The sequence below is a fragment of the Triplophysa dalaica genome, chromosome 3 (genome assembly GCF_015846415.1).
Source record: "Triplophysa dalaica isolate WHDGS20190420 chromosome 3, ASM1584641v1, whole genome shotgun sequence".
NCBI classification, from domain to species: domain Eukaryota; kingdom Metazoa; phylum Chordata; class Actinopteri; order Cypriniformes; family Nemacheilidae; genus Triplophysa; species Triplophysa dalaica.
Window position 1 is genome coordinate 23,113,170 of NC_079544.1, and position 144,179 is coordinate 23,257,348.

Here is a 144,179-nt window from a genome sequence, read left to right on the forward strand (position 1 = left end):
AATTTTTTGTATCCAATGCCAACACCAGGCTGAAAAGACAAGAAATATATTGATTGACTTAAAAAAATGACTTTCTGTTAGATTCTAGCTGTTGATGAAAATAAGGAATGCGCCTGTAAAAGTTTGCATTGACTTATCAATTTTAGATAACGGTGAACTCACAAAACATTGATTACAGAGTAGTCTCATACGGTGAGCTCACAGTATGAACGCACACTGAGCTTTATTTGATCAAATAGTCTTGAACAACATAAGCGTGTCATGATCCCACCCTTTGTCACAAAGGGTGACAATAATCTTTTTTTATTTAAAATTTAAATATTGTAGCAATCGCACATGATACATCATTATGATTTGGGCACCTAGAGTGTTTTAGGCTTGGATGAGTGTCATGTTTTGCGTACATGGTGATATTTTCTGTGCTATCCCAAATTAACTGCTGTCCCCTACCCAGCCACCCCTATAAAAATGCAGCCATTGCCTTAACAGTATATGTGTGTCAGCCTCACATGGCCCGGCACGCTGGCTGACTCAGCAAACAGACTCACTTGCTCGCCCGGTCAACGTCATCCCTGCCCTTTTCTTTGCTGATGATGACACCGCAAGCATCTGGCTCCACCAATCAGAATATTTGCTGGTCAAATTTGCCTGGCAAATCACAGATGGCTCAGTCGTGTCAGCTTTTGTTCACCGTGCTGTTGACATATTGTGTTTCGCGCACTGGGAAAGGGGTCAAAAGCCTTATTATTCTCCCTGTCCCTCACCCTTTTCACCCATAGGGGTGTTTTTCATTTAATCTTACCCTTGTTTGTCTTGATAAATCATGTGTATTGTTCTCTGTACAGAGAGATGAAATACAGGCGCTGCTTTTGTAGACTGAAACCATGATTGCCATACTGTACATGACCAACAATTATACCTCCTCATTGAGTACTTTAAAAACTTCTATTTACCTAATGTGTGTTTATTATAAAGTGTTCTGAGATTGGGAATGATAGATGCTGATGGTGAATCTGAAGTGGCAGGAGATCCTTCTGTACAAAATAGATTACGTGAGAAACGTTTGCCATAGTTTGCCAGATGCATGCCTGAAATAAAAATTACGCAATGCTTTTGATATTTCATAACATAAGTGTGAAAACTAAATAAATATGCACATGCATAAACACTGCTTTATTTTAGTTGTTATTCACATTTGTTCATTCCATTCCATTTTCTACCGCTTATCCGAACTACCTCGGGTCACGGGGAGCCTGCACCTATCTCAGGAGTCATCGGGCATCAAGGCAGGATACACCCTGGATGGAGTGCCAACCCATCGCAGGGCACACACACTCACTCATTCACTTACGCACTCACACCCTACGGACAATTTTTTCCAGAGATGCCAATCAACCTACCATGCATGTCTTTGGACCAGGGGAGGAAACCAGAGTACCCGGAGGAAACCCCCGAGGCACGGGGCGAACATGCAAACTCCACACACACAAGTCGGAAGCGGGAATCGACCCCCAACCCTGGAGGTGTGAGGCGAACGTGCTAACCACTAAGCCACTGTGCCCCCCACATTTGTTCATAATTTGTCTTTTTAATATTATAACGTTTTTGGGACTAAAAGGTGCGAATAAAGACGAGACCGGAGAGAGCGTATGGCAAGCCACAACAACAATAAATGTTTTTCTCCACACAAAACATGAGGCTCTGCCATGATCCTGCCACAAGTCATGACAGGAAATAGTCAAGACATGACAAAGACTGTCTGCTTGTATTTTATCCCTCACTGTGATTTGAGTGTTTGTTCTATTCTACCATGACTGCAATGAGAAACGGGAGATTTTCTTTTCGCTTACTGTATATTTATTCATGGAGGAGAAGGATTCTTCCATGAATAAATGTTTCTAAATTTGATACTTTGTGCTAAATTGCCACAGATATGACTCAAGAGACAAAGAAGGTGAAATAAACCTTATTGCAACTGTTTTTGACAACCCCAAGGAAAATGTTATTGCTCAGATGTTGCTCTTTTAAGCTTTATTAAAATTGTTTTGTACAAATTGAAATGGAAACAAATGAGACAATTGTTAAAAAATCTATGAAGATTATGGAGCTGTAAAATGAATAATGAAGTAAAAAAATCTGGATTTCTTGAGATATCTTTTTGAAACTCTATTGGAGACAATTGTGTGATTTCTGACTCAGATTGACTGAGGAATAATTGAGATATTTAGGAGATCTCATTTGTGCATTTTACAACCACGAGAGAGAGAGGGAAACAAGAGAACACTGACACACTGACCTGATAGCGTGTTGCCTGGAGTCACATCAGATAACCAGACTCAAACCAGCGGAGATTAGAGAGCTTTTGAAACAGCAGAGAAGCGAGGGATTAGAGAGAGAGGTGGAGATGGAGCAGGAGTGAGTGGGATTATGGCAGGATCAAGCGTAATCCCTGTGCATGCTGAAACCTCCGTCTCTGTGATCAGGAGAGAGGATTTACACATCAATCACTTGATCAATTCTCCATTTCCAAACCACATCGAGTTTCTTGATCACTTCATTCACTCTTTCCATTAAAACTCTTACAGTGGTCAATTTGTTAAGACTTTCAATCACAGGATTATATAGTGGGCACTGAGCAGTCATGTTTTCCATAGAAAATTAGATACAGAATCAGTACAAATGACATAAGAGTATAGTGAGCTGAAGATTGTATAGTGAAAAAGAATAAATATAAAATGCAGCATAAAATCTGTTTTGATGAGAAATGTTTGAGTTCATGTTGAAATCTTAAAGGGGTCATACGACACGGCGTTTAGATATTATGCAATGTGTATACACGATTTAAGGTTCAAGAACGCTGTATTTTCCACATACTGTGAATGTTTGTATATCCTCTTAGCTCCGCGCAGATTCATCACTCTGAAAACCGAGGTGTGCTATGATTGGCCAGTTAACCAGTGCGTAGTGATTGGTCGAATACTGCAAGTGTGTGACGGAAATGTAATGCCTCTTACCAAGTAATTGTGCTGACATGTTCGCCCACCTTACTTGTGTATACATTTGGGTGGTCTTAGACAACTCACACGCCAACTGACGTAGATTTGTTTTAGGCAGGTCTGGGTGAGCATTTGTTTTAGATAGAATGAATCTTTTGATCTGACACTTACATTTTTGCAATTTTACGCGTCTAATACATTCATGGGCAACTTATAACACACCAAAGACAACACGAGAGAAACATGTATTCGCGCCATGTGACCCCTTTAATAATGTTGACCATTGATTACAGACTTGCCAATTCTGAACACATATCTGTCGTAGGAAAATAAGCAAATGTTTCCTTTTGCAATATATTCTCATTGCAGTCTAGAAGAAATGATTGAGAAAAAAAAGAGAATTCATCTGTATAACTTTTCCTCATGCTACAATTCTTGTAAAAGTGTTTTGGATGGTTGCTCTACAGTTGCTATAGTGTTCTGGATGGTGGCCTACTGGCCCAAGTCATGTTTTATGATCTGAAACTGTCAGGCAGGAACTGTTAGTCTGAATGGTTAGAAAAGTAACAGTACACCCCTCCTCAACACGATTTAGGAGAAATGGTGGTGTCACACGTAAGTCTCTTTTTAATCTTGCATACACTACACTTCCATAATAAATCCTCAGAGGATTAAGGCTGCATTAGTTAGATCCACCGAAGAAAGAAACACTTGATGTAGTTGTTGCATCAAAGAGTGCAGAAAATTACTCTACTCTCAGCCAGTCTTCTCTCATTGTTCCAAGGTTACCACAGCGAGCAGGATGCAGTTCATTCCCAGACCTGATGGTAGAGCGGAGAATGGGAAGTGGCGACCTGACAAGAACTGGGATGATAGAGGTGGATAAAGAAGGACGCGGCGACGTCTTCACTACAAACTTTCAAATGATTTTATATTATTTATGTTGATCTTAAATCTATAATTTACCTTATTGGTGCGTTTATTTATTTTTTATTTAGCCTTGTTGTGCAAGCACTGTCGAGCTTGTGCAGAGGCAGCAGCTTTTTACAGAGGGGAACTGGAATCCCCTGGTTGGGCCTGGGTTCTCCTGAGGGTTTTTTTCCCATTGGAGTTTTGGGTTCCTCGCCACTGTTTGAAAACTGTTATGCACTATTTGCCTGACCGGGGGGCTGCTTTACAATTACAATTTGAAAGTTTCACATGATTTATATTGCATATAGGAATTTATCGTATGTTTAATATTTGACCTGTTTCTCTCTCCTTTATCTTAAATGTGTGCTTTCACTGTGAGTGCGTGTCTGTGTATGTGCATGCGTGCATGTGTGTTTGTGTGTGTATGTGTGTGTGTCTGCGCATTTGTGTGTGTGTCTATGTCTATGTGTGTTAGTACATGTGCATATTGTATGTGTGGAGTGTTTGTATCAGGGTATATCTGTCTTCTGTGTTTTCACCCTTTTCTTGTTTTGACAGGTATAACTTTAATTGTTCTGCTTATTCTGATAATATGACTCATGTTGTCACAATCAGACTCTGTTTTGTCTTGGTTTTCCTTATGTTTCTGATGTCTTTATTAGTTAATTAGTCCCTCACCTGTTTCTGTTTCCATTTGATTACGTTTGCAATTGAATTTAAGCCCTGTATGTTTCTCAGTTCAGTGTCGGTTATTGTATTGTCAACCTTTGTTTCTGTTCTCCTGCTCCCGTGTTTATATTGGATTGTCATCATTAAAACCCTTTTGGATTAACGTGTTTGTGGTGCGTGGTGCATCTCCCTTCATCCTCCTACGGGCTACATGTGATACATGTACAGCCGCTTTGTAACAATGAAAATTGTAAAAAGCGCTATATAGATAAAGTTGAGTTGAGTAAGTCACATTTCAAATTTGAATAAATATGAGATTCATTCCAAAACCAAGCTTTTATTTCAAAATATGTTCGAAGAAAAATATTATACGATAAACTTGATCTGCACTTGATGTGCTTATGTCATGTTTTTGAACATATCAACTGCAGTGTGCTCAGAAATGTCTTATCGTTCGAATCCATGTATGATGAATTTGTATTCTCTAACTGTTTCCTCTGATAAATACCGTGTATAGGTTTGGGTTCATATCCCTGCCCCCATCCAGTCAGTAATTTTGCTTTTACGTAGGTTTAGGGTCAGAATGTCACGGCTGTTGCTATGAGTTACCGAGCAAGCAGAGAACACGGTTGAATAGTAATGTAGAGATCTCAACAACAATGGGAACAAAAAGAAACTGATGATGGTCACAATTATACAAATGTAGATCTTTTAAATATGATACTAGAAACAAAACTGAATGTATTGAGCTCTGTTTATGATTGATGTCTCTTGTAGCCATGATGTTTATTGCATGAGAGAGACAGACAAGCATTTCAGTGGGCAAATGAAAGACTTACAGAACAGCAGGGGCCCAGCGGGCCCGTCTGGTGCAGGAATAGAAATAAACAGATTGTATCAAAAAGAGCAACAAGATGAGAAGGGACAAATCCCACAGGACCTCGAACTTTAAGGTGGAGATGAGAAATGAAGAGGAATGATACGGTGAGGAGGCGATAAAATGATGACAGGGGGTGTTGAGGGAGGAGCCGCGGAGAGCGTGGCACATTGTGTGCTGTCTGGCTGTTCCACTAACCTACTTACTATAATCTTCTCTGTGTGTTTCATAACCAGCCACTGCCAGAAAATTGCATCACCGAGTTTTTTCACACTCTGTCGCTGCTCCTCTCGTCATTGCTGCCATTTAGGAGAAAGGAGCATAAAGCACACAGAGGCACATAAGGAATTGTGTTTTGTTTCTCTTTGAATCTAATATATTGGCTTGGCTTTCAATGGGAACAGTGAAAAGATTGTAACCATCTGAGATGTGATTGATACATCTGCGTTTTGAAGTACATAAAATATTCATGTTATTTCTATATAGGATGTGAGCCTAATCACAGCTTAATGGTTCTTAATGAAATATAAATAATTTGGTCGTTCAGCGGGTCCCCAAAGATGACATAACCATCACAGGACCAGTTTTTATTTATTCCTAATGACTAAGTGATATTCTTCTGCAAGGTTTCAATAGTAAAAGAGCGATTTTCCAAATCAACTTCACACATTTGCCGAATAGGCTAATTTGAGTGTGCAAACAGGAGAGAAATGGACACATATAACATTAAAATTCGTATTATTACTTATAATATTTTCTGTGAGACTAAAATGTTTCATTGTGTTAGTTATGATTATGACCTGTAGAAATTGTAATTGAAACAATATGATATCATTCAAAATCATTATTCTACAACTCTGCAATGCATGGAATTCACCAGATCACTTCTACAATGTTTACACCATAAACAGATGACATAATATTAAGGTAGGTATCCCATAAGCCCTTAGACCTGAACAAACCTTTGCGTATTGAATAATCTAATTATGCTTGCTCAGCAGCTTCATCTTAAGTCTTGTAGAAAGCAGTCACCATTATGTTTTATTTTTTCCCCCGTCAGGATACTTTACAACACAATTGATGGCACCGTGTCGTGTCACATGTTAAAATAATGAACATATATAAGAAGAGCAATTAATAAAATGCCATGCTGCTAAATGAAGTACTCGTGCCACCTTAAGAGCTGTTGCGAGATGCGCGTCCCCGTGAACAGTGAGCGAGATCATGTGAGAGTCCACGCGTCAGAAAGTAGGTTAGCTGGGCAGAGTGAGTAGAGGAAGAGCGCGATTCACACCGCATCATAACACACCGAGAGCGACTTTCAGTTTCTCAGAGCGAAAGAAGACAGATTTAAAAACGCAAACTTACTTCGAGGATATTTTTACATTATTTCTCTTCATAATAATGGTCACAAGCAGAGCTGATAAGTTCTTTTCGTGTCCCACGTAAGCTTTTTAGTCCACACAAATATATTTTATTACGCACCCTGTGGACTTTCAACAAAGCGCGATCAAAATGAGAGGTAAGAGGTTTACTTGTCCTTGCAACTAGTATTTACATATTTAAATATCGACTGTGTTCATAATAAGGAAGCACTGAATTGTTTGTCAATTTAAAATTACGTTAATACAAAAATCCGTGTGGTTTTGGAAGACACGATCTCCCCGCAGTGCTCGTGCAGGAAACGGGTTCTCACGATATGCGCACCACGGTAATACCCTACTTGACATGTTTCAATAACCTGTTTTGTTCCATGTAGTTACTTTGTGACGCGTTTAAACGGAACGCGATAATGTGTAAATAAAACGCAGTGTTCTGCGATCTGCTGTTTGACGTTAATACGTATCAAAAATCTGACGCCTTTGTAAAGCCTTTTATTTGCGGTGAATCTCTGTTTAACATGCCTGTTTTATTATTTATTTTTATTGATTATTATGAATAAAATGTATTGCGTAATTTATCTCGCAACAAATCCAACATCGTTGCATTTAAACTTACTCTCTGAAAATATAGAATATGTATGTTTTAATAAATAATAGGCCTATGTCTCCAAATGTTCTGATAATGATTCAAATCGTGTATCATGATATGTACAATATTTTATGTTAATTGTAATATATTTTGTAAATGAACCTGCGCTGTTGGGGTGATATCGTCGTATGTAAATTTTGGGGAGGGTCTGGCGTGTCCGCTACGTGTTCGTGTTGTTGTTTTCAGAAGGCAGCATGGCCGGCTGTGTGAGCATGTCTTGAAAATGCTGTTCCACTGACCTAGTTATGTCACTGAACATTACACAGCAGCGTTTACGGGGACGGACGTGGGGGGGTTGGGGGGGATGGGGCAGTTTGCTGGAATCATGCTCTGTTTGCGCGCTCCTTCAGACTTCAGCTTGAGTTCTGATCTTTACCTTGCCCTTGACTATTGACGACCCATATTAAAATTTACATAAATATGTGTATTGAATAAGTTAATATCATTTTCATAAAATGATTATAAAGATAATAATAAATTGTTAAAAGATTGGTTACTGTGATGTACAATAAATATATACTTTTTTGTAGGATTCCTATAAAAACAAATTTTCATACTATTTATTAACAGTTTATGATATTTTAGATATTTCTGAAACTGCTTAAAGTCTTAAACTGTCTAATCATCTATCCAAATGAGTAAACATTGGATCCTGATATCTTTTCATTTAACTAGTTGCCCAAACACCTTAAGCTTATTTTGTCTGTTGGCACAAACTGGGCATTTTCTCTCTGTTAGTTTGCTGCCTGGACGAATGTTAATGCCAGTTGCGGGTGTACATGTCTAGGCACACTGTGGTGAGGTGGGGCCGTGTTTAAATATACACTAGCATCTGCTTTGTGCATTAACATGCACGAAATAAACGGATATCTATCAAAAATCTGCTTATAAAAGAAGCTTTATTTCACTTGTTTACATGCATATCTATAAACTGGCTATGCAGAAAACCATGTTAACATGGAAATTTGAGACATGCCAGGTTTCTCGCATACAGACAGTCCATCTAGTAATTAAAAACGGCAAGGAAATCTGTCAGAATCTGCATTTTTATATCTCTTCTCTTGAATATCAATAGTTTCCACATCAACTGCTTGATTAGATTGTTAGATGTGAGCACATAAACTGACTAAGACTTGCATGTAAACACTCTCAATGATAAATCCTGGAAAAGAGCTATAGTCTCACTTTGAATAGTCTGTCTTCATTGGCCATAACTTATAGCCACTTTCCCTCTCTGTTATTACACAATGGGAATTTCAACATTTGGACCTCTTAATTAAAGTTTACATTTCATGTGTGCTAAATTAAACATTCTTCTTTAAATATTGATATCAAGAGTCCTTTCATTTCTTTGTTTACGCTGTTGTTACGCAGTTACTGTTTGTGCCCTCCACCCATGTTATACAACTCAACCCTTGTTGAGTTGTCAACTGCTTTTTTTTTTTAAATGCCACAGGGATGAGACATGCCTTATAATAAGGATATCAGGCACGCACACACTTTTTTGATACATAAACGAGCTGGTCTAGGTGATAGCCTTATTTTGAAGCACCGCCACACGCCTCCTTAACTGGTTGGATTGGCATCCGCCAGCCGATCCTAATGACTAATGACCAGACAGCTGGAACATTTGATACGAAAGGTGGCCTGAAGTGGCTTACTGACACTTTGACCGATTCGCACTCCAGTGCATGTCTAATCCAAAACCAAAGTGTAATTCTGTTCTGTCTGTGTGAAAGCAACTGGATGTCTTGTCACTGGGTGAGAACAGATGTGTATTATGTAAACCGGTGAGGTATGAACTCATGTTCTTTACTAAGGCCTACAAATGCAAACCGCATGAACAATAATCATACTCGTCATCGGTATGACAAAAAAGCAGGGTAGAAATAGATGAGTCCGAGATAATCCATAAACCATTGTACATTTAGTTATGTACACTTTATTATGTGTAATATGATATAAGTAATTTAGCCGGTTATCTGTCATTTTTTGCTGTTGTACAAAAGAAGATTGCTCATTGGTGTGACATACATTACTGGTATAACTCAACAAAATGTATGTTTTTTGGCCTTAAATTGTTTCATCAGGTGATTCATGTGCTTTTTTCCACCTATTTCAATTCATAAAAAGTAAAAAAACTGACGTAAATTTTTAAGTTAAATCAAGTTTGCTTTACAAGTCATTTAAAATACGTTAAACAACATAAAAACGTAAAAACTTAAGTTAAACATCTAAATTACATTTTTAGGTTTTTTTTTTTCCATTCCATTTTCTACCGCTTATCCGAACTACCTCGGGTCACGGGGAGCCTGTGCCTATCTCAGGAGTCCTCGGGCATCAAGGCAGGATACACCCTGGATGGAGTGCCAACCCATCGCAGGATTTTTAGGTTTAATCAAATTAATTTTAAAGAAAACTTTAATTATATTGAACCGACTTGGAACAACTCATTTTTTCAAGTGGGTTCAATATAGAGGTCGACCGATATGCGTTTTCAGGCCGATACCGATTATTTCCATGCAAATTAGACCGATAAGCGATATTTTGAACCGATATATATATGGTGTAAAAACGTAAATTTATATAGAACTTAAGAACACATGCTCTGAAACATTTGAAATATTTTTAATTCTGACTGAGAAATCTTAATCATAACACTTATATTAATACTAATAAAAGAAAGAAGGGAGCACCCAGCAGAATTCTGTGAACATTTTGTAAACCACAAGCAACACAGTAAAAAACAACAAGCAACAAATGAAAAAATGAATTGAATGTAACAAATTATATTTATTTATGGAAAGAAATATGTTCTGATGACTTTAACATTGCATACAATACTTTTCAATTAATCATTATGCTAATCATTGGATTAACTAGCACAATTTGAATTTATATATTAAGTGTAAATAATTGAATTGCCTTCATAGCTTTATTGTGTATGTTGTTGAAAAGACCGCAATATTTTCATGTAGCTATAACATGAGCATGAGAGCGCTCTGACTGAAGACCGACGATTCAAGTTCTTTATGCTTTAAAATGTCTTGTATTTTTGAAATGGCGTCATTTTAAGTGACGTGCAAAACGCCAGCTCGATCAATTACAAGAAAAGCGTGTGCAGTGTGCTGCTCGCTTGCAGAGCAAATCATTGTTATACTGAGGATGTGAATTATATCTACATGATAATAATGCGTAAATCCCGCGGAACCTGCAGGAAACCCGCAAAGCTGCTCCGAAATTCAGGCACTTATTATATTGAAGTGTTTTGCATCTTCAGTGCAGTGGATTGAGATTTATTTCAACGTCTGATGCTGCTTTACCTCATAGAGCATGAACCCGAAGCAGCGCTTTCGGTGTGACAGTGAAAAAAGACTTTCTGTTCCGCAGCCTCCCGTGTTGATTGGCCGGACTCGTGACTTAGTCCCAACAAATCAGAGGGGCAGTGGGCGGGCATTACTCTAGGCAAACCCCTAGAGTGACGTGTTCCGACTGCTCTCGCTAAATCCTTGGCTGCGTCAGAGCCAAAAAGCGCATTTCAAAATTATATGACTTTATCGGCAAATCGGCATTGAAAATGATCGATATCGATTATCGGCTAAATCCTTAATATCGACGCCGATAATCGGCCAATTCGATAATCGGTCGACCACTAGTTCAATATATTTTAAGTTTAATTGACTCATAAAGCTAATTTGATTTTTAACTAAAAAAATTAAGGCAGGAGAAATTAATGATTTTTTACAGTGCATAAAATCTAGTTATATTTAATATTACTTCATTTTATAAGTTATGAAAGAACACAACTAGATTGCCTAAGTCCGTTTAATATAATTTAAGTTCAAATTACTTATAAAGCCAATTTGATATAACTTCAAATTTTAAAGAAGTAGTTCACCTTTTTATTTTTTAAAATGTAGAAAGTAAAAACTATTTTTCAAAAGTTTCCTTAAAGGAGTAGTTCACGTTCAAAATTTAAATTCTGTCATCATTTACGCCCTCTAGTCATTTCAAACCTGTATGACTTTGCAAGTGAATTTATAACCAATGCAAGTGACTGGGGGGCTGTTAATGACATTCTTCAAAATATATTCTTTTGTGTTCTGTGGATGAAAGTAAGCCATACATGTTTGAATTGACAACATGGTGAGTAAATGATGACAGAATTTTCATTTTGAAGCTGAACTACTCCTTTAAGGAAACTTTTGAACTACAGTTTTTAAATTGAGCTTATGTTGGAACTTCTAAATAAACAAGTTTTTCTTATTATTGCTTACTGACACAATCTGCATTCATTAGGTTTCCCAAACATTTGGGAAGAGGCATTTTGAATGGTTTGATTAAGTAAAGTAGAAATTATTATTATCAAATTTACTGCTCGTCTTAAAAGTCATCAATATACTAGTGAACCTTGACAAAAATAACCTATTAATAATACACAAGTTTATAGTCACTCGATTTAGGAAAATGGACAAAAAATATTGATGACTCATTCTTTACAACTGAGATTTGGCGCAGAGCCAATGATAGAGGTAGTTCTGCCAAAGGAAGTCCAAAACGCTGGAGCGTCACGTGATTCATGGAGCCTTCAGATAGTTCCAGGAAGTTATGTTTTCTCTTTAAATGCTTTATTTCTTTAATTTTTTATTCATGAAATGGCTTTCGTCTTTAAATGGGTTAGAAGTTTACCTCACTTGGTCTGTTTAGTCACAGCTCCATGTATTACTAGTAACTTCTGGGAACTATAAGAGCCTCCATGAACCTGTTCCATTGGAGTCAACGGAGTTGACGCGACTCTCTCCCCAATGGCTCTGGATCGGCGGACCCTCTTACATTACCCGACTCTTCAAGCACTGTGTGTTTAAAATCCATTATGCTTCACTGCTTAATCTAATCTCTGGTCTAGTGTTATGTCATCACTATACTGAGTAAATCAGTGTTCTTTACTTCAAGCAAACATTTCTCATTCATGGCAATTATTAATATATAACAAAAAAAATCAGTTTACACTGGTTAGATTGTCTTTTATTGCTTCACATATTGACGGATATTGTTCTTTTTAAATAACATCTGTAGATTAATGTTTGTAAAAAAACCTGTAGAAAAGGGCATGCATCATATTAATCACCTTTGTCTGTCTAATATTAAAATCTATTTTTATATCTTCAGATGTATGAAAGTTACAGTTATCTAAAGTTCTTCGGTGCTTGCCTTCACCCTTCACAGAAATGAGTCTTGTTATAACATTTGCATGTGGCTAAAACTATTTTTAACGTTATGCTTTGGAAGTCAAAACGCTGCAGACGATGCTTAAATTGACACATAAACTTTTGATTTTAAATTTAAACACTGTCTGTCTGCAGTACTTTATACTCCAAAGCATGAGGCTGAAGACGCTGCAATATAACAACGCAAAAATCTGTTGTATTTCACACATCCTAAGGGCGGCGGAAAGAGATTTGAGCAAAACTTTGAAAACAAACACGACATTTTTCATGTTAGTCTATTCATTTATAGCATCACATTTTAAAGGGAACATTTTATTGGCCATTGTCTGTTCGTTTGTGTCGAAGAAAGGACAACGGCACGCTTGTGTATCTGTTGGAACCAGTTCCACCTTAACAGAGAGAAGGGAAAGGCCTATTCAAATTCTGTGTGCCAGGGATCCGCCCACAACGGCTCTCCTCTTTTCACTGAGAAAGTATGTCAGTAGGACAACGAGTCCACATGGGCTTACAGCCAAGATGAAAAAAGTGACGTTTGGAATCAACCAATTGCGGACGCCCCTGCCCGGGCATCGTCCAATAGGCTGGCAGAACTGGTAGGAAGGTGGAACGCCTGCATTATTAGTCTGAGTGGTCCTGAATGGCGGGCTAGGGGAATGTTTCCAGACGGAGGTTATATAACAGTACCCAGAGAGCAGGACGGGAGGGGCACCTTAGGGCTTTTTCCATTGCATGCAACAGTGTATCTTCGTCATTGCTTTCAGCTGACAGATGAACCAGAAAGACAAAATGGAGGATGCTCTTTTCTAAGAAATTTGTCGCTGCAAGTTGCCCTTACAGAACATCACATAATGGTGTCACATATTGAACATTTCTGTGCGAGTCCCATCTAAACCACATGAGATAAAATGTGGAAAAACGTGAAATTCATGTGTTTTTTTCTCTAAGGGAGGTGCAACCTTATTTGTTCTTACGTAACCACTATTTGCAAAGTTTGTTCAAAAGAGACTTTTAAAGGGGTAATATACTTATTTTAAAAGATATTACATGACTTTTATTTTTGACATTTGTTAACGATGTGTGAAGAATTATCAAGTTCAAATTCGTTTATTTATAGAGCACATTTAAAAACGACCACAGGCCTGCACATGTGCAATATTACTGAGAAATAAAAACTCAAACAATATTTAAAACAGAATTGAAAATATAACAAAGAAAAAATAAAGAAAATCATTATAGGCTAAAAGCAAGAGAGAAGGGATTCTTTTTATTTAAGTTAAGTTTATTTCTACAGTGCTTTTTACATAAAAAAGCAGATTCCCCCTTCTTTTTTATGGTTCTATAACAGTATATATACTTTTATTATATACATTACATAGAATATGTAATTGATTGTATTTGATCATATGATTTATTTTGTTTTTATTAGAAGTGGGTGTGAGGTTAAGCATCTAATTTTTAAAGAATCTTTCATTGATCAGATGGGATCAGTAAAAGCAGAAACATAATTCATGCCAAAGTTGGAAAATCATTCCTTGGCTATTTCTGTCTTTCATGCTGCGCAGGGCGCGACAGAGACTATCGCACTGTTAATCCTCATTGCTTGTTATTAGTTGTTGTGTTTATGACTAATCTAATTGCATGTGAGTCATTTCATTGTGTTTTGGGATAGCCTATGATTATATTGTATTGTTTTGTTGTATAACAATATTTATGGTTTTGTTACAGCTCAAATTGAGGTTATACCTTGTAAAATCTGCGGTGACAAATCCTCCGGAATTCATTATGGACTTATCACATGCGAAGGCTGCAAGGTAAGAATTCTTTCCATAATTCTTCATCTTTGCTTACCAAAAATGAGCAAGAACCCATACATCTAAAACAATGCAAACTTTGCAATCTATCCCTCATATTTACCTCTCATCTTGTTGTTTTCATGCAGTTGTTTCTGGATCAGTTTATATCACTTCATGTTTGTTATTCCAAGCAAGGAAACGCCCACAAAAGCCACATCTGGTTCGAGTCATTGGGTACACATTGGTAACACTGTTTCTTTTTTTTTTCTGTAGGGGTTTTTCCGACGCAGCCAACAAAACAATGCCATGTACTCATGCTCACGACAGAGGAACTGTCTGATCGATCGAACAAATCGAAACCGATGCCAACACTGTCGCCTGCAGAAGTGCCTGGCGCTCGGCATGAGCCGTGATGGTGAGAGAGTGGTGTATAATTTACTAGTGTTCAAGATTTAATAAAACATATCAGAATAGTAAAAAATTATCATTCAAGTAATAGTGTAAATGGGTCAAAGGTGCAACAATATGGATTTTCCAGTTGATCTTTTTCAACCCTGCATGTGTTTAGCGTGAATCAGGTTTCAAATATATAACTGTTGTGCCATTAAACCTGTGGACGCAAAAATTCTTTTTTTTTTTGCATCTTGATCACCTATAGCATATTTCATGTTTAGGATTAATAGACCTTGCAAATGAAAAATGTAGTTTTGTTCATGCTTGTTTAATTCAGTGATACACTGGAACAGAATGAGATTAGAATAACCAACCACTTATATCATGTTTTATAAAGGATTCACATTCTGTTGATGAAACATTAGTAAAAACCATATTACAAAAACTAGTCATATTATGCAATGGACTGTTTCTGACAAATTTAAGTTTACAGTAAACAACAACCTTTAGACATTATACTTTGCATAAATGAAAATAGAGCACAATTTCCATGGTGTTAAAAATAGTCTTCAATTACTTTATGCAAAATATCCATACAAGTTCTTCTATTCTGATATTGACTACAGTTTTTCTTGATTGCTTAAACACGTTTCCTGAAATTATGCCTCGTATTCTCAAACCAGTATGCACAAATCAATAACATCTCACCCAATTCCCCAACCATCCTATTTTCAGGTCAAAATGAAACTCTCCTCTCAAAACCGTTCAAACTCACTGAAAAGCTCAACTTTTCCTGCAGATATGACACACAAGCCCTCAAAAACATACAACACAGTGTAAGACACATGGTGAGATCATTTCAAAACACTGTTTCAAAAATCTCTTATTGAGATTCAAGAATAATTTGACAGCTTAGTGTTTATTAGAATATACAACATAAAAGAGTGCAGATAGAGCAAAATGCAAGAATTAGCTTTAGGAAAAATTAAAAATAAAACATTACACTACTGTAAAGTAGATGAAGATGATTTTACAAGACAAGAAAAGTTCATAAACCAAAGAACAATATAAACTGTTCAGGCAACACAATACAGTACACCAAAAATAACATTTACATTCAGACATTTAGCAGATGCTTTTATCCAAAGTGACATACAGAGAAGATAAAGGAAACAAAACAGTGAAGCCATTTGCAAATATGGGGCATTGTAAAAAAAAATGTCAATACAAATATGCAATAAATAAACAGTCTGTTATTATTGACTTTCTGCAGCGGTTAAGTTTGGGCGCATGTCAAAGAAACAGCGAGAAAGTCTGTATGCAGAGGTCCAGCGACATCAGCAGCTGTCTCAGGACACCCTGACGGGTTTGGGTGGCGGTCTGCCACCTAAAGGCATCGATGACCTGGGTGAAGACAGCACGCACAGCCGGCCGTACAGCAGCGGGGGGTCCAGTTCCACCCTTAGCGACCTAGACGACATCGCCGCACTCCCCGACGGCCTGCTGTTCGACCTTCCCTTGACCCCGGAGGAGACAAGAGAGTACTGCGACCTGGACATACTCGAAGGCGACGGGGGCAGTTATGGGAGCGCAGGAAGTGGAAGCTTGTCCAATCAGAGCTCGCCAGAGCCTAGCACTGTAGATTTCACAGAAACGGGGCGGGTGAAGCATGAGTATTTACTGCCCGAAAACAGTCTCCTAATGCAGTCTTTACTGGGTTCCCTACAAGACAACTGCTCTCTAAATGATATAGGTAAGCTGCCATAAGATATCATCTTTAATGCTGCAATCTAGAACTTGTTTGGTAAAAAAATAAGCAAAATTCTGTCATTATGCAAGTACATCAACAGTCCTCACAACAGTCAATTTTTTATAATGATTTATAAACTGAGCTGTCTGGTATGATTTCATGAAAGATGTCAGATTGACGTTAAGAGAAGTACGTAAGGTAACCTACAAATTTATGTTTCATGATGGCTATAGAGAGGCAAACTTACGGACTGAAGGTTTACAGAATCTTCAAATATGGCAGAGAAAAGGTAGACAGACAGAAAGGACAGCAGGATAGATAGATTGATACGTAAGTTGAACGCAGGATATTGATGGGAACTCTGCTTATGTTGTGTTTTTATTTGTGTTCAGAGCGGATCACCAAAAATGTTGTGAAGTCTCACATGGAGACATGTCAGTACAGCACAGAAGAGTTAAAGAAACTCACCTGTAACGTCTACACACCTGAAGAAACTCGCAGCTTTCAGCTCAAGGTACATTCAAAACAACCTGATCTGAACATCTGTAGTACATCATGGATAGAAGGGTTGAGCCAGTAGACGATGCCGTAGTCCATCGCCGATGACTGACAGCTCACATCATGATTCTAAACGACGTGCCTGCCTAAAGATTCATTCCATTTCAATTCCAACTACATGTTGAATTTAACAGATGTCATGTCATCGTTTCACTGTAGACATCGCCCAACCGTAATAAATGTCATAAAGGCCTCTTCGATATTCTTTATTTTTTTCTCAAAAACAAACCTGTTACAGTATAAATTTGATCTCCAAAACATTTGGGAATTTCTAAAAGTGTCTCAATACCTAATCATTGTTGTAATGTTCATATTTTCTGTGTGTTTTCAGTCTGCAGAATGGATGTGGCAACAGTGTGCCGTGCACCTCACAAACGCCATCCAGTACGTTGTGGAGTTTGCAAAGCGCGTTTCTGGGTTCTTGGACCTCTGTCAGAATGACCAGATTATCTTGCTCAAAGCAGGTCAGTGCCGCCTTTATCTTGCACGTATAATACTTAACAGATCCCTGATTAGACACCTGATTTCTTGCTCATATAACTTTATCTGTGGCATTTCTAAAGCCCTTATGGATCAACAAACACAGACCAGAAGTTAACTTCGGGCCAGGCGTCCGATGAAAGCGTCTCTAGTACTGCGATGATAGATTTTCTAGAAGGCTCACAGTTTCTTTTTATTAGGCATATTATGTTAACATAAAATATTTTTACCAAATTAAACAAATAAACATATTAGGTCAGTCAACACCGTTCAATTTATGTTAAATTATAATCTTGAACTAATGTTTGTCTCCTTTTCTTTTTGATCCTCCATTATTCTCTCTACTTCTTTCTTTGTGCCTACCGTATGAAAAACCTAAACAAAACCCTCCTTCACAATGAAAAATTTTGTTCTGGTGGCGGGACAATATTTGACATTTGATGTTTTTCATATTTGGAGAAACATTTAATGACATTTTTTATGTCTGTTTTGGACATACATGGTGGAGCATATTCCTGCTGTTTCCTCCTTCCATTTTATTTTCTCTCTCTCTCTGTCTGTTTCTCTATCTTTCTCTTTGTCTTTCTCTCTCTCTCTCTCTCTCTCTCTCTCTCTCTCTCTCTCTCTGTCTGTCTGTCCCTCTTTCTTTTTTCCTTCCCTTCCCTTCTTTTTTTTCTGCTCTCTTTCTCTCTATTAATGTTCCAGGATGTTTGGAAGTTCTGCTGATCCGAATGTGTCGGGCTTACAACTCTTCCAATAACACTATGTATTTTGACGGAAAGTTTGCCAGCCCGCAGCTCTTCAAAGCTCTCGGTGAGTCTCTGGTTTTGATCGGGACAGCACACTACTTTACATGTACCATACTACTCATGCTGAGCATGCTGCATTTGAGTACTGTATCTCACAATGCAATGAGCTCCATTCATCCATTCGTATCCAACGTGACAAATGAAACACAAGCGATGTCTACCATCATTTTTACCATTTCTTCACTGCAGATATGTACTTGATGGTGTTTTGAAGGATTCACTTTCAAGCAAAGCATGTCTTAGTTTACAATTCAAAACTCCATTAGCATCTCAAGACCAAGAAAAACACTAGAGGTTAGAGCTAAAGTCAGAGGGTTGGCATCATGAATTAATAGATGAAAACAAAGGCTAACACTTTTTTAACACTTACTGAACACAAGTGATGCTGGAGGCGAGTAATAATTCTTCAACAAAGCAAAAAATGAAAACCGTTCTAGGGGGCACACTTTATGTTTTAGTTCATTAAAAAACGCTTTAGAATTGGAACAAGTTCAACCATTATTATAATTTGCCTTAGTTCATTAGATTGACTGTGCTTCTCACAACACATATTTTCCAGAAACAGCGTTGCAAGAAATGCCATTTTACAAACCCCTCAGTGAGCAAGCCAAATGAGACGATGCTTCCTTCATCAAACCACATTCATTGATTTTTTTGTTGATTAGATCTGTATATATGCACATTATTTGGATGGTACTAGATGCTGATTGGTGCTCACAAAAATTTGCTAATAAATTAGATTTTCGTAATATTGGACAGTACAATATGTTTTAGTGTAAGGATTGCAATTTTTCAATGGGCTTCTTTTACTATACGTCAAAAATCTGTTTTATTCCTAAAACTGTATGGTAACTGGTGCATGCATGTATTCATAGGTTGTGATGATCTGGTAAATGCAGTCTTCGAACTGGCGAAAAGCATGACTCGTCTGCAGCTGAGTGAGGAGGAAATGGCTTTATTCAGCGCTGCGGTTCTGTTGGCACCAGGTAAGATGCTCTCACGCATGTCTGGACCCATTTCCTAGTGCAGGGGTATTTACTCCAGGATAATAGAATGGGTACAGTGGTCACATTTGTACATGCTCTCACAGTTTAAAACGTGTTTTTTCAGATCGTCCATGGTTGACAGAGTCTCAGGAGGTTCAGAAACTCCAGGAGAAGGTTTACATGGCCTTGCAGCACTGCTTGCACATGAACAGAGCCACCACAGAGAAACTGGACAAGGCGAGAAACCATATTCTTTGTTAAAAGACCATGTTACTTAACACAATGTAATTTTTTTTTAAGTTGTGTTTTCCTTTCATTTGTATTGTTTCTTTATGATGTATGTTCTTTACAAACTTTTTTTAAACCATCGGCAGTCCAAATATATTTATATTTTAACTTTTGAGAATTATCACTTGTATGCAGAAATTACAAGGCACTGGCATAACACTGAGCTCAAAACAACAGTTTGACATAACAGTTACTTAAAAGGAGTCATCCAAAACTTCCGTTTTTGTCTTTTATGACTTATAGTGTCCTCAAGTACTAAGTTCCAGACAAAATCACCCACCATCGCTTCATCCCTTCTTCCCTTTGCTAGAGAAATTTCTTGAATTTTCTAACAGTGACAATTTGAAAATAATTTATAAAACATGTGAAAATTTGTACAGTTTTTTTATTTGCAATATACCGATATATCTTTATTAATGATATAAACTCAAATTTTACTTGAACTAAATTTTCACTAAAACATTTATGCTTCATGATAATAAATACTACCACAATAATAAGCACCAAAGAATTGTGCACAAACTATAAAAAGTCGGGCGAAATAAAAATTTGGCAAATGGATCTCGTTCTGTGTTTTTGTCATGTGCATCCAAAGTGCAAAGAGACAAAGTTTGACAGAGCTAGACTAAACATCAAAGCACAACTGAGATTATTCAATAAATCATTTTTCTGTCTATTTAACATCACTTCGTCTCCTGCCTGCTGTTCTTCCCTTCAGCTCTGTATCTCACTGGTGGTTGGGTTAAAGTAAACAATGAGTTGATATTCAAGGTTTAATAGGTTCCTGACGAAGAGAGATCTAGTGAAACTGGACTCAAATTTTTTATCTATAAGATTTGCAAGCCAGTTGGATCTATCGTATGGGAAATGTAACTGTGCAGGAAACTCCTGTGCTCTTGAATTAATTTAATAGACTTTTTAGAATTAAAAAAAACATAATGAATTGTGCACTGCAATCTCTAAAAATTACCCTTGTCGTCTTTCCTTTGCAGATGGTGTCTAAACTACCACGGATGAAGTCCATCTGTAACCTGCACATTGACAAGCTGCAGTTCTTCCGTCTGGTTCATCCGGAAACAGCCTACAGCTTCCCGCCTCTGTACAGGGAAGTTTTCGGCAGCGAGATCAACTTTCCTGATTCCACCAACAGTTAAATAGAGAGAAAGGGCGAAAGAGAGTGATTTGGAAATTAGAAAAGAGTGCACAATGAAAACAGCGGTGAAAAATACATCCTGACATTCAAAGGCAGCATTTAAAACGAAGGCGTTTTAAAAAATGATGCAGTCCAGGGAGAATGCAACAGTGTATTACATCTGAACCACACACACCCGGTAACAAACTCTCATAAACATGTTAAAACACAAACATACCACCCACAAAAACAACCTGCCACAGGGGCCAACAAAGCGTTTTAGATTCCACGCTGACATGCTCTCCAGCACACGAATAACCGTTTCAAAACCATACAGACATTCAGATTATTCCTTGGATTATGCTAGATCTAATCTAGCTGTTGCTTCATGAAAACACTTCCGAATTGTCATGAGATGTACAGATGAAATCTTAAATGTTGACAACAGTTCTGTACACATAATTTTTGTATACAGCGATTGCTAAAGGATCAAACTCTGTTGCACATACTAGACCGTGAACCTTCAGGAAAACACAACACCCTTTTAATGAAGTATACAATCATCAGTATCAGGACAAATCACTCTTTCAGTGTCGATATCACTCTTTTTTCTTGTCTCCCATTGTTTTTTACCCTCAGGCGAATTATGAATGTATCCCACGAACTATAGCACTTGTTTTGATTTGAGACCGAATGTAGATGTTGCACTTTTGGTCCTGCGTGTTTTGATTTACAAAGCTTTGACAATCCGCTCAAAACGAAAAGAAAAAAGCCAATGTGCCCAGGTATTCAATAAATATAAAGGGACCAATTTGACCAAATACCACTTTACCCGTGCTGCTTTAAAGGAATATTCAGTGTTATATAGAAGTTATTTTTCTAGTTTGAACATAAAAAATGCACAGACAGTTGAATGCACTTAAAGCTACAATCTGTAACTTTTGTCTCTATATCGCCATCTCTGTTTGAAACATAAAATTGCAGGTTATTGTACATAGTTATTTTTTTGTGTGTTGACATTAAATTATGTCACAGTCACTTTCCAGAGAAATCCAGCCCAACAGCACGAATTTAAAATCCTTATAAACTTACCGTTGTGTATTGGAGTACATTTTAAACATGGATTTTTTTATGTACATTCAGTATTTCTCTGCTTAATTTTTAACTAAAAAGTGACAGATTGCAGCTTTTTAAATGGACAAAGGGTGGATCTGAAAACATTTCTTTTGTTACTTTTTGTTTTTCCCTTTTTTATTAAATGTGAGTGAATTTGATTATTTTCTGTGCAGTGCAACTAGTATTTAACCTGGAATATTTCCTTAAAGCTATCTCGATGAATTTGAAAGCACAAATCTGCTGAACCATTTTCTAATGTGCAATAGAAAGTAGTTCAGTCAGTTTTGTTTTTTACCCATCAGCCTGGTAATTCTACAGATGTACAGTCATGGCCAAAAGTTTGTGAACTCCTTTTTTTAATTTACAATTAAGAAAACCAGCTGCACGCAATCATAACTTTCAAATTTAAGTGAATGAATACCTCTTTATCTGTTTTATAAGAAAAAAATCAAACGAGGTTGTAAGGACAGAAGTCGAGTCTGTTCAGTGATAGTGAAGTTTAAAGTATGAGGAGTTTGCGAATTTTTCCATGATTCTATAGTTTTGTCGAACACAATATTCAGAGCAGTTATTCCACACGCACATTTGCGCAGGCACATTTTGACACAGTGTTTGGTGCTGCTCCTTTTTTATTTAATTTGTATAATTTTAATGCAATGAGAAACCTCAGTCCCACATCCCCTTCCCTTGTAAAAGCCACTAAAAAATAAAAATAAATTTGAGTTTGTTTAATTTATATCGTCATTTTAAAATGATTTCGAATAGGAATGTACAGTATATACATTAGCATATTAGTTGACAAAGAGAGGAAAGGTGAAGCTGGTTTAATGTAGAAGAGAATGTTAAAGGACGTGCATACCAGGACCTTAAATAGCGTGTGCATGGACAGACTTCCGCCCGCTTTATTTTGAAAGGACATTGCCAGCTGCCCTCCAGAAATGTTCTGGAGAAAAGTTCTCCAAGGAGACAGACAATTTTCCGAGCTAAATTGGATGGAACAGTGTTTTCTGGAATGAATTTCTCAATCTCAGTCTGGTTATAAAGCGTCTTGTACACTCTTGGACACTGTACGTTTCTGCACAGATAAAAAATGGAGAAAGAGATTCAGAATGTCAAGGAGATCTCAGTCCAGCAGGTATAAGGACTGATATTGGTTTCTGTTGTATTATTTTGTAAATTATTGATCACCTTTACTTTGTCCATTTGTATGACCGGGACATTGTCCTTCCATTGTTACCTGCTTGTGTAGTTCTGACAGGTCTTCACAATATTGCTTATAGTACTACTATATAATAACACTATAGTACTACTATATATCTGTGCAAATGGTTTTAGGTAAATCTCAAATGAATGATCATATATTCTAGATGAAGATGGAACGATATGATTAAAGAAAGAGAAAATCTGTCAAATTATTATCTGCCCAACAACATTCAGGAAACTTTAAGCAGGGTTTAGAAAGGAGTGGTTCATGAACATATAAATTCTGTCTATGTAATGTATTTTGAAAAGTGATGTTTTGACAATCCCAACCTCTTGGCCTTTTGATGCATGCCTTTGTTAAGATGAAATGTGTTGTGTCATTCAGTCACTGTGTACAACAATTTATATGTTCCATGTTTCTTTCGTTTTTTGTAGAAGCAATGTTTCTTGTCTGTTTATCACACAAAAAAGATCTATTCTCAGGGAGATAGCTGGTCTCTGTCTCAACCAGTATCCTCTGCCGATTATATACACATACACACACCGTCTTATACACTCAGACATACACACTTTGCACCAAATAGGAGACCTGTATTCTTGATCACTGTGTCCTGTAGCTATATATTTAAATATATATATTTTTTTGTGAATGTCGATCACAAAGTGTCAAAGACCTTTCTTCTTTCTGCTAATGTACTTTAACGGGTTCTTTCAGCCTGAATTATACATAGAATATAAGAGAAAATGAAAAAAAATAAAGATGGATTTTATTCTTTGAAAACAAATGCCGTTCTCTCTTGTGGTTTGTCTACTTAACTGAATTGTTTATACATTTACATATATGTTAGGCCTATATCTGAAGAGTTTGGTTCCATAATGAGATAACCCCTTTTTTATTGTGTTAGTTTATGCTTAAATCAAAACAAACCAAATGCAGTTTGACGGAGTCTAATATTGGAATCATTTCTTCATTTTAATTTATAAGACGTCCTTGGCAACCTTTTGATGCAAAATAGCCTAAATATGTGTCTTAAGAATTACAACAGCATATTACTGATATTATTACTAAATAATATTACATATTACTAAATATTACTGATTCGTCTTAGATGCTATGATAAATGAGATCATTATTAAATATTGATGAAGTATTAATATTTCTCCACACAGTATAAAGTAAAAAAAACTAGGAGAATAACAGGTGCTTTTAAACAGTTATTTTGGAAATCGAATTTTAGCTCTCTGAAAATTACTAAAGTCAATCAATGCCAACACATAAAATGGTGTATTGAAAGATTTAATTTACAAAAATAAATTACCATGGCAACAACACACACAATAAACGTTGACCCGGAAGTTAGTTTCTATCAATCTATGACGCAATCCACCCATCTGTGTTTGGGTTTAAAGTGCATATTAAATAATATATAATGTGACTTCTAAATGCATTAAAAAATAGTTTAAATTGACAGATTTTGAGTTGAACTCCTTTGACCAATCAGAATGCTCATTTTGTACGCGACGCTTTAGGGCCGCTTCCTTGATTATGGCTTGCGTCGCGTCGCACTGAAGATGGGGTGTGACGCGCATAGAGCTTGGCATGTTCAACTGTGACTGAGCAGGAAGAAGCAATAGTTCACAGCGCTTTGGAAGCGCACAGTTTCATTTTTAAAAAGTTGCTGAATTCAATCATCTCTGTCCCAGATTAAAGAGACGACGCGAAGATGTCTGTCGCTGGATTCAAGAAGCAGTTTTATAAAGCGAGTCAGGTGAGTTTCACACGAGCGTCAATCTGAAAGTATCTTACGACCAAAACAAACAAACAAACAAACAAATAATATATCACACGACTCATGACAGGCACTTTTGTCGTTGTTTTGGTTTTTAAATGTGTATGAACTGAACGCACACCTGTTGCGTCGAGGTAAAAGTTTCTTTGATAACATTTCTGAAGTTTGTCAAACGTTAGTTACGTGTTGGTGAGGTGGGTGGTTTTTTGTAAATAGTTGTTCGATATACATGTTTAGTATTCGATTTTACAGAAATAACTAACTTGTTGAAAAAAAATTGCATTACAAATATCATTGTAAAGCATCAGTCGTTTACCATTTAAACCACTACAACATTCCTTTATGCTGTTTGTTATTGGGCTTCATTCCAGTAGGATTTCCCATCTGCCTATGACATGTAACCATTTGAACCCAACAATAGAGACCCAAATAAACCATTATGATTTCCATTTAACCAGTAGGCTATATTAACCATTATGACCATGGTAGTACATTGAAGTTTTTCAGATTTTTTTTCAGCAGGCCATTAAGTTGACTAAGGATTCATATTATGAATTATTTTATAATATATTGTGAACTTTCTAATACACTTACATTACATGTATTCATTTGGTAGACGCTTTTATCCAAAGCGACTTACAATTAGGATTAATAGTAACAAGTACTAGTTTATTGTTAGAAATGATCAGGTTGTTGTTATGTACTGGAAGTAACATGGCATTGTAGCATCACAACGCCAACATGTGGGTGATAGTTTAAATGTTGTGTATTGGCCTTTAATAATAATAATTATAATACGTTTCTACTAGCAGATGCACACAGTAGGCCTAGGTTGTTTCTGGTCAGCTGTAATGTTGTTTGTCTGAATGATAGAGCATCACATTAAAACCACAAAGGTTTTGGATTCTTTTCCCAAGGAACACACCTGATAAGAAAATGAATACATGAAAATGTAAACAAAGAGCAGTTCAGCAAATATATGATGTATAAGTATTTCAAATTACTTTACTGACTTGCATGACTTTACCAAAAAATTCTGTCTAGGCAATTTTGACTTCAAGTCAGTTCACATTTATTGCATAGCAAGTTTTGTTATGCATAATGCTATGAAGAAAATGTTACCAAACATTCCACTTTAGACAGCAAATGGATCTTATTGTTAAATTGGTGTTATTTGTTGAACCTCCTGCACTATGAGCACTGCACTTATTTCTTCAAATGTGTATTTTACAGTCTTGCTCATGTAGCCAACAGATAATGAAAGTGATTCTGAAGTGAGATTGACTCATAACATCTTCTATAAGCTGAATTAGCATTTATGTTTTGTATCAGTCAGGCATTTAATCATTAAGAACCTTGTTTATAAAACACGGCACACATTAAGTTATGCTTTTTGACACAAAGTTGCAAAGTAAGTTTTGGTCTCAGTCTGTCCATTCCTTTACCCGCTAAAGCAAAACAAGTCTGGCGTGCATCTACACGTTTGAGAAAAATCAGGTCAAAGCATCTCTAAAGGCATTGCATACAGTAAATCTGATTATGAGAAAAATGAAAGGCTCGAGGGTAAATATACATACTGAGCGTCTTGATTTTTTCAAATAAATACGTTTAAAAAACCTTAGGCTTAAAGGGGTCATATGACATGGCTTAAACGAATATTATGGTTTGTTTTAGACGATTTAAGGTTCAAAAACGCTGTATTTTCCACATACAGTGCATATTTTTATGTCCTCTTTTCTCCGCCTCTCTGAAACACGCTGATATTTTACAAAGCTCATCGCTCTGAAAAGCGAGGTGTGCTATTATTGGCCAGTTGGTCCAATACTGCAAGCGTGTGATGGAAAAGTAACGTCTCTTACCATATTTAGAACATCATGTACCCAAGCAATTGTACTGAGAGGTACACCCACCTTACTTGCATATACATTTGGGCAGTCTTAACTGATGTAGATTTGTGGGGGTGTGGTTACAAGAGGTGTTTCAGGCAGGTCTGGGTGAGCATTCACTAAGATAGAATGCATCTTTTGTTCCCACACTTTCATTTTTGCAATTTTACGTGTCTAATACATGCATGGGCAACGTATAACACGTATTCGCGCCATATGACCCATATAACTTTTTATTTAGTTTCATCTCTGTCTTATACAGTACTTCTTATGTCAGCCTCTGAAAATACTGTTCACCTTGAGTGTGCTCATTTTGTCTAATAAACTTGTTTTTTAGCAATACTGTACATTTAGCTTTTTTCTTGAAAAAGAAAGTTTTACCCTTGGACGGAGTTGAACACACACTGATGGCACCCCAAAACATATGTTCATAAGTCAGATGTTACTGTATCATCCCTAACCAAAGTATTTGCTTTGCTGGTTACTTAGTGAGATCACAGGGGGGTGGGGTTGACATTCATCTCAACATTGGCACTGAACAAACTTACATTTGTCAGTGTGAGTAATCGAAATTGTGCACCAGAAGTTGTACCTAGTGATTGAGAGAGGAAAAGATTATTTTGTTTTGAATCCTGTTTGATTTTACCAGCAAAAGTACAGCTGTGTGTGTATGTTTGTGCACACCCAAAGGGATTCATTACAGGTGTGTAAGGAATATCATTTGTGTTTAGTCATCCGACAAGATTCCTATTCACTTGCCATACACGCCCACCAAATAGAAGAAACCCGCTAACAACTGGTTTTCTTCCAGCCTAGTCCTGGACGGTACCGTCCTGGATCTTTTTCTCTCATTGTCCATCTCACTTTTATCCTGCACATTTTTCATCTATCGCACCTTAATTTGTATACAGGTGGACCAGATTTTTTTCTGGGATTTTTGTTGCTTCAACCTAACAGAAGACTTGTCTGTTTCCTACTGTGGAATGCTAATGTGTTTCAACTCTGCCTTTGTTCTGTTTGTAACAGTCGGGTTACATTTGCTTTAGGGTAAAGATAGTAATGCAAACAGGTCTGTATGAATCATGATTCTTATCAGAGCATGTTGCCCTTTAAACACATTTTTATATGCTACAGAGTTGTTCAGTATATTGTCGCTGATGTTACCTTCTTTTAGTTCAAAATATGTGCACTTTATCTGTGTCGCATTAAATGCTACTATTGGTATATGTACCAATATATACTATTGGTAATAAAGTAGATGGGAGAGCCATGGGAAGTGTATAGACTAGGGATGTACGATATATTATTGACCATATCGGTATTTTTAATGTTATCCGTATTGGCCGATAATACAATTTAGGCCGATAAATAATTAGCATAAATCACACACTGCGCCTTTAACTGCCGAACACATCGGTTTCCACAAATCTGCGTGCACCCTACAGATGTGTTGCGACTTTGCCGGACACATTGTTGACTGTACGCACACTCCACAGACGCTCTGCGCCACATCACTTGCTGAACACAACGTTTTCCTTTATGCGCACTCGCGTCCCTGTTAACTGTGTACATTTTTTGTTTCACTAAACATACTGCCAGCGCACAGCTCCTGCTGACACTGAATTACATTATACTTGTTTCATATTGTCATTTACATATTGATCAACCTGTATGGACCTCAAAATAAAAATACTGCTGCTGCTATGTACGTATGACAGTTAACATTCAAAAACAACATTTTATTTATTATGTTTAATATTTCATTAATTTAGGGAAATTAACAAGTGTCTTGCTATTTGGATGTTATTGAAAGTGTAAAAACATCAACTTTAAAGAACATGTGATTGATGGATAAGCATTACTCAGTGTTACTTACAATCTTACACTCAGCAACACAATTCAATTAAGGTGAAATAGTTATATAGTATAATAATAGTATTTAAATTAAATGGAATCGGAACATTTCTTACGATACTCAACCCTAGTTAAAATACAGTACAGTACTATCTTTCTGTTGTGATCAATCATTTACTGCTTTTAGCAAAACATTGTTGATCTAGGCGCAGTATGTAAATACAGTATTTACAAATAAATTAAAGGTCCGAAAGTCTATTGGTTGAAGCCGACTGCTGTCTAAATGCATGTGGCTATTAAGATCATTTTTCTAGGTTGCTCTGAAAGAACATCTATAATTTGTTTATTAAATAGAAAATATACCAGAAAAGTTTGAAGGTTAAAGAATTGTGAACTAAAGTAGGCTTGGTACATGATTTTCAGTGGAAAATAGAACTCTTGGTTACCTTGCTTTCAGCAGTGAATGTTGTCAATTTTTTGCCTTTGGTTTAAGATTAGGGATAATATTATTTAGATACTGTATATCAGTTATCAGCTTCCAATGTTAAAGAATTATCGTAGTAATCGACACAAAATGTACATATCGGTGCATCCCTAGTATAGACATATCTGATTAATACCTGCAAAGCAGTATAGATACAGTATTATCTGACATAATATAATATCCAGCGAAAACCGACACAATATATTTCTAATCTCATATTTTACTTATTTTACATAATTGATATGTTTGTTCAGTATCTCTGTCCACACCTCTATTCATATCACATTTGGTTGTTAGCGGTTAGCGCTGTAAAATTGAGTCACTGTTAGAGAGGTGTCATTGAAACCTTCAGAAGACAGGGTGTATGCTTCACAAACGCACTGATTTATCTTCTATATTTGACCATCTTAAAATTTGACAAATAGCCTACTGTGTAGCCTCACTGTTATAATTTTGTCTTCTGCTGGGATAACTCTTACAGTTTCTTTATAAAAAGTGTGTTTATAGACATCCTTCAAGACTCGAGATAATAAAGTGCTAAATAGAGCAAATAATTCACAACTCATGATTTCTTTCAGTGGGTCTTTGATGAGTGTCTGACATGAAATAATATTTCTTTTGTTGCTAGATTTAACATTTATATTTGATGTTGTAGCTCTTTTAGGTAGACTTTTAATAACATCAATGTTTTGAATGGGGAAAGGTAGATGGAATGAAAAGTTGCAGGTCCAACTGGATGTGTCACTGATGATGCGCCACAGCTCCTACAAATTTAGGTTCTCAAAGATTTAGTATTAGAAAATGCAGTAAAGTGAAGCAGGTCATGAGAGTTTATTTGTGAACTAATGGCTGTTTTTCTCTCCTCACACGCTGAACAAAAAGTGTCATAATTCTTTATTATGCAAACTCTTTCAATGTTTCAGGAATGTGTTTCAATTTATATTGCTGATATTATGGATGTTTTTTGTAAAATAGGCTGCTATAATTGACGTTTAAATGTTATTCTAAAATAATGCCCTGTAATCTGCCCAGGGTATACCCTGCTGGTTTCCAAAAAAGGGATGTGCCCCTGTAACCCTGCAAAAGATGTTTATCAGGGTTTGGAGAATGAATGGATGGATGTTAATTAACATTCTTTTGTATGTTTGTGTTTTAGTTGATGAGTGAGAAAGTTGGAGGAGCAGAAGGAACAAAACTAAATGATGACTTCAAAGACCTCGAGAAGGTAACGCATTCACTATATGAAGTGTTTTAAATACAACAGAGATTTTACTGGTTTCAGTACTGGCCTGGTGCAGTCGGGTTACTGATATGCTGTAATGTAAGTAGGTGTGACCGGTGACCCGCCCCACGTCTTTGTTTGTGAGAGCTGTGTATCCGTGTGTAATGAGCGTGTGTGTTGACAATGTAATGTCAAATCACACACCTGTTCTCTGACCTTTGTGCTTTACAGAAAGCTGACATCACTAGTAAAGCCATAGCAGACGTGCTCTGTAAGACCACAGAATATCTTCAGCCCAACCCAGGTAAAACACACGGCCTTGTGAGACAATAAAACCTAGTGTGTCACACTAGACGTTGTTCCATTGACTACCATTCATACCTGTACTGTACTCATTTGGCAGACCAAAAGTTCAGGTTTGGTCAACTCTGACCTACAATTTGTGTCACGTGAAGTTATGTAATCAATACGTCACAGGTTGACCTTTTCAGAAAATCCAAGATGGAAGAAAGTCTGATAAAAGCACAAACTTTCAATCCCCTAAAATTCTCATAATATTGTTTTATTTGTCTGTAACATCTTTGTGTGTTACCTGTAGCATCGAGAGCGAGGCTGACCATGGTGAACACCATGTCTAAGATGCGTGGGCAGGTGAAGAGCCCAGGGTACCCGCAGGCTGAGGGACTTCTGGGAGAATGTATGCTGAAGTACGGAGAAGAACTAGGAGAGCACACCAACTTTGGTGAGAGGGAGGCTGACAAATAAAAATGCATTGCACATGTTACAAGTTCAAATGATGAAACACTGGTACTAGAAAAGTATCAGACGAAGTCCATTTGTGCAAAATCTGGAAAACAAATGACCCAAAATGATCAGGTTGGCAAAGCATTTCACCAACAAACATCCCGACCCGTTTAAAGAACTTTAAGTGGCTGGTAGCATATGTGAATGATAACAATAGCCTGAATGATGCTTTATGATTTATTTTGTGACAGGCCAGCATTGTGACAGCCCAGCATTGATGACGCTTTACAACTAGGTTCCATTTCTAAACATTAGTCAGCTAACATGAACTAATAATGGGTACTAATACTTTTACAGCATTTATTCATTTTAATGGTTTATTTCAACAGATTAAATTATTTAATAAATATTTCAATCAATTTAAAATATTAATAGTCGTATTTGTTAACATTTATCAATGAACTAATATGAATAAACAACTAGATTTGTATTAAGTTAAATAAACAAATGAATAAATGCTATAAAAAGAGATTTATTGTTACTTCATGTCAGAATGCATTATGTAATGTTTTTAATGTATTGTAATGTATTGAAGTGAATGAATTGTACCATGCTTGTATTCACGTAGATTAATTTACGTTTAAACAGTTTATTTTCTCGTTTCACCTTAGCAGACAGCAAACACTAAGACAGGTTCACGTTCATAGATTGATACCTGACACTCATATAGGTCTGTGTGGTGACATGTTATTTTTAAATAAGCAGGGCAGGAACACAGTGCAAGTTGTAAGAGTAAAAAATAAAATAGCAGAAGTTATTTATGTTTCATAATTTTTTCCTTGATTACTTCCTGTATGTTCTTTTGCATGGTATCAATTTAGTATTGGTATCAAATTTCTTTCCTTAGGTATTGTATTGAATTCAAAAATTTGATATCGTGACACTAATACTAATATCTCATATCTGGAGTTGTACTGTGGCAATGTAAAGACACGTTTGTAGATCGTTCAGGGTGTATTGTAGGGGTGGGAGAAAAGAATCACTCACCCCACTTGACTTTTATTTGGATAGTTTATTTCACATATGGCTTTTCCATTTGTGTAGAGCTTGTTCATAATAAAAATACCTGGATTAAATTAGGGTATGTAATAAAGTAATACATTTGTCAGTGTTTATCCTTTTTAAGATGACAATGCTGCCACACAGAGACTATAACTATACACAACAAAACTCATTTTTCTATTAAAATACAAGGTACGTGTATAAAAACAACAGAAAAGATGTATACAAAAATCAAGAATCATTTTGAAATCAGATTGTGGCTCGCAAAATTAAAAAACGGATCGGATTGTGAGGTGCTCAAAGATTTCCATTCCTAGTATATAGTATGTGTAGTGGTGTGATGCAGTTTGTGATGCGTATAACAGCAATCACGTCTAGGCTAACTTTGCAGAGACCAAGAAAAAATGTTTTCATCAAATTTACGCATTTCAAAAATGCATAAATGTCATGGTTTTTATGGGATTGTCGTGTTCTTCACTTGTGCTTTAGGTGGTGCTTTGGGGGACATGGGAGAATCCATGAGGAGACTGGCAGAAATTAAGGATTCTCTGGACATTGATGTCAAACAGAACTTCATTGACCCTTTCCAAACGATAATTGACAAAGACCTGAAAGACATACAGGTGGAAAACACATTTACACCCTAAATAGTGTTTAGAAAAAAACTTTATGTGACTTAAATGTTAAACTTCACGTTTTATGTGATCTACAGTATATAGTTTACTTGACAGCCACAGGCATCATTTAGAAGGTTCATTGTTGTTCCTCAGCATCACCTGAAGAAACTGGAGGGCCGTCGGTTGGATTACGACTACAAGAAGAAGCGTCAAGGCAAGATTCCCGATGAGGAACTCAGGCTAGCGGGAGAGAAATTCCACGAGTCCAAAGAGGCGGCAGAAACCAGCTTGCAGAACCTTCTGGATACTGACGTAAGGCAACTTGCCAATCGTGTGTCTAAAAATAAATGCTTGTTGAAGGAAAACCAGTCTGCCGAGACTAGCAATGTAAATGATGGGGTAGGAGGTTGTGTTTGAAGCCATAAAGAAACTGCAGTTTGAAACAATGTCAATGCCCAGTGCATAAAGGCAATCAATGTGTCCCTTGGAAAAATATTGCTATTGTATTGTGGCGCTATTTTCAAACGGAGGACAAAACAAAGAAGTACAGAAACAATATGGGTCGTTGCGTGTCAACTCAACCAGAGCTCATTCACACTACTCATGTGGTTAATACAAATCATCTATTATCTTTCTCGGTCTACAGTACTAAAAATAAAATGCAGAAAATGTAAATAGAATTAAACAAACATCTATTGGCCAATGCCGATAATTGCTTCTTACTCACTTATTCAAACTAAAATAGATCTTTGTTTTGTTCTTGTTTTCTTTATTTCTTATAATCAAATTTCATTTTGTTTCTATACCGTATGTTTAATCCAACAAGCGTATACTACTCACTCAGTGTTTGTTATATTGAAATTTTTCTTGCTAAAGCCGACAGCAGACGGTTTTTAGTTTAACAAATATCGTGGGATGGTACATAAAATCTTTAATAGTCTCCGTGCCAGATCATCTGTCATTAAGAAAGGCATAAGATCATTGGATTAGAAAAGTAATGGTAGCCAACATCTCAGCAGGACATGATGTGGCCAAAAATATAATTGTTCCTAATAAGCGTTAGATGTTCAATTCTTTATCCTCAAAGTGTGATCATCAGTAACACTGATGCTTGACTCAGCGAGATGACTCCTGTTACATCCCATTAAAATCTTTTAAGATCCCCTAGACAGAGTTCCTGTTTTATCTCTTATTGTCTAAATTGCTGTTAAGTATTTTCATTTTGATAAGTGCGTCAGCACTTCTGCTTCTGGCCCTTTTCCACATAGTCACTTAGCAACAGATGAGGTAATTCATTAATTAGTCTGTTTCATCAATATTAAAACACATGGTGTGAAAACATCAGGATATATTGTTGATTTTCTTTTGGGTCACAACTTACCACATTTGGTTTAGGTCACCGCTTCTAGAACAAGGTACCAGGGTATTGCCATGTGATTTGGACATGTAATGTAGCAATAGCACGGTGCTTTTTCACCATATAAAAACTATTTTTCTGTACATTTAGTACTATACAGTTTATAATGAATAAGATTATTAATGGGATAGTACACCCAAAAAAACACCCTCTTGTCATTTCAAATCTGTGTGACTTACTTTTTTCTGCAGAACTCAAAAGATGTTTTGAAGAGAGTTGGTAAAAGAACAGGGTCGGGCGGTACCCATTGATTTCTATTGTAGAAAGTCAATGGGTGCCGGTTAACAACATTTTTCAAAATATCTTCTTTTGTGTTCTTCAGAAGGGAAAAAAATCATATAGGTTTGAAATGGCAAGAGGGTGAACTTAATTACTTTAATAATGTAATATTAAAAATGATAAAATAAAATGCATGTTTGGCCAGCGTGGGAATGTTCAAAATTGAGTTTCATGAAATGCATTTCAAACATGTTTTGGATGTTAAGCTGTCTTTACATGTTCAGTTATCTCTTCACTAAGACTGTTCCCCCAGGCATCTTGCCGCAGTCATAAACATGCTGGGATGGTTATGTTAAGGAATGCTGGGAATGAAAACAAAAAGAATCTCTGGACTTATGGTTTTCGCCGGTTTACAAAACAGTGTCCTCTAAAAATGCATGCGAGTCAACATGCATACACAAATGAGGAGATCTTTGGTATTCTCTTTAATGAGATTATTTTAAGATATCTCCATGTTAGGTGTCCTGAAGCATGTTATGTTGAAAATTAATGATTTTTTTCAGATCATATCAGTTGACATCTAACCCTTACGCCACACAAAATGGAATGTCTTATACATTGTTTTCCAATGCTGTGTATTGTGTAGGTGGAGCAGGTAAGTCAGCTGGCGGCTCTGGTCGAATCTCAGCTGCAGTTTCACAAACAGTCGATGGAGGTCCTGCAGGATCTGGCAGAGAAAATGAGAGAGAGGTGCCACCTTCTATCCTTTCCAGTAGATGCTTTATTGTCAGTCTGTGCGTTGTTCTAAGAGTATTTTGATTCAAGCGTCTTTATGTGTTCTGCAGAGTAAACCAGGCCCAGTCACAGCCCCGCCCAAAACGGATGCCAGCGTCCAGACCCATTTCTGATTATTCAGAACCTGAAGATTCCAATGGAGGGTGGAACCCTACTGCTCCACCTCCGTCCTACTCCTCAGGTGAGCTTACAAAATTATTAATCATCTTCAACAGCTGAGCCATGAAACAGTTTATATATTTTTTTTTAGTCTTTAGCCTTTGTTGTAAATTTACAGGAATATTCTGGGGTTCAATACTACTACATTATTAGTAAACATTAACAACCTTCAGCTACAAATAAATTCAGCATCTAATGATTCTTCTCCCAATTTACCTTCTTCCTCTAAAAAACAGATTTAATAAAGAACGCAAGCTACTGTGTTCAAGCCTATCTGTGAATGGGTCATTTAGCAGTCATAAACCTGCCAATTTATTTACAAATGTGAAGGTAGTGCCATCAGCACATGCATCACGAAATTCTGTATTTATTCTGTAGTCTCTGGTTTCCACAGAGATAAAACAGAAAGACACAATCGATTGACCAACAATCTGAGGTTTTCGAACATGAGTCTAAGGTTGTGTCTTTAATACATACATGCACATGTTCGTGTGAATAGTTCATGTGTTTCATGATGTCTTTGCTGTTGCCTGCGGTCAAACCTGGCAAAACTGACTGCTGTTTCTTTTTCTTCAGCGGCCCCCTCTTCCCAGTTTAACAGGACGTCTACACGCAAAAACCGTAATTGTGAGTCACACACAAACATGTGTCCACAGTGCGTGGGGGGGGGGGTCACAGGATAAATTCTTTTCCACATTTATCCTGTGCCGAATCCTTTCTAAGAACACTATTCAACATGAGTGCTGTCACTAGCTAAATGAGTTCTGGTGAAACACAATCGTAATAAACCTTTTGAGCTCGCTCAGGGCTCATGATGAGCCCATAAATGATATAGAAGTGGGACACTTTTAGCTAACATTCATAAGCTACATCAAATCAATATGCCACATGTTGTCAGTGTACCTCATTTGGTTCAAAATTGGGTAATTAGAATCAAAGATTGGCAAATTACAAAAGCATTTAGAATTAAGATTTGTTTTAAAACCCAGTAATCTGATTTAATGTATGAACTCCACAGCTACCTGTTAAAGTGTTTAACGTTTTAAAATAAGGGATTCTTGTTAGGAAACACCTATAATATCTTAATGCCGTAGTTTGTCCCTTTTTGGGACAATTGCTGCAAATTTTCGAAACGTCACACCAGTTTTACTTTTTTGTAAGGTATGTGCACTACTCGACACCAGTACAATACATACTCCTAGTGCATACTAAATCTATTTTAGGAATTATATTGAATATTTTTGAAGAATTTTTGGGTTTTAGCATGGGCAGAGTTGTTTTAAAGATTTAGGCAAGAAATACGTTATTTAATTTTATTAACATATTCAAAACATTTTTTTTACTACTTCATAAGAAGAAAAAGCCATCATCTTAAAGAGTTTCAGGCTCTATTTTGTACCCTATCGTGGAAATTGCTAATCATTTTTATGTGCTGTACTGTGCAAAAGTCTTTTAGGACAAAAAGTTTTTAAGACAATTATTTATTTATTTTGCGGTAGTGTGTCAGTAGGAAATAAAGGTTTACATTTCCCCACTTTCTTTTGCCATTATTTGTAATAATCCAATGAAATTTTTGTTTGCACAAGGAGATCTGGTCTCACCATCATCAAGTCTATTGTTAAATGAAAAAGATCAAAACTAAAACTGACTTTAATCCAGAAGAAAAGAAACCTTCTTGAGACTAACAATAAGCACAGTTATTTTTTATTTTATCAGTTTCATTTTAAATAGTTTTCTCTTCCCTCTTTCTTCTTCTCTACCCTTCTCTGTCTTTTCGATCTCCGTAGCGACAGACCAGCCGTGTTGTAAGGCTCTGTACGACTTTGAGCCGGAGAATGACGGGGAGCTGGGTTTCATGGAGGGCGACATCATCACGCTAACAAATCATATCGATGAGAACTGGTACGAGGGAACCATACGTGGTCAGACAGGATTGTTCCCTTGTAACTATGTAGAGGTGATGGTTCCTTTCAGACAGTAATCGAACATGGATGACGTGAAGATAAGAGCATCAGGTATAAACATGTGTTTGCTTAACAGGGAAAAACATCCGCACTTTTACTTTGTTAAAGATGGGTATACTTGTCTGTGTCATGTTTAACTTAAGGTTTAGATCCAGCGTTAATGTTGATTGCAGTAAAATATAGAAGAATTACTGAAAAGTATGCCAAAAATAAATCTGTTTTGTGTATGTTTAGGGGGTTCATTTTAGGGTCAGATGGATTTTCTGTTCAAACCAAAAAATCGATTCCGTTGATTATCACTGCCCTCTGGTGGCCAAATTTCTGTTGTTCAATCATAGCTCAGCTCGTCCATTGTTGCGAAACTAGCTGTGTGTGACCGAAACTATAACTGAATATAACTGTTATGAACATATCAGGTTAAGATGAATTGGTTTGAATCATATCCAAAGCTAACTTTACCCATCTTGTTGTTCGGCCAGGTTGGTTAAAGGGATTTTGAATGCTTTCTGTCAAAATGATACTTTAGGAAATAATTATTTATTTTATTTAGAAAAGATGTATTCATATTCCTGCTATTTATCGTCAGCACAAATATTAACTGTTGTCTCTTCTCTATTTTAATGAAAAAAGGAACATCCACTGTAGAACGGTTTATTTAACATGACAACATGAAAATAGTGTATAAAACTTGAACCTCATAACGTTACTGTATGTTTGTCTTCACGTGGGATGTTAGGAAAGGGAGACAGGGAAAAGGGAAAGTCATTCACGGCTTCAATGCTCATTCTGTTTTACTTGGTACAGGTTTATTGTTTGTCCTCTTGAATCAGATATGACTTTATATATTTACCTTCTTCAAAGAGGGAATTTAGAAGTTCCTACTAACCCCTGAACCTGACACAGTTCTGTTTCTCACCCTTATAAACATAAAGGCACACGCGAGCCGGTGGAACTGTATTACTGCTATGTGTTTTAACCTTCCTACTGTATAGCTCACTGTGCGTTATTCACAGCTGAAGCTTTTCTGCGTAAATTGTTCATACTGTAAACAATATTCTTATGTACAGTAAATAGTCAAACTAATGTAAGAAAGTATTTATGAATGATTTACACAGAAATGTATTCATCTGTTGTTCTGCGGAATAATGCAATTGTTGCTCCATAACAATGTTTACACTCTCATAGCTTTGTATGTAATGTCAGTTTAAATGATGTCCATCTTTTGTGTCAAATTAATGGTATTTCTTTGTTACTCTGTTCAATGCGTTAACAGATAGCTAACGTTATCCCTCTCATGAAATTTAATAACAGACAGTCTTTGATGAAAGTGAGGTTTTTGCAATAGTTGTTGATTTGTGTATTTGAATAACATGCCAAAGGGAGAAACTGGATCAGTTTTCAGGCTTTTCAGGGCAGATCCAGGTGGACAAGATCATGTTTCAGAATTTTTCTCAAATCTTTTTGGAATAGTGACAAGATAAACCTCTTGCTTATAAAAAAAAACTAGGATTGAGTTCAAGTTTTTGAAGTGTACTGTAAAAGCATCAGAAGTGATTCGGTACAGAGGGCGTCATACAGGGCGCTTTAGTTCAGTGTGTATTTGGTGTCATAGAGCTTGTTTACCATGGCACATTTAGAAAGATCGCTCCCACCATTCCTTTAAAACAAATACAGATATCAGATAAGAAGAAAGAGATTCCTCCAACATATATCTCTGTTTTTATTGTTCCCTTTTGCTCACATGATTCACATCTATCTTCTCAGCGGTTCTGATTTCTTTACTTCAGATGAAATCAAAGCAGTGCGATCTGATTTCTTAAAGCATAAACGGCTTTTGGTAAAGGGCCGTTGGTGTCCGATCGGATTTGTTACAGGTTTAGCTGGTCATGGCTTGAGAAACCATATTTACATTGTGCTGTAATTTCCCTATGCTTTTTGGAAGTACTGTATTCTCAACCTGTCTCCATGTGTAAGTGCTTTATTATTGATGCATTAGATTGGTTACACTACATTTAATAGTAATAATATCTTTATATGGGCGGAATTTGTTGGGTCTACAAAGAAAAAATGCATATTCTGTGATTGTCTGTCATGTCTCTGGTGAACATTATCAGAACTAAAGAACTGAAATCAGGTTTTATTATAGTCTAATGTTTCAGAAAGTATTGAATGAATTTTCTTTGAATCAGTATTTCCTGTTGAGACACTAGATTTGTAACTCTTGTGCAGGGATAAGAGAACTGTATATTGTTATCTGAAATAAATGTGGAGAAATATGTTCCCTTTGTCTGCTGTTCCTCATGTTTCCTTGGTTTTTTTATTTTAAATGTGTGCTGTAACTTCATTAAATGGATAGTCGACCTAAAATGGTTTGATTTACGTACCCTCATGCCATATAAACTGCAAAACACAAACGATTTTTGAAGAGCCTCGGTAACTAAACATCATTGGCATTCATTGACTTTCTTTGTATGGACACAAAACTACTCACAAAATGTTTTCTTCTGTGTTCCACAAAATGAGGATTCATATACAGTTTAAAAGGGTGAATGAATCAATTATGACATCATTTCTTTTGGGGGGGGGGGCTGTCCCTTTAAAATCCTTGGAATATTATATAAACATTTCTGTAAAATCACATTATTAAAAAATGTATGTTATAGTATAACACAAAAAAAAATTACCATAGCAAATGATAATATTATTATTTAATAAAAAAGTGTCGTAAATAATCATCAATGTGCTCATACGAATGATTATTCAGTATTTTTATTTTAGCCTATTATTAAGAACAAAATAGTACTAATAGTAGGCTATACAAAATAATTGTAATAACCAGTGTTTATTTGTTGTTATAAGCCCAAACGAAACAAATGTAATTGAACAGAATTGAAGTAAAATTCACTGAATTAAATCCTTTTTGCACAAAACGCATTTGCTCATTATCCATATCATGAATAATGTATGCACAACGTAATCGCAGTGCATGTGCCGTATTATATCTCCCGTGTCTGTGTCTGTCTATTGTGCATCTGAATGCGTGTCAGTGACGGGATTAATCACGCGTATCCAGTCCCATCCATCTCTCAGCCTGAGAAGGCGTGTCATCATCCCGGCCGTACCATCATCCGCAGCTCTTTGTCCCCGCCGCCGTCTATCGGTACCGGCTGCTGCTGGAGTCATGGCGGCGGCATCCTCGAGTCCGCGCACCGGCAGCCCGAGAGCGCAGCTGTCGCCGAACTACTACGAGGGATATCTGGAGAAAAGAGGACCGAAAGAGAAGGTAAGCGGGTCCGGTGCTTCATCGTGAATTGTGTCTGTCAGATGTTTAAAACATTACGCGCAGCGGGCACATGGTTATTGCGCGTATTGTTTGGTTATGGGCGAGGTTGTGCATTGATCACCTGTCTTGTCTATAACATTGGCAAACCAAGCGACTAAACTCATGTGGAATCGCAACAATCAGGGAATTGATTTGAAACCTGCCATGCGTAATGCCAGTCATTTGACGTGAAACATGTTGCATACGTTATGGCAATAATTTAACTTGAGACATGTGCCGTGCGTTACGCCAGTGATATAACTTGAAACATTTGCCACGCCAATTATTTATAATGTAGCATGTGTCATGCGTAACGCCTTCTGACAGCTGCGTGATAACTTGAAAAACATTGAGATTATATTTTGCCCACTTGAATTTGTGGGCTGCTTTGAATTCCTGCCAGCAGCTATGGACACACCTTAATGTGGACCACATGCAAAGTGTATGAAATGATACTGTACATCTCACACGCGTTTTAAATCATCTGCCACATATTTCCCACACACAGACATGTGTGCTGCATGTCTATTTCCTGCATCTATACTGGATCACATTACACGTGTAATTGCATTTGCTGTTATCTGCTTCATGCAGAGTTTAATGTTGTCCATGGTCATTTAATAACATGTCATGGACTCTGAACCCGACAATAGTAGAAAAAGGTTTGGTTTAGATAGCCAGATAATATTTTAGTTTCGCCTTAAAAAATTGGGGTTAACAAAGAGGACCATATACACTAATTGGTCCCAAAATGTGTCTTCCTGCGGGAGTGAGAGGGGTTCAGGTGCACAGCGTGTGCAGGGGGTGGGTCTAGGATTTGGGACAGCTGTGTTCCGGGTCGCAGCCGTGCCCTGGGGAGCTATGAGCTGCCGTAGAGATCAGGACTGAGACAGACAGAAGAGAGAATTAGAGACAGAATTAATCTGTGAAGAGATGACTGCCGTTTAGCATAGTGCACACATCAGAACCCGTGTGCTGGAGTTTGTCTGAATAGACTTTTAACTGCCCCGTATTCCAACATCTATGTCTTATCAATAATACAAAAAATTTTGAAGTATAACAGGGCGTATTTAGTATTACTGTACTAAAGTGGAACAATCACACACTGTTTCTTCGAAAGACCTCAGATATTGTTAACCTTTGTTAAAGAGTTCATCCAAAAATGAAAATTCTTGAATATTTTTATCACGCTCATGGCATTCCAAACCTGTACGACTTTCTTCTGCAGAACAAAAAGGAAGAATTTAACCAAACAACGTTGAACCTCATCGACTTCAATTTCTCAAAATATCTTTTCATATTTCACAGAGGAAAGAATCATATACAGGTTTTGCAAGACATGGGTGTGTGACTAAATGACGACATCATTTTTATTTAGGGGTGAATTCAATAGTTAGAATTCAAGTTTTATTTGTTTTAACTATAGGCCTACATACGTTACAATATTATAATATTTACACTTAGTGTGTAGTGAGATGCTTGGTGCGCTCTTCCCACTATATGCGTACATAAGCAATGACCAAATAAGAATAAAAAACAGAAATCTGGAAAAAGTAAGAATCATAAAAATGAAATTTAAGGAGAAGAAAATGTGCGATACGAAGAAAGAATTTGAAACAACAATAAAATAAGAACGATTAAAATACGTTAACATAAATATATGTGAATATGAATATTTAATGCCGCATTAGTAGCAACAATCTTGTTTTGAAGGCGGAACTTGAGCCCTATCTAAGGACATGGCATTCAACTCTATTGACTTGGGACTAGTACCATGAGCACCCTAGAAACCACATAGCAACACACTAGAAACCTCTCCAGTTTTGTGTGGTTAAGCTCCTTTCACGTTTTTCAAAAGCAGGGATGTGTCGATGTTCAAAGCTTGAATGCTTGTTTGTGTATTGAGTTATAACATCGAGCTTATGCTTACCAGATTTGTTTTATTTTGCTTCTTCAGGTAGCTCGCCGTCTGTGGACCTGCTTATGTGGAAATACATTATACTTCTTCAACAACGCTAAAGACCCACAAGTAAGGGACATCTTACAGATCAAGTCTTACTAGCATCAACAAGCCGCCATCAATCTGTGAAGCATTAGGAGGGATCTAGGAGGATATTTTTCTTTAACACAAATCCCAAAGTCGTTCACAATCTTATCCGCTAAATGAAGTCATGGGACAGCAGATGGTGGACAGTCAGGCCAGTGTTATCAGGGTTCACTCACTGTAACTGTGCTTTCGGTATTTATGTTCGTTCGGGGCGTCCAAATGAACTACAGCTCTGAGAGAGAGAGAGACAAATGTGGTTGAATGCGACATGCAAAGTTTCACATGCATTGTTTTATTTGCATAATGGCTATTTGTTTGTTTACTTGGAAAGGAATATTTTCATATCACAGAATGTGTTTACTAACAACCCTGTTTGCTTAACATGAGGTGTTTATTCCCTCACTCTGTGTTTTTAACACATACCCAAAATGAAAATTTACCTTCATGTCTTTTTGAAGCTGTTTTATTTTTATGCAAAATGACATGTGCTGAACAAAAAGGTTCAAACGGTTTGATAAAAGTTATTGACTTGCCAATAGGTTCTCGTGTGTCATGTGAACGATTGTGACATGAAGTTTGAAAAATGGGAAAGTTGTGTGTTTTTCCTTTAAATGTGTGTTTGTGTCTAGCATGTAGAGAAGCTGGAGCTCGGTGGATTTGTGTCTCTGGTTGACGATCCAAGTCGTGACAGAAACTTGGAAGCAGCTCGCCTGAACCTGCGCATGAAAGACGGAGAAATCAAACTCACCGTGAGTATCAAACATTTGTCTGTCCCTTCTGTAAATACATTACTGGCTTCCCATCACGCTCTGTAAACACACCTCAGTTTCCTCACATTACTAATTTGAATATCACACCCTGGATTTGTTCTAGAGACGTTTAATGTATAATGAAAACTCAGAAGATTTTTTTTTAAACTGTCCGTCTCCAGGAGAGGAAAATATGGACATGTTTGGATTCATTTAAAGCAGTGGTTGGATTTGCCCATATTTTATCCATACGTTAAATGAAACAATCCAGCATTTTAATAATTTAAAGATAATCTCGTTTGGGCAATGGCTCAGCACACTAAACATTAACCTTAAAAGTAAGTGGGACTAATATTAAATGTTAATATTCAAAAAGGTTGGTAACACTTTCCTTGAACCATATATGTATAATGCATTATAAGGAGTTATTAAAGTGTAAAATGCATTATAATTCTTTATAATGTGTGTTGTAATGCATTATATGTAGTTGGAAAGAATTATAACCAATTTAAAATGTGTAGTGTAACAATTAATTGCTAAGTGTTATAATGTATTAACTGTAAAAATGATTATTTATAATACATAACAATGCATTAAAAGGAGCATTACAATGCTTTAAAGCTACTTTTATAATGCATTATACATACATGCTTCAAGGAAAGTGTTACCGGTTGGTTTTAAAAAATCTAAATGTTTATACATTTATAAATGTTGTTTCAGTTTCAGTTTGACAGGCCATGATTTAAGGACCCGTTTATACTCAACACAGATAACACTTCCAGTAAGAACCAGATTAAACTGCAGTTAGATTAAAGTATGAAGCACATAAAACTCAAGCAAAGGTTTTATAAAGGCAATAAAAGATTGTAACTTTCACAAACATTTACTTTCATTTTATCTTGACTGTACCTTGTCTAAACTCCACACAAGCAGCAAAGCCCATTTTTGTCCTAAAATAACCCCAAAATATTTGACCATTAAACACTGTTTCACTTTTTATGTGTTTATTTGTGCTCTTGAATTATTTTAGAACTTGAATTGCAGTTCTTGTAATCTATATACAGTAATGCACAGAAATATGATTTATACTGTTACTGTAACGTAATGAAGTGGTACAAACAAATACACAGAGATTTTCACAGTATTAATCTTTCTCTTTCTTTCTTTATTACTCGCAGGCTCCCAATCTAGAAGCCCGCGAGCTTTGGAAGGGTTTTCTCTACTCTGTAGTCGATGTAAGTTTTTCTGAAGCGAAATAAATTGCATAGATCTTGTAGATTCTGAGCTGTATTTCAGATATCGAGCTGTGTTTATTAGATAGCTTGTCATGTGACATAGTGAATGTTGTCAGAAACATTCCTTTGTGAAGAATGCTTTGGCTCTTTCAATCAGATTTGAGACCTTTGCATAGAAAGTCAAATGCTCAAGTGATATAGGCTACAGTAAGCTTTTTTTTAATGGCAGGAAATATTTTATACTTGCTACATCTGTATTAACATAATATAAAATCTATTTATTTACTCAAAATTCACAACAAATATTTTAAAATAGAAAAAGTACATACAAAGGATCAAATGTTAAACAATTCTCTGTAGACCTTTGTTACGATCCGTTTTATGATTAAATTTTATGATTACAATTTCTATAGGTGTTATATACTGGGACATGCAGTTGTTTAAATATGAAAAAAAATGAGTCTGGTGGTACTATAAAGTTTGTTTGTATCAACACAATGTCGTCCTTTGATTGACAGCTGACTCTCCCTAAAACCAAAACACATCTCTCGGGCTTCAGAGATCAAAGTTGTTCACTGGCATGAAAGTTTGTTTCTAAATCAGCAGTGTTTGTTTACTTTTAACCCTGTAAATCACATTAACGCATGTTCTGCGTTTCATTGCAGCTGGCTGTGCCCACCACCCTGACCCTCCTGCCCGGGCAGATACACATGCTGAAGGAGGTCGTGGAGAAGGAGAAAATGCGTCGGAGGGCTCGCGCTGCAGCCAGAGCTCCCTCGTCCCCCCTCTCTCTACCGCTGGTGGGGGAAATACCTGCGTGAGTCTCTGTTTATCTGAGCATGTCTGTGTAGGAGAGAGGCCCGGAGCTGGGCGGTGGTTTCACGGATGACATTCTTGAGAACTTGTGTGTTTATACATTTATTAGCCGTGTGTGTATGTTTAAGCAATAGCACGTTTTCTGCTGCTCATATTGGAGGTTAGCAGGGGCGCAATTAACAGTTGCAAGGGGGGTATGCAAGACAGAATTTTGGGCCCCCCTCTTCAGATTCATTTTTTAAATGAGTGATTTTAATAATAAAATGTTATATAATTATATAAATGTAATTAGGCAATTTGCTACAGTATTGGACAATATTGGACAATAACATAGAAATGTCTCACAAAACAATATTATTCAATGTATGTTCAATTTTTATTAAAACATAAGGCATTTTCAATAAGAAAGCACTATATAACTATATAAACTATATAAATATAAACATATCAAGTACCAGAACAAGCTTCTAACCAAATGTTAAACATTAAACTGAGTCTTGTACTGTAGACAAACCTCATTCACTGTTTATTTATTCAGGAGTAAATACTCTAGTGTCCATTTTCATTTTTTTGTAAAACGTTAAATTTCATTAGAGCGCGCATAAACACATATGCACAACAACAAGCTTGTAAGTTACCCGAATAACTCGTAACAGTTTGAATCAGTCTTAGTTTTGCCAATGTCAAAAAAGAACATGATATCCATATTTAATAAGTCTATAACACAATAAAACTCGTACAAGTCTTGATTTCTTGTTTGCATTTTTTTTTAAAGGATGTGGAACTGCAATGCAAATTGTACGATTTTTTCAGGAGTAAACATTCAAATCACATTCCTGTCTATTTTCATTAACACATTACGTTTCATTTAAGTGGAAACAATAAAGAAATAAGCCTATGAAACGTTAAAGATGTACACCGCCTCTGCAAGCTTAAATACTAAGGAAATAACTTGTAACAGTTTTTAGTATGGGGGAATAGGCTACAAAAAAAGAACATGATAGCCGCATTAACAATGTCAAAAGGAAAACATTTCAGAAATGTCAAAGGTAGGTTTTAACACCCGATTTAAATCGTGCACGTCTTGATTTCATGCTTGCCTAGTTGTCTAAAATTTCCTCAAAGGGAGTAGAACGTGCAATGTGTGCTCTAGTGATATGACCGCAAGATGCGATAAACGGTCTTGGTCCATTGTAGCCTGTCGCTATTAACATCCAAGTTATTTCCCCGCGTGTTACTGCAGTCATCAGAAATATTTGGCTTATTCTTCGCAAAGACCCACTTTGTAAGAGAGTTTCTTAATTGTTTTACCTCTTTCGGTCCATCGTTACTTTTTATGTCAACCCCTAATGGAAATGTTGGCTTATTAAATTGTATCTAACTATCCCAGATAGTTTGTGCGGTGAATCAACATGAGGGAGAAAGGGAGTGATAACATAATGCAATGTTAATAATTGTTTTAGATGATAAGAAATGAGAAAACGGGTGCTTGATAAAACTGCACACATGTTCATTGTTAATTATTGTAGTTAACTGTCAATGTCAATACTAGCCGTAACATGCTGTCCTAAGTGTGTGACCCAGTGTGTGAAAACTAGTTATTATTGACAAGCATCAGAGTTTGATTTTAACCATTTATTTCTGTATGTTTTACACTAAGTATTTGACATCGCCTTAGTCAGTCAAAACTATATAAAAATGGAAAGATTATATTTCCACAGGATATTCTTTAAATTATGTTAACTGCCCTTCTGAAAAAAATATAGAAACCTGCCCAAAAAACAATAGATTTAGATGGGAATCAATAGAACACACGTTTATGCAAAGACATTTTTTTTATTTTGTAATAGAAAAAATGGTGGTACACAATGGTATTTCAATGTAAATTAACAGAATTTGTGTAATACTATTCTTTAGCAGGGTTTATGTAGAAATAATACATCACAAATAAATGACTACAGCTGGGTTTTCAGTTGCATTGAAGGGATTATATACAAATGCCATCTAAGGCTAAATGTAACTGTTAACTGATGATTTTGACAATGATTAACAAAACCAGCAAGTGCCACAGCTGCCATTGGCTATTGAAATCTTGCTTGCAATAAATCTTTCAGAATGCTCCTGATTACATAAAGAGGCATAGTCTATGCATTCCTGAGTGTGGCGGTGCTCATGGGTTGTCGATCTAGGATGGATGAGTAAGCTGGGGGGGAATCAGAGTATACTCACTAAAAAAATCTAGACTACACCACTGCTGTGAATATATAGGAAAGATGTATACTGGAGACCATACGAATTTTCCATTTAATTAGCATTTCATTCCAGAGCCATTCCAGTCCAGTGTCTGTTGAATTTCAACATGACATAAAGTCATCCAACAGCAATGTGAAAGACTGACAAAGTCATGAAAAGACACATCAAAAATCCAGGTTATCACATTAAAAAAATTTGGTTTAATTTTTCCAAAATACAAACATTAATGTTGCATCACTTGAAAGTAAATATGAACGTGTTCTCTTTGCAGTATTTGAGGTCTGAATAAACAGGGTTTCTCCTGATTAATTTCCTGCAAATAAATGAAAACAATATTTGGATTTGATGTTTGGGAGAAATATTGTTAGTGGTTCCCCAAAAAATGATAATTTACCTAAACACATACCTATTAAATCAGAAAAAAATCACTCTTTTTTTCTGCAGCTCAATATGTACATGTGAAAATGAATATTAAATATTCAGTGATGCATAATGACGAATTTATCAACAACAACAGTCCAAACATAACAAAACCGATCAAAATGACATGCCGTTCAAAGGTCTCCATCCCAAGTGCTTGTTATAGAAACATTAGGTTAAAGAGACCTTTGTGTTTGGCCAGGATTCCTGTTTTACATTTTTGTTACTGTTGATAGTATTGGCACAGATGCTTTTTTCAGACTTCTCCACATGTCTAGTCAAGACAAATAATTTTTTTACTAGGCCAACAAGCATGTTTGATCACATATTTGTATTTCAGGTGTTTCAGGCCTGTGTCTCGCACTGAAGCTGAAGTATTATTGGAAAGACATCCAGACTGCGGAAACATGCTTCTTAGACCGGGAAGGGATGGAACGTCACTCGCCGTCACCACACGACAAGACCTGAATGGGTAAGAACAAAAACATCTCTCACTTTTAGTTAGATATAGGTATTAGTTAGCAGCGTATTAGTACTGTTGGAAAAAGATGCACATAGTAAAATGAAAGTGTTAACGTAAAAGTGTTGCATTCCAAGGTCTGTTAACAAAAGAAATGCTTTGAATATGTTTTCTTTGTGAAACAGATCTGTGTTCAGACACTACAGAGTGACGCAGAAGCAGCAGGGCGGTTACATCATCGACGTAGAAAACCCTGTACGTGAAAATAACTTGTCTCAGAAAAAAACGAATGCACGAAGAACCGTCTTAAACGATAAGTCTCTCTATTTATTTTTCTTTAGATCCCTTGCCCCACACTTCATGATGTCATCAATGCTCTGGTGGAGAAAACCGCCAGCACTCTTCAGCCTTTCATATTAGAGGAGCCATATGAAGAAAACATCAGTATGTTAAACACACACGTTCCTTGTAACCTTAAAAACCTTTTGATATGAAGGTGTATTCACTTTTTAAATGAATTCAAACATTGCAATCAAATGTGTTTTAAAATAAATACTGAAGGAGAGCAGCCAATAAGAGACCAGAACAGATGTTAAGGTAGAGTGGGCTTTTATAAGGCTGCTTAATAAGATGCATTTCAGTGACTTCATTAAAGATGCTGAAATAAAACATAGGTCGGTTTTATTACTTTTGTGTTATTCTATAGTTTTAATGAGTTTACTAATCACTGTTATTCTAAAATGTGACAAAAGTATTAATAAAGCAAGAGAAAATCATTCGTAAAACTTTAACCGCTAGTGTATGTGCATATACTGTATATTCTTACAGGATCTTAATGTGATCATAAAGAAGGGATAGACTTTATAAGGTAGCGTTGATCTGTTTTGACAATTTTTTCGGTGTTAATAATTTACTTTTGGCAAAAACAGAATTTAGTAACTGACCGTATTTTTCTTTTTAGCATTTGTATCATCCAACGATGAGAGCGGAGAGAAAACACTTCACTGCGCTCCCGCGGGGCCAATCTCCAGAGCTCCTGCCCTGCCTCCTAAACAAGGTGTCACAAACAAATACCTCATGTCCCAAAGTTAGAGATATTTCACCCCAAAATGTATATTCTTTCATCATTTACTCGCCCTCATGTCATTCCTAACCTGACTTTCTTTTGTGACGATATTTTGAAGAATGTTGGTAACCGAAAAGCATTGGCCCCATTGACTTCCATTGTATGGACACAAAACCACCGAGACATTTCTCAAAATATCTTCTATTTTGTTCCACTGAAGAACAGAAGTCATACAGATGTTGAATTTGTTAAAAAAGGATGAACCATTTTTTTAGATCACAATTACGCAATTTAGACCTCAGGAAGGTCCAAAAGAATAGCCCCCGGTATGTGTGTACTGTACAATGCTAATATTAAAGCACTCAATCCTTTAATATTACTCAAATATATCAGTTTCCTGCAAAGGTCAAAATTGTTTATGGCATCTGGGATGAACTTAAACAAATGTTATAAAATTGTCCGATGATTAATGATTGAAGCATGTGAATTATCTCATGCTCCATCAATCGTTCTGCTCCTTCAAGTAGTTGTGTTGTGCAAAAGTATGAAACAAGTCTGAATCTGTGTGTCTAAGAAGCAGAAGTCTTGGAAGCTTAGGAAAACAAAGATTTGTTTTTAACACTGTGGGTTGGATTACACAAACTTGAAATATAGTATAAACGAAATCATTTGTACAAAGGAGATATTTCATTGTTTTTTAAAGAGACTGACACAATTTTCTTTGCCCAAGAGCACGATGAAGATGATTCACGAGTCAGCCTGTGTGTGGGATTTGAACTAATGACCTTAAAGGAATAGTTCACCTTTCAAATTGAAAATAGGTCATAATTTATTCGCCCGTCATTTTAAACCTGCTTAATCATTTTAAAAAAGACAACTTCTATTGTACGGACACAAAACAATACAAGTCAATGGGTACCAACGGTTTACTTTTACCAAGATCTTTTGTGTAAAAGTCACACAGGTTTGAAACGACTTGATTTTGACTATCCCTTTAATGATTGACAGATCTGCATTTTTACTCAAAATTCTCCAGACTGAATGTGTACGTGTGTATGTGTTCAGTAGGTACAGACAAATGGACGTTGCAAACGCAGACGAGATCTCCCAGTTCATCCCCTCGGTCCTTTTCCCCGTCCGGCTCTCCGTCCAACTCTATGAGAAGGCTGGTTCTGTCTCCCTCTCCACTCTCGCAGTGTAAGTCTCTCGCCAGCAAAAGCAGTGACCAAAAAACGTTTATTTTATATGTAAGAAATTGCACATTTTCACTTCAGCAATAAGAGTTTATATACAGTATGTGTGTTTGTTTGCCATCAGCCCTCACAGAAGAGCTCAAACAGAAGCTGGAGAAAAGACGGACCGGTCAAGAATGAGTACTTCTCCCACCCGTCCTGCCCTCAGCCGTCTCATTCTGCCAGTGCCTTCCAATAAAGACTTCCGACCCATCAAATGGACAGGGATTCCCCATAATAAACCATTTTCCCTCTTTGTGACTATATTACTGCCACTTTGTTTGACCTTATCAAGAGACAAGATAACCGAGATCCTACTGCTGTCCTGCTTCATGATGCCACATGTTCCTTTGAGATTTTGGAAGATTGAAAGGAGAAATCTGAGCCAAAAATCTCTCTCTCGGTTTATTTCCTCTCCTTCTCTGTTAAATCAATCATATTCCCAGACTCAGATGTCTACCAGAATGAGTCGAGATTAAATTGTGACCTGCAGACTTTCAAGATGATAAGCACATTGAATAAGTGTTCAAATGAAGGACTGTGTCAAATGTGAACTGGGCTATTCGCTCACATATAATGTGAAGTTCAGGTTAAAAACTGTTATATTTTGACATTTAAATGATGCATTTGGACAGAAAATGATTTTTTTGATTGGGTACAAATGTTATCATTTGAATATTAGGGATGGTTCAGCCTTCTGAAGGTCAATATTTCTCAGATTCGTGGGCGTTGATAGGCTGATAGATGGTTGCATTAGCGGTCCTGTGGCTGTCTTTCATGAGCATGCATGGTGCTACTGTGACTTCTCTGTAGATATCCGTTTTCATGTGAAAATTAAAAGATTTCTTGTTATTTCTAATCGTTATATTTATGGGAATTAAAGGGAAGGTTTTGTAGAAGTCATTAGCTGTTTTCGTTACTTTGACATCTCTAAAGATGCGCGCACGCTGCAAATGATCTTCAGGTAACAACACCGAATTGTGAGTTTGTATTTTTCTTCAACACTTCACTGCAGTCCTTTAGGAATTAAACCCACGTTTTAATAGTGTAAAGTTTAGTAACCACTTTTCTTATAATTATTATTTATATCAATAGTTTTACTGTAAAAATCATGGGGAAACAATGATTTGCATGACGGTTCGGTAATAGCTGACACTGAACGCAAGGGGGCGCCAGGGCGCAAACACAACGAGAACGTGAAAGTTAATCTGAGTAACGAGATTTTAAAAATTATTTTATTTTCAGATTCAGATTTTACAGATGAAATCAAGTAGCCGAGCTTTATTTCAACCCTTTTATCTGAAATGAAAAATATACATTTTAAAAAGGTATTAAGTAAGGGAACTAGATTCAGATATGGTTAGAACTTCAAAATATAAATATCAATCGAAATTAGTCTTCCTGAGCAGTACAAAGCTGTATGGATTTGACATCATTTGTGAATGCCAAGTGTTTAAACATGTTTCAAAAATATTGCCTAATCAGAAGTGAATCAACAATTTCATTAGACTTCCATAAATAGAAAGTGGTTTGTGTGTCAGTGTTTGTTTTGTAATATACATAGCTTCATAAGAATGTGTGGGTGTCCATTTATAACCAGGCTTTCCTGATTTTACAGAGTGAAAGATGTTTTGGGTTAACGTCAGATTTGCGATCAACCATTTAGATCTGAGTATTCTCAGATCTCAGGATACGTGCTTCTACACCACAGTTGTCACCTATACATTTTCTCATATTTTAAAGATTAAGGTATGTTTAAGGCAAAGGTAGAAATGTTGTTCCAACTACACATGATGTTTCCTCAAGAATATCTCTCACTTTGTGAAATCATTTGAGCCGTATGTTTGTGTGTATGCTTTCAAATGTGTAGCCAACAGCATGCTTAAAAAACAAACACTTATGAAACAAGTTCTTCTGGATTCTCAGGTTAAGCAGAGTTTGTATGAAATCGTGTGTAACGTACCATGTGTCATTCACATGGCTTTTGCTCTCTTTTTAGTTTAGTTTAGTTTAGTTTATGTTTTTATTTTATTGGCAAAAATGCATTGCCTCCCCTCTCCTCCCCTCCTTCAACCTGAAGAAAATTGCATTTCTGATTTGGAAGTGTTACTTGTAAGATCTTAATACTCTGTTGTTTTGTTTACTACTGTTCCAAACTTGGTTTTCTTGAAAATCTGAAAACTATGACAACACACCTTCTAGTAAACACTCCACCTCTCTCTTTCTCTCTCTCTCTCTCTCTCTCCCTCTCACACACACACTCTGACACTTGTAGTGACTTGTAGTTAAGGCAGAAGGAGCTTTTAAAAGCATGTTTTCCCCCCTTTTCTTTGCAGCAGAAGAATGCCTTTGACTTCACGCTGCACGACATTCGCAGTTTATCTGTAAAACAAAGCAGCAGACGCCGTGAGCTCCATTCACTGCAGAGACAGGACACACACCATACTTTCTGCTCAGTTTGTGGCCCGAAAGCTGTGCTTTCTTTTTGCATTTAGAGATGTGTGTGTGCATGGGTTTGAGTTGAGGAAGCGCTCATGCGAAGGCGCGGGGGATCTGAGAAACTGAACTGGAATTTGGCGACATGGTGAGTTATTGCCGACCCAAATTTCGAGAACTTAAGTGCGAGAAGAGTTTTGTGTGTTCTTCATACTTGTACTTTGAGGGGAACTGAGAGTAATGTATTTCACAGTTGAATTGTGTTTGCATGAGATTTACAAAGGTGCATATATATCTGAATGCAAATGATACAAAATTATATCTAATGTCCTTACTCTGTCATACTATGTCGCTCTTCAAGATGCATTGAAGAGCATTATTTTGAAACTTCTGAGTGTGTTTGTGATGTGTGTGGGCAGGTTTGCATGTGCTCAAGGGCCGAGTTTCTGAAAATCGCACCTGTTTTTTGGAAGGATGCTCGCTTAGACAATAATTCACAAAGGAAGGAAGTCATGTCTTTGTTTATATTTAAAAACTACAAACAATGTATTGAAGGGCTTGTGGGTGTGCAGTAAATTCAGTCATTATATAATTATACCATAGTTTTCAAAATTAATTATATAGATGTCAATGTGTTTGACTGTGTGTGAAGTGTTCATCATCCCACATTATGAATCTTCTATTTTCGGACATGTTAAGTGTCTTGAACGTTTGTTTTTGCAAGTGATGTCTGTTTATATAGGTTGATTTCATTGATGCATATGCTGAAAGCGTAAACAGTATATGGCCTTATATTCTTACATGTTTCTCAAGACATATATCTACACACGCATGTTCAGGACACATATTGTAAAATTATACAGTATAATACACAATATTAACCCAACAGAGGGAATTTATGTTGTTCTCTCGGAAATCTGCATGACTTATTCATAATGATACATTTATTCAATATGCATACAGTACATGAAAACAGGCAATTGTGTAGTACACGTATCATTGTGTCAAAAAGAGACAAACCCAACTGTTGGGTTATGAATTCAGGTTGTTGGTTGAGTACATTCAGTTTTGATCCAACCATGAAAATAATTGATGTATTATAAATAATATATTGTATTGTAGATCTTAAGTAGCATATACTTTAGGGTATAATATATTGTTGCTGTTCTCAGATACCTAGAATGTCAAAATTTGCTGATTTTCAGGAAATTGCTAAACTCTGCTGCAGAACGATTGCATACTGTGCTGTCAGAGTTGACGAGCACAAGCAAGGATAGTTCACCTAAAATTAACATTCTGTCTTCATTTACTCACTCTCAAAGAAAGATATTTGGAAGATTTGTTTGTTAGCAATTTACATTTCTGGGCACCACTAACCACCACAGTTAAAAAAATATTACATAGAAAAATAAATACACAGAAAACGAACCCAATACTATTTTTTTATGACGGAGGAACATATCCGAGGCTTTGTGGTAATGTGATTGACGCAACGTGAGGTCGTATTTATTTTTGAACCTCTGGAAATTTCCGACACAAACTTCTGACTCAATGTGCAATGGGCTTAACAGTTCTGGGACACCTTTGACTATCATTTACATGTTTCCTACTTTGGTAGTCAATGATGCTCTAGAAATGTCAGTTGCTAACAATTCTTCCAAATATCTTTCTTTGTGTTCAACCGAAACATATTTGGGTGAACAGTTCCTTTGAGATTTGCAAAACCCAGTGACAACCATAAAAGGTGATTAATAACAACTATTTATGGCCAAAGATAAAATTATGGAGATATGAGATTTCAAAAGGGCAGCGGCTATAGGACTACGCAGTTTTTCTATATATAAACTTGAGGGATGATAAACGTTTGACGTTTTACCATTAGAGCTCATGCGCTTATCTGATTGAGGTTTTTGGTTTGTGTGGTATAGAAAATAGTCTCACCATTTCTCAGAATAAGGAGCTTTGTATTGGGCCAGTTGAAACTGGTTAAGACTTAAAAAAGATGTCGTTTGTTAGCTTTTTTGTGCCAAAAAGCATTTTCAAGTGTTTCTCTTAAACCTTCTAAACAAGTTTGTCCATCATTTTGATTCTCTCTATATAAACTAGCAAGAAAGGAAGGAATGGAGTGTTTTGTAGGCAGGTGACAACACACTAACATTGTAGGGGAACATTTTGCACTGCCACACTTTTTTCTGTTGTGATTTTATAAACATTTTATCTTCTAATTTAATATAGCCATACATACATCTAAAAGCTATTTCGCAGTCAACACTTTGTTCATTTTATGAGCTTGTTACAAAATGCTTGCTTAATCTTCCTTTTTACACCCGTTGGGTAACACATCCTTTTAGCTGTACATTGTTCTGAATAGTAAGCAATTTAAAGACGAGGGCAACTTTTTTCAACTTTTTTTCAAACTGTTGGCCACTCGATAGCGTGCATGTGTTCTGAAACTAGTTTAGATCTTGATGTATGAGGATGTGGTCGATGATATTTCTGTTGTCATGGAGCTGAAAATACAGAACATTGTCCTCTAGTTCTTGTAAGCAAATGCTTTCATCCTCTGCATTAGCATGACTAAAGCAATGACAGATATACTGTCGCCAGCACCCCTCCATCCTGACGCCTTCTGTCTCTCGCTGTCTCTCGAGTCTTTCAACAAATGTGTGGTTTACTCTCCCTCTCTCTCTCTGTAGATACCTTGCCAGAGATCTTTGCACCGTCTTTGAGGTGTTTTTTGCAGCTGAAGTCACATATCTCAGTTTGGAACCGGTACTGAATGAAAGGGAGAAGATGATGATGAGGAAGCTCTAACAGACTTATGACAAAAGATTTTGGAGGGTTTTATCAATTCTGAAATCATCATCAGATTGAAACAGATTGTTTTTGCTTTAGAACTGAATAAACCGTTATGTTACTGCTGGCTGTTGTATGCCTGCTGTGTCTCTGGAGTCCAGCCACGTTGGCGGGAGGTGTGGGATCAGTACCGAACTGCATGCCCCGGAAAACAGTGTCTCTTAAGAGTAAGTTCACCTTTTTCTTCTTCTACACAAGGTTGAGTTGATTGTTTATGTTCATGCAGTGACATCTATTTTTACACCATTCCTTACTTTAACTTTGGACATGTTCCACTAACATCAGAAACTTTTAGATTTTTTTACAAATTTTACTTAAAATATTTAACTGTTTTAAAAGTTTCTTTCTGTTAAATATTTAGCTTGTGATACATGGCAGTTTTTATTATGTGTGTACATTCATATATTATTTAAGATGGCTTAAGTATAATATTGGGCTACTTGTACACCCTTTTGTTTGCCATATCCTTGAATTAAACAGTAAAAACAAAGAAAACCGTCGTATTTCCACTATGGTAATGTCCAAAAAACTAGGGATGCACTAAACATATGCAATACAACTAGTTTAGGGATAACAAAAAAGTGACCAAAAAAAAAATTAAGGTATATAAAATGTTTAAAACCGAGTGAAAAGCTTTGTTTTCGCTGTGCTCTTTTGAAATACATACTTTACTCTACCTCTCTATTCAGGGGCGGGATAGGACTTAAAATTGGCTCTGGAATTCTTGACCAATAGCGGCCCTTCATCCATTCCATAGAAGGAGGGATTTGGCTGTCATTTCGAATCGCTTTTCTAATCTAATACATCTAATTTGTCCGTCCAAATTTGCATTTACCAAATCCGGCCTTGTCTTCATTTGTTTTGTCGTACTATAGTACTGTTATTCTATGTGTGGCTTTTCTGTTATTACCAAACATTGGCAACTTCTGCCCTTGACTCTGGCCTCTCGCTGTTGCTAGGCAACGGAGGTCATTCGTTTCGCGAGGATGGTGTTTTGAACTACACCACGATGCTGGTGAGGGAAGATCTCAACCTGCTCATCCTGGGTGCCAGAGAGGCTATTTTTGCCCTCGATCTAGCTAATATTACGTCCAAGAAGGCCATGGTGAGGACGTAATACAAAAATGTGGTTATCATGATATTCACTTGCTTTTATGACACTGCACAAGCAATGAACGTATTATTAATGTAATTATTTTCTGCAGATGAAATGGCAAGTCACAGACGAGCAGAATGACGAATGTGTCAGAAAAGGAAAAGATGCTACGGTGAGCTTTCACCTCTGAATTCTTACACCGTATATACATCAGACGCAACATGACACACACGGCTTGTTCCAATGGGATTGTTGCGCCGCATCCAGTGTGGACAAAATCTACAATTATAATGGGTTCTAACATTGAAAAAATGTTAATATGCTCTCCTACTTGTAAGTTGCTTTGGATAAAAGTGTCTGCCGAATGATTAAGTGTAAATGTATGTCATGCGTTTATTGTATGTTGTCTCATTGTATCGTGCATGTGTACACATGGTGTAAGTTTCATTTAGTCAGTTTATAAAAAAACATTTACTTTTGTGGTTTAAAATTTGTGTCCACACTGTAAAGACTTTAACAGTAAATATTTGACACCAACTCTTCAAATATCAAGTAGTTTTGCTTTTATTTTTAGTTGGTCTCGAACCATATTTTATATTGCGTTAACCTTGTGTTTTGTTTGTTTTAGAACCAATGTAAAAATTATATTAGGATTCTTCATAAAAAGGACGATGGCACGATGTACACTTGTGGAACCAAAGCGTTTAACCCAACCTGTGGCTATTTGGTGAGTCTCATCACTCAATGTTTGTCACTCAGAGGTGAAATGGTCTTTGTCAGGGTCCAGCTGCATAAACTTAGCCGCTGAGTTGAGACTGGGGCTGTGACCGAAATCGCCTTCTTTCATACTATGTAGTCGGTGAAAATGAGTATGAGTCATTAATAGTATGTTCGAAACCTCAATAAATACTCTGATGTTCTACTACTTCTACCGAGATGTGGAATGGATGGACACTTCTCTATCCCACGATGCCAAGTTAATTAAATAAAAATGGCGGAAAATTTTAAGGCGGGCGTCCGTTTTTAATGTAAGTGACAATAAATAAATTTCTCGTGACTAAATTAGGTTTTACATAAACGCTCATGTATCGGTTTTTGTTAATACGTCATAGTTCAAAGAGCATACTGGTCATGTGACCACAAAACATGGCGGACGCAGTATGTAACAGAGTAATGTATTCATACTACGCCCACTCATACTACAAAGAACGTATGGTTTAATGGCCGATAGGAAGGTACTTATTCAAATTCAGTACGTCCTATAATAGTATACGATTTTGGACGCCGCCTGGGTCTTAACAACTCGTCTCACTGACTAGCAATCAGTTCGGACTGATCAGTCTTACTTTTTATATTTAAATTAGACCGATCTACCCATTTATGAAACTTAAAGAAGTTATGACCAGTCTTGAAGAAAAAAAATAGATGACTAACTTCTAAGATCTTCTAAATGCCATTTAAGCAACCGGCCCAAGGTTTAAACGTATTTGTTGTAATGTACTGTATGGTATTCTCTATAGTCTTGGGCTGATGGACAGCTGGTTTTGGAGGACAAACAAGAAGACGGGAAAGGAAAATGTCCATTCGACCCTTTTCAGGGTTACACATCTGCGATGGTCGGTAGGTATCAGACTGTTTAGAGAAGATACATAAACGCATTGGTGATGTTAAAAAATATTATATGTGATAGTTGTTCTAAAGGCACAGCACTTTCACAATATCTGCACAAATATCTGAATAAAACCCAGCTATTAACACGGTTGACTCGGTCCTTTCACAGATGGAGTGCTATACTCCGCCACATCAATAAATTTTCGTGGCTCAGAGCTCGCCATGACACGCAGTTCAGATGAAATCATACGCACAGATGTAACAGCCAACTGGCTCAGTGGTGAGTTATGCATAACTGCACACACACACAATAGGGTCAATCTGTGTCAACTCAAAAATTAGCTGTAGGTCATGCCAAGTGACCCACATTTAATTTTCGAACATTACAAAATGGGTACAATTCTTTGCACATGGAGCCAGGTGCTTCACAATGCCAAAGAAGAACATTTTTGTCTGAATGGTTCCTTAAAGAACTTTTCTGTTTAACAAAAGGTTCTTTGTGGCGGAAAAAAAGGTTCTTCAGATTATAAAAAGGTAAGAAAGAGATGGTTCTTTGAAGGACCTTTGACTGAATGGTTCTTTGTGGATTTCTATGGGAACGTCAGGAAGAACCTTTTAGCACCTTTACACAGAAAGCATTCATCCATGGCATTTCATTTTTTTTCATTCAATTTTTTCTTACTTGGTTTATTGAGTCAACTATTATTTAAAAATATTTTGCTACAGAGTGACCCATAGAGCTGCGGCAGCGTCATTCAGTCAGGCATCTATTGGTTCCCAGTCAGTTCATCTTTCAAGTTCATGCATTCCAAGATGCAGGAGGAATGCATAGTCTGTACTAGTTTTTTTTTTTATTTGTTTGTCATTTAAGAACCGAATTTCATCCACATGGCACACATACCGGAGAGTGAAAACAAACCAGAGGGAGACGATGACAAGATCTATCTCTTCTTCACCGAAGCAGCAGTTGAATATGACTCCTACAGCAAGGTGGACGTCTCTCGTGTGGCACGCGTGTGCAAGGTAAAGCTCAGTTATCTGGATTTGGGTACATTTGATAATAATAATGATCTTCGATTGAAGACTTGACAAATCTGAGCTCAGTTTGCTGACATTGAAGAGATCTCTTCTGAAGCTGAAATGAATACATTTGTGAGAAATATCTGAGACTAGAGCAAAAGTTTCGATCAAAAGCTGTATCTGGGAAAAGTGATATTAAAGAGCTCCAATTTGTGTTATGTCTTTCGTATGGGTTTAATGCAGACTGCAACATTAGAATCACTACACAGTATTTTTTACATGCGACATGCTATTATTCTCAACAGGGGGACTTGGGTGGCCAGAGGACACTCCAAAAAAAGTGGACATCATTCCTGAAAGCGAGGCTTGAGTGTTCTGTTCCAAACACCAAGCTGCCTTATCTTGTCCAGGATGCGTTTCACCTGTGCCCTGGCAACTGGAGAACTTGCGTTTTTTATGTGGTCTTCACCCCACAATCGTGAGTTTGAGTCTATACATGTACGATTATATTGATAGACTATTTATTAGCATTCTTTGATCACAATTTTGTGGTGTGTTCAATTGTCAGGGACTCCTCTCAATCCTCTGCAGTGTGTGCGTATGGAATCGAAGACATCAAGGCAGTGTTCTCAAAAGGCAAGTTTAAGGTGCCTGTTAAAGTGGAGACATCATTTGTGAAGTGGTTGGTGTACACATCTGATCTGCCCGACCCCCGACCCGGAGCGGTGAGTTTTTCATTCATTTACAGTAACACCGCTAACCAGAGATCACCAACGTAACTTCACTATGTTTCTGTCTCTAGTGCATTGATGATTATGCCAGATCAAAGGGCATCAATAGGTCACTGGACCTGCCGGATAAAACACTGCAGTTTATTAAAGACAACCATCTGATGGACCAAGAAGTTAAGCCTCTTGGAAAGCGCCCTCTGCTGGTGAGGACAGGCCCCGCTTTTACCAGAATTGTGGTGGCCACTACAACTGACCTGAACGGAGATAGCCATCACATCATGTTCATCGGCACAAGTAAAGATCACTCTACATCTGAAACTCATACAGTTTGTTTAACTCTTTCACCGCCATTGACGAGTTATCTCGTCATTTAAAAAAAAACGGTTCCCCACCAAAGACAAGTTATTACGCCAATCAGTGTTTGTACTGTTTTATAGCAGGTGGCGCTAATACACACCTTCGGGAAAAAGTACAGAATCCCAGAACCTAGAACCCACATGTTTTATTGGTTTTGAATGATTGTTCTGAGTGTAATCTGGGCGGAATCTGTGACAAAAAACGTTTATTAACTCTCTATTATTAGCTGTTTAATCAACGTGATGCATTTTTGAAGAAACCAACCCACATCTACGGAGTGATAAAAAACGAACACATGAAGATAGAAGAATACGGTTTCTTTTGTTTAAAAGCTGAGACTCTGTTCTTTCATTTGACATATTGTTTGTCCATATATTCTTTACAGAAAATGTACAGTGAGCCATTAAAGTTGGGTGAAAATGTAAAAAAACGTTGGCGTAGACTGGCAACTTTTTTTAAAAAGGCTGGCGGGGAAAGAGTTAAAAGCAATGTAACTTATATATTATTTTTTGCTGTTTTTGGTACCAGAGAGCGGATCGGTGCTGAAAGCTGTGAATTATGATGGAGAGATGGTCATCATGGAGGAGATTCAACTCTTTGAATCCTCACAGCCCATCAAGATCTTACGACTTTCCAACAGCACGGTATCATTTTTATACTCTCTCTATGAAATAACCATAAAATATTTATACTCTGTTCGTTTCTATGTGGCCCTATGCAAAAAGAAGTTAATTCAAGTGTGCCATCCGTTTATTACTTTTGAACTAAAAATAAGAAAGTATACTTTGTCTATCTCGAAAAGGTACTTAAAATAACACTTACGTATCAATGACTGGAAAAGTCTACATATACTGACTACTGAGAGAAAAGTCTAAGTACTTAGAGTATTTTGATACAAGATGTATAAAAGTATGGCAATATACAAAGTATATTGTGTTCACTTTATGTATTAAAATAAATTAATTAATTTAGCATAATGACTTTAAAAAAAGAGTGCATTTACCATGTTGTTTAAGGAGACAACACTAAGTGTATTCTGCAAAACTATGTGTGGGACTAGAATTGAGGCTATGGAAATATTTTGTGTTATATATTTAGCTAGTTCAGATTGACTTATAAGCAACACAACAGTAATATTTCTACATGTATTTGGGAAAAGTTCAAAAGTATTTTTTTATTTGAAAACCTGGATTTATATCTGTTTTCATGTGTCTTGTCGGTCTTTCACATTGCTGTTGTATGACTTTGTCACTCCTGATTTTGTTGAAATTTAACAAACACTGGACCGGGATGCTGATGAAAATATGGATTGGTCTACTCATTTTTGCTGCGGCTGTGCATGTTGTCTAGATATTATGTGGAAAATAACTAGTCTTTTCTTTCTAACACAACAGTTGTGTGTGTTGTCATTCCAGCAGCAGTTGTATGCGGGTTCAGATGCAGGCGTGGTGCAGGTGTCAGTTAGCAAGTGTGGGCGGTATGACACCTGTCTGGACTGCGTCCTGGCAAGAGATCCGTACTGTGGCTGGAACCTCGACACAGACCGTTGCTCTACCGTAAACACCTCACACAGAGACAGGTAAAGAGAAAAAAATCAGGTGGCTCTCACAAACCTTCAGCTCATAGTTTTACCCCGAGATCACGATGCACCCACAAAAAATAAGCTTATTTACAGATTTTATTTTTTGCATTGTGATATTAATGATATGAAGCAAAACCATCTTGCTTTAAAGGAATAGTTCAAACCAAAATGAAAAAGTTTCTCAATATTTACTTACCCGCGTTATGCAAACCCCACATGGTTTTCAGGACCAAACAGGGATTTTGAAAGTGAATTGGTTTTTCTGGATACAATGCAAGTGGATTGTCACCACCTCTTCTCAAGCTCTTTAAAAGCGACAAGAAAGTTATTTAAATTGTAAAGTCATTATATTATTTTGGTAATATTTGCTGTACTGCATGTATTTAATGTTTTTTATGAAGTATAACAACTAAGTTAAATTATATTAAAAAATATTTTATGAGCTTGAACACTAGTTTACAACTTTGTTCTGAGAAGTAAACATAAAACATGGATTGAAAGTATTCATACTTATACTAATAGCACACTTGATTTAGCTTCGTTTTTTGTACAGGAAAATATTTTGGGAGGGACATGACAATATGAAATGAGACTTACAGAGCATATACATTTTTTTCAACCATAGTTCTGTGATTCAGAGTGTAAAGGAGGGAAACGCCAGCAGATGTCAACAATTAGGTTTGTGATGTATCATAATGTTAAAAGTGATCTATTAACCATCAAAGAAAAATTTAATTTACAACTCCACCCAAACTCTGTTCCAGATAACAGTAAACCTGTGAACATCTCATTTTTCCTTGGCAATACCGTGAAACTTTGGTGCCAGCCGTATTCCAATTTGGCACAGGTAGAATGGCACGTGAACGGACGACCAATCAAAGCTTCAGAGACCTTCCAGATCCTCTCAGACGGCCTGATGGTCTTCAACGCCTCAATGGACGACAACGGCCACTACACCTGCGATTCCATCGAAACCGTCCTCCACCAGAAATACAGAACTCGGCACGTCGCGTACGATCTGAAACTGTGGGTAGGAACCGGAACTACAGCATCACTGCATGATGTTCGAGAAAAACACAACACTTTCATAGCCATGGTGGTGATTTTGACACTGATGTTGGCTGGGCTAGTCATTTGGAATCTATACAAAGGTCATCTTCCATTGCCGTTCTGTCCTAGGGGTCCGATGAACAGGTCTGAAGTCGACCATCTCGATGGAAACCGAACTGGAGACCATAAACTAGCATCATCAAGGAACATGAACAGCAATAACAACCATTTAAATGACCGGCGATGTTCTGACTTTAAAGAAACAGACAGACTGGCAACCACGACCGGTTCCACAGTTCATGTCTCATTACAATATATAGATGATGAATCTGAGATTTGACTGGCTAATGTAACGCTTAGGCTTTTGTCCAGAACACCAAGCGCAATGGTGCTTGGTGTAAATCGAAATGATTTTGTGTCCCTGAATCAACATTTGCTCCTAATGTCATTTTTCAATCCTTAAATCTGCGACAACAGGCCCAGACAGTTGCTAAAATAACAATGCTTTCTCAAGACATTTGGGAGTTTTAAGGCAGTACATTGTCTTGTTAAAAACCTGAAATGCACATAACCGTGACTTCTATGACATGTTTCCTTTGATGGAAATTCCAGATGAGCAAGAATGAAGGTCCTTTATTTCAAAGACATGCAGCTTTTTAACACTCTGGATTAAAACAGAAAAGAATGACTGTTCTGTTTAAGATGCAGATTAACAAGACTTCATTCAGTATCATTTGCGTTGAAACTTTGATTCAATGCAAAATTGTTCAATGCTTTGTACAGTTTTAGGGTCTTTTATCACATGAACCCATTTCTTAAAGCAGTGTTTTTTTAATAGTGATGTGTTTTATAGGTTGTTAACATTACATGACATTTTTGTCCCTCACAGCTACTATTTAAGCAAAAACAATTAATTTTTCTTTTAAACAAACAAAATATTTTATCCTTAGGTCCCAAATGTTTACTTTTAGATTTTTATTGTAAGAACAGTTTTTGTAGACAAATCCAGGCATTCGATATGCAAAAAAAGGTTTCAAATGAATGAAAAACAAGTTTTTAGCCTGCTATATGAGAAATGTACAAAACATTATTTTCTATGCTGATATTTGAAATTTACAAGTTTATTTGAATAAAACCTTGTTCTTTCACCAACAGGGATACATGTGGCATCAATAAACAAACACCCTGACATACTATTCTGTTTAGAATTACGTAAAATGGTGGTACATTAAACACCGATACAAAACACAGGCTATTAAATTTATGTTTTTGTAAAACTGAGCCAATAATGTACACAGAGTGCGTATTTATTATCTTCTATACCGATATCTCTTAAAGTGGAACCACAGCTGAAAGATGCCATTGGAGAACTGGCATCGGAAACCATGGCGATGAGAATACTCCCATTCGCGATTCACAATCTTAAACGCGATGTCCTCGTACGGCGGCCCGGCATGAAAACGCAGAATCCCGAAGTCTTTGTTGTCGAGGGAGGGCTCCAAGAAATACTGCGGTGTTGAGCGTTTGTCAATGAGATCTGGGTAGAAGATGTTGAACTTGTAGCCCTGGACGATTTTGGGAGGCGGGTTGTCGAAGTCGTAATGCGTCTGGTTGTATTTGTTCCACTCAAAGCCGGTGTGGACGCGGTTGAAGAAACGAGGTTTGCGAGGACGATATTTGTCGGCCCACAGGTACATTTTTCCAGTCAGGGGCATTTCAACGCTGAACTGGGCCTCGTCGCCACCCATGCCTTCTTTGGCAAGCCGCACGAATGCGTCCTCTGCGCTTTCATTCGCGTCGCCTATTCCGGAAAGAGTGAATAAATGTTGCATTAGCACAATCTTTAAATGCAATCATAGAAATGCAAACTCAAAAGTAAAACTTCAAACATGTGGTTTGTCATTTTTACTTTGGCAAATGTAATATGGAGACCCTCACCTGTGACCTGCATCTGTCTCCGGGCCAGATGGAGTCTCTGCATGTCTTCATCCACATCGGTGACGTGAGTGTCCAGCGGTAACTCCGAGTTCTGCAGGAGGGTGGGACTGTACCGTCCAGAGTCATACTCCGCCTGACTCTGCTGGATCAGATCTTCTTCTGTTAACACGGCCTCCGGGGCTTCACCTTTCTCTCCCCCCTCCCCTCCATCTTCTCCTCCTTCACCTTCTCTCTTCTCCTGAGGAGAGCTCCTTCCAGACCGCTCACTCTCTCCTCCCTTCAGCCTTTTCTCCACCTTTTCTCTGTCTTCTGTCATCCGACTGGTTCCTTGCTGCGGGCTGCCCGTCTCCTTGTGTGAAGACTCTGTCCCTCCAGCACTAGTGTACGACATTGAACAAATCACATTGGGTCCTTCTCAATTTTTTTTTTATGTGCATCCACGTTTCCTTTCCTCACGTCTTAGCGCCACCCCTTCAGAATGCGTGGGAAGGGTGCAAGGAAAAGACACGAGGACGGAGGAATTGAAACAATTGATACTACATATCCTCACTATCTTTAGCGTCATTGCAAAGCGCCGTCAGTTAATGATGACTCTACACATTGAAAATATAAAAAATGAAGTTACCTACATACTTTTTGTCTTATATATAAATATGAACTTTGTGAATATTAATTACTATCTGAAATAGGTCTACATTTACATGAATAAAAGCATAATGATAACATTTAAGTATGTTTGAATATGATCTAAAGATGTGACGATGTGCAGGGGAAGGAGAATTTATATGGGTTTATCAGGTTTAGTCCATAAAACACTTCCGCAAAGGAAACACTTGTGTATCCTCGCTCATGACTTCTCAGAAAACATCCTCTCGCTTCGCCTCAATTAGAGAATAGAGATGTCCCTAAAGATGGCAGAGAGGTTTCGGGGTCATAGGACAAAGGAAATGAGGAGGCATATTGAGAAGCATTGACTGTTCAGATGGAAAAACTAGCAAAATATATATTGCATACCTTTTGCATACTATTATTGAAAAATGTATTTTAGACAGTATATAGAGTGCAAATTAATATTTCAGTTTTCCCACTTTTGAATTATAAACAAGTTTCATGATAATACTTGTGAATTCATAAGTATCAGTGAGGCCCAACGCATTATAGGAAAGTGCATTCCATACAGTGTGCCTTGAAACTGCGCATACATTCAAAAGCAGGAGGTGCTGGATATATTCTGTAAAATTCAGGATGTCAAAGTGAAAACACTCACACTTGTCGCTCATTCCCCGGCTCTTCTTTGATGATGGGGAAGAGCGGTTCGCTCTCCACACCCTGTTCCTGCTTCAGTTTAAACAGCTTCTGTCTCAACACGTCCTGATGTCGCTCTCTCAACCTGCACACAACACAGGAAAATCTCTTTTTATGTTAAACTGCACCTGACTCATAAAGATCACCTCTAGAGATTTTATTTGCAAATAAGATCAGGTAGATAGTGAGATGCGCACCTGGCTCTTGCCATGTAGACACGGACCTGCTGCAGAAGACTCTCCCAGTAGCCGATGTCCAGGTTGGTACCTCCTGCCTGGATCTTATTCTCGATGTTCATATACAGAGCTTGAAGCTGGCTGTACGTCTTGCCCTTAAACACGCTTTGCACATCCGTACTGACAGAAGTGTTTATCCCCTCACGACGATCACCTGCCATCACACACAGTGAGAAAAAGGTGAGTATCTTGTTTCAAATGTACACAGACCACATTGGATAAAAGCATGTAGATCAAATGAACATTAAGAACAGACTGGGAGAGCAAAAGCCATGTGACTGTACTTAATTCAATTTTAATCAAATGTTTTTCGATGAGATATTGATTTCATTCATAATTTTTCCTTTAAAGCGATTTTTCACCCTAAAATGTATATTCTGTATTCATTTACTCACTCTCATGTAATTTCGAACATTCTTTAAGATCTCTTCCTATGTGTTTTACAGAGGAAATAAATTCATACAGGTTCGAAATAACATGAGGGTGAGTAAATGATGAGAAAATTTCCCTTTTGGGGTGAACAATCCCTTCAATATATGCTGCTCTACAGGCAATGTAAATCAATGTAAAGTAAATAAAGCATAACTACAAATGTGCTCATAGTTTTTTCTTTGGTCTGAAGGGTCCTATTTGTCTAAAGCAATAACGTTCTGCTCCAATCAAATCTTTTTCCTACCTTCACTAGAATCTCACCTTCTACCAGAGAAGATGAAGAAACACCAAGACATGATGTTAGGGTTCCAAACCCCTTAAATTGACATACATGTCAATTATAAGACTGTATGAATTATGAATGTAAATGTCAAAGCACCTGGTCCTTTCCCTGACGTCTCCAGCTTCCGTAGTTTGCCGATTTCATCTTCGGTAATGGTGGTCATATCCCTCCAGAAATCCACATTCTTGCCCTGTTCCAGCTCCATGTAAACCTCCATGATGAATGTAGACATTTAAATGATGAGTTGCATACTTGAAATATGTCAAAAAAAAAAGAGCACACAATACCAGTACCTCACATACAGAAAATGTATATACACATTGCACATGTCTTTTCAAAAATAGTAGCACACAACGCTAAAAAAAAAACTTTCTCTGACACTCACCTTGATGTCCTCCAGCAGGTCTTCCATGTCTGTTGCGGTGAGGCCGTTGAGAAAGGTGTACGGCTCGTGCATCTCCACTGACAGATCATCATCTTCTGCACTGATGTATTTAGCCAGCAGGTCGATGGGCTTTGCTCGACCATCACGGATACGGATCTTAGACCTGTGTAACATCATAGATAGGCATTACGTTGCAATCACACAAGGTGAGCTCAACCCAGCTCCTAGATATCAATCCGTTTTTACGGTGATATTGAAGTTCACCCAAAAATAAAAATTATTTCAATAAAAGTCAATGTTGTCTGGTTATCAACATGTTGTGTTCTGCGAACAAATGTTTGGAATGACATTAGGATGAATAAATGATACAAGAATGTTATTTTTTGGGTAAACTAACCCTTGAATAGGGATGGGTATCGTTAAGGTTTTAAAGGTACTACTACTTTTATCGATACCACTTAACGATCCGGTACTTTAACGGTACTCTTATCGGTACTTTTTGTTGTGTTTTTTTTATGAAAGACAAAACTAAAGCTGGAGTTTTTTTCACTATTTAAAACATTCTTATTCTTTACATTCGTTGACCTAACATATCTTAATGCAGGTAAAAGATGACTGATACCCGCCTAATATTCATAGAGAATTAAAATAAAATGCATGTGGTCCTAAATTTGTTTGTGATTTTGTTTTTGTTTAATAATAATAAAGAAATGGTATTGTTGTGTTGTGGCTGGAGATCTTCTCTTTTGTGAGGATGTGTGTAGTGTAGCACATATTTCCTTCATATGTGTGTTTGTGCATTTAGTACTTATGATAAATAGGGACATAATATGTATAAACACACAAACACATAAAAGTTTTTGTATTTCATCTCTTCAAATTAATTTTTTAGGTAAGCTCTGCTTTATAATTTCTTAAGCATAATTTATTATTATTCATCCATTTTAAATGCAGTACTGTGAAAGCATTTTTTATGTTTAAGATTTATTTAGGCTACTGCTGATTTATATGCAGGCTATTTTTTATGTGATGTGTGTTTATTAAATTATTACATACTAATTTAAAGAAATCTTATGCAATGTTTATGTCTGTGTTATTTAGGAAGACTGCTAGGCTAGCATACGTACCTGAGGACGTGGATGATGAACTCTTAGCTAGCAGGCAGTCGAAAAATTTGCATTTATCTGTCTGTACATAATGCACTTTAGAGATATGTTTAGCCAGATTACTTGTGTTTCCGCTCTTACAAGCAAAAGTCTTGTTGCACTTGTTGCAACGAGCATTATCTGCATCCACTCGAGTAAAATTTAACCAGACTTTAGAGCGTTTGGTTCTCTCCGCAATCGTCACTCTATTAAGCGCGAGCTTGGTGTTGTGTGCGTGCGAGCTCTGTGTAGTGTGGTACAGACGGACATTTCGCGAGCGAGATTGCGAATAACAAAAATGCAGGTAAATGTCTTTAATATTATCGCAAATTAGAAATGGTTGGTCAGTTAAAATATGCTAGGTAACGTTTATTTAGCAATAATAAATAGTTTATAAATGTTTTTCTTAATTTCTCCAGTACCGACAGCAGAACCGTTAACGTCAGAGCTTATCGATACTTCGGTCTTTTATAATTTAGCCCCGAGACCGATGAAGTACCGAGTTTCGGTACCCATCCCTACCCTTGAATATACCAGCAAGTATACTTTTAAATCCTAACACAAATAATAATTTAGGGCATGTTTGTGTTACCTCAGTTTGGCCTGGTGCAGGTGAAAGTTGTCTTCTTGCTCTGCCCATGTTTTAAAATGCTCCGCCTCTTTCTCTCTCTGCAACATCTCCAGCTCCAGCTCACGCATGGATTTCTCACGCTCTCTCTCCAGACGCAGCTGCTTCACCTGAACACGGAGACATTTTGAAACATTTTGCTTTTGTGTTCCACAACATAAATAACAGCAAACAGATTTAGATCATCGAGGGCTAGTAAATTATGACCCAAGTTTCATTTTTTGGAGACTATCGCAAAGTTTTCCAAACAGAAAGAGCTTCATGTCCAAGCGTGCTTGCACAAATTGAATCACAAGATAAAAAACAAGCACGAATATAGAGATTCCACACATTTCTTTGACCGGCTCTTTCTGTAACTCAACTGGTAAAACACAACTTGCAACACTCATGTCAGAGGTTAAATGTGAAGAAATACAAAGATGTATGTCTTAAATGAACTGCAGGTCATTTTGTATAAACGTGTTTGTATAAATGTTAAAAAAAAAGCATTTTGTACCTTTTGCAGTTCTCTTCGGTTTTCCTCCTGGATGAGTTTATTCCTCTCCTTCAGTTCTTTCTCTGACAAATGGCCAATGCCCTTTTTCACTAGAGCCTGATAAACACACATACAGGAGAAGGTCACTTTACACATCACTACAAAGCCATTATGTATTTGGATCCCAGCATTCATTAAGCCTCACTCACCTTTTGCCACTTAAAGGTGCCGAGCAGGTTGTTATCTCCAAACGGATTGTCTGCGTTGGTGTAGCCCATGTACTCCTCACTCCAGCCCATCTTCTCCCTCTTCTTCCTCTCTTTAGCCTCTTTCTTAGCCAAACGTCTGGTTCTCTTTTCCTCTGGAGTCTCCAGTGCTTTCATCATGTCCTTCTGTTTCTTCTTATCCTCTTTGCCCGAGGCGGTGCCCTGTGCATTCTTTCTTTCTCTATCAGAGTCGGCCGAGGAGCTGGAGGAACTTGAGGCGGCAGAATCTGAGCGTTTCCCTCGCCTGTCGTGGTCTCTTCTCTCTCTGCTCCTTCGTCTCTCTCTGGTGGGACTTCTGCTGGGCCGTCTCCTGTTTTCTCTTTCGCTGCTGCTCCTGCCATCTCTCGCTTTGCTTTGCCCGGACTCTGTGCTGGACCGGGAGGAGGATCTGCTCTTTCTTCTGCTGTTCTTCTCATCCTTGTGCTTTGTCTTTTTCTTGTGTTTCTTGTGGTCACTACGACTGTCACTTGGAGAGCTAGAACAACACATTAAACATAAACAAATGCTTTAGTATTGTACAAAGTGTATGAGTTTGATCAATAGGGAACACACCAGAACATATTTTTGTAAGCAGCAAAACCGTCTGTCAAATGTAAATAGCTACAATTCATACGACCCCCTGGACTATAAATTTAAGTAAAGTAAAGTAAATACAGTGACAAGAATATGAATACAGTTAGATACGCAATTATATACACTGATATCATAAGTTGATCAACAAGAAAGAAAGATAAAACTCTGCTTGAAAATATAAAGATATTTAAACAAACATTCTGTGTTTTTAAGTACCAATCTCTTTCTTTAGATCTTCCGCGTGAACGCGCTCCTCTGCCTCTCTGTTCGCGGTCAGAATCGCTGGAGTGGCCGGACTCTCTGCCTCGGTGTCGGGACGGCCTTGCGGAATCTCCGCTGCTGTCTGACCGGTCTCGTCTGCGGTTCCGACCGTGGCTATCTTCGGGAGACCTCGACCGGGCATTTCTGCCTCTGCTGCGGTCTCTGTCTCTAGATCCAGAGCGCGATCTACTCCTGCGATGCTTCTTCGAGCCCATGATTGCTGGTCCTGACAACGGGACGTCGCGTAAATAGGTAGTTGATCATGTTTGTAATGTCCTGCCCTTAAAAAAACAAATTTATGGGCTTTTAAGAAAAATAAAATACTAATATTGGTGTTGAGAATACATGCATTTGCATTCTTCTTCGAGTGTTTTTTGATCATTCTATGTGTTATAAACAGGCGATATGCTGGCCTTCTTATTTAGGGTCCTTTCTAGTTTTACGTTTTTTGGGGCCCTGTTAAGAGACAACTTAAAGGGGAAAATTGTAAGTTTTTGTCTTGTATGACTAGGTTATCTTTTTGTGTATTTTTACTCATGTGTTTGATGATTTTATTCTTTGTTCGTTCATTTATAACTTTATGAATATGTGAACATTGCAGTAAGCTACAGTAAGGTGGCGCTAAAGGCCATTTCCAATTTCGAGTTAGTAGCTTGTTAGTAGCTCGTCAGTGAGTGGTTGCACCTTTTGTAATAGTTGTACAGTATAACTTGCCTTCAAGTGACATTATAGATCTCAACATCATAATTACTATTGGTAAGAGGTCCAATATGCAGAAGGTGTTAGGAAAGCAAAGGATGTGCAGGACCAGGGGGATTTTTCCTAAGAACAATGGATTGTTTCATGGCTCTGGACAACAGGACAACTATCACCAAACATAAAAACAGTTGGTAATTCAGGTAAATTAACAATATGCAAATTAAGCCTGACCTTCTACAATCACAGTAAACCCAAACACCTAAACCGCCAACTCTTGTGTTAAATGTATATTATCTATATTATTATTACCCGTAGTGTGTGTTGTTTTGGAAGAAAAGAAAAGGCAGAAATTCACTAGGGCAGGTTTAGACATTACATAAAAAGTTGGCAGTAGGCTGAGATAACCATGTGCTTTTATAGGCAGCACAGTTTAATGGAGTACAGGTGGTTAAAACTTGGCTGTTAAACCTGAAAATATTTTGTAAGATAAAATATGTAGCCTACTTTATATTAGTTGGAGCAATAAAACGATTCGTTTATTGAAATATTTATATTTAAAATATGATTATAATTATTCATTTTTATCATTGTTTGATGAATGCAGATGCAGAGCACAGCAGCATTGAAATGATCCAATGCTGGCGGGGGGCAGTTTATATGGCGTTCCTAAGGGTCCAAATACATGACTTTGCAGCACACATTCGTCTCACTGAACGTCTAACTCCACGTCTTAACTTTTTTTTTATTCTGCTATTTATTGCATTGAATTCAAGACGCAGACGAGACGTTGACGTGACGTAGACGTCACGTAAATCACGTGCAGCAGTGAAGCGTCCAGTTAGGCGTCACGTGTCATTCACGTGTAGCAGTGAAGTAATTTGTTGTCATTTTTGCTAACACGTGTTGTAACACGCTCCTATACACGGTTCAATGCAGTGTGTCAAGCGTCTACTTTATGGCGTTCCTAAGGGTCCAAATACATGACTTTGCAGCACACACACGTCTCACTCAACGTGACGTCTGCGTCTTCCGAGCGTGACGTCTGCGTCTGCCGAGCGTGACGTCTGCGTCTGTTGCTTGACTCGCCCAACTGCCGAACGTGACGTTTGCGTCTCACTGAACGCGACGTCTGCGTCTGCCTGAACATACAACCAGTTTTATGTGTTTATACTGACAATACCTTTAAACAGTTATTAACTGAAAGTAAGCGAATTCTTTCTTTTTGGAATAGTAAATTAAAGTTTGAGTATGTTGTAATCATTTGACTGATCTCACATTGACCTTGCTTATTCTTGCTCACAACATATTATCACATTCCCAAGGGGTAATATCTCATGGCCACGACAAAACTTAGTGAAACGAGCATGTGCCCTCCTGTTCGCCCTACACGTGAGATTGGTCAACGTGGAAAATGTATTCACTCAAATTATCCCGTTCTTTTGGATATGTTTTGGATTTCAAAAATCAGTGATTGCCATTCTTCATTTTTTTTGGTTTATTCTGTAATCATTGCATGCATCACTAATAAATATTCTAAAAACAAAAATATTTTCGATTGTGATGAATATATATATCAATTAGTGACAGAATGAAATGTATTGTTTGTGGTCAATTTTGACAGCTGTTTGGAGGATTATTTTATGAGGCCAAACTCTTTCTACTTTGCTGTAGGCCTTTACTGAAAGGCTGAATACGTTAAAGCCAACCTAATCACTGTAGCCTGACGGATGAACAAATAAAATTAAAACCTTATGAATAAATAGGATATCTTGTAAGATACTGCATGATCCAAATATAGTATTATTTGATACATTTTTAAAGTTTTCATTACATTTTGGGCATTGAATCCATGCTGAATCCACCCTTCTGATGGGATCAGTTTAATCCAGATTTTTTGGAACAAAGTGATCCAAATCCTACAAAAAAGTTCTGAAAAACCCAAACTAAAGGTTTGATCCGGATCAAAACCAAGATGAGATTACGTGATCTAATCCGATTATGTAATCCGTTTTTTCTTTTGAAAAACACATTTTCAAGATTTGATCCAATCCGTTATCCAAAATCCTGGATTACTTTTGAAAAACCGGGCCCTGGAAATAGTGCTACGTTGCTGTATTACTGTTAGCAGATAATTATGTAATGTTTTAATGCTACTTAATTATTGGTAACATTAATGTTTAATGTTACTAAACACTTTTAATGTTACTAAATCAAGACGTTACTTACGGATATAAGTGGGAATTATCGAACTTTCGAGGGCAGCAACGTGAGACTGGACCCAGCTAAAATATAAATTTATTTCAGTCCTTTGTACTCTTATCACTATCTTAAATATTTTTATAATTGGGTTCTCTCTTCTTGTTTAATTTGAAAAGCTGTTTTCTCCTCAGATCTTTAGATCCCTCCATGGATATCAGAAAATTGCTATATAAGCTATAATAATGTACATATTATATATCTAGTAGTGAATGTTTTTCTGCTCACCGTGCATATTGTTTTAATTGGCTGAACATAAGTCTTCCATGTACATTTCTCTTCACACCATAACCCTACATTTCTAACTCTTTTACACTTTCCATACTTTTGACCACATTGTTCAACTTCTCTTTCCCGTAAATAACATAACTGACATCTTTAGAAACCATAACCCAACGTTCAGCCTTTATAACCTTATGAGTACCTTAACTGAGATTTAATATTCTTGCATCACTTCCATACAGTGGGAACATTTCTTGTTCCCCTGCGGATTTTGAAAGTTTACCTGTTTATGAAGAAATTAAGCTTCTATAATGTTTATGGTAGTTTTTACTTTAAAGGATAGAGACAGAACATCAATCAAAAATCCATAAAAAGAAACATTAAAAAAGGTTATAAATTGTTTTGCAATTCGGTGAGTAAAATTAGTATTTGATCTGGCTCCCACTGATTATATACTGTATTAATAGGTATAGGTTATGTGCTTATATGTTACACAAATTACTCCTGTCACTTTAGGAAATTACTCCTGATGTCAGTTTGTTAGGTTTAAAAAAGAAGCCTGCCATCACAATCTGTATATTCCATCGCAACCTCTTCACCATGGTCAAGACTAGATTAATAGCTGTCAAAGGTTATCAGGGACAAGATTGTAGACTGACACAATGCTTTGGGCTACATACAGAAGCTTAATGAGAAGGAGACAACTGTTGGTGTGATTATTTGGAAATAGAAGAAATCAACAGTAAAATGATCCAGAAAAGGCTTAGGAGAAAGTGCTGTGGTCAGATGGAGCCAAAATTAACTCTCTGTTTTTGGAGGGAGAGAAATGCTGACTATGACCCCAAGAACACTGTCTCTTTAGTCAAGCACATTATGTTTTGGGGCATTTTCTCTGCTATGGGAACAGTATGCCTTCACCAGATTGGGGAGGTGAGGGACGGTTCCATTTACTGTTAAATCTTGGACGAGAACCTCCTCACCTCAACAAGAACACTCAAGATGCGTAGTGGATCGGCCTTCAACATGACAGAGACCTAAAACATATTGCTAAGACCACCAAGGAGTGGCTCAAAGAGAAGCACAATGCAATAGAAATCAAAGACTAAACCAGTTCTTCATTCTTCCACCTATGCACCTTTCATGCAGTTGAATTAGTACTAAACAAATAAGTACTAATTCAAGAAATTAGTTAAATTAACAATATGACATTTGGCTGAGAAACAGCTATCAAAATCAGAGGATGCCAAAAAACTACTTATTTATGTAATAATAAATTCTGTACTGTGACAAATGTTAGATTGAAAATACGTAATGATTATAGCTTCTAAGTGTGGTTTAAAATGAGAGCTTTGAATTGTTCAATGCCTTGCATCACCAGTTTTGTCATTTTATCAGATGGCAGAAGCAGCCTTTGCATTTGTTATGCATTAAATTATGGTTGAAAACAATGTAGAAAACAGTAGATTTGAAGACGTTCTGGACTTTGAAGTCCCAGAATAAGAATATTGTGTTATATTCATTTCTGCTTTATCAGATTTGGAGGAAATCTTCTGCTTTAGTTTTTATTTACCCTGACAGAATTTTCTTGGCATCACAAAAGAGTAAAAAATAAAACACAAATAAAATGAAATGGACCTGTTGTATATTAGTTGTTTTTGACTTGTGTAAAATTAATAAGGTCAAATATAAAAAAAGCTTTAAAATATTATTTTGTTTAAATAAGTGAAGGAAACTGCTCTAAACTTTTGCGACAATGCGGCTTGGCAGACCAATTTTATTTACGTCCCCACCAATGTCAAAATCAAAATTTCGCCCTTGCCTATAACCATAATCACAGAATACTATTTAATTTGTTATATTCAACACTGTATATACAATAAACAAAAATACAATAATATGACATTGTCCAGTAAATTAGTAAAACCTTGCAAATACACACACACAAGATTATTATTATTTAACATAAAAAAGATATGGCTTGGCAAACCATTTAATATTGCATTTATGCCACCTACTGGAAATAGAGTGAAACACAGATCAAATAAATGCAAGCGTTTATTTATTTATAATGCACAAAAAGCACTAATAAACTGTACACAGCAGTGGTCACCACATTTTAAAGTGGTGTTTATTTGTTATACTGAATTATATCGGAAAACGTGGCAGGAATAATCGATCGCATCAGAACAATATAAACATCAGAAAGTCGTAATAACATGCCCAACATATAATGATATAACCATGGTTTTGGACTTAAATGTATTTCACGAACACTTTACACAAAGCATTACAAACTGCATAAACTAAGATTTACAGCTGGTCCTTACCAGTGTGTAACACAACTAACAGAATGTCAAGTAAACAACAGATGATCATTAGTTCCTAGGACAGACGCAGACGTCACGTTCAGTGAGAGGAATGAGTGAAGTGAAAGTTAACAAAGTAGACGCTTGACACACTGCATTGAACCGTGTATAGGAGCGTGTTACAACACGTGTTAGCAAAAATGACAACAAATTACTTCACTGCTACACGTGAATGACACGTGACGCCTAACTGGACGCTTCACTGCTGCACGTGATTTACGTGACGTCTACGTCACGTCAACGTCTCGTCTGCGTCTTGAATTCAATGCAATAAATAGCAGAATAAAAAAAAAGTTAAGACGTGGAGTTAGACGTTCAGTGAGACGAATGTGTGCTGCAAAGTCATGTATTTGGACCCTTAGGAACGCCATACTACTTTGTTAACTTTCACTTCACTCATTCCTTTCACTGAACGTGACGTCTGCGTCTGTCCTAGGAACTAATGATCATCTGTTGTTTACTTGACATTCTGTTAGTTGTGTTACACACTGGTAAGGACCAGCTGTAAATCTTAGTTTATGCAGTTTGTAATGCTTTGTTTAAAGTGTTCGTGAAATACATTTAAGTCCAAAACCATGGTTATATCATTATATGTTGGGCATGTTATTACGACTTTCTGATGTTTATATTGTTCTGATGCGATCGATTATTCCTGCCACGTTTTCCGATATAATTCAGTATAACAAATAAACACCACTTTAAAATGTGGTGACCACTGCTGTGTACAGTTTATTAGTGCTTTTTGTGCTTTATAAATAAATAAACGCTTGCATTTATTTGATCTGTGTTTCACTCTATTTCCAGTAGGTGGCATAAATGCAACATTAAATGGTTTGCCAAGCCATATCTTTTTTATGTTAAATAATAATAATCTTGTGTGTGTGTATTTGCAAGGTTTTACTAATTTACTGGACAATGTCATATTATTGTATTTTTGTTTATTGTATATACAGTGTTGAATATAACAAATGAAATAGTATTCTGTGATTATGGTTATAGGCAAGGGCGAAATTTTGATTTTGACATTGGTGGGGACGTAAATAAAATTGGTCTGCCATGCCGCATTATCGCAAAAGTTTAGAGCAGTTTCCTTCACTTATTTAAACAAAATAATATTTTAAACCTTTTTTTATATTTGACCTTATTAATTTTACACAAGTCAAAAACAACTAATATACAACAGGTCCATTTCATTTTATTTGTGTTTTATTTTTTACTCTTTTGTGATGCCAAGAAAATTCTGTCAGGGTAAATAAAAACTAAAGCAGAAGATTTCCTCCAAATCTGATAAAGCAGAAATGAATATAACACAATATTCTTATTCTGGGACTTCAAAGTCCAGAACATCTTCAAATCTACTGTTTTCTACATTGTTTTCAACCATAATTTAATGCATAACAAATGCAAAGGCTGCTTCTGCCATCTGATAAAATGACAAAACTGGTGATGCAAGGCATTGAACAATTCAAAGCTCTCATTTTAAACCACACTTAGAAGCTATAATCATTACGTATTTTCAATCTAACATTTGTCACAGTACTGAATTTATTATTACATAAATAAGTAGTTTTTTGGCATCCTCTGATTTTGATAGCTGTTTCTCAGCCAAATATCATATTGTTAATTTAACTAATTTCTTGAATTAGTACTTATTTGTTTAGTACTAATTCAACTGCATGAAAGGTGCATAGGTGGAAGAATGAAGAACTGGTTTAGTCTTTGATTTCTATTGCATTGTGCTTCTCTTTGAGCCACTCCTTGGTGGTCTTAGCAATATGTTTTAGGTCTCTGTCATGTTGAAGGCCGATCCACTACGCATCTTCAGTGTTCTTGTTGAGGTGAGGAGGTTCTCGTCCAAGATTTAACAGTAAATGGAACCGTCCCTCACCTCCCCAATCTGGTGAAGGCATACTGTTCCCATAGCAGAGAAAAAGCCCCAAAACATAATGTGCTTGACTAAAGAGACAGTGTTCTTGGGGTCATAGTCAGCATTTCTCTCCCTCCAAAAACAGAGAGTTAATTTTGGCTCCATCTGACCACAGCACTTTCTCCTAAGCCTTTTCTGGATCATTTTACTGTTGATTTCTTCTATTTCCAAATAATCACACCAACAGTTGTCTCCTTCTCATTAAGCTTCTGTATGTAGCCCAAAGCATTGTGTCAGTCTACAATCTTGTCCCTGATAACCTTTGACAGCTATTAATCTAGTCTTGACCATGGTGAAGAGGTTGCGATGGAATATACAGATTGTGATGGCAGGCTTCTTTTTAAACCTAACAAACTGACATCAGGAGTAATTTCCTAAAGTGACAGGAGTAATTTGTGTAACATATAAGCACATAACCTATACCTATTAATACAGTATATAATCAGTGGGACACAGATCAAATACTAATTTTACTCACCGAATTGCAAAACAATTTATAACCTTTTTTTAATGTTTCTTTTTATGGATTTTTGATTGATGTTCTGTCTCTATCCTTTAAAGTAAAAACTACCATAAACATTATAGAAGCTTAATTTCTTCATAAACAGGTAAACTTTCAAAATCCGCAGGGGAACAAGAAATGTTCCCACTGTATGGAAGTGATGCAAGAATATTAAATCTCAGTTAAGGTACTCATAAGGTTATAAAGGCTGAACGTTGGGTTATGGTTTCTAAAGATGTCAGTTATGTTATTTACGGGAAAGAGAAGTTGAACAATGTGGTCAAAAGTATGGAAAGTGTAAAAGAGTTAGGAATGTAGGGTTATGGTGTGAAGAGAAATGTACATGGAAGACTTATGTTCAGCCAATTAAAACAATATGCACGGTGAGCAGAAAAACATTCACTACTAGATATATAATATGTACATTATTATAGCTTATATAGCAATTTTCTGATATCCATGGAGGGATCTAAAGATCTGAGGAGAAAACAGCTTTTCAAATTAAACAAGAAGAGAGAACCCAATTATAAAAATATTTAAGATAGTGATAAGAGTACAAAGGACTGAAATAAATTTATATTTTAGCTGGGTCCAGTCTCACGTTGCTGCCCTCGAAAGTTCGATAATTCCCACTTATATCCGTAAGTAACTTCTTGATTTAGTAACATTAAAAGTGTTTAGTAACATTAAACATTAATGTTACATTAAACATGAATGTTACCAATAATTAAGTAGCATTAAAACATTACATAATTATCTGCTAACAGTAATACAGCAACGTAGCACTATTTCCAGGGCCCGGTTTTTCAAAAGTAATCCAGGATTTTGGATAACGGATTGGATCAAATCTTGAAAATGTGTTTTTCAAAAGAAAAAACGGATTACATAATCGGATTAGATCACGTAATCCAATCTTGGTTTTGATCCGGATCAAACCTTTAGTTTGGGTTTTTCAGAACTTTTTTGTAGGATTTGGATCACTTTGTTCCAAAAAATCTGGATTAAACTGATCCCATCAGAAGGGTGGATTCAGCATGGATTCAATGCCCAAAATGTAATGAAAACTTTAAAAATGTATCAAATAATACTATATTTGGATCATGCAGTATCTTACAAGATATCCTATTTATTCATAAGGTTTTAATTTTATTTGTTCATCTGTCAGGCTACAGTGATTAGGTTGGCTTTAACGTATTCAGCCTTTCAGTAAAGGCCTACAGCAAAGTAGAAAGAGTTTGGCCTCATAAAATAATCCTCCAAACAGCTGTCAAAATTGACCACAAACAATACATTTCATTCTGTCACTAATTGATATATATATTCATCACAATCGAAAATATTTTTGTTTTTAGAATATTTATTAGTGATGCATGCAATGATTACAGAATAAACCAAAAAAATGAAGAATGGCAATCACTGATTTTTGAAATCCAAAACATATCCAAAAGAACGGGATAATTTGAGTGAATACATTTTCCACGTTGACCAATCTCACGTGTAGGGCGAACGGGAGGGGACATGCTCGTTTCACTAAGTTTTGTCGTGGCCATGAGATATTACCCCTTGGGAATGTGATAATATGTTGTGAGCAAGAATAAGCAAGGTCAATGTGAGATCAGTCAAATGATTACAACATACTCAAACTTTAATTTACTATTCCAAAAAGAAAGAATTCGCTTACTTTCAGTTAATAACTGTTTAAAGGTATTGTCAGTATAAACACATAAAACTGGTTGTATGTTCAGGCAGACGCAGACGTCGCGTTCAGTGAGACGCAAACGTCACGTTCGGCAGTTGGGCGAGTCAAGCAACAGACGCAGACGTCACGCTCGGCAGACGCAGACGTCACGCTCGGAAGACGCAGACGTCGCGTTGAGTGAGACGTGTGTGTGCTGGGTAGTTATTGTTTTGGACCGAAAGGGACGCCATAAGTTTAGCTATGGGACAAGATAGCGCAGGACAGGTACATCTACGTCTGCCAAAGATCTGGGGCCTCATTTATCAAAAGGACGTAGAAAAGCTTCTATATTTTGTCTTACGAATGAAATTTAGACAAATAAATCTGTTTTTATCTGTTTTTATTGAACGTGTATGCACGGTTCTTACGCACACCAGTGTGAGTTATCATTGTTGATAAATTTCGATATGTTCTAATGCGCCATGCTCGTTTTCATATATTGTTCTGTTAAGTGGGTCTTTTACATTGTGCTTTCAATAAAATGTGTCTGAATTTCCAAATGAGGACCCAGGTGCAGAAGAACAGGAAACAGAAGACTTTATTACAAAAATACACAAATGAAACACAAACGATGGGGAAGACAAAAAAGGGGACTATCGATACGTATAAAACATAAACCAAAACTAAACTCGAGGGGGGCAAAACAAGTGGACGAGGTAAATAAGTAAAATAATATATAAACTGAAACAGGACTTACACTATTCAAACATGTATAGGCGCAAGAACAACATATTATTCGGACTAGGCAAGACCGTGAGACACGGGACACTACAAAACGAACCAGCACCAGACGAGAGACACGAGGGGATTTTAAAGGGAGACTAACAAAGGCTAATTAACAAGGGACAGGTGTGGGGAATCAAACACTCAAGGAAAGCAAACGAGGAAACGAGATGGCGGGAATAGAGACGGGACCGGAGAGAGTATCTGTTGACAAATAAGGCTCCTGGAGATCTGGGGCCTGTACCATGAAGCCGGTTTAGGTGGCTAGCCAGGTAAGTTTAGGATTACTTTGCGCCAACCCTGGGTTTAAGGTACCATGAAAGTAACTCAGCTGTAATCGGTGTTCATCGCCATGGTAACTTACGCTGCACGGCTAACCTGCTCCGGAGCAGGCTATGATCTAGATTAGAGATCTCGCACCGAAAATAAACCAATCAGCGGCGAGCAAATTTACATAGAAGTAAGGCAACTAACTCACAGTGCGTGTGAAAATGGCTAGTTATTTTTAATAATGTTTAATCAAATAAAAATACTAACATAAAAAGATGTAAATATATATAACAAATATAAAATCAAGTAATGGTTACTATGTTGGTAAAATCTGATTTTAGAGATGATATTAAATGTATTAATATTCCATTATTTTATTGTACTGCATACAATATGTATTTCTTTGCATTGCATTTTTTACATTCTTGTCTGTGGTGCAGAACATCTAGGAACACTTCCAGTTTCACTTTTATCTTCTTTGTCCACTGAAGAAACTTTCTATTAAACAGCAACGGTAAGATATAGACAAAACCATAAATTGATAGGTGACATCACATATTTTTTAACACTGCTATTTTAATCTTTTTGTTATCAAGTTACACTTACAATTAACCTAAATAATGTATCATACAGTAAACCTACATTTTTAAATGTATAAGACGTTTTTTATACTTATAATGCCTACAACATTCCCTATGCATTTTGTCAGTGCTTTAAGGAAGGTAAAGCAAATGGGGAACAGTACAAAACCTTTTAAATTAATTAAATACAAACTTCACTACAATCTTCTCTTCTTTGTTCTATAACAGGGCTGTTTGATAGCCTGTTGGTGGGAGACGGGGGTCCCTATGTATGCCAGAGGTTTTTGTTATCCTGACCGCAGAAGCACTTCAACATGGCCCTCAATCAAACCAGAGTCAGGATTGAGATGACCACCTGATTTTTAAATGAACACTTCAACTGACTACTAAGTTCACATACTGGTATTTTTTTATTTAACCTTCTGTATTAAGAGTAAGCTTCTCTATAGTGTATTTTGTTCACATTTCTTCTTTAACCTATGAAGGTAAACACTTCAGTTTCTGGGGAAGGTTGTGAAATGTCCTACAATAACAGAGACACCAGTAACATAAAATATAAATCCTCACATTCACACTTGTGCCATAATGAATAGTACAGTACATTTATCTCTTTAACTTTGTCAGCACACAGATCGTTTCACTTCATCATGTGCTTCATCCTCATTAATAAAGGTAAACTAAATGATAACTAATGTTAGCAGGATATGTTCATCCACTGTGGGGGCACACACATACATAATACACATAATATTACATTACTGTAATATTTACCTTACTACAGTATACTACAGTAAATGTGTGTACTATATAGTCGTTCAACTTGTGCATTAACTCAATCAGCAGTGTTTCTGAAACCGTTCTCTCTTGTGTAGACAGCAGAAACAGTATTACTCCGTGGCTGACATACATTTTTGTGTTACTAATATTTGCGCATAATTATTTCCTAAGAAACCTACGGAACTCCCTCTATCCATGTTGAGCGCGATTGGTTTAGCGATCCCGACGTCACTCGTTCATGTGCACGCGCGCACAAACTAATCTTAGCTTCAGGATCAAAGCTTGAGTTGACAAAGAAACTCCTGGAGCTGCTTCATGGTGCCAACAAAGCTTGATCACGTTCGTTTGGTTTTGGCAACCCAAAACTAATCCTGTAACCCTGAGTTTGTTCTGCAACATTCATGGTACAGGCCCCTGGAGAACATCTGCTGTGTAAAAAAATCTTAGAAAACCTGTTGTACCTTGATTCTAAATCATACACATCTTACAGACATCTTCTAGAGGTCTTCTTCTAGAGCAGCACGTTTTTCGGGGCAAGGACCCCTTAGATGGGAGATGCATGGAGGAGGGACCCCCTTATACTTAATGTCTAAACGGAGCTATTTAAATAGAAACAACCCTATATCGTCACAGCAATATTATGTTAAGACATTACATTAGTAAATATTATTGCACATAGGTTAAATACTTTTCTGTGTATGATTTTTTGTTTTTTATAGAGATTGCTTGATTATTTTAAGGGATTTGCAGCATCACCATTTTCATTTTACTGTGAGATGGACAATTAAACATTTATTTGAACCTAGGTTTTTATCCTTGGATCAGCAGTTCCACCGCGGACCCCCGGTTAAAGACCCCTCTTTTAGAGGTCTATATCATATGACATCTGACAGACGTCTCGGAGATATCGGGCAGATCCAATAGCATCTGGCTGCAGAATTGCACTTGCACTCTCAGACTTTTTTTTTAAATGCTTTATTTAACATTTTGTTATAACAAAACAATGTTACAACAGAAACTTAACATTAAGAAACACTTGGATTAATGAAAAGAGAGAAAATAAAAAAACATTACCATGGCTCGAAACAGACAAAACAAGAGAGAAAAAAAAAACATGAGAGGGAGTTAATTCAATTCAATTCAAGTTTATTTATATAGCGCTTTTCACAATGTGTATTGTTTCAAAGCAGCTTTACAGGGGCAAACAGGAAAAACAGAAAAGTTAAAACACAGCACAGTGCATGGTATTTATACAACGAGTAAGATCATTCTAATAAATAATATCTAATTTCTAAATAAATAAATAAATGAATGAATGCAGTCTCCCGGTGAGCAGGCCAACACTGCCCTCCTGTGGCGAGGAACCCAAACTCCAATGATTGATTAATGGAGAAAGAAACCAGGCTCAACCGGGAGGACCAGATCCCCTCTGACGTGTCATAGCTGCACTCAAACTGGTGACATGTGATTTAAGTTTAGCATTTAATACCAAATATTGTAACTTCAGCATTAATAAGATAAATAGTCCGTCTTTTATTATAATATACGAACATTCTATTCGTATATTATAATATAACGGCAACTTCTATAACGTATAAAGGGAAAGTCTATCGAGTATATATCCAGAGTGAGGAAAATGGCTCAGAAATTCACCCTGGACCTCTCACTTCCAAGCCATCCTCTCTTCACAATGCTGCTGTCTGGTTGGCGCTACAGAGCATGGGCACCAAAACAACCAGAATTAAAACAGCGTCTTCCCTCAGGCCATCTAGCTCTTGAACAGTTAAATATATTTTACCCACCGTGCAATTTAATAACTCTGTGCAATATTAATTAAGTGCAATATTAATTATATCCTCCAGATAATACACCATCTATTTTTTATACAACTTTTTCTGTAAATGATATTTCATTCTGCTGTATATAGCATATACCTTACATACAACATTCTATTCTTATTTTTTACTCGTAGATATTTATTTGGGAAATAACAGCTTTTTTTTAAATGGCCTTCCCAGTGTAGCTTTATTTTCCTTAGTGTGGTTGGTTTCAGGTGATATGATTTTTCATGCGCAGACTACGCGTACTCTACGCGCAAACAACGCATGAAAATACGCACGTTTTTGACCCTCCTAGCGTTCCATAGAAGAGTGCGGGTGTCGACTACAAGAGACGTTGAAGGTGTCTGAGCAGGCAAGTCTGAGAGTGCAAGTTGATAGGCTGCAGCCAGACGCTTCTCGGCAGATGAGCAAACAGCATTTGCCAGATGTCTTGCAGTTGAAAATGCAGACATCAAAAAAGGGGCGCCGCCAAGAATTTTGGGTACCATGGCAAAAAATCGAATTGGGCCCCCTCTGCGCAGCTGTTGTCACCACATCTCTAGGACCTAACTGTCCCATCAAAAGCTTTACATAACTCTAATTAAAGGCTTGCAACTGTCCTGCTTCTTGTAGTTCAGTACTACTACTAGCACAATATTTACTGCTGGTGTTTTGTACATGCATGCAAGTCTATTATCCAGTCTCAATGTATTTTTATTGTAAAATTTAACAAAATGGAAAATTCTCTTAACAAAATTATTGTTAATTATTATTATAATTATGAATGTAAGATTTAAAAAAAGAAACTTGTACAAACTTTAAATATATATTAACTTTTCAATATAAATTAACATCATCCTCTCAAAACAATGAAAACGGCAGTTTTTTTTACTTTGCAGCACATATATACCAACAAGAAAATAAAGTGGATATGTAAAATGGAATTTCCACATCTGGGTTATTATTGTGCTTAACTTTACCTGCACTAAATGTAGGCTGACACTAGTCTGTTGCTAGCTAGCTTATTACACTCTTGACATTAAACCAAAAGGTTAATACCACTCACAGACTATAGGCTACCCACCTTTCTTGGTGAAAAACTGGGTCACAGTTTGACACCCTTTCCTTTGTCTTTCCTCTCTCTTTTCTCTCTTTCCTTTTTTTAAAACCAGATTTTGATGTAACGTTACCAGGCAACATTGTGGTCACTGCTGTTTCATGCAGATACAGGGGGGTGGTCAGTCAATATGGATGTTTACTTTTTGGTCAATGGGGAATTTGAACTTTTACTGCCAAAACCAAAGAGATCTTTGATTTTATTATCATATAAATCTATATACTGAATGATGATGGTTTAATAATTTAATATTAGGTTTTACCTATTTTTGGGGCCCCTTTCAGTCATGGGCCCTTGGAATTGTCCTAGCTATTCCCCCATTTATGAAGCCCCTGCATCAAATAGATGTCTGCCAGATGTAGGTGTGCTCTCGGGGACATTTCAGCACAAACAGCAGAGACACAGGAGAAGTTGTACAGCAACTGTCAGCTGAGACACATAAAGTCATGCAGATTTAGAATGACAAACAAGTACATAAAAAAGAGAACATTTCATTTGGGGTTAACTATTCCTTTAAATTACTGACTGTGTGGGACAGGCATGATGAGCCAACATCAAATATTTAAATTTAAACTTTATTCAAAGCACATGAGCATTGCTTTAGTTTCGGTTTCCTGAAAACTGACTGACTTTCTGGAAATAGAAACCTTGTTTGCATAGCACCTCACTCTTTGTTAACTGCTGAGTTGGACCAGTGAAAAGATTTATGACGCACCTCCCTCTTTGTTATCTTGGTCCAGTGAAAAGATTTATGCTAGTTAGATATTAGCCAGTTCGGCAAGTGAGATATTAAAAGGCTTTGTGACATTTGGGACAAATTCCAGTGGCAACTCAAAAGGTGATTTGCATTCATTATTATTTTTCTTATCCCATTTAAATGTGTGATACTAGTAAAGTATAAAAACACATTCGGAACACACAGAAAATAAGTCAAAACTCTGTTGTGAAAATACACAACCTTGCTAATGAATCAGAAAAACTTTAATAATCACAGGGGGGAAAGACAGTGGAAAGCTTGATAGTGACATTGGTCTGACAGGACTGTGACCGCTAAAGTTTGCTTACTTGCACCTTAAAAAGGGGAGATATAAAAAAACGCCCACACAAAGCTTTTTCTCTGGTGGTATAAATAATGTAACAATTTTCTGTTTTTAAACATTAAAATAATATACACTTTTCGTTCATAGTTCTTCAACAGGTACAATCAAACATAATAGGTAAGTATCCACAAAAGTATTCAGCTAAACAAAAAAAGCAATGTTCAAAATATCAAAATCAATAAACCCATAAATACACTGCTTAACAAGGACAATTTGTCCCTCCTCCTCGTCAATTCCCTGCCTTCTTCATCACAGTTACTTTATATATTGCATGCCACATAAATAACCGAATTTAGCTATTTCTGAACAATATCCCAATTTGCAATTAGCATTAGTCTAAAAACTAAATATAATTCAGAAAACACTCGACATATCAACAAAACATAAACAGAACATCTCCCCAAACACATATCAAGGTTATTTAAAAACTTTGAAAGCATAAACACTCATTCAAAGTCGCTGGAAAAGAAAGACGTAAATAACCATAACCGTTCCCGCCTCCTCAGCACGAGCTAACCGATAAATCTAACACACCAAGAGAGGCGGGACTTAAGGCAGAACAGCCAATCATCATCCGGTCACACTCAAAGCCGGTGTTCTGATTGAGTGGGAGAGGACAGGAAGCAGCCGCATCGAGCGCTGACACAGAGCTGCAAGAGAAACGCTGGAGCGACTGCTGTAAGGCGTTTTTACAAAACTGCTGAAAAACTGCAAAAAAAGTGCGGGTGTTTAACCCTTTCACCGGGAAAAGTGTGGGTGTTAAAACACGGGTGGGATATTTACAAACACATTTGTTGATATAAATGAACAGTGAGACTACTGTATTTTTTTCTGGATGTTCACATGCAGGTAATATTTCACATGCTGTTAAAATATTGTGGATTATTTAAAAAATATCATAACTAGATTTTTTATTCTTATTTACATGTTAGTAACATTCCATTCTTACTAGGGCTAGGCGATGTGTTTAAAAAAGATCGATAATCGACTTTAATACCATCGTGATATCCAATGTTTTTGACTTCATGCAACGTTGTCTGCGGATATGAACCGGGATGGATTTCGTTCCGGACCCGCCAAGTGCCAAACATACACACGGTTACACGCAGACTCACACAAACACTAACACAACCAGGCGCGACACGCGCACAAACCAGTGTTGCAGTGACGTCTTTAATCAGGTAAAGCGCGTAGATAAACCATAGCTTTTATGCAGTAGAAAAATGTTACCGGTACAGTCCCGCGAGTATGAGGTTTTGATTTGCAAGGCGTGGTTGATTTTAATAACGACAATAAAGCTCATAATTTATCTGTGCACAACTGTGTGCTTTATAAAAAGTAATGTCTCGATATCTTTAGATCTACAACGACGTGGATGACGTTTTGCTGTTGACATGTTACTAATTCGCAATGTCTTTCAAGTAACTTGCAGGCTGATCCTTCAATTTTCCTTTGACACTTGCATGTGAATGGCATTTAAAATATGAAATCATCGAAGTATAGAGAAATACATTTATTCAAGTTTATAATATTCTCTTATAGAAGATGGTGTTGACAATGTTTGTCAAAGTTGTACTGCCAATATGATCACAGGCACATTACATATTACTGACACATCTTAATAAAGAGGTCGTGCCTTTAAAAGCATTTGAATGTAGCTTCAATATGGTGGGTTTACTGGGAGGAGTATAATTCCCACAATGATAACTAATATGTGACCATGGACAACAAAACCAGTCTTATGGGTCAGTTTTTCGAAATTGAGTTTTTTCTTAAATTGTCTTAAAGCTGAATAATAAAGCTTTCTATTGATGTATGAGTTGTTAGGATATGACAATATGAGATACAACCATTTAAAACTCTGAAATCTGAGAATGCGAAAAAACAAAATATTGTGAAAATTGCCTTTGAAGTTGTTATTAATAGGAGCTGTTGCAAGCCATCCACTCTCAAAAATAAGGTTTTATATATTTAAGGTAGGAAATTTACTAAATATCTTCATGGAACATGATTTTTACTTAATATCCTATTGATTTTTGGAATAAAAGAAAAATCGATAATTTTGACCCATACAATGTATTTTTGGCTTTTACTACAAATGTCCACGTGATACTTAAGACTGGTTTTGTCATCCAGGGTCACATATACCCGTTAAAAATGTACTCCTCCGTTATCTCAGATTAATATGATCAAAGGCACACTGCATGCACGATATTGAGCTGACAAATCTTAATAAATAGGTCGTGCCTTGAAACGCATTTAAAAGCATGACTGTAGCTTCAATACGGTGTTTACAAGCATTAGGATAATTTCAAAAATGATAATCATATACCCGCTCAAAATGTACTCCTCCTTTATCTCAAATTAATATGATCACAGGCACATCACGTGTTCAACGGTGTGGAAAGGGTTTGAGATACGTTTTCTCTTGTTTTGTGGGTGTGTCAAAGATGTCAGCCCAATCATCAGCAACATGTATATAATGTAAATCAAGTGGTATTAAACAGACAGCTCGCACAATGGGTCAGGGTAAAGTCGATAACATCTGTGTTTGCTGCAGCTCAGTATGCACATCAATTGATTATATTCGAAGACACGTTTGAGTTTTACAGTTAGAATAGCATATCAACCTGACTATATTTTGTTGTTTATATTTTTAGCTTCATTACAAAGAAACTTTATTAATATACCAAACAACACCTATATTAAACATGTATTTATAACGATTTAATCAGGCTCCGAAAATTCTTCAAAACAAAGATTGGTCTTCTTAGCTTCCATACTTCAATCTGAACTGGGTGTTCAACGCACCATCGTTTTCTTTTTGAAAAAAGTTTTCCAACGCAAAACCCGAATCAAAAATAGGATACAAATTGGCTGATATCATCAGTGATTGGTTAGCATGCTCCTCTGCGTGTTTAAGAGTATTCTCCGAGAGAAGGGGAAACAGAAATATTTACACTAAAACTTTGTTCTAAATTTACAGTGAAATCCTACAGTATTCTGCTGCATTAATAAATAAACTGCAACGTAATATGGGTGGAAAACTTTTAAACGTCACTTCGAGGAATGCTGTTATTTAGATTTTAAATCACACTTGAGATACTGTGATGTCATATGCTGATTTGTGGCTGTGATGTGTGTAGTAGAAACATTAAATAAAATAGTGATTTCAAGTGAGTCATTAATGAGAATTACCTGCTGTTTACAAACAGAATCACAAAAATGAGCAAGAACAAAGAAAAAGAGCTGCAGAAGCACAAAAAAACACATCTGACAGTTTAACATTTAATACTGATGGTAAAAAATATAGTCATCATTACTATGACCATTGTTTGCTTTGGTTGGGCTCATGACCCTTGACTATATGATTCTCATTTTACACTGGTTGTAGGTCCTGTTTGGGAAACAAATTGCTGATCAACAGCAACTAGTGGCGTGGAAAACTTTATCTCGGAGTTAAATTATTGATTGAATGTTTTTGGTTTATGGTATGTCATCTTCTGACACTGAAGGGTGATGTTCAGCAGTGCTATGGTGATCAGATATTCTTATGGAAGGATTTTAACACTTTGTCCCAGAAGTGAACAAGTTCAGAGTTCACATGCACTGACATCAAGAATCAGTGTTTGAATCTCCACAATAATGACAAAAAATCTAAAGATCAGAAGATAAAGCAAGCAATTAACATACCAACAATAAAAAGCAAGAGTCACAAAATATAAAGCAACAAAATAAAAGCAAATTAAGAAAACCATAATACAGTTATCTACACAGTTAGGACATGCTGCAATAAACCATTGTTGAGATTCACATGCTGATTCTTGATACGAGGGCAAGAACATTGACATTTAGGCATTTGGCAGACGCTTTTATCCAAAGCGACTTATATTGCTTTATCCTATACATTTTACATAGGTATTTGCAATCCCCTGGGATCGAACCCACAACCTTGCGCTGTTAACGCAATGCTCTTACCACTGAGCTACAGGAAAGCATTAAGATTTGCATAATATGACTTGTTGTCCTCAAGTGGAGGAGTTCAAGTATCTGGGGGTCTTGTTCAAGAGTGAGGGAAGGATGGAACGGGAGATTGACAGACGGATCGGTGCAGCTTCTGCAGTCTGTCGTGGTGAAGAAGGAGCTGAGCCGCAAGGCGAAACTCTCGATTTACCGGTCAATCTACGTTCCTACTCTCACCTATGGTCATGAGCTGTGGGTCATGACCGAAAGGACAAGATCCCGGATACAGGCGGCCGAAATGAGCTTTTCCGCAGGGTGGCCGGGCGATCCCTTAGAGATATGGTGAGAAGCTCGGTCACTCGGGAGGAGCTCAGAGTAGATCCGCTGCTCCTCCACATCGAGAGGGGCCAGCTGAGATGGCTCGGGCATCTTTTCCGGATGCCCCCTGGACGCCTTCCCGGGAAGGTGTTCCGGGCATGCCCCACCGGGAGAAGACCCCGGGGAAGACCTAGGACACGCTGGAGGAACTATGTCTCCCGGCTGGCCTGGGAACGCCTCGGTGTCCCCCCGGAAGAGCTGGAGGAAGTGTCTAGGGAGAGGGAAGTCTGGGTATCCCTGCTTAGACTGCTGCCCCCGCGACCCGGCCCCGGATAAGCGGAAGAAAAGGGATGGATGGATGGACTTGTTGTTATGATCCCACTACTCAGCACAGGTGGATTGCCCAATTGGGCATTTCCCACACCTTATGCAGTCAAGAATATGAATAGAGGAAAGAAGGTCTGAGTTTTCACTGGTTCATCGGGTAGGGAATCCACATTGTTTGGGGGATAAATGATTATAGATATAAATAGCATACTTAGCTTTCCTTGTCTTTATCAGAGATACATCTCATGAGTTGTTTGTCCCAATTTCATCACGTTATCCTGAGTGAAAGATCTTTGTGGTGAGGTGCTGCTGATAATGCCCTTTGTATGGTTCCCATCAATTCGACACATCATCAGTTGTGCATCTCAGCCTCATTGGGTGTTTTGTCCCTTTATCACAAGACACCCTCAGCTAAGGGAAGCCCACCGCAAGTTTATCAGACCTGCGTCTGTTTTGCATTGTTACAAGCTCATAGGGCAGCCCACAGCCATTGGCCTCTTTTTTCTCAACCACTGGCCAGTTCTTGATTATCCTCCACTGGACCTGTTCCCTTAGAGTGACCTATTTGTCAGCTATGGTGACCTTAACCCATCCAGTGAGTAGTGAACTCACTCACTGCAAGTCGTGACCACTCCATACATCATATGGAGTGGTCAGCTATCAATGCAGCTCAAAGGCACTACAGTGGTAGTGCTCGCTGGCCCTGAGAATCAAACTGGCAACCTTCTGGTCACGAGTCTGAGACACACCTATCCAAACCGCGTGCTCAGTGGCCCCAGTATGGCATACCATAACAACACATTACCAAAGTCAACCATACTTGCCAACCCGTTGGCTGAGGCTGTTCTAGCCCCACTGGCTCCATTGATGCAAGCTCAGTGCCCCCGGTCCCATATGGCATAACAATACAACACACAACACCATATATTACGGGGTCACTTGGCAGCCCATATTGCATCCTTTCTGTTTCAACCAGCAGCGACAGTGGCAAGTTCTTTGACTACCGTCGGTTGGACCTGTCCTCTGATCCCCACTTTCTTAAGCAGCCTTGTAGTGAAATTGGAAACAAATGCCCCCCTGCAGCCCACTTCCACCGGGAACACTTTTGCATTTACATTTAGTTATATAGCAGACGCTTTTATCCAAAGTGATTTAAAAAGGGTTCAGGGAGCCAACCTACTGGAGGGTGGGAAGGAGCTTTCGCAGGCATTCGCCCCCTCCAGATGCCAGTCCCACATGTCGCCACGCAGGACGTGGACTGACACCGGGTTTATGCGAATGTTGGTGTTTGGGCGTAGCCCAACCTGCAGCTCTACAGATGTATGCTAGAGAGGCGCTTCTGGCCAGTGCCCAGGAGGTGGCTATACCCCGTGTGGAGTGAGCCCTCACTGCCAATTGGCATGGGAGATTCTGAGATCGGTATGATCATCCACGACCCAGTGCGCCAGCCTCTGCTTGGAGACAGCCTTCCCCTTCTGAGCAGGTCCTCACTCAGGGGAATTGGCCAGGGGTGAGTCGTTGTCAAGAGCATCAGCTCCGAAAACCAAGTGCGGTTGGGGCAGTATTACACAGGGCGTGAGGTCGGGTTGCCGGGCACAGTCCAGTGGAGTGTGCGATCGGCTGCAATTACACCTGGGGAGAACGGAAAAACTCTGTGAGTAAGTGCGCGCCAGGCCCTGAAAAGGGTCCGGCTTTGGTGACGAGGCAGGAGCCGTCCCGTACCGACCGTTCAGAGCCGTTGCTGTGAAGGTCGGGCCAGATGTTGTTCTCCCTGGGGTCTTCCCGTCAGTGTCACTTCCCTGGAAGGTTGCTGACGGGGTGGAGGTGTCCCTTTCGACTTCCTCTTCCGGGGTGCAGCCTGGGGGTCCACAAGAACCGGTGTGGATGTTGAAGGGGTCCTGGGCTGCCGGGAAGCAGACGTAACGCGGGATCTCGAAGGCCTGTAGGCGGAGGCCTGGGGGGTGAGCTTGGATTCGTCAGAGTCGGATGCCAGTCTCCCTCCGATGCTGCGAGTGACATCTCATCTACGTCACGCATCGTTTTTGAGTGCGTGCATGAGGATCCGGACGGTATGCCACCGCCGGTTGTGGAACGTTCAGAAGAGCGAATCGGGGTGCGATCGGCCCGTGAGCACTTGGCTGGCGGATTTACGTTCGCAGAGGTCCCCACATCACTAACGCTGCTAACACTGGCGGACATCAGGGCCTTAGCCACCGACGTCATGGCCTGGGTAGCAACGAAAGTGCGGACAAGATGTGTCAACGAAAGCTGTCTCTGTGTGCTGGACGCCCAGACACTCGACGATTCGCTGCTCTACGTCATAGATCCGGCAATGTAGAAGAAGAATTCGTTGAATTAGTTTTGTTCGTAGTCATAAGCGAAGGCTCTGAAGAACAAAAGGTAAATGAATGCTGCGGCTTCCTTTTATACCGGACATCCGGGGGGCGGAGACCGGCATGCAAATTTCATTGGCCAAATTTCATTGGCCTTTTCTATAGTAGTCAGAGTTGATAGGTTCTCAAGGGCGATCCCATCTGTCGTTCTCAACACAATGTTGAGAGACTTTATGTCAAAATAAAGTTTTGCATCTGAAATGTTGCTTTAATCTGAAGGCATTTTTAGATTAGATTCAACTTTATTGTCATTACACATATACAGGTACAGTGTAACGAAATGTAGTTTCAAAATAGTCTTGCTGCTGTTATTGACTGCTATTCTTCATGATAACATTGAGTGTTGTTTAAAAATACGTTTGGCCAACAAAAAGTTAAACATAGTATAGAAAACGAATAAGCTAAAGCAACTAAATTGTATACCCAACTAATTTAATTTAAAATTAAATAAAGTGTGAGTAATAATTTTCTTTAAAAATTAAGTCAAGGTTTTTAAACGGAATATTAAGCTAAGTTAATAAAATTGCCAGTTACAAAAGTTATGTTCTGTAATCTATAAAAAATCCAAGTATTTGATATTAGGTTATTAAAAAATAAATAATATTAAATAAAAAAAAGATATTTTAACAGAAATCACTTTTTTAAGAATACAAGGAACGGCTCCTTGGGACTACAACAAATTTTTTTCCTAATTTAGTGTCACACGGCTTGAATCCCAAAATGTACATTGACCCTGCTGCCTGGAACACAAATAGGGTAATAGGTGGGACATCTCAACACACACGCTAAGGGGAAGACCAATCACAGTAGACTGGCTCAGCTTGATCAGAGCATTTCGTAAGGAGGGACTTCATAAAACCAGGAACTCAACAGCCTGCTTTCTGAGAATTAAACGGTGAAATATGTAATATAAAAAGCTTTTTATCGAAACATGAACACCTGTATTTCAGCACATCATTAACTATGTAAAGACTTTGAAAAATAGCACCCCTTTAACTTATCTGTAAGTTTTCTATCATTAATTTATTTTGGCAGAATTTTTTTAACAGATCCAGATAAGTAGCTATCACATTTAAACATCATATCTTTTAACAGATATGTAAAACATTTTGCCAATGTGAAACCTGATAAGCTCAGAGAACCCAGACACATTTTAGTAAAGGTTTAATTCCAATATGAGTATGGGTATCATGCACTTTACACACCTTATCTAACACATCTTATACAGTATATCTGTTATAGTAAGACTGGTTTGGTCAGTTAGGCCACTTCATGACAAACTATCAATAAAGTTTAAGTGAGGTATAATGTACAGATAGCCGGTTGTTATCGCAGAAACGCGATGCGAAGGGTCTTGTATCACACTGAAGGGTTTTTATTTCCCCTCAACAGTCAGCTGCTTGTAAATTATCCCCCTTATTATTAGAAAAATCTGGACAGTAAATATTTGATTAGCTAATTCTTACAGAATGCTGACCTTCTGGAAGGAAAAGCTGTTTACTTTCGGGTGTAAGGTACAGTAAGAAACGATGTTCAAAGGTCACGAACAGGCCATTTGGTGTAATCATTTATAAATACAATGTCATATAAAGACATAGTTATTTTAAATTAGTCAAAAAAAAACTTTCAAAATGATTTGCTGCATCCGGGTAACCGTGTGTTATTTGATTTGAGAGGTTGTTATCTGGGAACAACGAACCTACAAATGTCGCGACTGGTCAATCAGAATCAAACATTCAAACAAGCAATGTAATAAAAGGCAAGTGTCCGAACACCATGTCGATGAAATCAAACTGCACTCATTAAAACATCGGTAACATCAAAGTTAAACCTCTGTTAACTTATTCACATTTTTATGTTTTAATTATTTTGTTAGTTCTAAAAGGTGTAACTGCATACACCTTCATTCTTTACAAGTATTCAGATTAGGTTCCGCTTAATATATTCAGTTAATCAGTTTACATACCTTTTTGTTATTAAGTGTGCATTACTTAAAATACATTCACATTCGGTGAATTTCACAATCTGGTTTTATAGTGAAGGATATGATATGCAAATCAAATTCAAATTATGTATAATTGCTATTCCCACATACTAATGCAAAAAGATTTTGCAGATGTTGTCATGGAAGCTTCTCTATAGAATCTTCGAGAACCAGATGATGTGATTGACAATCTTCAAGTGAAACTTCAAGAACCAGATGACGTGATGGACAATCCTTCAGTGATACTTCAAGAACCAGATGAAATGATGGACAATCCTCCTGTGATACTTCAAGAACCAGATTATGTGATGGACAATCCTCCTGTGATACTTCAAGAACCAGATTATGTGATGGACAATCTTCCAATGATACTTCAAGAATCAGATTATGTGATGGATAATCCTCCTGTGATACTTCAAGAACCAGATTTTGTGATAGAAAATCCTCTAGTGATAATTCAGAATCCTCCTGTGATACTTCAAGAACCAGATTTTGTTATGGACAATCCTCCTGTGATACTTCAAGAGCCAAATTATGTGATGGACAATCTTCCAGTGATAATTCAGAAACCAGATGAAATCATGGGCAATCCTCCAATGATACTTCAAGAATCAGATGCTGTGATGGACAACTCTCCAGTGATAATTCAAAAACCAGAAGAAACCAAGGGCAATCCTCCAATGATACTTCAAGAATCAGATGATTTGATGGACAATCCTCCTTTGATACTTCAAGAATCAGATGATTTGATGGACAATCCTCCAATGATACTTCAAGGATCAAATGATTTGATGGACAATCCTCCAATGATACTTCAAGGATCAGATGATTTGATGGACAATCCTCCTGTGATACTTCAAGAACAAGATGATGTAATGTATCCTTCTTCTAAAGCAGATAATAAAACCTTGCAAATGAATAAGCATATGAATAAACAGCATATAGAATAGGTCTGGTGCTGTTTGTCCAGATACATGCAGTGTTTGCTATATTTATATAAATTCCATAAATGTCCATTTATGTATATATATATATATATATACTGTATATATAAAATGGTAAGTAATATACAGTTACTCTTTCTTCAGCATAGTGTAAAACCACAGAATGATAGGAGTGAAGTTAATGATCATGCAACTGTACGTCTAGCATCTGTACCCTCAGATGATTCATCTAAAAATATTACAGGTACCAAAAGACAACTATCTAATATGAAAACATAACCATATAAGATGATAAGGCTGTTAGATTTACTTCTTAAAACAATGGAGCTTTGTTGTTTCTAGATCGCAGATTTCCTGATTTCACTGTTGCATTTTTTGGAAACTCTGCATCTGTTCAGTTTGGATGTGACAACATTCTACTTGGAGAAAAACCACCCTGTGTTGAACCTACAGAACTCTGCATCACTGCTCCATTGCAGAGAAAGATATCAGAGCATAATGTGTCATTGATCAATATGATTGACCCATATGAGACTGATCTGAAGCCTTCTGATCCTGTAATTGGTCAGCTATTGAATGAAAATGAAATCCATGCCTTCATCTTTGTTTTGGGACTAGGTCAGCTAACAGATGCTGATAAGATGGGAACTGAATGGCTTCAAAGAACATTTGGTGACAAGGTCCTTTCATTTGCAATGATTCTCTTCACCTATGAGAGAGAGGAAGAGAGAGACAATATCATAGATGAACTGAAGAAAAAATCTGGACTGGAGCAGCTGATTGAGAAATGTGGAGGAAAATATCACACCTGCAGCAAGATCATGAACAACCAATCAGAGATAAGAGAATTGATGGTCAAAATTCATCGTCTGTTTATTGACAATAAAGAGCAGTGCTACACTAGTGAGATGTACAACACCGTTTTAAGAGCCGTGCAAGGCAGTGAATATCAAAGTGGTAAGATGACTTCTGTTCCTTGGCTAGATTTTTGTAGTAACATATGCTTAATCATCTAAAGGCATGTCAGAGCCATTTAAACCATCCAGTACTTTCTATGCACATTAATGGATATCATTGAAATGATCATGATTTCTGACAAATGACAGAATTTTTCACTTTTTTAAATAATACATTTTACATATGCTGTACAAAGATGTTCAGTCAGCTTTTTTTTACTTCATAGCAAAACAATCACAGATATGGGGTCTTCTAAAAGTGTTTCTACCAGGAACAGTTCCTAAATGAAACATTTTCATGTCTTCATTCACTCACCCTCAAATTTCTTTGTTTCCGATGAAGAGAAATATATTAAGAAGAATGCTTGTAACCAAATGGTTATTGGCCCCTGTATATGTGTATACACTTTATATCTATATACTGTATATTCAGTGGAAAGAAAAAAGCAAGCCATTGGTTTCATGAAAGGGGATCGGATCTTCACTTAAATCACAAATATCTACAAACACAATATTTCTGAGCTGATAAACCACAAACGTCATGATCTTTCCTGTCTTAATTGAACACACCCATTAAACATACAAAGTAACGGTGGAAAAAGTAAGTGAACCAGTTCTTTAATCACTGGTTGAACTAGCTTTAGAAACAATAAGTTGAAGCAAGTGCTTCCTTTACACCTGCAGAAAGAATTAAGGGTCATTTTAGGCCATTTGTCTTTATAGAACTGCTTCAGCTAACCAATATTCTAACTGTACGTTCAGACCACCGCCGTCGAGAGCGTAAAAGATCGCTCTGGCCGCCCTGCCAACATCGCTGTAGAAAGAGTCTTGGGTGCGCTGACGCTCTAACGTAGATCAAAATCTTATCTTGCATTTAAAGGGGCCGCAAAGCAAACAAGCTTGTTGATCTTGTGCAGACTGACCGCGAGAAATTGATCGGTGGAAAGAACTTTATTGTAGTTACACGTTTTCTAACAAATTGATATTCTGCGGCAGTAACACTGTTGTGCATGCTCTGGCGCTAAAGTAAGCATGAAATTCCCGTTATTTACAGAAAATGTATAACGATGTATAGAAACTCACCAGGAACTCACCAGGAACACAAACAATCTCAGACATCTTTGTCCAAGCATTTTTTTATTATTTATGTCCCTGTACGCAAACAAGGACGTGTCGTATATGATTGGGAAACCCGCCACAACAATAATCAACCTCTCCTCCAATTTGCTTGGGAACAAATGTCTGAACCACAGTTTACAGGGTTGCGTTCTCTGGAATCCTCTCAAGCGGTAGACTTCTATGTCCCGATTGGATGCCGCCGAACCGAGACATAGCTCATTACCATAAAGTTAACCTCGCCACTGCTCGCCGCCGGCTCACATTGAAAATGAATGACTTCCGGCCACTTTGGCGCTCTCAACGGCGGCAGTCTGAACGCACAGTTAGGATGTCTGGTGTGAATAGCTCTCTTGAGGTTATTCCACATTTGGATTGAGGTCTGGGCCACTTCAAAAGAAAAGAATAGAACTTGTTTAGGAATAATGAAATACAGTTTAGCAGCTCTTCTGGATGATAGGTGAACAATTATAATTAAAATAAAAACACATTTATAAGCTATAAGAAACAGAAATAAAATACATACAGTTAAATGTAAGCGCAGCCAAATAAACGCTTTGATTTGTACGATAGACAAAAGCATAAATACATACAAATTATAAATCCTCTGTGGTAGTACAGTGACAGTGAAGGTACGATGGTGCAGCATAGAAATATAGCATGGGAGGGTTATTGCACTCTTAAATGAGTTTTTATTGCACAGTATAGTTTGGTTGGGAGTGTTTGAGTGATCATGTATTAAAGCATTTAACTGCCTGGGGGAAGAAACAGTTTTTCAGTATGTTGGATTTGGCTTTAATTAGTCTGTACCTTCTTCCAGAGGCTAAGGGGGAGAACAGATGATGTCCAGGGTGAGCAGGGTCTTTTGAAATGCAGTTGGCCTTTTTCTGAACGATAGAAATTGGTGAGCAGGTTTTGAGTTCCTGAGGAAATAAAGTCTTTGTTGTTTTCCCCACCTGCTGGGATAGGTGTGTGGACCAGGTTATGTCAGCCGGATATGAGAAAAATGAGAAACAAAATGAGAAAACATGCTTTTTCGTTATTAAGGCTTAAATCAAAACAAACCAAGTTTGATTGATATCAATTGGAATGCACAAAGAAAAAAAAATGTTTTTCTCAGTTTGGAACCAAACATAAATATATACAGTATGTGTACAGCATATATATGTGTGTGTGTGTGTATATATATAAATATATATATATATATATATACATACAGGGGCGGTGCCAGGAATTTTGGGCCCCATGACAAAAAATCGAATTGGCCCCCCTCTGCGCAGCTGTTGCCACAACATCTCTAGGACCTAATTGTCCAATCAAAAACTTTTGAAGGATTTGCTTCTTGTAGTTCAATACTAGTACTAGCACAATATTTACTGCTGGTGATTTGTACATGCATACAAGTCTAGTATGCAGTTCACTATTTGTTGCAAGATTAGAAGCAAACATAAAAATGTGCTAAAGGCAATCTTTTACAGTCTCAATGTATTTTAATTGTAAATCCGCCCCCGGATATCCGGTATAAAATGTAGACGGCATGCAGCATGCACTTACCGTTTGTTCTTCAGAGCCTTCGCTCATGACTACGAACAAAACGAATTCAACAAATTCTTCTCCTACATTGCCGGATCTACAACGTAGAGCAGCAGATCGTCCCAACCTGCAGCGATTTTCCCCTGGGCGTCTCTGCGGTTCCAGAGGTGTTAGAGATATTTGTTGATCACATGATCAACTTGTCTCTCACCACTGGTACATTTCCCACTTTTCTTCTTGTCTTCAAAGTGGCCCGTATCACCCCACTACTGAAGAAACCCACTCTTAATCCTGCATTGTTAGATAACTACAGACCTGTGTCTCTCCTCTCCTTCATTGCCAAAACTCTTGAGCATTGAATTTAACCAGCCCTCCTCCTTTCTCATGCAGAACCAACTCCTGGACAGCAACCAGTCTGGTTTCAATAGTGGTCTTTCCACCGAGACTACACTGCTCTCAGTCATTGAAGCCCTGAGACTGGCAAGAGCTGCCTCTAACTCATCTGTACTCGTCCTACTGGATCTGTCCGCTGCCTTCGACACTGTTAACCAACACATCCTCCTGTTGACCCTCAAGGCTATGGGCGTCTCTGGAATGGTGCTACAATGTTTCAGGTAGCTCATCTAGAGTGTCCTGGAGAGGTGAGATCTCTCAGGCCCAACATCTCAATACAGGGGTGTCTCAGGGCTCAGTGCCTCAGACTGTTACTCTTTTCCGTATACATCACATTCCTAGGTTCTGTCATCCAGAAACATATCTTTTCCTATCACTGCTATGCGGATGATACGCAACTTCACCTGACATTTCAGCCTGACTATCTGACTGTTTCTGCATGCATTTCAGCATGCCTGAGCAACATTTTGCTCTATTTGAAGGACCATTACCTGCAGCTGAACCCTGCAAACACAGAACTGCTTGTAATCCCGGTTGACACAAAGATTCATACCACCTCTCCATTCATCTGGGCTCACCAACCATAACACCTTTAAAAACTTCCAGAAACCTGGGAGTGGAGATTGATGATCAGTGAAACTTCACGGATCATGTTGCCAGCATCATCCGGTCCTGAAAATTCATCCTCTACAATATTAGGAAAATTATACCCTTCCTATCCGAGCATGCTACGCAAGTCCTAGTCCAGGGTCTTGTTCTGTCCAGACTGGACTATTGCAATGCTCTACTGGCTGGACTTCCAGCTTGCACTAACAAACCTCTACAGATGATCCAGAATGCAGCAGCAAGAGTGGTCTTCAATGAACCGAAGGGAGCACACATCACTCCTCTCTTCATTGAGTTACATTAGCTCCCTATAGTCGCTTGCATCAAATTTAAGGCTCTGCTCGTCACCTATAAGACCACCACTGGTTCGACACCCCCTTATCTTCACTCGCTTATGACTTATGTCCCTGCTAGATCCCTGCGCTCTGCAAACAAACAACATTTTGTAGTGCCATCCCAGAAAGGTAAAAATTCATTCTTACACACATTCTCTGGATCGATTCCACAGTTGTGGAATAATCTGCCCGCTGCCACAAGATCAGCAAATTCTGTAGTCATCTTTAAGAATCTGCTGAAAACACATCTCTTTCGTCAGCACCTGACGATCATTTCTGAATTCAATCTCTTTTCTACTCTTTCTATCCCCCAAAAAACCTTAGCTTTGTATACTGTGGTAGGCTATATGACAGGGTTACTCAAATCTTACCCTGGAGGTCCGGAGCACTGCAGAGTTTAGCTCCAGCCCTGATCAAACACACCTGAGCAAGCTAATCAAGTTGTTCAGTATCACTAGAAAATCACAGGTATGCAAGTTTGATCAGGGTTGGAGCTAAACTCTGCAGTGCTCCGGACCTCCAGGGTAAGATTTGAGTAACCCTGCTATATGAGAACAGTTTTATTGCACTTTTGCTTATGCTTTTTGTTGTCCTTATGTTGCTCCAGTAGCTTCCATTGTTTACCTCATTTGTAAGTCGCTTTGGATAAAAGCGTCTGCTAAATGTTATGTGAATGTAAAAGTGATTCCCCTATCATTACTAGCCAAGAACCACTTTTAGTGATATATAACATACTTTTTTAAGTGTGTAGACCACAGGTGTCAAACACACCTGATTCATCTAATCAAAGTCTTTAGGATTACTAGAAACCTCTTAACAGGTGAGGGTTGGATTTGGTTGGAGCTAAACTGTGCAGAGATGCAGCCATCCAGGAATTGAGTTTGACACCACTGGTGTAGACAGTATATATTTAAAACTATATTATTTTTTAATGTATTTCATAAAATCCTTAGTAATAGTTCTCTCTTGTTTCTCTCAGACGAAACCACTAGATTAGAGATCTTAAGGAGAACTGTGCAACCTGAGGAAAAAAGAAAAAAGGTAAAAAAAAATGATATTTGTATAAAGTGGAAATTTAAAAAGGAGTTAAAAGCTTGTGTATTGTGGTGGGGGTTACCTGTTGAAAAAACTTAAACACATATACTGTACATGTTTATCAATAAATAATGTTTTATGCATTACTTTTTCTGCTATGTGAAATGCAGCTGATGGGCAGACTTCATCTGGAAGGCAAAGACAAAACACTGAAAACAGCAGGTTTTCTGCAATTAACTGAACATTCACAGTCTCATCAGTCTTGTGCAGAAGAAAAATTTGTTCCGACTTTTCTACAAAAATTACTGATGTTGGATTACAGCGCAAGATGTATCCAAATTAAAGAGAAGAATGAACAAAATAACATACAACAAACAGACCAAGAGTTGTCGGAAGATGTGGAAGATGCTTTTAGTGCTATTTTTAATAAAACAGCAGAATTTTCCAGAGAAACAAACAAATTAGACCCCATTCACCTAATGGATGCTCAGATGGCTGTGTTTCATTGTGCTGATGGATTCCTAAAGCAGCTTATAGTGACTAAACTCTCACAGTGTCAGTTTGCTCTTCCTCTGCTTGTACCAAGTCCATTCACACAACAGATTGAATTTCCTCTCTGGACATTTAGACAAATCAACAAGAGCTGGAAGACGACTGATAATAAAGGTCAAACCGTAAGCAAAACCCGACCAGTCTACAAAGCAGAAACACCAATGGTGGCTTTCTTCAGGTTTGGCTCTGTGTCCTCATCCAAATCTCAGTTGATGAACAGTTTGATCAATGAGAAACACAACACTTTCTTCCATAGAAACTGTCCAGGCAGCAGCAGAACCAGAATACTGATGGATGGGGTGGTGGAGATCGCCTGGTACTGCCCATCTGGAGAGGAAACGGATACATTTCCTCAATGTGTTGCGTTCTGTAATCTTCATGGTGATGCAGGAGTCAATGAGAAGCAGCTGGATATCATAACACAAATGTCTTCTGTAAATGTTGTTATTTTACCTCAAATCAACAGGAATGACAACAGCATGACAAAGATCCAAAACTTCTTCACAGACTCGAAGCCGCTCATTTGTCTTCTTACTGAGGATGATTCTGTTTTAAAAAAAATAAGGAAAGATAAAAAATACAAAATGGGATTGAAGGACAGAAATCAGTCAGATGTATTTGAGGACCTTAGAACAGCTGTCAAAAATGCACTCTCCTTTTCACAATCATCTTCTCTATTTAAACTTGAAGATGTGGCGGAGCAGTTACACATCACATTAGATGAGAAGACTGATGAAGACTGCAGGAGAGGAAAAGATGCAGCGCAGCAAATGATGAGTTTACTGGAGAACACAGATCTGACAGAAATCAAAGACTCCTTCCTGCCTTGTCAGGGAAAACTGTGGCATCAGTGGTGCCAGAAAAATAAAGAACTCCACAGACCTACATTGGGTGAAAAACATAAAGGTGAAAACATAGAAAAAAACAAAAGTGAAAAGAAATCAGAAATGCTGAAAATACGTGATCAGCAGCAAACATCCATCGTGAATTTATGTGAGTTTATCCACATCTTCATCCAAGAACTGAATTTGGAAAAAGAAAATGAGATAAAATATTTTCTTAAATGGATAGGAATTCTGCTTGATGACTTCACCACTGAAAGTCTTTCAGCTCTTCATCATGAGTATGATAAAAAGTGGTCAAAAGTCTTAGATCTGAAAAAGAAACCAGATAAATTCATACAACTGACAAGTGAACAAGAAGAGCTTGAGAGAGTTTCTGAGAAACTACAAACTGCAACCTTTGGTTTGGAGCACATACTGAGAGAGGTCGGTCAGATATATGAATCATGTTCATCTGTGAGGAACTACAAGAAAAACCTGAAGATTGACTTCAGAACTCTTCCTGGTCTTGCAGCAAAGATGATGATGTCTGGATTTCCACTGGAGCTGATGGATGGAGATGCTGCTCATGTTCCTCTGATCTGGGTTACTGCTGTTTTAGATGAACTCATCAAGAAACTGGGAGACAAGAGAGTCTTTGTGCTGTCAGTATTAGGGATTCAGAGCTCTGGGAAATCCACCATGTTGAACGCCATGTTTGGTTTGCAGTTTGCTGTCAGTGCCGGTCGGTGCACCAGAGGAGCTTTCATGCAGCTGGTCAAAGTGTCAGAGGAGGTGAAGATGAAAAAACAGCTGAAGTTTGACTATATTCTGGTTGTTGATACTGAGGGTCTTCGTGCACTAGAACTGGCTGGAAGATCAACAAGAAACCATGACAACGAATTGGCCACATTTGTTGTTGGTCTTGGAAATATGACGTTGATCAACATCTTTGGAGAAAACACTTCTGAGATGCAGGACATTCTTCAGATTGTCGTTCAGGCCTTCCTGAGGATGAAGAAGATCAAGCTAAATCCCAGCTGTATGTTTGTGCATCAGAATGTTTCAGATGTTACAGCCGGAGAGAAAAACATGGAAGGAAGAAGACGACTTCAAGAGAAACTGGATGAGATGACAAAACTTGCTGCTAAGGAGGAAGACTGTAATACAGAGTTTTTCAGTGACGTCATTGCATTTGATGTAAAGGATGATGTGAAGTATTTTTCACAGCTCTGGGAGGGAAGCCCACCTATGGCTCCACCAAACCCAAACTACAGCAGGAACATCCAGGAGTTGAAGAACATCATTCTCTCAAAAGCTTCTGGGGCGAGCGGCATCACACTGTCACAGTTCAAAATGCGTATTGATGATCTTTGGACTGCACTTCTGAATGAAAACTTTGTGTTCAGCTTTAAAAACACACTAGAGATTTCTGTATACAGAAGACTGGAAACTAACTATAGCGACTGGACCTGGAGTCTCAGGAGTGCCATGTTGAGTATTGAAGACAAATTCTACAACAGAATTGCGAATGGAAACACTGAGGTCAAGGAAAACGACTTGCTGGCTGAAATGAGGAAGACAAAAGAACAAGTAGAAAAATCGATGGAGTCTTACTTTGATGATGACAAAGACAAAGACATTCTATGTCAATGGCGAGGAAGATTCGGAGACAGAATTGAATATCTTCATGACGAACTGGTGAAGGGGACGAAAATAAAATTGTATAAAGAGATTGAACAGAAGAAAGCAAGAGAGAAACTAGACAAAAAAAGGACAGAGTATGAAAATGTGCTTTTTAATAAGAGCAAGGAACTTGCTTTAGATCTGAAAAGTAAAGGAACTGAGGAACATGTCCATGTTCTGGAGAATACATTCAACAAGATGTGGAGCAGATGGGTAACAGAGATGTCAGAAAATACTCCTGACCTGGAAGATTTACATTTTTGGGAGGATGTCACACAAATTTTATCAGAAAATTTTGAGTTGACACTTGTCAATGAGCGACTACATCTGAGAGACTTTAAACAGATAGTCATCAGAGGTGATTATGATGATTACATTCTACTACAGAACCATCTGGAGCGATCTGATGACACTGTGCCTTCAGAAGAGGCTGAGGAGAGCTCTAAAATAAACAAGAGTGGGCTAATTCAGCGGTATTTTGTGAATCCAACACGAAAAGTTATTTCACTTGTTACAGGGTATAGAAACAAACCAGAAAACAAGATCTTGAATGCGGAACATTATGACTCTGTGCGCCAATTGATTCAGAAAGGGATTCAGGAAAGTGAGAAATTAATGGAGAAATCACCAGTAAGAAGACAGGGCTACAATGTCAGTTACATTCAGAAAATAACAGACTGTGTTAAAAAGTCTGCACAACAACACCAATCAAAGAGTCCTAAATATAAAATGAAAAGAGAGTTTACCATCGATCTCTGTCTCTACGTGTGTGACATTGCAAGTCAGAAATTTACTGAACTCCACAAGGAATTCAGAGAAACCAATGATCCAAGAATTTATCTTGAGAAGCAGAAAACTCAATATTACAACATCTTCAAAAACTTCTGCAGAGGAGCAACAACCACAACCATACTGATCGACTTCATCTGCAGCAAACTTGAACCATCCATTTTACAAGAAGTTTACAACAAAACCGCTCTTGATGTGACAGCACGGATGAGGTCTGACATACAAGCCTTACGTGAGAACAGATCAAATCTGGAGAAACACATTCTGAAATCCCTCGCAAAAGAAGAGAACTTTCACCAGTACATACAATACATCCATCAACCCAAAGAACACTTCAAACAATTCATAAAACACGAAGTGTGCAAATACTTCAACAAACAAAACAAAATAATTGTAAAGGTCTTCAAAGGAAACCTACAACAGAAAGAGCAGATTGTGAGTAATGCTGTGCATGCAGCAACAGCAGAGGTCAAAATGAAGGGAGGAGATGGAAACATGTGGTTCAGAAGTTTCACCAAAACACTCACAGACGAGCTGAAATTCACAGGAGAGGCATATATTGATCTCACAGAAGTTAAAGACTTGGATTTTCTTGAAAATCATTTGAGTGAAAGTCTGAATGAAATGATGAAAAAGCTACGAAACAGTTTTTCAAGCATTAATGACATTCAAATGGAAAAGTGCAGGAAGAAACCAGATGAGATTTTGATCGATCACTTCTGTCAGTGCTGTTGGGTTCAGTGTCCCTTCTGTAAAGCCATCTGCACCAACACAATTGAAGATCATTCTGGAGATCACACTGTTCCTTTCCATCATAGTACTGGACTGAATGGTGTCTTCTATAGAGGAACAACAAACTTGTGTAATCGTTTCTGCACAACAGAAGTAGCAAGTGATGGGTCCTTTTTCCCAAACTCCTCAGATGACAAAGTCCTCTGGAAAGAATACAGAAAAGGAGGTCCTATATTTGCTAACTGGAGCATCACTCCTGACCACTCTGAGCTGCCATACTGGAAGTGGGTTGTGTGCAGATTCCAGGAGGATCTGGAAAAGCACTACAATAAAATATTCGAGGGACATGGTGAGATTCCAGCTGAATGGAAAAAATACACAAAAGAGGATGCTATTGAGAGTTTGGATAAATACATGTGAATAGATGATTTTCTTTACTTGGATTCATTGATCAGCAAATGTAGGTTATAGAAGGACAATCAATGCTCAATGCAATCGGAATGGGAAATGTTTATTGATTAATATCTTATGAAATATATATATAAATATATAATACCAATGAAATATATTTAAAATGCATGAAAGTTAAACCTAAAAGTAATAAAAGAAATTTGAAGTGAAAATTTTGTTTAATGTTTAATCACTTTAAAGCTGCATGTATAACTAACCCAAATCAATGATTTAATTAATTTAGTTTAAAGTGTAAGTTTCTAGTTGTGAAATCTAGATCCAGGATTCAATAAAGATGAATTTTCAAGTCTTGTATCTTATTCATTTTTCTCAATTATTTGATAACTTTTATGGAATTTTATAAAAAATATAAACAACCAGCTTACAGTGAAAAGACATCCAGTATTTTACACTCAAGTACATTTTTCTAATTTCTTTATCTGAGTGTTTTTACTTAATAATTATGTACTTCTCTCATTATAAAGCATATATCATACCTTCAATTCACTGCATAAAAAATAATTTTGTTTTTTTCCTCATCTGGTTTCTTTATTTATATACTTTAGAATTAAATGTAAAATGTACAATATAGCCCTGCGATGGGTTGGCACTCCATCCAGGGTGTATCCTGCCTTGATGCCCGATGACTCCTGAGATAGGCGCAGGCTCCCCGTGACCCGAAGTAGTTCGGATAAGCGGTAGAAAATGGAATGGAATGGAATGTACAATATATGTAAAAATGTATACATGAAATGTAGTGAAAGTATGAAATATGCTTCATAATGTAGAGAAGTAATATTTTGAAGGTAAACAGATACTTCAAAAATGTACTTGAGTAGACAGCGAGTCGGTCAAATATCAGTCAATATCAGTTTGCATGAGTCAGTAACTTCTACATCAAGCACATCAGCAGGTAGCGCCAGACTTCGCTGTTCTCTTCTGTAATGTTGCTGTAAACATTTCCAACATGTTTCTGAATTTACCAGGACACTTTATGATGCTCTTAATAACTAAATCTGTTCTTCACAAACTTCAGTATAGAGAAACTTCTCTCTGACAGTATCATTTTATTTTATAAAGCAAAACAGCCCGATTGAGATAAACTTTAAAGACGTTCAATAGATTTGGTTCAATATGACAACATGTGTGACATGTGACGATTTCAGAAATGCTGATGAAATGTGATTTGAAGCATCATTTTACTCTTTCACATCTGTTGGACACATGGAAAGTAAAAGAATAAATGTAGTATCACTATTCACATTTCAGGTTGTATAAAAAAACATAATTATGGTTTGCATTCAACCACGATACATTTAACAAAACTTATTTATTTTATTATTATTATTTTATTTTATATTGTCATCATTATTAGTAGTACAGCTTTCCTGTAGCTCCGTGGTAATAGCATTGTGTTTACAATGCAAGGTCGTGGGCTCGATCCCAGGGGATTGCACATACTTAGAAACAAATGCATAGGATAATGCAATGTAAGTCACTTTGGATTAATGCATCTGCCAAATTCATAAATGTAAATGTATAATTTAACCCATGTGCCCTCATCATCTTTAAGTAAAAACCGAATATTATACTTTCTTCCTGTAAACTTCCAGGAAGTTATTCTTAAATTAGGGTAATTCTTTTAGTCTTTTATCGTGTGACGTGTCTTTTACGTGTAACATAAAAATCCTAACAAGAAGCTGAAGCAGGGGCAGAATAAGGGGGGGGGAGTTAGGATGATTCTAAGGGCCCTCGCTCCTCTGAGGGTCCACCCCTGACGGACCAAGGTGGACCACGATCTTGAACGGATCAATTGGGTTCCCTCTCTGAAGGCGATTACAAAGAGGGATAGAAATGTGTAAAAAAATTAAAGAATGAAATTGATACTATTGTATGCACCTGGTCATTCTCTTGCACCTGGAGTACTCCTCAAAAACCAATCAGGTAAATTCACCTTACCCTTATTTTCGCTATCCATTCTTTTGATCTGCCACGTTTATTTCGTAGGCAACGAGGTTCGTATCTAACGGTGGTTTGCTCGTTATTGTCTTATTTTCCAAACAAATTTAAATTCAGTCGGCAAAAATTAAATACGTATAAAGTCATCAAAAACTGCTGGATCATGCCCATATACAGTGGAAAAATACCCATGGTTAGGAGAGAACAACATGTCACAAACTCTAGGCCTCAGAAACATCAGTGGATTTTACATTGTTACAAGTGCTCAAATGTGCTCAAATGTGCTCTAAACATGCTTAAAATGTCATAAAGTGCATTTATTTGAATAATCATTGAACAGATATACCGATTATAACATCAAATCATTAAATCATCATCACAAACTAATTCGTATGCAATTATTTTTAGTTAAATATGTTCTCAGATGTTTCCACGGTTTCCAACTTACATTCCTACTGTTCCTATGAATACTTTATAGGTATAAATGAATGAATAGAATGAAATCTTGGTGAATTTTTATATAAATCCTCACTCAGCACCTGCTCAGCACAAGATTATCATGACCTGTTTGTAGATTGTAGTCATAGTAAAGGGGCGGAACATGCTCAAATTTGGTCCTCAGTAGATGATTTGGGCCAGAACAAGTCTTCTTGATACTGTTGAGTTATTTCTTGTCCACCACAATTACATAATGGTCATCATCACCTGCTTCCCCTTGCGGAACTCAATGTAGATTGTTGTCATAGTAACGAGGCAGTCCTCATGTATGACTGGGGCCAGAACATGTCTTCTGAATATGGTTTAGGTATTTCTCAGGGACATAATGACTGTGGTGTGGTGAAGACCAGTGCCCAATGCATGTAAAATGTATCTAAAAAGGTATTTCTCAGGTATATAATAACTGTGGTGAAGACCAGTGCCCAGTGTATGTAAAATATATCTAAATATGTCTTGTTTGTGCCCAAAATCACTCAGAAATTACACAATAATAGCCCCTACCACGCAGCAACACAAACGTAAACAATAATGGAGGGAGAGAGATGTGCGTTTTCAAGCTGGAAATACAGTCACTATTTTGAGTTTGTGTCAGCTAAAGATGGCAATATTAAGGTGCGTTGTACACTCTGTGCTGGCAACAAAGTGCTATCTAGCAATAAAAACACTACGTCAATTTGGAAGAAACATTTGGAGTCTTAGCACTGCACCGTCAAACTTACAGAGCAAGTCCTACCAGGTGTTGCGAACCAAAGAGCAATAGGTCCCCCACCATTCAAACAAGAAAAGCTGGACCTCGGTGCAAAACCAGTAAGTGGGGGATTGTTGAAGAAGTTGGTCGGGCAGTATGTTGTAGAGGAATTGTTGACCTGTTGACTCGCCCTCATTTCGTGCCATAATAAACAGGATCCCTACTATTGTCAATGCTGAGCTGCCTCACAGAACAGCGTTTCTTCCTACATGGAGAAGGAGTATGAAGTGATGGAGAGAAATCTGAACGCTGTGATGATTGAGGTTGACTTTGTTACAACTACGCGGATATTTGGACTGCTAACAACAACAGGTTCAATGTTCATAAAACATGCTAAAAATAATTGAATAGTTACATTTATAAATAATGTAGATTACTACGTTTTGACATCATTACAGTGTTAACAGTTAAATACTGTATGTCAGGTCAAGAAAGACTGTCATTATTTTATTTTTAGAAAAACAAGTATTTATTTAAATTAGTGGTGGGCCGTTAACGGCGCAGTGAGACTATTATCGCGCGTTAAAAAAAATGTCGCCGTTAATCTATTCTCAAAGTTGGGTTGGCAGCTGGGTCTATACTACGCAAGCTATGATGACTTTCACCTTGATATTTTAGCGCGGATGTATACCAGCTTAACTGCACTGTACGGGGCGAGAACGAGATTTTTCAACTCGCGTGATTCGCGTCATTCGCGGAAGCAGAAGCCGCCTCATCATCTCATAATCAGGGCTTCATTCGCGCGATTCGCGCAGCAAGTAGTTCTATTGGCTCTTTGCATTAACACATAAATCACTCGCGCTTGACACGCCATTCGCGTTTGGTCTGAACACAACATAACGTTACTGTGAAATTACCGCATCAAACGTGACGTGCTAACATGGATGCAGCTATGAAGCCGCCGGGTTTGCGTCAGGGAATATTAATTTTTAAGAAGCTTCCCAATAGAAACATCGACAAGACTAAGGTTGTTTGCACCTTGTGCAATGCGGAATTGGTTTAAAAAAAACACTTTCTCTCAACAGGTAGTGGTCTAGCTTTAGTTGAAACCAGTAACTTTGTATTGAGATCTAATGTATTATGGCTCCTGTATGACATATCGCTTGTTGCTCCCTCACTCTTTGTAAATCGCTTTGGATAAAAGCGTCTGCTAAATGACTAAATGTAAATGTACTGTAGGAGCTCTTCCAGTCTCAAGTACCACCTAAACGCAAATCCTCCCTTAGCTAATGCGGAAGTAAACACAAGTTCATCTTATTGAACATAATTTAATTTTCATCACCAATTATCATAGTAGAACAGCTTTCTCAAGCAGTTTGTGATGCATTTTGGAAACAGGAGATGAGCCCCTGGTCTAATGCGCCACCTGAATTGAGAAACCCATGCTCAAAGACTTACTTTTAGTCATTATTTGGGTAGCACACATATTCTGAATGCCTTCGGCAGAATTCAAATGAGCCATTTAATCTAGATTAATCTAGATTAATTTTGGAATTAATCTAGATTAATCTAGATTAAAAAATTAATCTATGCCCACCACTAATTATATCATAATACCTGCAAAAGGATATATTGCCAAAGTTAAATGCCAAGCGAGATATTGTCATTTACAGAATTCTCTTTTCAAGGACTCCAGAGAACGGATGGAATTGACTACAGCCCTCTACTTCCTGGGTGCATGAGGTCACTATTCCGAGTGCTTTTAATAACCTCCGCCCAATGACTTTAACATCAGCTGTGAAAGCTTTTGTGTGTAATAAACTGATATTGTGTGTGTGTCCGCGTAGCTCTGTCTAAAACACTTCTATGAAATATCCTCTGAAGTCCTGCTTGCAGACTTCTAGTCAATCTGCTTGTTTTATTATCCAACTTTTGTTATTAATGATAATATAACCCGTCTGACACTACCGGTCCGGTGTCATTTCCCTCGCCATAGTAGAAAAACCGATAGTTCGATAAATCTGTATGTTTTTAACTGTGAAGTTGACGCCATTGTTACTATTTATTGCAATAACCCAAAGCTTATAAATGCATGTGCACTGAGAGGGGAACCGACCAATCACAACAGCTTGAGGAGCGGAACTCGCTGATATGGTATGGGTGGGACAACTTCACACACTCATAGCCGGGAACCAATCACGACAGACCTGTTCAGCTTTACCAATCAGAGCGTTTTGGAACGAGGGACTTCATATAGACTGTAAGAAATCCTGTTGTTTGGTGAGAAGAGGGACAGCAGTGAACAACACACCCAAAAAACACAATCAAAACTAAAAAAAAAATAGAAAGAAAGGGGCCTTTAATGCAAATAGATTTAGCAGATGATGTCATTGAAGCTTCTCCAGAGATACTCCAAGAATCAGATGATGTAAAGGACAATCGTCCAGTGGAAATTGAAGAACTTACTGATGCAATTAAAGCTTCATTGAGCCGTAAGGATCCAGATGATGTCAAAAAACTACAAGCTGCGCGTTAGCAGTCAATTTAACCGGTACATTTTAAACCGACGTGACTTCTCCTCAGCTCTTTTCCTTATCTATGCGGTTGTGGTATGTTTCATAACATACATTGGATACATTACATTATACAGACGATCATGTTGTTGCCACAAGTTGTTCCTCCATCTCCGCTGTCCAACATAGCTGTGCAGGAGCTTTTACGGTCGACATTTTTAAAGGTCTGTCAGTCATCTCCGTCACCTTGCAGATCTGTCGCTCATTGTCTGTAGCGAAAGTACCAACGTCATCACCCTAAATAAAATCCTAAATATCAAACATGTTTGATATAATCGGGGAGGCTAAGATTTCTCTCATTGCAGATCGGGAGGTGTAATATTCGATCTGTGAACGCCTCATGTTACGTGATAATCTGGGCCAAACCTCGGGCCCGATCGAGGTTCTGGGCCCAATTTTTTCAAAGATTCTCGGGAGGGGAATTCGGGGTAAAATCTGGCCGAGAATCCTCTAATCTGAGCCAGGCTTCAGCCATTTTAGTTCCAACATGCTTTTTCATGTGTAGGCTCAAAAAGGGCTCCGACAGTTAACAGGTAGCTTCTTCTGGTCTCCGCAACTGTTCTGTGAAGTGAACGGAGCTAGAGCATTGACCGGACAAGCGTTTACCCAGTTTTCAGTTTTTAAACGTCACGCTGTGAAATAGGTCTATAGTTGAGTTTGATTAACTGATTCTTCATGTCTAAATGATTCAGAAATGCAACAGTTTTGTGAAAATCATTTATTCTGTTAGTTTTCCATAACACTGCTTTAATCTCTTTAAATTGTGTCATAATTCTGTATTCACATATCAATAACAAATCACACTTAAAAGTCATTTAAAGATCTTCATTTTGATGAAATAACTACAATTTTCTGATCCCACTGGATCTTAATTCTCTTTCCACAACATATGTGTTTTAACACACATGGAGAGCTAAAGAAAACTTACCATTAAAACTCAAGGAGTCAAGAGTATGGGGATAGAAATTGGACAAAACTCTGCTTATGCGTGAACCCGGCTCGCAACGGAATTACAGCAGCCCAAGCACAGTGACAAAGCTTGCAAATAAAATAAAAACCTGCCGAAACCAAAAATCCCACACTCGAACACAAAACCCTAGTCTGTGCACGTAAATCAACACTTGCGATGGAAAATTACAAACCCCGGAGGCAAAGCACATCACTCACGCACAGCATTGTGTAATGTGACTTAAGTTCAGGCTTAACTTTAATTTAACGTTGGTTGTTCAAACATAAAACGAGAGGGAACAGAAGAATGGCTGAGCACCACTAGACTAGCTAGCAATCCTAATATTAAATCTAGGGGATTACTGATGAATTACTTTGATTAAGCGAAGTAAAACAATTTTCAAATGGATGTGCTGTAATTTAGTCGAGCCTAACACTGAATACATAGGCCTATTGGCAGGGTCCTAATTATTAGGATTATTACAATTATTGAATGCAATATACTGAATAAAATATAATCTTGAGACAGACAATTTTTTTTTTAAATAATGTTAAAAAATGAGAAGGAAAGTTTTGCCCTTTCGAAAAAATAAGTTAGCCTTAAAGCGGCAGTCTGCAAGTTCTTTTGAGAAAACTGAGCGAAAACCAATTATTGAGCAAGTACATTAAAACTGTGTCATCATTACCCTTGCTGGATTCACCACGGAAAGCTTGTAATAATGGTTTGTAATTTGCCCTATCGGGTCGACTTTCCTGGAGATCCTCATGTGGTGTCTTTCGTACATCCGTAATTCATCACATTCGTACACAGAACGAAGTGGATCCGGCTGCCAGCCCGCGTGAGGATGCGAGTGACAGGCGGTTTATAGCATGTACTCACAACTGCTTGGTAGGATTTCATACAATGTTAAAATTATTTATGGTTATTAATTATTATTTAGTACTTTTACTTTTAAACACCAAGCAGTGTTGACATCTGGGGATTCATCATTTATGAAAAACAAGAAAGAACAAACTGCTTGTAGGACCCTACCCTCTTGATGTAACCGAGCACCATCAGGTGAACGGTCTTCATTGCTCCTCACGTCAAGGTCCCAAGAGGTTATGGAGCGCGGACGAGGCAGATTCCGCCTTCTCGCGTCCCTTAGGAACCTGATGACCAGGTCGTGCTGTCCCAAATCTTTCCAGCAACTGAGTTGTGATGAGCTGCAATAACGGCTACATACACTTTCAGTGTGGAAGGGGAGAGGTTAGTCTCAAGTCTCTCTTGTAGATAGGACAGCACATTCTCGATCAAGCAACTCCCTGGGTCTTCTCCTCGAGAAGAACACCAGGATGAGAAGAGGTGCCACTTATAGGCGTATGGCCGGGGCCCTAGCCTGAGTGATGGTCTCAACCACCGCAGGGGGTAGGCCACTCAGGATCTCCTCCTCCCGTCCAGGGGCCAGACAAGGAGGTTCCAGAGGTCTGGCCTGGCATGCCATAATGTGCCCTTCCCCTGAGAAAGCAGGTCCTTCATCAGGGGAGTCGGCCAGGGGGGAGTTGTCGTCAGGAGCATTAGCTCCGAGAACCAAGTCCCTTAGGGCCAAACGACGCAACTAGTAACACTTGATGCTCCTCTTCTCTGACCTTGCACAGGGTCTGTGGAATGAGGCTAAATGGGGGGAAGACGTACTTCGGCTTTTCCTGCAGCCGGCTGTGTACTAGAGCATCCGTGCCGAGGGGCACCTTGGACAGGAAGTACCAAAGCAGGAAATGGGTGGTGTCCAGGGAGGCAAACAGGTCTACCTGAGCATGCCCGAACTGCACTCAATGAGCTGGAACTCCTGGCTGTAAAACCCCTGGAACATCTCAGCTAGAGGGACGAGCATGATCACTTCCTTCGCCAGAGGGGTGGCGACCTCGGCCCGTAGCATGTGTGCATCCTTGCATCTGACTGAGGTTGAGAGGATGCCCCGAAACTTTGGTTGGGTGAGTTGGATCACGTAGCGGAGACAGAAAGTGTCCCCATAGCCACGTGACGGTTTGGGAAGGTTTGTCAGACTAGCAGGGACTGAGACGGAGGGCTAGGGGTACGATTGGCTTTATCGACCTCCCGGGGGGTGGTGTCAACTTCGCTTCATCAGTTGAAAATATGCAGATCGATCAAAGTGTAACGTGGGTTTGCTATTAGATATGCAAACTTTAATATTTGTTAGAGATCACGATTTTTCTACTATGGCGAGGGAAATGACACCGGACCGAATCGCGTCAGACCAGTTTTCATTGATAACAGAGATGGATAATAAAGACCAAGATGGCGGCGCGTGAACATCGCAAGGCTCAGCGTCTCTCCAGTTTTAGCAATTATATAGTGTTTTTCTTGCTCATCTCGGGCCTGTTCGTACAGAACAGTTGTGCATTCACATCGTACACCCGACATGAGCTTTTGGATATCGGTTTGCGCATTCCCGGAAGTTATATCAGCAACATTCAACACGTCCCTGAGATCGTCAAAACACCCAATGCTACGCACCCCACACGGCCGGTCGGAAGTGCTCGCCGGCGGCGTCGAGATCGTAAACAAAGGCGAGGTAAGTGCGGAGGGCTAAGAGCTAAGCTAACGCTAACACCACACCGGCTTTCTTTACCCAGCATTTTCCTTGCTAATGTACGATCATTAGTGAACAAAATGGAGATTCGACTCCGCATCATCAACAACAAAAGACTTTTGAACTGCAATGTCATAATCTTCACGGAAACATGGCTACACAGCGGTATACCGGACAACGCTATTGAGTTAGCGGGCTACAACACACACTGCGCGGATAGAACGGCAGAGGAATCCGGAAAGACAAGAGGAGGTGGATTGTGCATTTATGTCAATAAAGCTTGGTGCACGGACTCTGTTATTGTCGGAAGACACTGCTCGGCTAACCTTGAGTTTCTCATGGTTAAATGTAGACCGTTTTATCTGCCACGGGAATTCACTTCCACCATTATAACGGCAGCTTATATTCCACCGGATGCTGATGCCAAGCTTGCTATGAAAGAACTTCATGCAGCCATCAGTAAACAACAGACTGCTCACCCGGAGGCTGCATTTATTGTTGCGGGAGATTTTAATCACTCAAACTTAAAGACAGTGCTCCCTAAATTTCACCAGCATGTTTCCTGCCACACAAGAGGAAACAAAACTTTGGATCATGTGTATACAAACATGGCTAAAGCTTACACCGCGACCCCCCTCCCCCACCTGGGTCAATCTGATCACCTTTCTTTGTTCCTCACCCCCAAGCCTCCTGTTGAAAGCACGCAACACTGCCTTCAGATCAGGTGATGAACATACCTACAGTACTTCCAGGGCAAATCTGAAGAGGGGCATCAGAAAGGCCAAGCACTGCTACAAGTTGAAGCTAGAGGAGCATTTTTCCAATTCTGACCCTCGACGCATGTGGCAGGGCATCCAGGCCATTAGTGACTACAAACCCAACCACTCCATCCCCATAACCACAGATGCCGCCTTCCTGAGTGAGCTTAATGACTTTTATGCACGCTTTGAGAGAGGCAATAAGGAACCCGCCACCAGGGTCACACCTTCAACTGACCACCCAATAATCAAACTAAATTCCACAGATGTTTTCACTGCACTAAGCCGGATAAACGCGCGCAAAGCTGATGGCATCCCTGCCTAGATGGCATCCCTGGTCGCATACTCGGGGCTCATCACTTCCTGTTTGCTGAGAGAGCGTGGTTTGAGACAGAGCTCCGTCAAACTTTTTCTAAATATATCGTTTATTCCTGTTATTTCTTAATATTTATGTTGTAAATTGATAACTCACAGAGGGTTAAACCTATCTTAAGTGTATCCCATACCAAATATCGTCATATAATGCACGGATAAATTTGTTTTATACGATCATTCGCTATTAGCACTCAGGCTGTTAGCATTCCCAGCCTTTAGGTTCTGAATATTGCCTTTGCTGCTTAAACCACTGTTCTCATTATGACACAACTAATGGCTAATGATTCAGATATGTGTTTAACGTGACCTTTGAGTGCAGATGATGAATCTTTCTTTGCACTTCAGTCAGAACTGGAAGCATTGGAGAAGCAGATCCACGATCTACTCGACAGGCAAACACGTCTGCGAGAACGTAAAATGGAAGTGGAAACATCCCGGGCTGAAGCTCGCAAAGCTGCGGTAAGTGTTCGACGTGATTGTAATACTCCTATCACTTCTACTCCGTGTGTTTCTATGCACAGATCCCAGGCTTCAAGAACACGACGAGCCGAAATGAACTTCACTCCTGCACCTGCAAACGTACGGCGGGAGGCGATATCCAGGACCGGAGCGATGAACTCTCCCCCACCGCCGCGATCGGTCTTCGAGATTTCTACGAGAAATTGCTATGCTGCGGTCATCGGAGACTCAATCGTCCGGAACGTACGCGCCTCCTTCAATGAAGGTAAGGTGCGCACTCACTGTTTTCCTGGCGCCCGTGTTCTCGATGTCTCTGCGCAGGTAACTGCGATTCTGAAGGAGGATGCAAGAGTGGGAGCCGTAGTTCTGCACGCTGGGGTGAATGATGTGAGAATGCGGCAGTCGGAGATCCTGAAGAGGGATTTCAGGAGTCTGGTCGATACTGTTCGATACTGTTCGCAACGCATCGCCGACGCCGAGGATCATCGTATCAGGGCCGCTTCCTACTTACCGACGAGGGAACGAAAAGTTCAGTAGACTATTAACGCTTAATAATTGGTTAATGTCATAGTGTATTGAACAGAAGCTGCTCTTTGTAAATAATTTTGATCTGTGCTGGGAGCGACCAAGGCTTTTCCGCCCCGACGGGCTGCACCCCAGCAGCATTGGAGCGGAAATTCTCTCTGACAACATCTCAAAGACGCTACTCACCATTTGACCAGTAAGTACAAATTTTAGCTACAGTCTGTGTTCTTCTCACCCAACTGTTAAGAATGTTACTGCTTTCAAATGCATAGAGACTGTGTCTGTCCCCCGAATAATACAACCAAATAATAATTTATTTAAAAGTCAGAGAAAAAATCTTATCATGATTAAACCAAAAGACAATATATTTAATGAGCAAAACCAACGCCTAAAGTTTGGGCTACTTAATATTAGATCACTAAATCCAAAGGCAGTTATTGTAAATGAAATGATCACAGACAATAGTTTTGATATACTTTGCCTCTCTGAAACCTGGCTTAAGCCCAATGATTACTTCGGTCTAAATGAGTCTACTCCTCCAAGCTACGGTTATATTCATGAGCCACGTCCGGTTGGTCGAGGTGGTGGTGTCGCAACAATCTCTAGAGACTTTCTTACCGTAACTCGGAGAACAATGCATACATTTAAATCATTTGAAATGCTTGCGTTGAACATAACAGTTCCAAACAAAAGTAAAAAATCATTGGTCTCTCTTACATTGGTTACTGTGTATAGACCCCCTGGGCCTTACACTAATTTTCTGATAGAGTTCGCAGACTTCTTATCGGATCTATTGGTTAACGTCGATAAAGTACTGATTGTTGGAGATTTTAATATCCACGTAGACAGTGCTAACGATCCATTAGCTGTGGCGTTTAAAGAACTACTAGACTCTTGTGGTGTAACACAATACATCAATAGACCTACTCATCGCCTTAATCATACCCTAGACTTGATTATATCTCACGGAGCCGATCTAACCAATATCGATATTATACCTCAAAGCGACGATGTTTCCGATCACCATCTTATAACATGTACACTGCGCACTGCAGAAATCAGTTGTATATCTCGTTATCGACAGGGTAGAACAATCACCTCAACTACTAAAGATAGTTTCGTAAAGAACTTGCCAGATCTGACTTCTCTAATAACCTTTCCAACGAATATGAAATTGCTTGATGACAAGACCAGCAACATGGGCACTATTTTCTCTAATACATTAGAAGCGGTCGCACCTATGAAGTCAAAAAGGATAAATGAAAAGATCATAGCACCATGGTATAATAACACCACTCGCGCCCTAAAAAGAGAAACGCGTAAACTGGAGCGAAAATGGAAACAAACCCAATTAGAGGTCTTTAAAATTGCATGGAAAGAGAGTGCAAGCTGTTACAAAAAGGCACTAAAAGCAGCAAAAGCCGAGCACTTCCGTAACCTCATAGAAAATAACAAAAACAATCCAAGGTTTTTATTTAGTACAATTGCTAAATTAACAAACAAACAGACTCCACCTGACCTGGGTATTCCGCCGCACCTTGGTAGCAATGAATTCATGAAATTTTTTACCGAGAAAATCAAAATAATACGAGACAACATAGCTAAAACCAAACCTCCAAGTGTGTCGGAAGAATTAGTTTCAACCGTCACCCAAAAAGAAAAGCTAGAGTGTTTTTCTCCTATAAATCAGGAAGATTTAATTAAAATTATTGCAACATCCAAACCGACGACATGCTTATTAGACCCCATTCCGACTACTTTATTAAAAGAGTTACTACCTGCTGTAATTGAGCCCATTTGTAACATAATCAACTCGTCAATTAATCAAGGACATGTCCCAGGACCCTTTAAGCTGGCTGTAATTAAGCCTCTTATCAAAAAACCAAACTTAGACCCAAATGAACTTGGAAGCTATAGACCGATTTCAAATCTCCCGTACTTGTCTAAAATACTAGAAAAAGTAGTGTCAACTCAACTGTGTACCTTCCTACAAAATAATGACATGCACGAAAAGTTTCAGTCTGGCTTTAGACCGCATCACAGCACTGAAACTGCGCTCGTTAGAATTACAAATGACCTCCTTATTGCTTCAGATAAAGGTAACATCTCACTATTAGTCCTGCTTGACCTTAGTGCTGCTTTCGATACTGTAGACCATAAAATACTACTAGACCGTTTACACCATTATATCGGTATTCAGGGACAGGCACTGCAATGGTTCAGATCTTACTTAACAGACAGATATCAATACGTCCATTTAAATGGGAAATCGTCAAATCTTACGCAAGTCAATTATGGACTACCTCAGGGATCGGTTTTAGGACCCTTGTTTTTCTCCATATACATGCTGCCCCTCGGCATCATTATTAGAAAACATGGAATTAGCTTCCACTGTTATGCAGATGATACTCAGCTATATATCTCATCAAGACCAGATGATTCCTTTAAGCTATCCAAACTGGCAGAGTGCATCGAGGACATAAAACATTGGATGACTAGTAATTTCCTCCTTTTAAACTCTAGCAAAACAGAAATATTACTTATAGCACCAAAATCAAGTAAACAGAATATCTCCGATTACAGCCTGCAAATTGAAAGCTGCACTGTTACTCCAACAGATACAGTTAAAGACCTAGGCGTTATATTAGACGGCAACCTGTCATTTAAAAATCACATCTCAAATATCACAAACAGCCTTCTTCCACCTTAGAAATGTTGCCAAATTACGAAATAGTTTATGTGTTGCAGACGCAGAAAAGCTTATTCATGCATTTGTGACCTCACGGCTTGACTGTTGTAATGCTCTACTTAGTGGTTGTCCTGTATCATCGATAAACAAACTACAGTTAGTTCAGAATGCAGCTGCCAGAGTTCTTACTAGGTCAAGAAAATACGATCACATAACCCCAGTTTTATCATCGCTTCACTGGCTACTGATGGACTTTTCTGTCCTGCGTGGTCAAAAATTGAAGAGAAAGGCAGCTCAAATAACTCTAATAAATGTTGAAGTTTATTGATCAGAAACAGCGCGCGCTGGGTCGTCTCGACAAAGAACCAACCCAGTGTGTCATTCTAACAACATATTTATAGTATGTATGTGAGAGGGTGTATCTTCTTTCTTCAGGCGGTGCCTCCCTCTCTTGATTCAATCAGCTCTCTTGATTCAATCAGCTTCGTTCTCCTTTGTCTGCAAACATCATATGAACCCCACAACACCCAAATTCTGCATAGCTAAGTACTCAGATAATGATATGTGTGTGCATGCACTTCTTTGTTCCACCTTTGGTCTTTGACCCTTTAATTTATTGTCTGCACTCACATTCCTAGAGGCACCAATCTGCATTATCTGCTTTCCCCAATCATTTGTACACAAGGCTACACACACACACACACATATACCACATCTTGTAGCAAACACATTCCAATCAGCCCTTAACTCCTCAGAGTTTTCTGCCTAAACATTCTCATTAAAACACCATATTATGTTAATCAAAACTGTAATAAAGAATAAACATTTAAACGTAATAAAACTTATTAAAAAACTCCTTCAATCCCTCTCTTGACCTCTGAAAGAGGTCACACAACTTCATCATTGTCATAACCATCATCATCAGTAAATTGGTTGTCAGACAACAGTGGCATACTGTAAGGGGGTGGGGTGAGATCTTTCTTTTCTATTGCAGCCACAATTAAACGGTTACATAATGATCTGATACATGGAATACAGCAACATCCACAGGTAACCAAAATTCCCACAAACACAGCCATAGACACAATTATATGGTTAAAATGAAAAAATAATACAAAGTTTATCATACCTGGTAAAATCAAGACTCACAGTTGCATTGTGGGAAGTTCTGGTTACAGAAGCTTCCCTGAGTCTTTTGCCAATGCACCTTTTATACCCAAGAATGATGTACTGTACTCAATGTTCATTGTGAATACAATGGTCATTGTGAAATTTAGTTTAACTCCTGGCTGACGAGATCATCAAATGGGATGCCAATTTATCTGTGAACAGGATTCCCCGATAAAGCCAATCCTCTTTAGAGGAGTGCAGGTAATGGATTATAGTTAAACAGTTTTAATATACTCCATGTTAGATTTGAAAGAACTAGACCCTTTCACCCATCGCACCATGACCTTTAAAACAATACCAAACATGAATCATCAAACTTCATACTATGACAATAAATAATATACACAGAATAAAGGGTAAGCATTTTCCTAGTGATCAGGGCCTGAAGAGATGAAGGGGAGAGGTGTGATAAGAAGATGGGGTTCAATTCTTGGGCATCAACAAAACCTTAGGGGAGGGCAGGATATCATTCCTCAGAATCTAGCAACAAATGGTGTTTGATTGTTTAGTCCCAGCTTTACAAACAACCTTAATTCTTTGCACTTTTCCAGCTGCCTTACAGTTCCTCCCCTGACCCCTTGGGGCAATCTCAGAGCAGTCCCAAGGGGGACACAGTTAGGCATTTTTTGGTCTTTGTGTATCAATTATTACCTCAGAAGTCTCTGTAGAGCTGGTACTGTGCAGAACAGGTGGACCTTTGCTGTTCTTTTGCCCAGGTTGGTTTCCACCTAAGTCAGATAGTCTGCAATATAATTTGTTGTACCAAGTCCATTCAGTCAGAGCCCATGTGCTCTGTTTGTAGAAGGTGTCTTCCCACCGAAGAGAAACATCTGTGTGTAGTAGTATCCTCCCCATGATATTTATCTGACACATTTATCCTTAGGAACATCTAAGTAGAAGGTATGGTTTGCAGCGCAGCTCCATAGGTTAAGGAATTCATCTCACTAATAACACACCATTGTGTATGAGACACCTGAACGGCATCTGTATAAGCATACAACAACTGAACACTGATGATTTTAATAACATTGGGAGAAGATGATAAAGGGTTACAACAATAAAAAATATATATATATTTCATGGTACCTGGTGCGAGTGGTGAATAAGGTCTCAATTTCATCCAAAGCCACATAAAGTGATCCCATTTGATTACCTGATTCTTCACTACTATAGTGGAATTTAGATACTCTGAGTATTTTATAGGAAGAGTGGCAAAAGTCAATTTAACTGGCATATTCTCCAGTGGTATACATCATAAAATAATAATTTATAATTATATCTTTTAAATATATTGCAACCAAAATACAAATCTACAGTATGCATATAAATGTATTTTCATGCATTTATAAAATCCAGATACAACGTTATGCATATTATGGTATAGTTATATAACTTATTTTAATAACCATAACAGTAATTCAGAATACTCAAATACGAGTTAACCCTGCAGATCTATCATTACAAAGAAGTATTAGGACATATTCTGAATCTCTAATATAGCTGTTGTCAAAAAATTCTGTGAATGTTGATGTGTACAGTACGCCATTTCATGTTCAATGGTCAAAATCTGATTGAGAATTGCGAGGCCGATTGCAGAAGCGCCAGCACTTCAGATCTAACCACTCTTTAAACATATCATTAGACATATGTTAAAAACCAGTGTGCTATCTGGTTTGGAACAATGGCAATGATTTCAATTGAAAATTGCACAAATTGTCAATTTCACCTCTCTTCATCAGAAATCAAACCATTTACCATACATAAAACTATAAACATGCAGATTTACTATGTACATTGCAAGGTTTCACATAAATCAACAGAATTGTAACAACAGGTTTTATCTTATAATTTAATTAGCATCATGAGTTTGTCCTATGTGTGAGATGCTATATAGTTGTGTGTATGCATGACAGGCTATAGATCCTTCTTATGTTCATATTTGAAATCTAGACTAATCATCCTAGGCGATGTTTAGTGTTTTGAGTCTGGATAACTTTTAAGATTATGCCAGATAATCATTTTATGAGGTTGTAGTGGCGAAAGTGTGTCCACAATGCTATATGTTCATGTCTGGGAGATGGGTATCTACAACAATCTGTGTTGCACAATTTGGATCCGGTGCTACACCGGGAGGCCGTGTAACTATTTCTGTGATGTGAAGTGTGAATGACCCCTTGAAGTATAATCTCACCCATCTCCTCCATTTCAGGTTCTAAGACACCTCTCTGGTATCTGGACTCTAAATGAGTCATAGTGATCAACCTGAAAAGAAAGACTTTAGGATAACAGACAGAGATACATTTTTTCTCTCAATTCAGTCAAATCTGTGGGTTAAATATCAGTCCATATGTTGTGGTGCTGTCTGTTTAGCAATTCATTTTTTATGGCACTACCCACACCTGTCCATTTGAGATCTTTGAGGCCTGTAAGGACTAGGGAATTTCTGTGTGATATTTAACAGATGGTTCACTATCACTTGTGCCATGGTATCTATAGTGTTAATGAAAAAGTATAAATAAAAATAGAAGAATTCTATGAGTCTTTAAATGGGTTTGCCCCATAAAAGTTAGAAATGCATGTGATGCTTCACTTTTCATCATATTTATTCTTAAATATTACTGCAATGCCTGCCCCATATGCACAATCTTCACTTACACAATGCGATAGAGGTTCAAATGTCACCTTTCTTCTATATGACCAATGTTCCTTTTTCTGCGCTCCTGTACTTCACCTTCAACACCCTCCCTCTCTTGGACCTGAGATCTCAGGTCCACAGCCGTCTATTCCAGAGACCTGCCATGGTTGGCTCCACCTCCTGTGGAAGGTCTTCAGTTGTACCCACTCCGTGGGTCGTGGAATAGGTTCTGGTTCAGGTCCTGGTGTGACTTGCTGGGAAAAGTGTTAGATCAGAGCAGTTAGTTTGTCAAAATATGCACAATGTGACAACGCTTTGATGGTGTCTGGTCTCAGCGGTGTGGTTGGTCCTGGAAAAGATTGACCTGTAAGCAATTTAAATGGTGTAAAGCCTGAAATCCTGTTAACAGAAGAACGTACAGACATTGATGCTAGAGGGAGTGCAGATAACCAGGTCAATTTTGTCTGTGCACAGATTTTAGCCAATTTCAGTTTCAGAGTGAGATTCATTCTCTCCACTTTGCAATTGTTCCTTCAGCACTATCTAAACTCTGTCTGCTATGCAATGAAACAGGGGGTGTGTGGTGATTTATTAGCTCCCCACACTCCTCTTCCCCCTCTCTTTTAACCGGACTCAAAGCAGTGGCCGTAAGTGCAATGCATGTCCATAGTCTTAATTCTTCCTTCATTTTAACTTCTTTATTTTTATGTTTATTCTTTTCAAACCACTTTATATTTTTTCTTTTTTTTCTTCATCAACATTTCTCTAACGTTTGGCGCCAATATAACCAACATTTTTTCCTTCTTCAACATGTCTTTTCAGTCTTACATGCGCTCTTTTCTCCATGTCCCTAACTTTTCGTGCCAACTTAATCAACATACTCTCGGGATTCTCCCAACCATTTTCAATACATATCTGACTCCATTTACTTTCCCAAACTTTCTTCTCTTTTTTATGATTTTTCAGCTCCGCCTGAGCTAGTAACATATCCACTACACTTTGCCACTGGTCTAAAATCAGCATACCTCCATAGTTTTCACATTCCCTTTCATATTCTGCCATTCTTTCTCTATTTTATTATTGTTTATTCTCTTTCAGTTATACTAGACAAAATATTATCTCACTTTACAATATCACCCTTCAGGTATCAAACACCAAAATTTATTACATGTGCGTTGGGACTCTAACCCAACGTCTTAACCTGCGTTGGGACTCTAACCCAACGTCTTAACCTGCGTTGGGACTCTAACCCAACGTCTTAACCTGCGTTGGGACTCTAACCCAACGTCTTAAATACAATTAAAGTGATCAGGAATATTTGAAATTCAACAAAAAACAATTTAGAGTGTTCAATTAGCAGAGTTTGAATGTAACAGGTCTCTGCTTACCTTTCTTTATTCAGCCGGCTGTTGTGTTGAACCCAAGATGTTCCCTCTCTGTCTAATTTAATGTGCCGTAAGACTATAACCTACGGTCAGCTGTGGGCCTTTCATCCACAGTCTTCTAATTTAATGTGCCTTAAGACTATAACCTACGGTCTGCTGTGGGCCTTTCATCCACAGTCTTTTTTTTATTCTGATCAACAGATATCAACACTATCTATTAAATAGAACGGAGTACATATCAAATTCAACACATGAAATTTAGAGTGTCCAATATGGAGAAGATCGTTTAAACAGGTTTCTGCTTACCTTTTTATTTTGGTCGACCATATATTGAACCCAAAATCGTTCCGTTCCGAATTTTCGGTCCTTGCCGAATTCTACGAATATCCTTACTGCCTTTTTTCTCCAATCACGTCGGTGGTCACCATCTGATGGACTTTTCTGTCCTGCGTGGTCAAAAATTGAAGAGAAAGGCAGCTCAAATAACTCTAATAAATGTTGAAGTTTATTGATCAGAAACAGCGCGCGCTGGGTCGTCTCGACAAAGAACCAACCCAGTGTGTCATTCTAACAACATATTTATAGTATGTATGTGAGAGGGTGTATCTTCTTTCTTCAGGCGGTGCCTCCCTCTCTTGATTCAATCAGCTCTCGTGATTCAATCAGCTTCGTTCTCCTTTGTCTGCAAACATCATATGAACCCCACAACACCCAAATTCTGCATAGCTAAGTACTCAGATAATGATATGTGTGTGCATGCACTTCTTTGTTCCACCTTTGGTCTTTGACCCTTTAATTTATTGTCTGCACTCACATTCCTAGAGGCACCAATCTGCATTATCTGCTTTCCCCAATCATTTGTACACAAGGCTACACACACACACACATATACCACATCTTGTAGCAAACACATTCCAATCAGCCCTTAACTCCTCAGAGTTTTCTGCCTAAACATTCTCATTAAAACACCATATTATGTTAATCAAAACTGTAATAAAGAATAAACATTTAAACGTAATAAAACTCATTAAAAAACTCCTTCACTACCCATTAAGTATCGCATTGATTTTAAAATTATTTTAATTACTTACAAAGCCCTGGACGGTTTAGCCCCTACTTACTTAACCGAGCTTTTATCACGTTACAACCCATCACGCTCGCTAAGATCTCAAAATTTAGGACTTTTGACAACACCTAGAATAACAAAATCCACCAGAGGTGGACGAGCTTTCTCATACGTAGCACCTAAACTCTGGAATAGCCTTCCTGATACTATTCGAGGGTCAGACACACTCTCCCAATTGAAATCTAGATTAAAGAGTCATCTTTTCAGCCAAGCTTTCACTTAATGCATAGTTAATGGACAGCAGCTACGCTAATTATTCTCTTTATTCTCTTTCCGCCTCTGCCTCGGGATGCCCATCCCGAGGTAGGAAGAAGTTCCACCATGTCCAGGCGACCGACAGATGCCCATCCCCAATTTGAGATTACACCAGATACAGCTGCAGACTGACTGACCATCCCAGCTCCATCTAAGGCAATTCCACCAGCTGCCAAGAGAAATATGACCATCGGACCATCCCAGCTCAGACCACTACATCCCCAACCAAGAGCAAAGACGGACTATTTGTCTTATTAATGCTGAAGTTACAATATTTGGTATTAAATGCTAAACCTAAACCACACGTCAGCAGTCTGAGTGCAGCTATGACACGTCAGAGGGGATCTGGCCCTCCCGGTTGAGCCTGGTTTCTCCCAAGGTTTTTTCTCCATTAATCAATCATTGGAGTTTGGGTTCCTCACCACAGCAGGGCAGTGTTGGCCTGCTCACCGGGAGACTGCATTCATTCATTTATTTATTTATTTAGAAATTAGATGTTATTTATTAGAATGAACTTACTCGTTGTATAAATACCATGCACTGTGCTGTTTTAACTTTTCTTTTTTCCTGTTTGCCCCTGTAAAGGTGCTTTGAAACAATACACATTGTGAAAAGCGCTGTATAAATAAACTTGAATTGAATTGAATTGAATTGATAAAACAGTACAGTACAGACAAAACAAAGAAAAACCCTCGTGTTCAATCGACCAACAGTTTCAACAGTGCTGCATGTATTATATTGTGTTCAGAGGGGGATGTTATATTCCGTCCTTTTCTGACACCAATATTTCAATACATGCAGTAACAGTTTTTTTTTTTGTAACAAAACCTTTACCTCAAAGCTAACACTTTGATCCCAAATCACAGTGTGATCAAGACTGCATATACCTATTCATATTCGTGCTTTAATAATTATTTTAGTAATTACTGTGGCCAGCCTCTCTGTCACAACAATGGGAAGTCGAATCCCACTAACATGAATTGAAACCTATTCATATTCGTTAATAATTATTTTATTAATTACTGTTGCCAGCCTCGCTGTCACAACAATGGGAGAATCAACTCCCACTAACATGAATTTAAACACACAAGAATCCTACAGGGTAAGCGTTAGATTTCTGTAAGTCATAAAGAACTGTATAGAAAAACACTTACCCCTTTTAATGTAGGTCTGTGACCAATCGTCAGTGCGCCCCCAGAGGTCTTTGTTCTCTTTGGTTCAATGAGAGAAAAGTCTCCCCTCAGACGAGCCCCCAACTGAAAGAATGTAAACTTCTTATGTCCCCTTGTCTAAACAATATTATACGGTTGAAGAGTCTAGTCGACGGAACACACAGAGTATTCAGGATCCTGGAGACAAAGTTTGACTCAGACACAAGTGCTTGTTCAATCAGAGTCCAAAGTTTATTATTTTAGAACTAATACTTATAAGTTTGCCTCAGGAGGCGTCATATAAAACCACCAAAACAGTGGAAAATCACCAGACTTTCTGTTTAGTCTTATTCCTCCTGAACAATCAGATATGATTACATATTTAATATTACAATAACAGAACAATCGTCCATAGGCATCATTAGGAACCTTGATATGGAGAACAACAAATGCTTATATCAACATAAGACAGCATAAGACATAATACAACTTTCAACGAGGTTAAACAACAAGAAAGTAAGGAGCAAATATTATGAATAGAAGTGAATAATAAGAATACATATGATGAATATTGGAATAAACACAGATGCAGTATTTGTGGAGGACAGGACGAAATCCAGATTCTCACATTAAGCAATCCGAGTCGTAACAGTTGATTATCTGTATTTTGTTCATGTTTGATTTGTTTAACATTTATTAAATTACTTTCAAGAGGTTCACGCATTATCTTATGTTTGCTAATCCGGGGGACAGACACAGTCACTATTCTATGTTATTTGTGAGAAGGGATTATTACATGTTGTATATTTTGTGTATACTGTAACGTGAGATGGCAAGCAGACAGTTGGTTAAGCCATTCTGTCTCCTTCCTGACCTGGGCCCCAGGTAGTCAGCCTTTAGCATTATTAAGACTGTGTGACATATATCTAGAGAGGAGGGAAACCATCTCGTTTCAACAGGTCAGGTCTGCCCTCAAAACTCTTCCAGTTATTTATAAAATCTATATTATTCTGCAGGCACCACTCAGACAACCAGCCATTTAGTGATCTCATCACCACGGTAAGCAGTGAGGGGCCCAGAGAATATTACAGTGTCTGACATTGCTTGCGAGCTCACACACCTCTTTAATATTATCTTTAGTGATCTCCGATGGACGGAGTCTAACATCATTTGTGCCGACGTGAATAACAATCTTACTGAATTCACGATTAGTCTTAGCCAGCACATTTAGATTTGACTTGATGTCAGGCGCTCTGGCTCCTGGTAAACATTTGACTATGGTTGCTGGTGCCTCTATGTTAACGTTCCGGACAATAGAATCACCGATCACTAGGGGACTTTCAGCAGGTTTCTCAGTCGGTGCGTCACTGAGCGGGGCAAACCTGTTCGAGACTTTAATCGGAACGGTTGAGTGATGTTTTGTCTTGCGACTATGCCATCTCACCGTCACAAAGTTTCCCAGCTGCAAGGGATTTTCAACCGGAACCGAGCTGTGTGCGCTAACATTGCTCGCATCCAAAGTGTTTTCTACGGTCCTAACACTCTTACTATCCTCAAATAAAGATTGGATGCGAGACTCTAATTCTAAGATCTTCTCCGTCAGCCTAACTACTTCCCTGCATTTATCGCACGTAAAACCCTCGCCGCTGACAGTGAAGGCTAAGCTAAACACATGAGGTGCACGTAACAACAATAGGAATAGAAGCCATGAATCACCGGGTATGAAGTGCAGTCCTAACTTACCAAGGTTGCTTGATGAGTCTTAGTATATATGCTTAAAAAGAGAAACAGTTAGCACACAAGACAAATATGGGGAGATGATATTCCACAGTTTAAACAGAATGCGAGCTAACACTATGCTAGCGGCGTTACGTTTCAATTAATATAGGTTTAGAATATAAAGTTCAGCAACGACAGTGATAGGTATCTATAGTAAAAATACACTAATATTAAGACCAGGAACAAATGTGAGGTGAAGCAAGTGTCAGAGGATACAAACTAGCCGCCGGCAGCGATGCAATCAGGAACCGGAAACCAGATGTCAGATTTTAAAATGTATAAAATCACATAAGGTGATTGATTCACAACTCCTCACCTTTATGGCTCACAGGTCTGTTCAGACGCCTGGTAATTTATCAGAGATGCAGAACACCACACTGCAAATTTTCGGTATTGCACCGGGCACAGTCAGTCGTAATCAATACAAAGACGTAAAACCAAGCCCCTAACAAGGTCAACACACTTTCATTGGTAGAAGGGATACAGCTACGGCGGGAAGTGGTGCAAATCATGCCATAAAAGTTTAGTTTTGTTTAGTTTAATTATTTATAAAGCACTTTCATAGAACAGACATGTTCACCAAAGTGATGTAGCCTACAGACATAATAACAGTGATACACATACCAAGGTTAGAATAAAAAATTACATTTGCAGCAAATACACATGTCCACAGTACATAAAAAAGTCCCTCTCATACTGTATTAAATTCAAGAAAATATAAAAACATTTTAAGGTTTTAAAAACCGAAAGAGATTGAGCCTGTCTGACTTGCAAAGGCAATTATTCCAGTGTTTTGGGGCCGCAACCATAAAGGCACGGTCCCGTCTGTTTTTAAGCATTGCACAGGGGGAAACTAGGAGTAAATGCTCAGGAGAAATAATTGTTCTGGATGGAACATATTGCTGTATTGGGTCTGATATTTAGATATTTAGGGCCTAAGCCGTTCAGTGCTGTGAAAACCGAAACTAAAATCTTAAAATCAATTATAAAGTGAACAGGTAGCCAGTGGAGGGAGGCCAATTTTGGTGTAATGTGTGTCTCGCTTTGTTAATAGTCGGGAAGTAGCATTTTATACCCTCTGCAGACGTGTTAGGGAAGCTTCACCAATATCAACATAAAGCCTATTCCAATAGTCGGGTCGATAAAAAAATGCATGAATAACTCTCTCCAAATCATTAAAGACAAAAAATAATTGACTATAGTTTTTTTCAGTTAGGGCAAATTTCTAGATTTAATAACAACATTAATCTGCTTGTCTAGTTTAAAGTCGCTGTTCTATATAACTCCCAGATTTTTTACAGTAGGCTTCACATACAGTAAGGTTGTAAAACGGCCAAATCAGAAATTTTAACCCAATACCCTTAATTCCAAGTGTCAAGATTCTGTTTCATCTTGTCACGTTTCTCTGGATCTATTGGCAGGATCATAACAGAACCTCACGTTTTATGTGGAGACAGGCAATTAACATGCTCTCTCTAGGTCTCGTTTTTGTTCCCGCCCTTTTGTCTCATTATTGGTTGTTAAGTATTTCATGCCCTACACCTGTTCCCTCTTGATTTGTCCCATTATTTAATGACCATGTGTCTTCAGTCTTGTGCTGTAACATTCTGTCATGAACGTGGGTGGTGAGGACAAGTACAGAGGACCCTGACGCAGACAGCGGGCATTAAGTAGTTAACAAGACATTTAATAAATATAAATACAAAACATACACCCACGAGGGGGTAACATTACAAAACATGGAAACAGGAACAAGGACTAATTAGACTAGCCAAGGCAAGTTTATTTATATAGCACATTTCATACACAAGGGCAATTCAAAGTGCTTTACATAAAATGATTGACAGAAAGAAATAAAACGTATCTTTAAAATGCAAATGATTTAAGATCACCTGTTCCCTCTTGATTTGTCCCTTTATTTAATGCCCTGTGTCTTCTGTCTTGTGCTGGTTCATTGTTTGTGTCATCTGTGGTGAGTTCCTGTGTCTTGTATAGTTTAGTTTATTTTAGTTAAATTTCAAGTGTTCGTCTAGTTTTAAAATTCATGTAGACAAGACAGAAAACAACACTGCAAATTAACTTTTAAATGTTTTAAACACGGGGGGCACGGTGGCTTAGTGGTTAGCACGTTCGCCTCACACCTCCAGGTTTGGGGGTTCGATTCCCGCTTCCGACTTGTGTGTGTGGAGTTTGCATGTTCTCCCCGTGCCTCGGGGGTTTCCTCCGGGTACTCTGGTTTCCTCCCCTGGTCCAAAGACATGCATGGAAGGTTGATTGGCAACTCTGGAAAAAATTGTCCGTAGGGTGTGAGTGTGTGTGAGTGTGTGAGTGTGTGAGTGTGTGTGAGTGTGTGAGTGTGTGAGTGTGTGAGTGTGTGAGTGTGTGAGTGTGTGAGTGTGTGTGCCCTGCGATGGGTTGGCACTCAATCCAGGGTGTATCCTGCCTTGATGCCCGATGACTCCTGAGATAGGCGCAGGCTCCTCGTGACCCGAGGTAGTTCGGATAAGCGGTAGAAAATGGAATGGAATGGAATGTTTTAAACACTTTTGATCTGATCCAGCATGTGCACAATCGTGGACACACTCTGGATCTGCTCATTAGCAAAGGTCTAAACATTTCATCCACTGTTATTAGAGATGTGGCACTGTCTGATCATTTCTGTATTTTCTTTGATATATCAATCAGTCCTGCCACTGAAAATAGACCCATCTCTATAAAAAATAGATTCATAAATGAGAACACCAGTGATCTATTTATGAATGCTATGTCTCTGTCGACGAGTATATCTGCAGACTCTATGGATGTTCTCCTCGATAGCTTTAATGCAAAAGTTAAAAAGGCTATCGATGCCATTGCTCCAGTAAAGGTCAAGGCGATAACTGGCTGGCGTAAAGCACCCTGGAGAAACACACCAGCAGTACAAAGCATGAAAAGAACATGCAGAAAAGCTGAGCTTATGTGGCAAAAAACCAAACTTGAAGTTTACTATAACATCTATAAAGACAGTCTGCATGCATTCAATGTTGACTTAGGCAAAGCTAGACAGAATTTTTTCTCTAACATTATAAACTGCAAAATAAATAACACTCGCACCCTTTTTGCAACTGTAGATAGACTAACAAATCCCCCTAGTCAAGTTCCGAGGGAAATGCTGTCTGATGACAAATGCAATGAGTTTGCAACTTTTTTCCTTCAAAAGATCAGTAATATCAGAATGTAAATCAGCAAAGCTCCATACGGCAGTCAGGTCAGTCTGACTTCAGTACATCAGAAATTAGTAACTTTGTCTGAATTTCAGACAATTGTTCTCAAAACCCTGGAGGAAACGGTACAGCATCTTAAGGCGTCAACTTGCTGCCTTGACACACTTCCCACATCCTTTTTTAAAAGAGTGTTTAACTGTTTGGAAGCAGATCTCCAAAAAATAGTTAATACCTCACTTTTCTCAGGAACTTTCCCAGAGTCCCTTAAAAATGCAGTTGTCGAACCTCTTCCAAAAAAGGGCAATCTAGACAAAACCTTATTGTCTAACTACAGACCAATATCAAATCTGTCTTTTATAGGCAAGATCATTGAAAAGGTTTTCTTCAATCAGCTGACCAAATTCTTGAACTCAAATGGCTACCTGGACAATTATCAGTCTGGTTTCCGACAGCATCATAGCACAGAGACAGTGCTCATAAAGATAATTAATGATATTCGATTGAATTCTGATTCATGCAAAATATCAGTTCTGGTTTTACTAGATCTCAGTGCTGCTTTTGACACGGTAGATCACACCATACTCCTACATAGGCTGGAAAACTGGGTAGGGCTTTCTGGATTGGTACTTAAATGGTTCGGGTCACACCTTAAAGGGAGAGTTTACTATGTGAACATAGGCAACCAAAATCTGACTGGACACCCATGACTTGTGGTGTTCCACAGGGCTCAATTCTTGATTCGCTCCTCTTCAATTTGTATATACTCCCACTTGGCCAAATAATGAAAAAGTACCAAATTGCCTACCACAGCTATGCAGATGACACTGAGATCTTCCTAGCCCTCTCACCCAATGACTACAGGCCTATTGACTCTCTTTTCCAATGCATTGATGAAATTAACAGCTGGATGTATCAAAACTTCCTTCAGTTAAATAAAAACAAAACTGAAGTCATTTTTGTTAACAAGGATGAAACTAACAAGGTAAACACATACCTTGACTTAAGAGGTCTAAAGACACAAAGCAAGGTAAAAAATCTTGGGGTCATTTTGGAGTCTGACCTTAATATCAGCAGTCATGTCAAAGCAATAAGCAAATCAGCGTACTACCATCTCAGAAACATGGGCAGAATCAGACGTATTGTCTCAAGCCAAGATTTAGAGAAACTAGTCCATCCTTTCATCACCAGCAGTGTGGATTAATGTAACGGACTCCTTACAGGTCTTGCCAAAAAGACCATCAGACAGCTGCAGCTCCTACAGAACGCTGCTGCCAGGATTCTGATAAGAACCAAAAAATCTGAGCATATCACTCCAATCCTCAGGTCCTTACACTGGTTACCAGTAACTTTAAGAATCAACTTCAAAGTATTATTAATTGTCTATAAATCACTTAATGGTCTAGGACCTAAATACATCTCAGATATGCTCATTGAATATAAACCAAACAGACTTCTCAGATCATCAGGATCAAGTCAGTTAGAGATAACAAGGGCTCATTCAAAACAGGGCGAATCAGCGTTTAGCTATTACGCCACCTGTAGCTGGAATCTGCTTCCAGAAGACATCAGAAGTAAACCAACAGTAGCTACTTTTAAATCCAGATTAAAAACAGACTTGTTTAGCTGTGCATTCAGAACCTGAGCACTGTGCTGGTTTACATCAACTGCACTTCTATTTCTAATTTATTTTATTTTGCTCTTATTCTTTTCATATATACACTCACATTTTTAATCAATTTTATAGCTGTTTTATTGTTTCTTAAAATCTTAAGTATTTGTGATCTTAAATCATTTGCATTTTAAAGATACGTTTTATTTCTTTCTGTCAATCATTTTATGTAAAGCACTTTGAATTGCCCTTGTGTATGAAATGTGCTATATAAATAAACTTGCCTTGCCTAGTCTAATTAGTCCTTGTTCCTGTTTCCATGTTTTGTAATGTTACCCCCTCGTGGGTGTATGTTTCGTATTTATATTTATTAAATGTCTTGTTAACTACTTAATGCCCGCTGCGTCTGCGTCAGGGTCCTCTGTCCTTGTCCTCAACACCCACGTTCATGACAGAATGTTACAGCACAAGACAGAAGACACATGGTCATTAAATAATGGGACAAATCAAGAGGGAACAGGTGTTGGGCATGAACTTCTTAACAACCAATAATGAGACGAAAGGGCGGGAACAGAGACGAGACCTTGAGAGAGCATGTGGATTACCAACGGGGGAAAAAAAACCTCTCTCCACATAAAACATGAGGTTGTGTCATGATCCTGCCACTAGATCCAGAGAAACATGACAAGATGGGACAGAATCATGACACCAACACAATATGCATAGATGTTGGGTCTCGGGTCTAGTACTTGTGGTGATTTTCTCTGTTTTATGTTATTCTTGCCATGTGTCTGAATTCCTTGTGTTTTCCCGCCCTCTTGTTACCTTGTTAATTTCCTCGTTACTATGTTCTTTGATTCACCTGGTTTTCAGATTTTCCCGCTCTTTCTGCAGCTGTTAATCATTATCTCCCCATGGGTTTTCCTTTATATTCCCAGTGTTTCTTGTGTTCTGTGTCAGTCCGTTTTGGTCTTTACCGAAGGTTGTCCAGTCTTGTCTTGTCGTGTTCTGTCCTGTCCTGCCCTGGCTGATCTACAAGTCAGTAACGATTTGTCTTGTCTAGGCTCCTGATCTGAGTGATCGCACCAAGTACCTACCTCTGTCTGCTCACTGTCAAGACTCCAGGAATCCAGGATCTCATCTCTAATCTTAAGGGAACTCACTTCAACCTCCTAGGGAATTGGTCTGTGCTCCAGGGACTTCGTCAGAACCACTGAGAGGGACTTTCTCTGTTCTCAAGGATCATCATTACATTGGGAGGATCCTGGCCTGCGTCGGCGGATTTACGTTTCATTTTGCCTGCCTAAAGCGGGTGGATTTCCCTTGGCACACGTGGGCGGATTTACGTTCCTTTACCTGCCATCAGCAGGAGGTTTTTTGGCCCTCGTTGGGCGGATTTATCTCTTCATTTTTTGGATTACCTTGACTGAACTTCCTTGCAATTTCTCACTTCTGAGAGGAGTCCCCTGTTTTTTGGCCGAGCGCTCGAGCCTTTTGTGACTTTGCCAAGTTCCCGTTTTTTCTGTTTATCTCTTGTCAGATCTTCTGTGGTTTGTCCCCTGCCGGGAATATTAATAAAGATTCAGCAACCTGCACTTGACTTGTGAGTCGTTCCTAACACATAGATTTAAAAACAGATTGACACCCTTTATGTAGCCCATGTAGATCTAAGAAGGATTGCAATTGCAATTACAAACAACTTTCTCTAATAATTTTGAATGTCTAAAATTGGCAAGAACTGGTATCAAAAATAGATTTTTTTAATCAATGGTTCCACTATTGCATGTTTGAAACGTTAGAGTACAACTCCTGAAGCAAGAATGCTGTTAATGATCCATAATACTTTGTGGCCAATTGTGCCAAAAACCTTGAGGAGGCGGACAAAAGTCTGTGCAACAAGCAGATGGGTTCATTTTGGCGGTGTCTTCCAAGGAAGATAGAGATTCTGGCTCGAATTGATTAAAAACAACAGAACACATGGGAGTAGATGATGTGTCATTAGAAAGATGAGAAATGTTTGCTCAAACGGTCTCAATCTTATTAACAGAGGTGGGTAGTAACGAGTTACATTTACTCCGTTACATTTACTTGAGTAAGTTTTTGAAAAAATTATACTTCTAGGAGTAGTTTTAAATCACTATACTTTTTACTTTTACTTGAGTAGATTTGTGAAGAAGAAACTGTACTCTTACTCCGCTACATTAGGCTACAATAAGCTCGTTACTTTTCTTTTGACCTCTTTAAAATTCTACGCGTCATTGTTTTATTTTGACAGAGAGTGAGACTTCTGCCAAAGGCTCTACCATGTGACTGTGTTTCACCAATCAAACGTAGTTGCGCAGTCTCGTCACGTGACCATACTCAATCTCAGCGGTGTTCGGCGGGACGGGTTAGTTTACAGTCGTAGCAAAACTAAAATGTCACAATCAACCATCGGCAATGCAGACACAGCCGAGGAGGAACACCCCTGTCCTCATATTGAAAGCATGTTTACTTTAATAAAAGTGCGAAACAGCAGCTACATTATGCGGTGTCTTCTGTGTCTCCCAAAACAAACGGACATTTCAGCATTCAAAAACTCAACATCTAATTTGAGGAAACATGTAGCGGTTTGTGTTCTAAAATCGTTTTTTTTTTTTGCTGTGGATAGACGAATGTTTGTCTTTTAGGTAACATATGTTTTAAACATTTCCTATATATATTATATGTGGAACGGTACATGTATTTGCATTGAACCGAAATGGTATGGGCGTCACGGTTCGGTGCATACATTTAACTTACACAGAAAATAACTTACACGGTATAAAAATAAATAAAACTCGCGTGCAAATTAATTAATATAATGCAGAACTACTGTTAGATACGTGGGTTCTTTAGGGACACTTAATCTGTAGTCCCGCTTTAGCTCTGAAGCGGGCTGCGTTTGCATTGCAATGCTTTAGTATGTTGTGTGAGAGAGAGAGAGAATGACGTGGGCGCTATCGAAAAGTCACAAAGTGTTTACTTATATCTGTGTGTGTGTATGAGGCGTGGGCAAGATCGAACAGTGGAAACATAAACATTTTCCATCATTTTGTTTATGCAGGTCATCATTCAAACTGCAAAGTGTTGAAGTTACTGTTAAATAAAATTTTAAGGAAAACAAATATATTAATCTGAAATGTAGCAAATTAACTTTCAAATTAATTGTTATTTTAATTTAATTTAGACTTTTCAGTCATTAAGGACTCCTGTTCACTGAAAAACGATCACAGCTTCACAGCAAGAACCTTGAGAACCAACTACTGTTGAAGCTTAATAGTGACATCACTGAGTAATTCTTTTGTGAAGTTGTTTGTTTCTGCATTTTTTGTCACAAACACACACACACACTCTCTCTCTCTCTCTCTCTCTCTCTCTCTCTCACACACACACACACTGTATTTGTGTCTGTCTGATTGAATGCTTGTTAAAAAATAAATCAGACGTTACCCAACAGTTACTCAGTACTTGAGTAGTTTTTTAACCAAGCACTTTTTTACTTTTACTTGAGTCAAATTATTCTGAAGTAACAGTACTTTTACTTGAGTACAATTTTGGGCTACTCTACCCACCTCTGCTTATTAATGAAAAAATGTAAAAAACTTTCGTATGACCCTGGAGAAGATTCAAAGCAGTTTGGTTGAGGGGTATTCACAACAGCATTTATAGTATTGAACGAGGTGCAACGATTATGAGAATTTGCAGAGATAATATCTGAAAAATACTTTGACTTTAAGCTTTGACAGTTTTTTTATATTTAAGCAGTCTTTGTCATGAAATACAGGGGGAATAACCCAAATGCAGGCAGGCACGGTGGTGAATAGATATTTATTTTACAAAAGACACTACAAAAGGACAAAAGAAAACCCACGATGGGGAAAACAAGACTGGATAACCTATAAACAAAAACAAGAACACAGACTAACTAAACTAGAAAATAAACACTGGTACAAATACAAAACTAGACTTACTAAAACTCGAGGAAAGAGGAACTTGGTGGACAAGGTAACTCTTACAGGGAACAGCATACATGTACATACACAATATAGCATGCACGTACAGACAGCTTACAGGTACAGACACAACATAGCATGCATGTACAGACAGCTTACAGGTACAGACAGCTTACAGGTACAGACAATGAACGACACAAGACAATGAAACATGAGGACTCTTTAAAGGGAACAAACACAGGATAATAAATAGGGACCAGGTGACAAAGATCAAACACTAGGGGAAAGCTAACCAGTCAAAATTGAAGACAAGTTATCTTTTATTTGGCCTATTTGCTTAATTTACGTTTGGTGGTATGGCTGTTCTAAATTCCCCATCCTTCTCATGAGCTCCATGAGAAGTAAGATGGGGAAGCAGCAGCAGCATCTGGGGTGACTCTCCCAGTTTAGCTGGGAGAGCAGCTCAACCCCCCCAAACAAAACCATACCAGGCAATCCTCTTTGGCTCTTCTTACTAAATCGGAGAGCCAGCAGAGGAACAAAATGAACGGTCTCTGAAACTAGATTTACTGTATTTCTCATGTTACTGCCTTCCCAGACAATCGCTTGATCCTTGACTTTATTCATGGATAAAAGCATCTACGGAATGAATAGATCTTAGGGGAGTTGACTGATTTGCAAGAGCATGAGAAGTTTAGCAATAACTATAAAATTGGTATAAAATTCTTTAGTAAAACAGGCCCACTATAGCTGAAGCTGCAAATGTTTATTTATTTTTTTTGCCGCAAATTAAAGATCTGTACTCATAGCTTTTTGAGCCTCGAGGATGGCTCGAGCATCAGGTCGAAGATAGCGTGGTTAAGCGGCTGAGAACCATCGTCCCATGGCCTTCAAAGTGGAAACAGTGGTGGATGAAGCTACTGCTGTTGCGGCACCGATGCACAGCGAATGTGCAGTATAGCGGTCTGGAAGAAGCCCACAATATTGGCAAGGCAGACGAAGATGGGTGGCGAACCAGCGCCTGGAAACAGGCTTTCCTTCCTCTGTGGCAAATAAAGGGTCTTTCGGACAAGCGTGTCAACGTTTTTTCAGGTAGGCCAACATGGAAGACAAAGGACAAAATGCAGTGTAACTTTCAGAGATGAATACGACAGTTCCTTCCTGGTTTCTATCCGTTTTTGAATGTTTAAGAAAAAAGGTGAAGTGGTGAGCATAGGTTGATAAATCTAGAACTGTTAGGTCATCTGATGGATTGAAAGAATCTGTTAGAGTAGTAAACTCGCCTACTCTAAGAAAACCATAGAATGCCGTGAGCAAAACGGTTTTCAGCAATAGATCAGAATTAGGCCCAAAGCACCCTTCTCTTAGCAGTGATATTATCTTTCGTAAGAGTGAGAGTGAAAAATGGAGACGCTTATCATTGGCTTGGGGTTATTCTCTTTTGAGACCATTTAGAAGAAGATGAATCGATGAATTTCCTAATAGGCTCCAGGCAGCGCAGGTGGAACTGGATGCCGGCAATCATATTTTTTATGCTAGAAGGCTGCATTTTTCTCGATTCAAAACAATGAACAATAAAAGCACTGACACATGAAATATCAACTGGAGGAACAGATACAGAAAATGTGGCACAGAAGGAACTGAAGTGAAACCAAGCAGAGTCGTACATTTTTAATGTGGATTTAGCTAGACCTTTACGCATATAGCGAGCTGCAGAGTGCAGATAGGATGGAAGGGTCGTGTCTAATCTTGTACGGTTTGACTGAAAGAGGGGCAGACCAGGCTGGTTGGAGCTGCTTCCGGGCATAGAAGATGGAATTTCTGAAATTCAAATCAAGACAAAGAACCAGCAATTTGATTGTTTAAGCCTGGAATGTGAGCTGCCCGAAATTTAAAGTTACCGATGACTGATGACCAAGTGTCAAACTATTTATGAATGGCACTGAGGATTGACCCTTGTTAATTATATGAACCGTTGACTCATTGTCACAAAAGAAAAGGATTTGTTTCCTAGCCCAGTGTTTACCCCATAAAATACAGGCTATTATGATAGGATATAGTTCCCACAGAGTGGTTGACAATATTTCATCTGGTGCATGTTCCAGCTCATTTGGCCACGTGCTAGCAAACCATTAACCATTAAAGAGCCCCCCCAAAACCGACGGAAGGCGCAGCATCTGTGTACAATTTAAGGGCTGCGGAAGACTCTAGGTCGTCTGTAGTAGAGTAGGCGGGGCGAGACCGTGGTTCGAGTCCGGTGAGAAATTGTGAATGAGTGCCAGCTGTGCGCACACCGGGCTCGAATCACGTAGGAGATTGGGATAAGGCGGGAAGCCCAAGCGTCCGGCTGCCATCCGGATAGCTCCGCGGACCTCTCGAATAAGTCCAAGAAGGCTTCCGGCTCGTCCTGGGTTCCCATCTTATGCAGCGGTACCGTCCCGAAAGCAGCCAATGGAGATGAGCCTCTCTCCTTGCTCAACCAGCTCCGGAATGACGCGCGGTCCTCCTGCTGAGTCTGGATGAGAGCCTGGAACCGTCTCTCCTTCCTCCCGGGTTTCGGCACCAATGTAAAAAAGGTTCAAGCTTGAGGAAGAAAGGAGGCGGGGTCGGCGTGGCTGGGAAAACGTAAACACTCTTTATTATTGCAATACTCCCGGGTTTCGGCACCAATTTAACAAGATTCAGACATGGAAGGAAGGAGGCGGGAACCGGCAAACATTTAACAAAGTTTTAATATAAATAATATCAGCCGGCGGCCCCTCACGGACGACCGCCGGCGAACAAAACATAAACATAAATATAACAACAAATACAAACGTAAAACATGTTCGGGCCCGGTCCTCTCTCTTCGACTGTCAGGTCGCTCGTTCCTTTTATATGCTCCCAATCTCCTACGTGATTCGACCCTGGTGTGCGCACAGCTGACGCTCATTCACAATACTCACCGGACTCGAACCATGGTCTCGCCCCGCCTACTCTACTACATCGTCATTATAGAAAAAGGAGATGCCGTTCCAATTGTCGATGAGCAAAGACCAGAAGCTGAGATCTGATCTGCAGCCTGCAACTTAGGTAACGATGTCCTTAAGATCCTTGAC

At 38.2% G+C, this 144,179-nt stretch overlaps 5 protein-coding genes across 13 annotated transcripts; 4 read left to right on the forward strand and 1 right to left on the reverse strand.

Annotated features, from left to right (window-relative positions):
• The first annotated feature begins 6,720 nt into the window (after window positions 1–6,720).
• rorcb (RAR-related orphan receptor C b) lies at window positions 6,721–23,992 on the forward strand. The gene is made up of 10 exons (XM_056743674.1): window positions 6,721–6,976; window positions 14,439–14,524; window positions 14,780–14,921; window positions 16,173–16,652; window positions 17,042–17,163; window positions 17,539–17,671; window positions 18,393–18,500; window positions 19,372–19,482; window positions 19,607–19,719; window positions 20,763–23,992. The coding sequence occupies exons 1-10, from the start codon at window positions 6,970–6,972 to the stop codon at window positions 20,922–20,924; spliced, it is 1,464 nt and encodes a 487-aa protein (XP_056599652.1). The 5' UTR covers window positions 6,721–6,969; the 3' UTR covers window positions 20,925–23,992.
• An 818-nt stretch (window positions 23,993–24,810) lies between these two features.
• sh3gl1a (SH3-domain GRB2-like 1a) lies at window positions 24,811–39,714 on the forward strand. 2 transcript variants are annotated; one of them, XM_056744266.1, is made up of 10 exons: window positions 24,811–24,990; window positions 30,392–30,460; window positions 30,689–30,761; window positions 31,056–31,199; window positions 32,753–32,886; window positions 33,034–33,192; window positions 35,163–35,266; window positions 35,362–35,492; window positions 36,047–36,097; window positions 37,258–39,714. In XM_056744266.1, exons 1-10 carry the CDS (start codon window positions 24,946–24,948, stop codon window positions 37,449–37,451), a joined length of 1,104 nt encoding a protein of 367 aa, XP_056600244.1. In that variant the 5' UTR covers window positions 24,811–24,945; the 3' UTR covers window positions 37,452–39,714. The 2 variants fall into 2 exon arrangements, with proteins under 2 accessions (XP_056600244.1, XP_056600245.1); XM_056744267.1 differs by lacking the exon at window positions 36,047–36,097.
• Window positions 39,715–40,450: 736 nt separating this feature from the next.
• On the forward strand, window positions 40,451–64,969 carry sema4e (semaphorin 4e). 8 transcript variants are annotated; one of them, XM_056742861.1, is made up of 16 exons: window positions 51,185–52,014; window positions 53,371–53,618; window positions 56,167–56,493; window positions 57,286–57,431; window positions 57,532–57,594; window positions 58,051–58,149; window positions 58,943–59,042; window positions 59,203–59,313; window positions 59,905–60,056; window positions 60,359–60,531; window positions 60,622–60,778; window positions 60,856–61,078; window positions 61,670–61,785; window positions 62,557–62,720; window positions 63,349–63,401; window positions 63,488–64,969. In XM_056742861.1, exons 3-16 carry the CDS (start codon window positions 56,382–56,384, stop codon window positions 64,111–64,113), a joined length of 2,295 nt encoding a protein of 764 aa, XP_056598839.1. In that variant the 5' UTR covers window positions 51,185–52,014; window positions 53,371–53,618; window positions 56,167–56,381; the 3' UTR covers window positions 64,114–64,969. The 8 variants fall into 8 exon arrangements, 7 of the variants coding, with proteins under 7 accessions (XP_056598839.1, XP_056598842.1, XP_056598840.1 ...); XM_056742864.1 differs by lacking the exon at window positions 53,371–53,618 and having other exon boundaries at window positions 56,167–56,242; window positions 56,366–56,493; XM_056742862.1 differs by lacking the exon at window positions 51,185–52,014 and having other exon boundaries at window positions 53,304–53,618; window positions 56,167–56,242; window positions 56,366–56,493.
• On the reverse strand, window positions 64,734–71,925 carry cactin. The gene is made up of 10 exons (XM_056742858.1): window positions 71,656–71,925; window positions 70,810–71,341; window positions 70,622–70,717; window positions 70,090–70,235; window positions 68,353–68,515; window positions 68,064–68,178; window positions 67,214–67,406; window positions 66,979–67,101; window positions 65,712–66,088; window positions 64,734–65,574 (listed from the first exon to the last, which is right to left on the reverse strand). The coding sequence occupies exons 1-10, from the start codon at window positions 71,913–71,915 to the stop codon at window positions 65,084–65,086; spliced, it is 2,496 nt and encodes an 831-aa protein (XP_056598836.1). The 5' UTR covers window positions 71,916–71,925; the 3' UTR covers window positions 64,734–65,083.
• Window positions 71,926–87,441: 15,516 nt separating this feature from the next.
• On the forward strand, window positions 87,442–108,946 carry LOC130417329 (interferon-induced very large GTPase 1-like). The gene is made up of 6 exons (XM_056742830.1): window positions 87,442–87,536; window positions 96,916–97,655; window positions 97,872–97,971; window positions 98,070–98,684; window positions 103,646–103,707; window positions 103,872–108,946. Exons 2-6 carry the CDS (start codon window positions 97,008–97,010, stop codon window positions 108,699–108,701), a joined length of 6,255 nt encoding a protein of 2,084 aa, XP_056598808.1. The 5' UTR covers window positions 87,442–87,536; window positions 96,916–97,007; the 3' UTR covers window positions 108,702–108,946.
• The last annotated feature ends 35,233 nt before the right edge of the window (window positions 108,947–144,179 follow it).

What these genes read in the sequence shown, in the direction of transcription:
- rorcb (XM_056743674.1), top strand. An exon ending in GCTCGGCATGAGCCGTGATG is followed by an intron (nt 14,922 to 16,172) that starts GTGAGAGAGTGG and finishes GACTTTCTGCAG; the next exon opens with CGGTTAAGTTTGGGCGCATG. An exon ending in GATTATCTTGCTCAAAGCAG is followed by an intron (nt 17,672 to 18,392) that starts GTCAGTGCCGCC and finishes TTAATGTTCCAG; the next exon opens with GATGTTTGGAAGTTCTGCTG.
- sh3gl1a (XM_056744266.1), top strand. Translation starts at nt 24,946, where the DNA reads ATGTCTGTCGCTGGATTCAAGAAGCAGTTTTATAAAGCGAGTCAG. An exon ending in AAGACCTGAAAGACATACAG is followed by an intron (nt 32,887 to 33,033) that starts GTGGAAAACACA and finishes GTTGTTCCTCAG; the next exon opens with CATCACCTGAAGAAACTGGA. An exon ending in ACCTCCGTCCTACTCCTCAG is followed by an intron (nt 35,493 to 36,046) that starts GTGAGCTTACAA and finishes CTTTTTCTTCAG; the next exon opens with CGGCCCCCTCTTCCCAGTTT.
- sema4e (XM_056742861.1), top strand. Translation starts at nt 56,382, where the DNA reads ATGTTACTGCTGGCTGTTGTATGCCTGCTGTGTCTCTGGAGTCCAGCC. An exon ending in GAAAACAGTGTCTCTTAAGA is followed by an intron (nt 56,494 to 57,285) that starts GTAAGTTCACCT and finishes CGCTGTTGCTAG; the next exon opens with GCAACGGAGGTCATTCGTTT. An exon ending in TTACGTCCAAGAAGGCCATG is followed by an intron (nt 57,432 to 57,531) that starts GTGAGGACGTAA and finishes TATTTTCTGCAG; the next exon opens with ATGAAATGGCAAGTCACAGA.
- cactin (XM_056742858.1), bottom strand. Translation starts at nt 71,915, where the DNA reads ATGGGCTCGAAGAAGCATCGCAGGAGTAGATCGCGCTCTGGATCTAGA. An exon ending in GCACCTTTAAGTGGCAAAAG is followed by an intron (nt 70,718 to 70,809) that starts GTGAGTGAGGCT and finishes TGTGTTTATCAG; the next exon opens with GCTCTAGTGAAAAAGGGCAT. An exon ending in GAGACAGATGCAGGTCACAG is followed by an intron (nt 65,575 to 65,711) that starts GTGAGGGTCTCC and finishes TTTCCGGAATAG; the next exon opens with GCGACGCGAATGAAAGCGCA.
- LOC130417329 (XM_056742830.1), top strand. Translation starts at nt 97,008, where the DNA reads ATGGACAATCCTTCAGTGATACTTCAAGAACCAGATGAAATGATGGAC. An exon ending in TTCATCTAAAAATATTACAG is followed by an intron (nt 97,972 to 98,069) that starts GTACCAAAAGAC and finishes TGTTGTTTCTAG; the next exon opens with ATCGCAGATTTCCTGATTTC. An exon ending in CTGAGGAAAAAAGAAAAAAG is followed by an intron (nt 103,708 to 103,871) that starts GTAAAAAAAAAT and finishes TGTGAAATGCAG; the next exon opens with CTGATGGGCAGACTTCATCT.